The sequence below is a fragment of the Panthera leo genome, chromosome A2 (assembly GCF_018350215.1).
Source record: "Panthera leo isolate Ple1 chromosome A2, P.leo_Ple1_pat1.1, whole genome shotgun sequence".
Classification (NCBI taxonomy): domain Eukaryota; kingdom Metazoa; phylum Chordata; class Mammalia; order Carnivora; family Felidae; genus Panthera; species Panthera leo.
This window is the reverse complement of record NC_056680.1, coordinates 112,596,157-112,718,052: the sequence shown is the minus strand read 5'-3', so window position 1 is coordinate 112,718,052 and position 121,896 is coordinate 112,596,157. Positions and strand designations below refer to the sequence as shown.

Genomic DNA, 121,896 nt, shown 5'->3' with positions numbered 1-121,896 from the left:
CCAAGCAATGGAGTAATATGCAGCTACAAAAAGGAATGAGGATACCTCTATATGCGTTAGTGGAATGATTCCCAAAATACATTTTCAAGTGCAAAATGAAAGGGAGAGAAAAATCTATATATTTTGCTGCCATTCATCTGTAAAAACAGAGATACCCTTGCATCTGTACCCTTGCACCACCCCCCTCCACACACACAGTATTTGTTTATTTTTTGAGAGAGACAGAGAGCATGAGCAGGGGAGGAGCAGAGAGAGAGGGAGACAGAGCATCCAAAGCAGGCTTTATGCTGAGAACAGAAAGCCCCAATGCAGGACTCAAACTCACGAACCGTGAGATCATGACCTGAGCTGAAGTCGGACACTTAACCGACTGAGCCACCCAGGCACCCCATATTTATGGGAAAATATAATTACCATAATGGAAGAATAAGCCAAAAATGTTTAAAATTATTTACACATGAGAAAGGGTAGAGAAAACAGGGACAGAAGCTAGACTTCTGAAAATATACATCATTTTCCATAGTTGATAGGAATCGTGTAAATATTTTACATAATTAAAAAATGAGTTTAAACTTAAAAAACCTCTAAAAATAAAAAACAAAATGAACCAAATGAATTTATCTGTATATTGAGTTAATTGGCATAGCCATAGAGAGAGGAACTATTTTAAGTGATTTTAAAACAGTAATTAGATGGTGTATCCCTAAAAAGATAAAACCTAAGAACAAAAAGAAACACACAAAATAAAATAAAAATGATGTAAAAAAAATAATTTTAAATTGTTTTCAGTAAGTATGTTTCCAGTAATTGCGTGGGTAATATTATTATAAAAATGACTATGCATTATGAGAATAAAGCTATCATGGATTAGATTCTTAGATAAATAGACTCTAAGGCTCTTTGGGGGATTTGCATGCAGATCATTTATTATGGAGTGTGCTTTAAATAACAAAAAAAAAAAATACTTGTAAGGGAATAGAAGAGCCAGACTGGGCAGAAGAAGAAGTTGAATCGTCAGGAAGTTGCAAGAGATTTGGTTGATCCCATGAGGAGCTCTTAAACCGTGATAGCCCTTTACGGATGTCCCAAATTGAGGCAAGAGAACCACAACTTTGTAGCCCCATATTTCACCAGGAGAAGTGGTATAACCTTCCCCAATTTCTGGGGAAAGACTTAGCATGAGGCTTCAACAGGCAATATTTCCAGCAGATGAATGAATGAGTTCCTTGTTCCTGAGGGGAAAGATCTGGGCAGCACCCACTACAAAAGCAAATGAATGATTATGCTGGTGTCCTTGGAAACCAGGAATTTGGGCAGAGTGAGAAAGAATAATTGACAGAAGACAGATGAGGTTAAGTAAAAACCCTTTAGACTTGATTTTAAAATTAAAGTTTTAACATATAGTCATGATCTCCTGTTTTTTATAAACTATCCGTCACCTAGTTTTGCTCACTGAAGAGTCTGAAACAAGAAGTAACCCTTTGCCATGAGCATCCCTGATGCTTAGACGTTGGTCTCTAAATACCATTTTCTACTCATAGAAACAAGGAAACTTTGAGAAACGGCTGTTTCTAGCTGCGGGACAGAAAAAGCACAAGTTGGTTTTGGAACATGCTGTAACAGCAGAAAGCAAGGAAGCTATCAAATACTTATGAAAGCGTGACAGAATTTTTCAGAAGCCAACTTGAAGAGGCTTCCACTACCTTAAATTTGAGCTCCGGTGAAAATAAAAACTACAACAGCTTGAAATGTTTCAAGTATGTGGCAGTCCACGAATATGTGATGGAATATGCTTCCGGCTTCTGCTTATGATATAGAAATTTAAGAAGAACTTCCCTCCCACCCTTATGACAACAGTGACAAAATATGTAGAGAAATCTGCAAAAATCACAACGTTGCTTGAACTCATCAGAGACCTAAGATTGCAGGGCGATGAACTACACTGAAGAGATGGGGCATGAGTACTTGATTACCTAGAGGTGATACCTCTAGAGTACAGAGACTGTTGGGGCCACAGATGTGAGGAGGATCTGTAGCCACTCACAGGCTTCTTTCCATGGACACGGCAGAATTCTCACTAAAACAGTTTGGTGAGAGCCCTGAGATAACATCCTTGCAGCTCAGGCCTGGGGAAGGGAAGCAAGACCCCATTTCACCCCATCTCTCCTGTCCCTTCTGTGCTAGTTTCCACCAGTATCCCTCATCCTCCAAAGAAAATCATATCATCATATATAAAGGTACCAAATCAACACACTATACATCCAAAACTCACACAACGTCATCTGTCAATTACATTTCCATTTTTATATACAAATAAATACCCTCCCTTGACCCCCACAATTAATTAATTAATTAATTGATTATTCAACACTCCTTCTATCCAAAAGATGTAGCCTAATTCCCCTCTCCTTGAAGCTAAGACTGCATTTAGTGACACTTGCATTGAATAGAGTATGGCAGAAAGATTGAATGGTGAGGCAGACATGGAAAAATACTTTCTGGCAAATCAGCTCCACCCTAAACACAAACTAACATTACAGGAATTTGAAGCTTGGGGTGTCCTAAGCATAATCAGAGCAACATTAAACCTCAAGCCAGGTCAATTACCCACACTGTAACAGAGCTGAAGAATGCTTATGATAAATTCATCAGTAGACTCGACACATCTGAGCAAAGAATCAGTGAACTTGAAGATAGGTCAATAGAAATTACCCAAAATGAAACACAAAGCAAAAAGGGAGTATAAAAAGGATGACAGGACATCCAAATGCTGTGGGACATTATCAAACAGTCTCAAACATGTAGTTGGAATCTCAGAAAGAGAGAGAGAATGAGGCCAAATAAATATTTCTTAAAAAAGTGGCTGAGACTTAATTTTTCAACATTAATGAACAATGCTAAGCATAGTTCTAAAAAACTCAAAGGGCAGCAAGCAAGATACATACCAGACAAAGTAAAACGAAGCAAAATAAACAAAACCCTACATACACATCTAGGCATATCCTACTCAAAATGTTTTAAACAGAAGACAAAGAGAAAAATCTTAGAAGCAACCAGATTGTGGGGGGGGGGGGGGGGGCGCGGTGTGGGGAACCAAGTGGCATAAAGGAAAGAAGTACAACAAATTTACTTTCAAGCCATAAGATAGTGGAGTGACATCTATGGGAGAAAAAAGGGTTAAACCAGAATACTATAGCCAGCAACAATATCTTTCTAATTGAAGAAAAAATTTAAAAAAACGTTCTCAGATCAACAAAAACCGAGAGAATTCATTGTCTGCACACCTGCATTATAGGAAGGTGGCAGAACAAGATAGAGGAAACCTGGTTTTCAGGACAAATTGTTGGAGCAGTGCTGGAGCAGTAGAGCAGTACTGTCCTCAAAGCTTTGAACTTGTACATAAAAAACAGAAATAACTTTTTTTTTTTTTTTACTGTGTTTTGGGCCTCTGTTGAAGCATTTTAGTCTATATTCTAGTGTGTGCAGATGGGAGCCAATAAGGGTTCTTTAAGGAAAAGAGTGACATGGTTTCACTAAGGTTTTAAAAGGATGATTCTCTCTGTTTGCTGTGACTAGGCAATGAAGAATCAAGGATTATAGCAATAACCCGGAAGAGAGATAATGGTGGTGATATTTAGCAGTGGAAGTGGTGAGAAGTTATGAGAAGTGGTTAGATTTTAAAGGTGTTTTTAAATTTTTTTGATGTTTGTTCATTTATTTATTTATTTATTTTGAGAGAGAGATAGAATGCTAATGGGAGAGGTGCAGAGAGAGAGAGGGAGACACAGAATCTGAAGCAGACTCCAGGCTCTGAGCTGTCAGCACAGAGTCTGACTCAGGGCCTGAACCCAGAACAATGAGATGATGACCTGAGCCGAAGTCAGATGCTTAAACAACTGAGCCACACAGGTACCCCTAAATTTTTAATATGTTTTGAAGATGAAGCCAACAGGATTTGTTGAAAGTGTGGATATGGGATATACAAAAAGAAAAAAATTATGGATTAATAGGATTTTTTTTTTCCTGACAAGAGATTTATTCGAGATGTGCTAAGATAAAGGAACCTGGAGGTAAAACACATTTGAGGAAGGAAACCAGGACGCTGGGTTTGGACATGTGAAATGTCAGGTGTCTAGTAAATGTCCAGCTGGAGGTATTGAAATGTCCGTTGGATATATAGTCTAGGTTAAGGGGACAGGTGAAGCTAGAGAAATAAACTTGAGAGTCTTCGGCATAGGGACAATGTTTAAAGTTACGAGACTAGAAGAGATCACCTGGGGTTATCTGAGGACCAAACGCTGGGACTAAGGAGGAACCAGCAAAGGAGACAGAGAAGGAGAATCTAACGGTGCAGGAGGAAAAACAAGGAGAAAGCAGAGTCCTAGAAGTCAAGACAGGAAAAAGAAAAAAAAAAAGTTTCCAGAAAAAGGGAGTAGCCAACTATACCAAATGCTTCCGACAGGCCAAGTGAGGTGAAGACTGAGAATCAGTTGTTGGACTTACACAAAGTGGTCATTAATGACCTTGAAAAGGGGTTTGTCAAAGGAGCGATGAAGTCAAAAAACTTGGTTGGAATGAGTTTAAAAGAGGATGGAATAAGAAAATTTGGAGACAGTGAGTACAGGAAACTCTGTTTAGGAGGAGCAGAGAAATGGAGTAGGAAGTTGGTGTGGGAAGAATTTTCTTTTTCTAGATGTTTTCTTGTTTTCTAAATATATCATTGCCCCTTTTTTTTTATGAGAATGGTTTACTAGAGAGGGAAACGTTGCTGATGATGGAGAAAAAGGGAAGGGATTGCTGTCTTTGAGCAGGAAAGAAGAGGATGGAATCTAGTGTTACATAGGGATTCGCCTTAAATAGGAATGCAGAGATTTCATCCACAAAAGCAGAAGAAAAGGCAGAGTAAGATATGGGTAGCTTGATACATGGAGGGATGGGAACGTATGGAGGCTCTCTTCTGACTGCCTATTTTCTGATGAAGTAGCAGCAAAGTCATCAAATGAGAATGCCAAGGAGGGAGGAGATGTTCAAGGTTTAAGATCAGTGAAGGTGTGCAAGAGTGGTTGGGGAGACAGAAAAAGTGAATCGAATATGGAAGTACAGTAGGTTTGCAGAGCAACACCAAGGGCCCACTTGAGTTTAATTGATATGATTTTCAGTATTTCTTTTCAGCCATATTCAACTGCATGGTTTTTGAAGCTAACTTGGTTGGATTTTACCATGATTGGTTGGTTTTTGCCAGGATAGTTTGATGAAGGGAGATGGGGGCAGGAGAGTTGAGGGTGTATGGAAATTAGTCATTAATATTTTACTACAAATGCAATATCACCTTACACCTGTTAGAAAGTCTATTTTTAAAAAAAATAACAAGTATTGGAGAGAATGTGGAAGAAAGAGAATTCTTGTGCACTGTTGGTGGGAATGTAAATTGGTGCAGCCACTACGGAAAACAGAAGTTCCTCAGAAAATTGAAAACAGAACTACTTGGGACGCCTGAGTGGCTCAGGTGGTTGAGGGTCTGACTTCGGCTTAAGTCATGATCTCACTGGACATGGGTTCCAGCCCCGTGTCAGGCTCTGTGCTGAAGGCTCAGAGCCTGGAGACTGCTTCGGATTCTGTGCCTCCCTCTCTGCCCCTCCCCCACTCTCTCTCTCTCTCTCTCTCTCTCTCTCTCTCTCTCTCAAAAATAAATTAAATAAATAAAAACGGAACTACCATATGATCCTGAAATCCAACTTCTGGGTATATATCTGAAGGAAATGAAATCACTGTCTCACTATCTGGAAGAGATACCTGCACTCCCATGTACATTGCAGTATTATTCACAGTAGCCAAGACATGGGAACAACCTAAATGTCCATCTATGGATGAATGGATAAAAACAGTTGATACACACACACACACACACACACACACACAGACATACACATAAGCACAACACACATATATAAAGAAGGAAATCCTATCTTTCAAGACAACATGAATGGACCTCGAGGATATTACGTTAAGAGAAAAAAGTCAGATAGAGAAAGATAAATATTGTATAGTATCACTTATATGTGGAATCTAAAAAAACTGAACCTATAGAAATAGAGAGTAGAATAGTGGTTACCAGGGCTGGGGGTTGGGGAAAATAAGCAGATGTGGTCAAAGGGTACAAATTCCCATGCATAAGATGAATAAATTCTGAGGATCTAACGCACAGCATGGTGACCATGGTTGACAATACTGTCCTGAACACCTGCCAAGAGAGTAGATCTTGAATGTTCTCACCACACCTAAAACAACAACGAAAAAGGTAATTATGTGAGACGATGGAGGTGTTAACTAACTTCATTACGGTAATCATTCCATACCTATATAGGTATATCAAATCATGACACTGTACATCTTAAAGTTACACAATGTTACCTGTCAATAAGGCTGGAAGAAATATTTTATTAGGGTACCTAAGCTAAGTAAGGAGAGAAATGAGGGGCAGTAAAAAGGTAATAGAATTAATGGATTCTGACATGGAGAAAAGTGAAAAGTTTGCCTAGAATATGTACATATTCAATTTCTCCTCTGGGAAAGTAGGGTTTCTGCTAAACACCTCCAAGGATGAATTCAGACTTAGCATTCAGGACCAGCCTCAAGTAAGAGTATGTGACTGTTTTCAATCTCCTAAAAAGGTTTCCTCTACCGTTTGCCAATGCCTAAAGTCCCCTCATTTGCTCCAATCACACAATTATTCCGTGCGGATAAGTAACACATTTTCACAACTTTTTTTCAAGTAAATAGAGTACTTAAAAGAGTAGGAGGATACCCAACAAATGAAGGAGAAAAGAGCGCCCTGAGGAGAACAGTAGAGGGAAACAGTGAAAATGGAAGATAATTTATCGATCCCCTGATCCCACCAAAAGGGATATGTCAGGAATGCTTCAGTTCGCAATTGCAGTTAACCAAAACCCAACTGACAGTGGCATACGATAAGGACGTTTATAACCTCACATAGGTGAAAATGTCCAGAGGTAAGAAAAGGAAACATCTGCATTTTTGAGTGGAGAAAACTTTCCAAAGCCTTCCACAAGACTTCCCCTTACATCTAATCAGCTAGAATTATATCTCAGGCCCACATCTAATCCTTGCACTTCTCCAGGACAATGAGAACTTCTTGGTTAGTTAAGCTAATCAAGGTCCAACTCCAGCCTCCTCTTAAGGATATGGCCACTAGGAGGAGCCTGAACAAAATCTGGGTTCTGTTAGTGAGGAAAAAGGGAAAAGTGTCCATTTGGTAGTTAACCAATAGGGATATTAACCGTGGTTTTTTTCTCAGATGCCACTAATAACATAAGACATTATGGGAAATACCACCTTACACTAACGCAATTTCCCATGAATTACAAAGACTTCAGCACTTTTTTTTTTTTAATTGTGGCTGAACATTAAAAGAAATTTACCTTGGAGAAGCCCTTGACTGAGGCCATCTTAAGATTTTGGAAGGAGAAAAAGAAAAACAGGACAACACTGAAAAACTATGCAATTTGAGGGATTTTATTACCTGGATATTCAGAGATATCGAGACATTGAAACCAGTTGGTGAAGGACAAATAGAACAGGAAACTGCTAAGCCCTAAGATACGAAACAGGGGAGTAGAGAAGGGTGATACACCAATGAAGAGACAAATGCAAATCACAGACAGGAATATCAACTCATAAGGTCAAGATTATTCAAAGCAGATATAAAACAATAGTTTAGTTATATTTTTCTTAAGACTGTTGGTTTTGATTTTAAAAAAAAACCAACTTGGGGCGCCTGGGCGGCTCAGTTGGTTAAGCGTCTCACTTTGGTTCAAGTCATGATCTCGCGGTTTGTGACTCGGAGCCCCACATCAGGCTCTGTGCTGACAGCTCAGAGCCTGGAACCTGCTTTGGATCCTATGTCTCCCCCTCTCTCTGCTCCTCCCTTGCTCATGCTCTGTCTCTTTGTCTCTCTCTCTCTCTCTCTCTCTCAAGAATAAACAAACATTAAAACAATTTTTTTTAATTAAAAAAAAACAACTTAAAATCTTAGCGGAAAGAAATCTTAGCAGCATTACAATGGGTACATCAGCGATGTAAATATAAAACGCAAAAGGAGATTTTTCTGACCTAAATCTATGCATGAACTTTCTAGAATATATGCATGAATTTCAGAGTCAAAGGGGGGAAATATAGTAGAAAGTCAAAGGATTTGCAGAAAGAATCATCCCATAGTATTTAGGCAGAAAATACCAAGCTGTACTGGAAATGACTGACAAAAACAAGCAAGCAAGCAAACAACAACCACAAGGCTCTCAGGAAATCCTCACCCAGTACTTGGTGTAATCTCTTCCTGTACCAGTACAAGGCACTCTACTTAACATCATAGTTACTTGTGCAGCTTTCTTCTCGTTTTCTCATTAGCAACTAAGCCAGTTGAGGGCAGGAACTGTCAGGGACTGTGGCATTTATTTATTTATTTTATCTCCTACAGCATCCAGCATTGACTCTCTAGAAACACTTTTGTTCAAATACTTGTTGAATTGGAGCAAGCCCTTCAAAACAAGGCCAGCAAAAGGAAGGACTTCTGTTCTCGAAGAGATTTTAGTCAGGGCAAACGTGAGGGTCTCTGAAGGAAGACGAAAAAAATAAATCTGTGGAAGGAGATTAATTAAATTACAGGTGATCCGAACAAGAAAGCAGCTTTATTCTAGGTGCACTCGTTCCAGAGAAGGAAGATTTAGAGATTAAATAAATTCATCGCAAGAATATGAAAAGGAGTGAAGCTGTGGGGGGTATAAACACAATTATTTCTGAATATCTTCTAAATCGTATTAAACATTATTATTTCTATTCCTGTCTATCAAGCCTTGCCTTGAAATGAGAGATGAGGAGGAAGCCCAGAGAAGGTGCTGGGCCTCGGGCACAGGTGGGAATTCAGTGAGGATTAGTGACCTCTCCCAGCGTGGAGGCAGCAGACATGTATAATTAAGCCTCGAGTTTATTTAGCGCATAACAGTTTACAAAGCCCTTTCCTAGGAGCTATCCATCTTTCTTAGTGGAGAAAGTGGAGAAAGATGGAGCCTCGCGTTTGTTTAGCGCATAACAGTTTACAAAGCCCTTTCCTAGGAGCTATCCATCTTTCTTAGTGGAGAAAGTGGACAAAGATGTAAGGAGGAGAGCCGTGTGCTTTAGGTCAGAAAAATCTCCTTTTGCCTTTTATATTTACATTGCTGATGTACCCATTTGTAATGCTGCTAAGATTTCTTTCTGGACCAGTAAGCATTGCTTGCTTTTCTCCCTAAGTACACACATTCCTAATATGTTGGTAGTGAATTGTTACAGGATATAGAATTCCACATCAAACTAGAACATTCCCAAATTCCGAAGGACCAGCGTGTCCTCTTTAATGCCCAAATTCTGTCGGCACCAAAAAGCTGCCACCACTTTCCCTGCAATTCCAGTCCCTTACAAAGAGGGCATCGTCTTTGTGACTCTCTGGAGGGCTGCTAGGGCTGGGACAGGTTAGAGATAATAAAGCATTCTTTCAGTTCACACCAGGGGCCCCTTTCTCAGCCACCCAAGCCCTGCACCTCCCCATGCCAACGAGGATGCAAATACAGTAATCCTCCATGAACCTCAGTACCTTTGTCCTAAAATGGTCAGTAAAACTGCCATTGACAAAATCAAGATCTTTAAGAAGACAGTGTATTTTTGGGGTGGGGGGGGGGGGTTGGGGAAGGCAGAAGGGAAGTCACAAAAATAGCTTAAAGTGTAATTCTTTGTCAATTCTGTGGTATGCGTTTTGCTCACATCTCTAAAATTGGGGCATGTCTTACATTTGTGGTCTGCGCAGAGTCCTGTCGTTGTTACTCATGCCCCACCATACATCTGCAGCAAAGCTTGCAGAGAAATTCCTGGAGTTCTTTTATGAAATGCTGCATCATTAGTGCCGTTAATGTCACAGAAGATGATACTGGTTGAAAACTGATGACTCCTGGTATGTTAGTTAGCTATTGAGGTGAAACCTGTCCCCAAATGTCGCAGCCCGAAACAACAAACACGTGTCACTTAGCTCACAGGGTCCCTGTTGGTCAAGAATCTGAAGGAGTGTAGCTGGGTGCTGTGGCTCAGAGCCTGTGAGGAGGTTGTAGTCAAGATGGGGTCTGGGGCGGTAGTCATCTGAATGCTTGACTGGGCTGGAAGATGCACGTCAAGCTCACTTATTTGACGGTTGTCCAGAGGTCTCAGTTCCTTACCACGTGGGCCTCTCTTGACGACTGCTTCATACCACGGCAGCTGGTTTCCTCCAAAGTGGAGAATCCAGGAGGAGAAGAATTAGAAGGAAGCCACAGTGACTTTCTATGTCCCAGTCTTGGAAGTCCCACCTGGTCACATTCCACTTTATTCTGTTCATTAGAAGCAGTCATGAAGTCCAGCCCACACTCAAGGGGATGGAATTAGGCTCCACTTATTGAAGGAAGGAATATCAAAGAATTTATGAACATAGTTTTAAAATTACCACTCTTGGGCACAAACATGATTGAAAAGTTAGTCACTGAATATGAAGAAGCTATTTCATTTAGATTTTCTTGAAGATTTTATTTTTTTAAGTAATTTCTACACCTAATGTGGGGCTCGATCTCACAACCCTGAGGTCAAAGGTCGCATGTTCCACTTATTGGGCCAACCAGCCCTCCCTCATTTAGATTCTTCATGTAGGTACAGGAGTGATGCATGGGAAAATACCTGTCTAAATAAGTCTAATAGAGCTCTCAAGTATAAAAGAAAAATTTTAAGAATAATAAATCATTGTATTGTAGTGTTATTGGCAGGGGTATTTTAGTGATATACAAATTAATATATATAAATAACTGATCATGTCTCAGATTCAATAAATATTATTAACAGGCTTTTAAAGACCAGTGAAAATAAAGTGTAGGAAGCAATCACATTTGTTGATGTAACAGACCCTTTCTCTTTTAAAATTCCTTTTAAAATTATTTAAGGGGCCCCTGGATGGCTCAGTGGTTTAAGCATCCAACTCTTGATCTTAGCTCAGATCTTGGTCTTACGGTCATGCCCTGAGTTGGAACCCAATGCAGGGCATGAAGCCTACTTAAAAAAAAATTACTTAAGGGGCGCCTGGCTGGCAGGCTCAGTCAGTTGAGCGTCCAACTTGGGATCAGGGCATAATCTCCCGGTTCGTGAGTTTGAGCCGCATCGGGCTTTGTGTGGACAGCTCAGAGCTTGGAGCCTGCTTTGGATTCTGTGTCTCCCTCTGTCTCTGCTCCTCCCCCACTTGTGCTCTGTCTCTCTCAAAAATAAACAAATATTAAAAAATTAAAAAAAAATTACTTAAGTCATCATAATCCACAGAAACTGTATCTTACGCAAATATTACAAGAAGTTTTAAAATCAGTCCTATCTTTAAGTGAAATAACTTTTCCACTTATATTTGTCTTTGATTTTGTGTGTCTAAGTACAATGCTTATGTAACTGCTTGAGTTTTTCATAAATTCAGCAATTAAAACGATGTTTTGGGGACTGGGTTTTTCTATCCCTATATCGAAAGTGTGAAGAACCCACTGTGCAGGGTTCACATTCAGCTGTATAGCCACAATGGTTATTAAGATATTAAAATAATTCCATGCCAAGAAATAAATAGGCACTGTGGTTCCTGATCTCTCTACTTCTATCCCATGACTTCCCCAGGATCCAGCAACTGAAACAGTAAAGGCCAGCACTGAGGGGTTGGGTAGGAGTGTGTGGGGATGAAGGGTCAGGGGGGACTCGGGGGCCTTCCTCCATCACTACGTCTAGCATCCTTTCTGACCTGATACATGCTGTGCTGTAACTGTTATAAATACTGTGACTATCAAACATGTATCTATGCTAATGAAAACCAATAATTACTTTTATATTTTTGTTTAAGGGGAATGAACTGAACTTGGGAATAGGGTAACTCTTAGTTTGATATCTAAATATGTCTGAATTTTGATTGAGGTGTTGATTCTGGAAAACAAAGCCGTGTCCCCTGGATTCATAAGCTGGATGTATTTTAAGCCAGGTTATATTTCAGCTACAAAAAATTAAAGCAGGAGGGTTACTTGATCTTTTTACAGCTCATAATTATTTTTGGAGTATTCTGAACAATGCTAGAATTTAAAAACATCTTATATATTTCTAAGTAAGAGATGTAAGTACTCAAATCATAAATCTGACCAGTATTGCTATTACAATGAAATGTATAACGTAAAGATGAATATTTTATTTGAATATATTCTTTAGTGATTATCAGTTCTTTTCTCATACCATTAATTCTTCATAGAATTTTTCAAGATCATGGATTCAAATAAAGATAATATTTAAAAGAAAACTAATATTTTAAAAGCATTTGACAAACAAGGTAACACTTCTCCTGAAAATACAGAACAATTATTTTATATCTGCAAAACAATCAATTTAATATAATTCTTCAGGTAGGTTTGCCCTTTTATCCTTTTTTTTTTTTTTTTTTAAGATTTTATCCTTAAGTAATCTCTATACCCAATGTGGGGCTTGAACCCACAACCTCGAGGTCAAGAGTTGCACACTCCACAGCAAAGGACACAATCAACAAAACTAAAAGGCAACCAAAGGAATAGAAGATCTTTGCAAATGACATATCACATAAACTCAACACACAAAAAACAAATAATCCACTGAAGAAATGGGCAGAAGACATGAATAGACACTTTTCTAAAGATGTCCAGATGGCTAAAAGATGAAAAGATGTTCAACATCGCTCGTCAGGGAAATACAAACCAAAACCACAATGAGATACCACCTCACACCTGTCAAAATGGCTAAAATTAACAAGTCAGGAAACAACAAATGTTGGCAAGGATGCAGAGAAAGGGGAACCCTCTTGCACTGCTGGTGGGAATGCAAACTAGTGTAGGTACTCTGGAAACTAGCATGGAGGTTCCTCAAAAAATTAAAAATAGAACTACCCTATGACCCAGAAATTTCACTACTAGGAACTTGTCCAAAGGATACAAAAATGCTGATTCAAAGGGGCACATACACCCCAGTGTTGATAGCAGCACTATCAACAATAGCCAAAGTATGGAAAGAACCAAAATGTCCATCAACTGCTGAATGGATTAAGAAGATGTGGTATATGGATATATAATGGAATACTACCTGGTGATTAAAAAGAATGAAATCTTGCCATTTGCAACAATGTGGATGGAACTGGAGGGTATTATGCTAAGTGAAATAAGTCAGTCAGAGAAAGATATATGATTTCACTCATATGTGGGATTTGAGAAACTCACAAGATGAACATAGGGGAAGGGAAGGAAAAAGAAGATAAAAACAGCAAGGGAAGCAAACTACAAGAGACTCTTAAATACAGAGAACAAACTGAGGGTTGCTGGAGTGGAGATGGGTGGGGGGGGGTGGATTAAGTGGGCGACGGGCATTAAGGAGGGCACTTGTTGGGATGAGCACTGGGTGTCATATGTGACAGATGAAACACTGGGTTCTACTCCTGAAGCCAAGACTACACAGTATGTTAACTAACTTGAAAATAAATTAAAAAAAAAAAAAAAAAGAGTTGCATACTCTACCCACTGAGCCAGCCAGGCATTAACCTATTTTTTTTTTTTATGTCAAAGTGTACATTTGTAATTAGATACAAGAATAAAAGCAGAATAAAAGGAATTGGTGGACATACTTATATAGATTTTTAATACAAATTGGCATCCCCGTGTTTTGAAAATCATAACAAATAGAAAAACATATAAAGACCTGAGACTCTTTCCATAGGTCTCTAAACCCTGTTCTACTCATGATTTATTCTATAAAAATGGGAAGTAAAATAAGGTTATATATTGTCATCAGCATAGGGCTTACTTTTCTAACAGTCTTTTTGTTCACATAATTAAAGAAGTGAACTATAATACAAAACCACGGTAACTTATAAATTTACTTATGACTTATGAACTGTAGTTAGAAATAGACATGATGCTTCGCCAAACACGCAGGTGCACGCGCGCGCGCACACACACATTTCACGTATGCATATACAAATTTGACAAAGAATAAGCCGACATAAAGAAAGCTTCAAAGACGTAAAACAGTTAAGTTAAAGTTGTAACCACTTGCAATATTCCTGAACTGAGTTGGAATCTTTTTTCAGTAAGCTTCCTGTTTGCCTTTAAATTATTTTCCTCAACAGTGTAGTTCAAACTTGTTTCAAACTCAGATTCTCAGAAGCCATGATGCCCTTTACATAACACCATGAATTACTGATGTATTTAATTCTAGCATAAAATTATACAAGCTAGGAACGATTTTACCAGCAGAAAATATAACCTTTATTATGGCTCCCACATCTCAAAGATAATACTACTATCAATAAAATATTTATTAAACCACATTTCATAGCAAGGTAATAAATAACACAATTTAGGCCAAGCCAACCATCTAGAAAGGCATGATTCAAAGATGGATGGGTGATTGAGACAACTTACATTTAATTTCCTCCTCTTCCCTGTATTTGCTTTTGTCTGATCTTTGCTCCCAGGGTCTGACTTCCTGGCTCTCTGACTCTGACTTGAGATGAACCTGTTCATCTTAACTTGGCCCAACATGATCTGAGCCTTGGCTCCTCCCCATGGATTCAGGCTTAATACACTCCCATATCTGCAAGCTCTGGCCAACTGGTCCCTAGGATTGTGGCAAGAGGATCTTGAGGTGCTCTAGAAATCTAGCTGAGGTAGAGATCCAGGGAAACAGGGTTAGTTCGGAAAAGAGGAACAGCATCCCTTGTGCCTGAATCTGGCATGCAATAGGTGCTCAGTAAAGTACCACCTGATTGGAAAAAGCATCCCCAAAAGTCAGGTTGGGAATGAAAAGACAAGTCAGAGTTAAGAACAGGATCTGGAAGCCAAGGTAAGACACTAAAGAGGACAAGATGGCCGGAAGTGGAGAGCAGGAAGTAGCCAGAGGTGCCCCTGAGGATGGCAGGACACTAAGCCAGTTTGGACAATGCATTTATTTATATCCTAATTCCACAAAGAAATCAGAACAGCTATGTGAAAGTAGCTTGGAGCTCATAAATTCTTTTTCTGAGAGACTGAAAGGTAGCTTGTTGAGAGTAAGAAAACCTTTGGAAATCAAATTGCACATTTTCTTTTTTGTGGCTATAAGTTGATAGGAAGCTGGAAAACACAGGAGTGCTTTTGCCCTGAGGGCTCAGATTCATTTTGTCTATTTAATAAATATAGGAAATGATTTTAAATATAGAAAACTTTCCATTCATGTCTACAAAAAAGTTGTTGAACACATGAGCAGCTGTTTTTGTTTTTCACCAATTGGTTTGCTTCTCGTTCACTTGTTTGGTTATCAGCTATCACTTCGAGGTAGGCAAATTGTAGTTGGAACGAACATTTTAAAATTAGGATATAACTGATTTGAAACTTTCATTTTGTTGAATAGCATTGGGAAAAGATGACTATCCTCTAATTTTGAGATAGAGCACCCCAAACTGGCTCATAAGCAGATAGTTTGAGGAAAACATGCAATTGAATCAAGAAATTCCTACTGAATTTCTCCCTTTTTCCTCTTTGGGATGTTGAGAATTAACTTTTCAATGCATTGTCCACTTCCAAAGCTTTTCAGCTTTTCAGCATTGGTCCGACTAGGAAATATTCCATGCTCTTCCCCCCCACCTTTTGGATTAACTTATAATTAACAATAACTTCTACTGAAAACTGTATCAGAAGCTTGGGAGATTTATCTTTTTTTTTTTTTTTTTTTTAAGTTTGTTTATTCTGAGAGCACAAGCTGGAAAGGGGCAGAGTGGGGCAGAGGGAAGGCAGAGGGAAAGGAAGAGAGAGAATCCCAAGCAGGCTCTGTGCTGTCTGATGAAGCTGGACGCTTTAACCGACGGAGCCGCCCAGGTGCCCCTTGGTAGAGATACCTTATTTGGTCCTCTTAACAGACCTGTGAGGCATTATCCTCACTGTGCCAAAGAGGAAAAGAGGATGCAGGACAGTTAATTTGCCCAAGGTTGTGCAGTTAATTAAGCGGCCAAACCAGGAATGAAGCCCACAGTCCTCTGCCTCCTAGTTGGTGATCTCTGCATCACAGGGCTTTGCTGTTGCCAGGGAGATCAACCCACCCCACTGTCACCATCACCGGGCTTTTCCACTCCAGTGGTGAAGATTACAGGGTCTACAGGATGTTGCTGTTCTGCCACCTTACCTCTCTCCTGCTGCCTTTTTGGCTTCTCTAGACTGTCGTGCTTTAGCTACAATCCAACCTTCAGGCTCATCCCTCTTGTTGGATTCCTCTTCCTCCAACCTTTCCTCAGATACTGATTGGCAAGGCTCGTTTCCTCATTTCAAGTTTTGCTCAGGTATCACTTGGGAAGGCTCTCCGGACAATCGCAGCCTTAGCACTCATCACCTTTTTTGTGCTTGTCCTCCCCACTCTGTAATACGTGTGACCTCTATAAGGGCAGGGATAGGGCTTTCTGTTGTTCTCGATCGATCTCTGATACCCAGATTTGTGCCTGCACCAAGTAAACAGTATTTGTTCAATGAGTGGAGAATCAAAATTTAACCTCTTACCCTTTGCCACTGTTAAGTTTTATAGCAAACTCAGGTCCAGAAATGGGGGGGTGGGGAGGAGGATAGGTAAAAATGCAATTTCATGGAAACTGCTGGTACAAATCTTCAGAGCATTTATTTTAGGCCAAGTGTGTACATTTAGGCCTATCTGTAATTTCTTACGGATTCTTTTTCTTTAAACAGCTTTAGAAACAAAAGTTTTATTCTGAAGTTTGAACTTCTTAACCCACCCCAAATGTTATGCTGATATATACCTACAATGCTACACATAGCATATATCTTTAAAAATGTTAATTTCATTAAGATCTAGGAAAAAAACCTCTATGGATTGTGTTTACATTGAGCAAAAATTTTAAATAGTGCCAGTTATGCAAGGGGAGTATTGGTAATTGGGGGAAACACATCTATTGTTTCCTTGAATTAAATTTTTTATTATGGTGTTTTTGTTTTTATGAAATATTTCAAAACAAGCTTATGTGAAAATTTTGCTTGACTTTCACCCAATTTTCCTGGTCGACTTCTCTAGGAAATGCACAATGTACTTAAGGCTTCAGTATCTGCACTTAATTGTAGGCCGGATAGTGATACATGATTTAGCATAAAAATGCCTTTTCTGTTTAAAGAGAACAGGTTTTATGTCACTATGGTCTAATAAATGTACTAATTCAAATCCTTACTATAAACAGTTGCACTCTATGTACATGCAAACATAAATTGCTTTTCTGGGCCAAAGTATTATAAGCAGCATTGTGTTTTTTGTGTTTAAATACATGAAAACTTGGGAGTATAATTAAAATTCTAAAATCTAGTAATAACCCTATTAATTGGAACATTTTTTTTCTTCCAGGAGAAATTATCCCAGCATTATCCAAACTATTAGCTCAGACAAAAATAAAGGTTTTCAAGATCTGTCTTCCTTCCTCTCTTCTCCCCTCCTTCTTTCTTACTATTTGTACTTGAGATTACTCTCAGGTATCCACAAATAAATTATTTGATTGCCACCTGCTGCTAGGAGGAACACAGCTGGAGGCCTATGCTAATTAGCTACTCTGCAAAGAACCAAAATACGTACCTTAAAAATCCTGCGACACAATTACAAGTTGGTTGTGTGCACAGTAAAGTTATTATTGCTTGGGCAATAAATACAGTTAACACATGATTCAGATATACTGAATAAAGTATTTTGCGCTTCTTGCACATACCTTAAGTTCTTGGATCCCTTAAGCATCTGAATTTTTAAATAAAAATACTCAACACGCGATCCTTTCTTCTGGACTTGAAATCATCCTCACCAACAGCACTGTGAACCACACTATATTACAGTCTTGCTCCCAGCACCGCTTCACCTTTCCCTGCTCATTACCCCAAATGTTTTACATCAATAATCTATGATAAAGTAAAAAACATTACTTTCAATTTTCTTCCATTCAGTCTTGTTCATAGTTATGTGGTTGAAGTCCCAAGAAGTCCCAAGAATCAAACTGGTATTATCATACTAAAAATTAAAAAAAAAAAAAAAAAAAAATTTAATGTTCCAATTTCACAATCATTTCTTTTATGCAGTATCATCCTGAAACTTCCAAATGTGACTTTTTCTGGTAATTTTATCTTTAATTTGACACAAATTTCTTGAACAATTTACTCTGTAACTGGTCTTGTTTGGCATAATAGCACAAATTTAACCGTTTCTCGATTCAGTTATTGTTATGAACACACAGATACTACACTACACTGAGTTGTAACATAAACATACCTTTACCTTTGGGCTCTCCTGTACAAGGCAACCTATAGAGCTAGCTCTGGATTACTAGATGTAAAAAGACTCTTTCTGGAGTCTTCTGCCAGTGAGCCAGGGGACTTCCCTTGCTGCCGTTATAACCCCCCCGCCCCCACCAGCCCACGCCCCTCATTTGGCCGTATCATCTAATCTGGCCTGAGCTTGGAAATCTGATAAGTGAAGTTGTTACAATAATGTATTCATCATGTTAGTAAGGTTCTTTATGAGATCTGTAGGGCTCTCCCCGGAGGAAAAGACAACAGCTTTTGCTTACAGATTTTGTGGCATTTATGTGGCATACTCTGCTTCTTCTTAGTATTTCTGTGAGCTTAAATAGTATTTTAATTATGTGTTCGTTTTTAGCTCTTCCTACAATTTCCTAACATTTACTGCTTTAAAAACATTTAAGTAAAAAATGTCCTAAATCAAATTTTAATTTCCATAAATGTCTAGGGCAATGGCTACAAATTAACATGAAATCTGCATCGGTGTTCTCTGGCAGTATGTTCAGAGAAATGGTGACCAGATCTTATACCAGGAATTATGAAGAGTTGCCAATACGTTTTCTAGTGAGAAGCATTTACTTCCCAGTGTTCACCGTGATAAGAAGGTTGATACTTCAAATAATTTATTGCTGCTTTATAGTATACATAATTAAATGAAGAAACATGTTAAACTCAAGGGAATTTTTAATAGGTTACTTGCAATTGTTATTGCAGGCAACAACTTGTACATGATTTTATTTCCAAATCCACAAAAAACAAATTTTATACAAATCAGCACTGTAAAAATGTCAATTACAGCCCCAGAGGCTTTGCTGGCAGAATAATTGTCTAAATTCTAGGATATGGGAAACAGGTTTTTTTCTTGATTCATCTTTTTTTTTCATTTTCTTTTTTTTTTTTTTTTACAAAAAAAATTTACAAGTGAAATGTTACTACAAAACTTTTTATAAGGAATTTTTGCAAAACATTTACATTTTACCATCAACTATTTCTGTTTTAAAATCATTATGTAGATTTAATACCCTATGCTGCACATCAATTTATGTGGGATGACAACTTAGTGACATGCATAAAAAAACACCACAAGGCATTAAAATGAAGACTTAAATACAAATATTGTTGCAATAAAACAGTTATAAAATTGAAAAATAGGACCTAAACATCATGCTTATCTAAGTTTGACAAATTAACTTTTTCTCCTAGATTACACACTTTTATTACTGCTCTCATGAGAGTGTGATAAATAATGACTTAACATCAAGTTCTAATGTAATCAGCAACACATACACAAACCTAACCAAAGAAAGTATACTGTAAGAAAAAACTATTCTAACACTGGAGTTCTACCATGATAAATACATAGCTTTGCACTGATAATTACAATAAAGAAAAGTTTTATAACGGTGGCAAAGGGAATGAACAGTGAAATGCCATTAAATATGACTCTACTGCACATCTGTGCCCTATTACTTATAACAGCTATATCCCACTGAGTCAAATAAAGGACATTGAAATTTACGATTCTTATAAGACAGAAAAGTGGATTCAGAATGGTATGCAGAACAGACTGTCAAAATAGTTCTCATTTCAGTGGTGAAATGTGCACCTGCTAACACAAATTAATGTATTTTATATGCTATAAAGCTATCCAGATTCAGTTTGTTAAATTTATAATAGGCCTCATTGTTGATTAAAAAATAACTTCCATTTCTGATGAGCATACACAGGTATGCATTAAAACCGGTTCATGGAATAACGGTGCAGAGAGCTCATACTTGGTATTAACAACAACGAAAAGTGTCACTTTGAGGAAACATGATTCGAACATTAGGAAAGTTTCTTTGCATAAAAAAATTTATAGCACTGATTGTGTAGCATAATGATAGATAAAATATATATTTGATGTTTCAGCTCCTATATAATAAAATTAAAATTCACACGACCAAATGCTCCTCTGTACCAAACAAAACAACAAACTGATTCTGATGTTTTAAAGCCAGATACATCAGTTGTTAAGAGTACATTAAATAAAATATACAAAACAATTTACAAAATCCAACTAAAATTTAAAGACTTTGTTACAAGTCTACAAAAGCTTTAAGAAACTTGAAATTTATAACCACAGTGTAAAAATTTTTTTTTCCTTTAATCTCAAAGCTTTTTTATACAAACTGAAAGCACAAAAGGCCTCCAGCTTTACAGAGCGCTACAAAGGGCTGGCCCGAAGTGTGCACAGTGTAAACAGTGATCGCTACAGTATTTCTCCTTCATCGAAAAGACAAGAAACACCACGATTCTGGAAGAGAATTCGCAGGAGTAGTACTTTTCCTGAAATAATAGAGAAATGCACAAGAAAACACGTACCTTTATTCAAACGGTCCCCAAACTAATAATGTTAATAAACCAGGCAGTTAAAAGTTTTAGTTTTCAAATGGTCAATTCCAATTCCATTATGTTTCCAGGTAAATACATTTTTAAAGTGAGAAATATCTTACTAATACTTAAACTGTTGGTATAATCCAAATTTGTTTCATAGGAGACTTTTGGCCACCTTTCCTAGAAGATCCTTGCATAAACAATAAAATATAATTTTTTTCCTTAGTCATTTATTTGAAAGTTATTCTGATTTTTAAAAAATAACGTGCTTCATAGTATCACATCATTATATATCTGTTAGGCTGTCTCTTTAGGGAAAATTCAGTTATTGGCATAACATAAAGATATTTCTATGTTATAAATTCGTAACCAGCCTTCTAACACAGTACTAGAAATAAAATGGGGTTGGCGAAATTTTAGTAGAGAGGAAAACGGAAATTGTAACATAGTTAAAAGATAATTTTCTGCTGGCCTTACAAAAAAAAGTGTGATAATTCTTTCTTTGGCTACCAAGTCAAAGCATAAAGAATTCTGCACATTGTCAACATAACTCATATTTACAGAATATGAAACTACAGAATGATTTATACTCTAGGCAAATATTTCCAATATAAACATTTAAAATGAATTTTGTGGTTCAACCTAGGGTTAGGAATATCATCAATCCTAACTTCAAAACTTACATATGTTAGGTTGCCTCATTTTATTTTCCCGAAGCTATTATGAGTTTGTTTCAACCACCCTCCCCACCCCAGTATTTTCCTAAGGTTTCAATCTAAAATTTAACCTAAAGTTTAGCTCTAAGTTCCTCTTGTGTCTCCAAATGGAGAAAGTAATTGGACTTCACTGATTGTCTGCATACACACTACTATAATGTAGTGGTAATAAAGATCTGAGATGCATCTCAGATTACTTTTGTGGAACTTACCTAATTCAACTGTTGAAGAATTTCTAACATTTAGAAAAGACGGCCAAAACTATTTTCGGTTGATTTTCCAAAAAACAAGCTAAGGAAATAAAATATTATCCCTATCATCAGTTAACTGTTTTCTGTGCTATAGAAAAAAAATCTACATAAAATTATTACTGACTGAATTTATAACAAAGTACTTCCAAAGAAAACAAGTCCACTTAAGGTCCAGCCTGCAAACTACTGAGGTCTGTCTTTTTAAACATGTTAACACATGATGTTAAGAGAGGGGAAAATTCAGTTTAAAGATTATGTGATATATTTCCAAATGGCTACAACTTATAGTATGGAGGAAATACTTTTCTGTTACCAGTACATCAGTATGCTTTTTGTATTTCTAAAAATTCAACACTTCACATGTTGACCCCAAATCTTGGAATATATAAAGAAGCCAAGAATGAAAACATGATTGATTTCCTACTCTGTAATCCACTTGACCAGCCCATTTCCAGATTTTCAAAGGTGTGTAAACTTAAGTGCAGCACTAGAGGTCTCTGTTATAAATAACTTTTCAGAATTCTTCCATGTTGGTTGAAACATTGGGAGTTGCTGGGTTTGAATCTTGAGAAATGGCTGCAACTGTGACAATTCTTGGGGAGCCAAGCACCTCTGTAACAGATGAGTCCAGTTCTCCCGAGGTAACAATGGCAAGAGCTGTCCCACCACCTTTCTTATTCTGGTGCGTTTTGACATGTTTGGAGAGATGATCACTCCGCATAAACCTTTTAGAACATTCCGGGCATTCAAACCTCTTTTCACCTAAACAAAAAAACAGTGAATGAAGTCACACATACTTTATTTAAATGAAATAATAATGTTAAATAATTTCTCTTCTGGTCATACTATACTTTTGTTTAACTTTTGACCAGATGCAAAATACTTTCATTCTGTTTTATTTTAAAATGCTATCAAACAAGCAACGCAGAACAGGAAAAAGAGCATGTGACTAGGAATCAATGAGTTGAGTTAAAGTCTTGGTTCTGCTAAGAACTGGAAGTAAAAGCTGAAGCCAGTTAAAGAGCCACTCTGTGCCTCAGTTTCCCCATTTACGAAATGAGGATTTCTTTCTTTTTTTTTTTTTTTGAATGTTTATTTATTTTGGGGAGCAGAGAGAGAGGACAGAGGATCCAAAGCAGGATCCGGACAGACAGTGAATCTGATGCAGGGCTCAAAATCCAGAACCGTGAGATCATGACCTGAGCTGAAGTTGGGTGCTCAACTGACTGAGCCACCCAGACCAGTTGAAAGTAAGAGGATTTCTAACAGAATCTCAAAAATCTCTTCCAGGTGTAACAATATATAGTTCAAGGCTCATGTCTACTCTTTACTACCTACTGCCTCTGTTTTAATTATAATGCCTAGAGGCAGGGGCACCTGGATGGCTCAGCCGGTTGAGTGTCTGACTTTGGCTCAGGTCATGATCTCGCGGTTCCTGAGTTCAAGCCCCGCGTCGGGCTCTGTGCTGACAGCTCGGAGCCTGGAGCCTGCTTCGGATTCTGTGTCTCCCTCTCTCTGTCCCTCCCCCACTCATGATCTGTCCCTCTCTCTCAAAGATGAATAAACGTTAAAAAAAAAAAAATTAATAATGCCTGGAGGCAAAAAACTATCTTAGAACTACCTCAAATAAAATCAGTTAATAATTTAATAGTGCACTGAGTTTCTTCACAAGGCAAAAATGAGAGTAAGGTGAATACTGCGTTTCAAATTTAATAATTTGTACGTCTCACAGAATAAGGCTGTCAGGTTCTCGTATACAAAGTGACCCTGAAATATGCTCTCCTTAAGATGTAAGATAGCTCCACAGGAACTAACTACTTCTCTGTTTTTGAATAAAAACAAATTAAACGTTACCTTAAAAGAAAAAAGACATTTCACTTCTGTGCATAATGGATGGGGCACAAAAAAATGTGGTTAAGTGGTGTGTCGTCGTGTTCACAACAGATCAACTATTAGCTTCAGTCCTTTCCTCTAAGTTTGTTACTTAAGGGAAAGAAGTGTTTTCCAAGTCTGACACTAGGACTTGAATAATAAGGAAATTCAGTTTCGCTGACTTCTTTACTTGGCCTTGCTTTTGACTTACCAATAGAAAATCTATAGGTTCAAGTCCATCCATATCAGCTAATTCCCCCACATCTTTGTGTTTGCTTCTATTTTCTAAAAAAATTACATTAGCAATATCTCATTTAAACTTTCTCTTTCAGTCTTGAAAAATTAAATGAAAGGATAAGTACATGGTTTAGACAAAATTCTCAAAAACATTTATTTTTCCTGAATGCTGATACATAGAAAAGGCCAAAAAATGATTAAATGAGGGTGTTCGGTCGGTTAAGATCAATCTTGAACTCCTCTATTTCAAGTCTCCCATTTACTTCAAAAGAAAAATTCATAATTTACAAATTTTAAAGCTTCAAGATCTTATTTCACATTTTCATTTTATAAATCTGTGAGCTGAGGCTCAGAAATTAATTAATCTTCTTGGGAAATCAAAGAACCTATTAGTATCACAGCAGGATTCAAGGCACTGTATTTCTAGTTTGGGTTTTTAATGCTACACCATCAAAGTGCAATTACAGTCCTCCGTTCTTTTATAACAACAATGGCCAGGAATAATCACAAGAAATCAGGTGGTGATGGCTTGAAGACACAAGATCATTTAGTAAGCCCTGAATCAAATGGGTGATCAACCTGTACACAGTCTTTGTTAGCTGTGGTGATGTTTGTGAACTCATTTTTCAACAAATATTTGTTCAGTATCCACAATGTGCCAAGCAACAGTGATACAAAAATGAACAAGTGAGAGTCTCTGACATTTTAAGATCCCATTATCTTAAGATAGTCATTTGCAACCACATGGAGCTATCAGTAACAATTAAGAAATACAAGTCCTAGATACTCTAGTGGCAAACTGTAAGATACGTGAGATATCATGGTGACAGCATTTGTATGAGGACCTTTTTAGTCTGTCTACTTCTAACTGGTGTGGGTGTCAATTAATTTTAAGCAATGAAAGTTGGCTAGAATCTCAAAGTAAGTTACGCTACGCAATTAAACTAACGTTAGGGAAATGACATTTTATTGTGCTATCCTTTTCCACAAAGAAGTGTTTTCTGTGGTGTCAATTTCTAAATTTCTTATTGTTGGCCAAAATTATCATTCCTCTTTATTGCAAGGAAGTCAGAGTTCCTGTACTAATGTAATACAGTATCTTCCTTATATTTATAATTATGTTATTTTATAATTATTCTTAGGAGATTAATACTTTTATAGTTAGTACAAATAAAAACTGAAACTTGATACTAGATTACTTAGGACGGGCAGGAATGGCTCCCAAAGGTGTCCATGCCCTAATCCCTTGGAACTTGTGAATATGTTTTATTACACGGCAAGGGATGTAACGAAGATAACAGAGGTTAATACGGGAAGATTATTCTGATTTAACTGAGCGGGCCCAATCTAATCACATGAGCTGTTAAAAGCTAAGTTTTCTTCAGGTGGAGTCAGAGTTGCAGAAGGAAAAATCAGAGAGATTAGAAATGAAAGGGATTTGACCTGCTATTGGTGAAGGGTGCCACATGGAAAGTATGAGAAAGAATGTGGACAGCCTCCAGGAGCAAACAAGAGCCCACAGCTGAAAGCCAGCAAGGAAACAAGGACCTGTGTCCTTCAAGAGCAAAAACAATTTGGTTGACAGTGTCAGTGAGTTTGGAAGCAGATTTTCTCCTACAGCTGTCAGTAAGGAATAGCCCAGCTGACACCCGAGTTTGACTTTGTGAGGCACTAAGTGGAGGACCCAGACCAAGCCTACTCAGACTTCTGACTTAAAGAAATTGTGATACAATAAATGTGTGTTCTTTTGAGCTGTTAAATTTGAGACAGTTTGTTATGGCAGCAATAGAAAACTAAGAGTTACTTAAGTCAGAACCTCGAAAAAAATTAAAGCATAATAAGGAAATAAATGATGGCTGATCTATATGGTTCAAAATCTGTAAAGTATCTTCATTACAGGTACCCAAAGCATGTTAAGGACAAATTCCAAATTTCATTTCTTTTTTATTAAACTTTATTTATTTTGAGGGAAGGAGAGAGAGAGAACGAGTGGGGCAGAGGGAGAGGGAGACAGAGAATCCCAAGTAGGCTTCGCACCTTGTCAGTGTGAAGTCAGTGCAGAACTTTAACTCACGAACTGTGAGATCATGATCTGAACCAAAAATCAAGGGTCAGATGCTAAACCAACTAAGCCACCCAGGTGTCCCCCAAATTTTATTTCTACCACAAAATATCAAGAACATAACTCAAACAATTTTGGTTTAACTGAGTATAGATAAAAGAATTGCTTCTTTTACCTAGGTTATTAAGAGAAGGCCATGTTGTATTACATGATTGTTAAAATACGGTAGTCTTTTAAAAGGATTTAAGTAGAAGATTCATATTTAGAAACTACATTAGATTACTTCTTAGCATAATATTCTCAACAGTAATCTCTCTCAGAAAAAAACCTGATTGTCAAATGGAATCACAGATGTGAATGAATGCAATAAATCAGCTCTTTTAAGCTTTATTTATTTGAAGTACCATCAAGAGCCAATTATCTTGCTATCATAGTTCTGCCTTTCATCTGTTTTCAACATGTTACCCTCAAATCTAAGCTAATATAATGCATAAAACATACTTTGTGAATTAATGTTATTTCTAAATTTGTCATTTGATAATATATTTAGAAATTAAAATTAGTTTTTTAGGGGCGTCTGGGTGGCTCAGTCAGCTAAGCAACCAACTCCTGATTTTGGCTCAGGTTATAACCTCACAGTTCATGGGTTTGAGCCCTGTATTGGGCTCCACACTGACAATGTGGAGCCTGCTTGGGATTCTTTCTTTCCCTCTCTCTCTCTCACTCTCTCTGTCTGTCCCTCTGGAGCATGCTCACTCACTCTCTCTCAGACTAAACTTGAAAAAAAATAAATTAATTTTTTATATTTAGATTAAAATTAATTTCAGGAACCAAGTGACTGTATTAGTTTCCCTGGGCTTTTGTAAGAAAGCCCATACAAACTGGGTAGCTCCAAATGACAGGTATCTATTCTCTCAAGTTCTGGATGCCAGAAGTCGAAAATGAAGGTGTCAGTAGGGCAATGCTCCCACCAAAGGCTCTAGAGAAGAATTTTTTCTTGCCTTATCCCAGCTTTGGTGACTTCTGGGAATCCTTGGAATTCACTGGCTTGTAGCTGCATCTCTCTAATCTCTCCCTCTGTCTTCACGTGGGAAGTGTCTCTGTGTCGTCTTCCCTTCTTACAAAGACATTACTCAGTAATTGGATTTAGGGTCCACTAGGTCCTAAATCTTAGTCACTGTGTGTAGTATGACCTCATCTTTATTTAATCTGCAAAAAAACCTATTTCCAAATAAGGTCACATTCACCAGAGATTAGGACTTGAACATATCCCTCTGAGACACACAATTTAACACACGACAGGGACATTTTTAAACGTCTGGCATTTGTTATAACTAAGTAAAAAACATACCCCTTTGCTCATGAATAACTTTTATCAAATATCCATGTGTAGCATATACAGTTTGACCCTTGAAAAACAGAGGGGTTAGGAGCACCGACCCCCATACCGGCACAAGTGAAAATTTGTGTGTAACTTTTCACTGCCCCAAATTTAACTACTAATAGCCTATTGTTGATCAGATGCCTTACCAATAGCATAAATAATCAATTAACACATATTTTGTGTTAAAAATATTATATACCGTATTCTAACAATAAAGTAAACTAGAGGGACGCCTGGGTGGCTCAGTCAGTTAAGCATCTGATTTCAGCTCAGGTCATGATCTCACGGTTCATGAGTTCAAGCCCAGCATTGGGTTCTGTGCTGACAGCTCAGACCCTGGTGCCTGCTTCAGATTCTGTGTTTCCCTCTCTTTCTGCCTCTCCCCCACTCATGTTGTCTCTCTCTCTCTTAAAAATAAATAAACATTAAAAAATTTAAAAAGTAAACTAGAAGAAAGAAAACATTATGAAGAATATCATAAGGAAGAGAAAAAGATATTTATAGTACTTTACAGTATTTATATATATAAAAAAAAAATCCACATATAAGTGGACCTGAGCAGGTCAAAACTGTGCTGTTCAAGGGTCAACCATACACAATTTCTTAGTAACAATAACACCATTTATTTACAACCCACATTAAATAAACAATTTTTCAATTTTTTTCTAAGAAGCCTAGTTATTTAAACTGGGAGGCCTGTTGGCCCCTGTAACCCTCACCTCCAACACCTTTATAACCTATTGGTCCCTCCGGATACTCTTTTTTACCTACCCAGCCTAGAATATCTAAATGAATCTTTCATGAGTACCTTCATTTCTCCTCTGTCATTACCTGTAGATAAAAGTAAATTAAAAGGGGAAGGAAAAATAATTTCAGGTAAGTCATGTGGCTTACATCTTCCCAAATTAGAGAAACTAGGAGTAAAGGGAGGTTGAGTATGAAGGACAATGGAAATAAGACTCAAAAAGACTGAGATGATGATTACTATTATTAACATTTTATTGTTAAGTAATCTCTACACTCAACACAAGGCTTAAACTCACAACCTGAGACCAAGTCACACGCTTCACCGGTCGAGACAGCCAGGCGCTCCAAGTAGATTTAGATAATTATTAAAATAATGTGGAAGCTGGGGCATCTGGGTGCCTTAAGTCGGTTAAGCATCTGACTTCTACTCAGGTCACGATCTCACGGTTTGGTTTCTGAGTTTAAGACCTGCATCGGACTCTGATGTCAGCACAGAGCCTTCTTTGGATCCTCTGTCTCCCTCTCTGCTCCTCCCCTGCTCGCACGTGCTCACTCTCTCAAAAATAAGTAAACATTAAAAAAAAAAAAAAAAAGTGGAATCTGACCCCCCAAAATAGGCTTGCAAGGCTGTTCTGAGTGATGGGCTGAGACTTGAGACTTATAAGGACATCAATTTGCATTATGAGTAAGTTTTCATTTCTTCACTCAGCAATTATCTATTTGAATATAGGAATCATATGGTCAGTTTTATCACAAATGCTTTTTTAAAGCAATCTTATCTACTCTAATAGTTTTAACTGTGATCTATAAATGAACAATGACCTCAAGATCCAGATTTCTAAACCCAACTGGGAATTCAACATCTCTGAGATATGCCATTTACATCATTTAAAATATCACAAAATTCATCATTGTTTATTAAAGAAAAATGGCTGAATCTTGATAAGAATAGCAAATTTTATGGTATTTTAACTTCCCTAATTCCATCTTAAACTCCCCAGAAGGCCCACTAGCTACCAGAGGGAGAAGAGAGCTGGAACTCTTTCAAAACCTCATTTCCAAGGAATTGCCTTATGTGACCTGTCTAATCTGTCTAGTGGTTCTTTGGAGGGCTTCACTTGAAAACTATTGTACTGAACCTGACCTGGAGGCAGTCCAATGTGAAAAGTCTTTTCAGGGCCAGAAAGGAACAGGTGTTTGTCTAAACAATTGCAGGTTAAGAGTTTTAACTTCATGGATGCCCCAGGCAATGGATTAACACTTGGGACAAACAGAAAGACTGAACAAAAAGCTTAAAAGGAGGAGCTGGGAGATAAAATACCCATAGTGGCTTTGAAAAAAACCTCTGTCATTTCCTTGGAATCTAGATGGCCACATATATACTTTAAAGCGTGAGCCTGGGGGCACCTGGGTGGCTTAGGTTGAGGGTCTGACTCTTGATTTCGGCTCAAGTCATGGTCCTCAGGTTGTGGGATCGAGCCCTGTGGTGTCCTCTATATGGAGTGTGAAGCCTGCTTGAGATTCTCTCTTCTTCTGCCGCCCTCCCCAGCTTACACACTCTCTCTCTCTAAAATAAAAAATGAAATGAAATGAAAATGGAAATGAAAGCTGTGAGCCTGCTCAGGAAAAGCCTGAGAAGGCCCAAACTCTCATGTGTGCTTAACTTTTGAGGCTCTGCATAAGCAGAAAGGGAAGGCTAAAACAGAGTCGTCAACTGTCTGGGTGAGTATTGAAGGGCACTCCAACATACACACAAAGAGTGAGAGATTTATTGTTCCAAGATATATAAAGAGAGAATATATGCAGAAAGGATAACTGAAAACTTCCCACATCTAATGAAAAACATTAATGTACACATGTAAGAAACTCAAAAAGCTCCAAATAGGTTAAATGGAAAGAGATTACCAGTTAGACATATCACAAACTGCTTAAAGTCAAAAACAAAGAGAATCTACAAAGTAGCAAGAGAAGTGATGCATTACCTACAAAGGATTGTCAAATAATAGCAGCTGATTTTTTTTTTTTTATCAGAGCTCATAGAGGCCAGAAAGCACTGAGATGATACAAGGAAAGTCCTGTCAACCAAGAATTCTATATACAGCAAAACTATTTTTCAAAAATGAGAAATTCAGATATTCCCAGATTAATAAAAACTTGAAGAATTTATTGCTAGTAGATTGGTACACCTAGATTATTGTAATATGTGAACTGTAATCCCCAAAGCAGGCAATCACTAAGAAAATAATATATTAACATTATTATAAAGAAATGACATTAAAATAATACACAAGGTCTATTTAACACCAAATGCCAATAACAGAGGAATACAGGAACAAAAAAGAACCATACAGAAAACAAATACCAAAATGGTGGAAGCCCTCATCAGTAATTCCATCAAATGAATGTATTAATGCTCCAATTAAAAGGCAGAGGTTGCCAGAATAAATTAAAGAAAAACATGATCCAACTATTATGCTGTCTAAAAGAGGCTCACTTTAAACTCAAGCATGAATGGGCTAAAAGTAAAAGGATGGAAAAAAGATATAACATGCAAACGAGAGCTGAAATAGTTGTTTTAACAGACCAATATGATAAAAATAGTAACTACAAACAAGGACACTTTATGATAAAAGACTCATTCCCATCAAGAAGATATAGCAATCATACATATACATGCACATAACAATAGAGCCCTGAAGCATAAGAAACAAAACTGAGAGAAGTGAAGGGAGGTAGAAAATTCTACAATATACTTATTCTTCTCCTGTATTCTCCATTTCATTTGGTAGCAGTTATCACTGGTACCAATTATCTCTTTTCTCACATTTAATAATCACCATGTCCTGTCAATTTTACTACACAAACATTTCCTGGAATGGGTCCCTATATATTGTTACAACTTCTGTTTTACTTAGGATCTTAACAATTGTCTTTGATAATTGGTCTCAATATTACTCCCTGTGAATTTATTCTCCATACAAATACCAAATGGTCTAAAATAAAAAGATGACTACCTGATTAACTGCTGGAAACTTTCAGTGGTTTCCTATTTCCTATGGCTGTGGAAAAAAAAATTAAATAGTATATAACATCCTACAGTAACTGGACTCTGCCAACCTTTTTTGTTTAATCTATTGTCACAAATATTATGGTTCCCAAACACTGAACTGTTTATAGGTCTTGACATATGCTACTTTCTTTTTTTGTATGAATTGGATCCTAGATCAGGATAAAAATTTTTTAATTTTGCTTCACCTACTAGCCATGAACTTTGGGCAACTTCTCTATCCAATTCTTAGTTTCTTCATTTAAAACTAGGAATAACAGAGATACCTATTTTATGTTATTGCTCAAAGGATTAAATTAGAAAATGAATGCAAAAAAGCATTTAGAAAAATCCCTGCACACTGAAAGGACCCAGAAATTTTAGTCTCAATTTGTTTACTACTCCCATGGCTTATTCTTATTAATCGTGAATCTCTCAACTTGGCTCAAGGAACTAAGTTTGGGCCTTAGTAAAGAAATCAATCAACCTCCTAAGACTTCAGGTTAGTCCTTATTTATAAAATGACAGGGTTGCACATAATCATTTTTAGAAGTTCCTCTGGCTCAAATATTATCCTTGGAAGAGTTAAGAGAAGTGTATGATATTGAAGCATATGTATGAAGCATATGAAAATGGCTTTGGATTCTTAAAAAAAAAAAAATCTCCCTTTTTACAATTTAATTTCTCAAAGATAAGACTTTGTCTCACACTTTAAAAACTTTGTTTTAATTTATATACAGTAAAATTATTCTTGGTACATAGCTCTGTGAATTTTGACAAATGTATTAAATCATTTAGTCATCAACAAAGTAAACATATGGAAGAGTTGCTATCACTTTCAAAAATTCCTTCACAAAGCCTTTCTATAGTTAAATTCTCTTTTTCACCCTTACACCCTAGAAAACAATAATCTGTTCTCTGTCTCTATAGTTTTTACTTTTCCATAATGTCATATAAATGAAGTCATATAATAGGTAGGCTTTTGATGCTAGGATCATTCACTTAACATAATGCATCTGAATTTTACCCCTGTGGTTGTGTATATTAATAATGCATTCCTCTGTGTTGAAGAGTGGTACTCTCTTGTATAGATATGTGTTGGTTCACAAATTGGCCCTTTACACAAAGGGCAAGAAGAAACCAAAAGAGGCAGACCATTCCACATTGGTAGGTGCAAGTTTTAACTTACAAGAAAGGGAACTTACTTATGAGGCTTGTTTTGGATAGCCTTCAGATGAATAGATCTCTGTACCCACTTGCCAAATCTTAAAAGTTTACACAGAAGTCTTAACTGGGTTCAGTGACATACACTGTCCAGATGGTTTCAATACCGCTCTCTCTCAAGGCTACATCCTTAGAATAGCTCCCAATGTGGGAAGAGTGGGCACAATGTATATTACAAGGACACGGGAGGGAGGTGAGAAGCCTCTGATTACACAGGTTCAGCTTGCAGGTCAACCAGCAGTCAAGTCCTCTCAATTGCCTCTTCCAACAATATAACACAGTTTTTTATCCATTTACCAGTTGAATATTTGGATTATTTCCAATTTAAGGTGATTATAAATAAAATCTGCTACACATATATACATAGCTTTTTGTGTGAACATAGTTTTTATTTCTTTGGGGTGAATACTCAAGAGTAGATTGCTAGGTCATATTTGCTAAATATATGTTTAACTTTATAGGAAAATTCCAAAATGTTTCCAAAGATGCTGTACCATTTTGCATTTCCAATGGCTTGGCATTCTTGCCAATGGTTCTAATTGTCAGGATTTTGGTGTCCCTGTCTTTAATTTTAGCCATGTTAACAGAAGTGTGCTGGTATTTTGTTGCAATTTTAATTTGCATTCCTCAAATAACAGGTGATGTGGAATATTTTCATGTGCTTTTCACATGTATATCTTCTTTGGTGAAATGTCCAAATCCTTTGCCCATTTTTAAAAACTGGGTTTTTTGTTTACAAATTGTTGAGGTGTGAGAATTCCTTATATATTCTAGATGAAAGTACATGTCAGATATGGTTTTTTTTTTCCAAATATTTTCTCAGTGTGTGTCTCGTGTTTTCATTTTCTTAACAAAATGTTTAACAGAGCAAAAGTTTTTGTCTTTATCAAGTCCAATTTATCAGTTCTTTTATGGATTGTACTTTTGGTGTTGTATTAAAAACACATTTATTTGTATGAACAGACTTTTTTATAGATACCAGGGTTTTTCTAAATAGACAACCAGGGTGTCTGCAAATAAAGACACTTAATTCTTTCATTACAATCTATATGTCTTTTCCTGCTTTAGTGTACTGGGTAGGACTTCCAGTACAATGGTGAAGAAGATTGATTAAAAAAAAAAAAAAAAAAGAAAAAGAAAAAGCAGACATCTCTGCCTTGTTCCTTATCCTATGGGTATTAGGTCCTCCATCATTAAGTAAAAACTTAACTATAAGTTTTTAACAAATACCCCTTACCTGGTTAAGGATATAACCTTTAATTCTTAAGTTTGCTGAGAGTTCTTATCAAACCAAATGCAGATTTTCCCAAATGCTTTTGGTGTATGTATTTAAGTAATCATATGATTTTTTTTCTTTCTCTTGTTAATATGGTAAATTACATTGACTGATTTTGGAATGTTCAATCAGCTTTCATTCTTGGAATAAACACAACTGACTCATGATATATTAGTCTTTTTAATATATTACTAGATGTGGTTTAATATTTTGTTGAGGATTTTGACATTTGTATTTATGAGGATACTGGTCTGTTAAGTTTTTTTCTTCTTCACTAGTAATGTCTTTCTCTGGTTTTAGTATCAAGTTAATGAAGGCCTCATAAAATACTTAAGTGTTCCCTCATTTATTTTCTAAAAATGACTGCAGAATTGGTATCATTAATTGCTTAATATAGTAGAATTTGCCAATAAGGTTTTCTTTCTGAGCCTACAGTTTTGTCAAAAGTTTTAGTTAAAATTCAATTTCTTTAATACATATGGTGCTATTCATATTATTTATTTCTTCTTGAGCAAGTATTGATCACTTGTGTGTCTTTTAAGGAGTTGATCCATTTCATCTTAGTCATCTAATTCAGAGTGTAGAATTATTCATAGCATTCCTTTACTTTTATATTGTCTGTAGGAGCTCTAATAATATCTCCCTTTTCCATTCCTGGCATTGATAAATTTTCTTGGCCAATCTGGCTAGACTTCTCAATTCTACCTTTTCAAAGAAAACTTAGCTTTGGTTTGAATGATCTTTATTAATTTTTCTATTTTCAATTTTATTTGTCCTCTTTATTGCTTCGTAACTTCCTGTTTTGGGTTTGATTCATTTGTTTTCTAGTTCTTTAAGGTACAAGCTCATTCTATTTAAGAATTATTGACTTAAAACCTTTCTTTGTTACTAATAAAAACATCCAATGCCATAAATTCCTTCCAAGTACTATTTTACCTACATCCCACAAATTTTGATATGTATTTTCATTCAACTGAAAATATTTTGTAGTATCCCTTGAGATATCCTCTTGACGCACAGGGTTAGTCAGAAACGTCTTGGTTAGTTTCCAAAATTTGAAGGTTTCCCAGGTATTTTTGTTACTGACTTACAGTTTAATTCTATTATGATCTGAGAACATACTTTGTGTGATTTCTATTCTTTTAATTTGTTAAGGTGTATATCATGGCAAAGAACATAATTTATCTTCAAGAATGCTCCATGTACTCATATATAAAATATTCTGTTGCAATTGGCTAAAGTGTTCTATGAATGTCAGTTAGTGCAATTTGACTGATAATGTTCTATATCCTTTCTACTTTTCTGTCTACTTGTAACAATTACTAAGAAAAGAGTGTCAACTCTACAAGACTAATTGTGGATTGGTCTATTTTTCCTTTTAGTTCCATCAGTTCTTGCTTCATACATTTTAGAGCTCTGTTGTTAAGTGCCTATTGTATTTAGAATTGTTATGCCTATGTGGAAAGTGAGCCATTCCATCATTAAGAAATGTCTTGTCATATCCAGTAATTTTCATTGTTCTATGAAGTCTATTTTGTCTGTATTATACATAATTATTGATTATATTTAAGTCTATCATTTTGGTATCTGTTTTCCATTTTTGTCCTGTTTTTCACTTTTGTTTTTCCCTTCTCTCCTTTCTTTTGGGTTGAGTATTATTTAGCATTCTATTTTAATTTATTCTCCTTACCCCCCACCCCCAAATCTCTGTATTTTTAGCAGCTGATAAAAGGGATTACAATATGCATATCTAACTTTTCATAACACATATACCAACTTCTAGATTTTCACAGTAAAACAAAGAAGTTTCAACCATATAGACTCTTTACCCTCTCCACTTTACACTGTATTTACCACATATATTACATTCACATACAATGAAATATACCTGTATTAAGATTTTTATTTTAAACAAACATTTTTTAAAAATTTAAGCAGAGGAATAACAGTCTGCTATATTTACCCAAGTATTTACCATTTATTTTGCTTTTTTTTTTTTTTAAATTAAATTTCTCTGGTATGATTTCCTTTCAGCCTAAAGAACTTTTAGCATTTTTTTTGAGTAGATAAATATCATAAATATTTAGCAGATAAAGATCATAAAATGTCATAAAACATGACAACAAATTCGTAGATTTTCTTCATCTGAAAATCCCTTTGTTTTGCCTTTCTTATTGAGGATACTTTCACTGGATATAAAATGCTGAGTTGGCAATTCTTTTCTTTTTCTGGCCTCCATATTCTCTGAAGAGAAATTATTCATCGTTCAAATTTCTGTTCTTCTATACACAATGTGTCATTTTTTCAGACTCCTTTCCAGATTTTTTCTTTACCTTTGATTTTTAGCAAATTGATTATCATGTATCTGGGCATGATTTCTTGTCAATTCCTGTTTGGAATTCAAGAAGCATCTTAAATCTATAATTTACACCTAATAATGGCTGAAGTCCCAGTTCGTTATTTTGTCAAAGATTTTTCTACATCACACTTTTCCTCCTCTCCTTCTGGAACTCCAATGACAACCAACTTTGTAAGTTCCACAAGTCCCTGAGACCTAGTTCATGTTTTTCCCCTGATCTTTTTTCTTTTCTGTTCTTTACACTGTATAATTTCTAGTGAACTATCTTCAACTTCAGTGACTCTTCTCTGTTATCTCTATTTGCTGTTGAGCACATATAATGAATTTTTAACTTTGCATAATGCATTTTTTTTTCAGTTCCAAAATTACCATTTAGTTCTTTTTTAGAGTTTCAATTTTGCTTCTGAAAACTTCTGCCTTTCTTTTTATTTCAAACATGTCTACCTTTAGTCCACGAATGATGGTTATAATAGCTGCTTTAAAGTCACTGATAATTCCAACACGTGGATCATCTTGACACAGTCACAAAGTCACAAAGTCAACTTTACTTGAGTCACAGTATGTTGAATAATTTTCGGTTGTATCCCAGACATTTTGGGTATTATGTTGTGGTGACTTTGCATCCTGTTAAAGAATCCTCTGGGGAATGTTAAGTTTTTGTTTTTGTTTTAGTAGGCAACTGACCTATCTGGTTTCAGACTAGTTCTATCTTGCCCTCTTTACGGGTTCCCATATTAAATCATTTTCAAAGACTTTGTTATGTTTAGGTCTGCTCAGCACATTCTGGCAATCAGGTAGTGGTTTATAAGACAGTTCACTTCTTGAAGCATTTGTTATGGTTCTTTGGGTCTATTCTGTGCATGTGCAGCTCACGGGTGAGCCCAGAATTTATTCTGTTCCATACATGAAATTAGGGAATCACCTTTCACAGATCTCTCCAAAATTTCCCTCATACTTTCCAACTGATATCCCTTCTTCTTGGTTCCTCCTGCCAGAAAGCCAGAATTCTTGAGGCATCCTACACTATTCTGTACATACACAATAGTGTCAGGGCCTTCAGATTAAAACAGCAATGGAGTAAAATAATAGTGACCCTCCTCATATTCAATAGAAACCAAGGGCCCCATTTCTGGGTTTCTTTGGACAGAGATGGCAGGTATTTTCTCAGGTTTTCAGGTCTCTGCTGCCACTACTGCAGCACAACCTACAAACACAGTTGGCCTCAGGGTAGAGAGGCCTCTCTTCTCAGTTCTCAGGCTGGATGTATATGGTGTTTGCTATGTATTACAGCTATTCAGTGCCCACAGGGTCATTGCTAGGAGACAAAGGAGGAAAAATTCCTGTGAAACTCACTTGTGTTATGCAATGCTATATAAGTTTTGATTTTATCAAATTTCTACAGACTAGAATACAGACTATTAAGGAAGAAGATATATCTAGAAGAGAGCCCATCTGTCTTCTATAGAATTGTGTAGAAATATTGGACTCAAAACAGTGAGAGGGAAACATGGAACATAAAAGAGTAAATTAAAGTCTGTACATGGATCATTAATCCTACTATCAAAAAATTGGGTCAAAACATTTGATGATTTTTATCTACAGAAATGTGCCCCCATAAATGACTCTTAAATATAGAGAACAAACAGAGGGTTGCTGGAGGGGTTGTAGGAGGAGGCAAATGGTCTAAATGGGTAAAAAGGGCATCCTAAATTCATTGTTGCACCATATGCTAACTAACTTGGATGTAAATTAAACAATAAATTAAAAAAAAAAAAAAAAAAAAAGAAATGTTGCCCCACAGTACATTACAGTATTTTGGTAATTAGGTATCTTGCATTATAACACAGTATCCCTGCCCAGTTGCCTAAAATGAAAGCCACCAGTTCATAAAACTTCCTTAATCCTTCATTCCAACATAGTTACCAATCACCATCATCAACTTGAATAAAGGCCAAGGACCACTGGACAATTCAGGAAAGCCTATAACATGGGAAAAAGCAAGGTACAGACCAAAAAAAAAAAAAAAAAAAAAAATTACCTTGGAGGAAACATAAATATTAAAAAAAATACTTAGCTGGAAAACTCAGATTTTCAGCAAACTCCTGCATCCATACAATGAGAAGAGTATGCTACAAAAAAGAAACAGTAGAAAAGCACTCTTGGAAGAAAAAAAATCAGAAGACATATCTGAGTATAAACTTAAGAAATCACACAGGAAATTAAAAGGTAAAAAAAAAAGCTGTAAGATGTTAAAAAAAAAATCAATGTAGAGGCATCCCACTTAGACAAAGTAAGACTGCAAAAAGAATAGAGAATAAAAAAGGGAAAATGAGAGAAAAGGTAGAAAGGGGATGAAGGTGAACCCTGAGTGGAAAAGTCCAACAGGTTTGCACAATAAATGAAAAACTATGCAAACATACATAATTATGCAATTAAAAAAACAAAGATTAAAAGAGGCCCTTGCAGTTAAAAAAACAAGACAAAACAAAAGAATGGGGGCATGTCAAAAAGGATAGAGGCAGCAATCTAAAACAACTTCCAACTGGCCAAAGATGGAACAATGTGAGCCAGAAAATAATGACAATATTGTATTATAACCCACAAAATAAAATAAATACTCATGAGTCCATGCTGGATTACAAATAAACAAATAATTGGGGAAGAAGGTATAAATCTTCCTTGTATAAGAATCAAAACTAAAAACTGGAGAAGCAAAAAAGGGAAATAAAAAATGACCTTTAACACAATAAAGTAATTGCTGCAGGCAAGAAACAATGAGGAATACTAAAAGGGAAACAGGATTTTCTTTACAGAGAAACAGGATAATTGCATAGACTTGAAGAATACGACCTTCCCCCTGCCCTACCCCCTCTCGAGAAATATTTACTAATTACAGTGGTTGTTTTACAGTACATCCAAAAATTCTTTGTCACTCGTCCCTCCAAGAGGTAGAGTTTACTTCACCGCCCCTTTAGTGTAGACCAGACTTAGTAACTTGCTTCCAATAAACAGTGTATGGAAAGAAGAAACAACTTCACAGTGGAGCTACCTGGCATACAAGATCTTAACCAATTCACCAACAATAAGATACACGGACATCGTGTACTTCCTGATGCAATGCGATGAAGAAGGGCAACGATACCTGTGATATTCTTCCCAACAACAATTCGTAACCTCACTCTAATCATGAGAAAATACCAGACAAACACAAATTGAGGGATATTCTACAAAATACCTAACTTTCAAAAGTGTCAAGGTGAGCCAAAAAAAAAAAAAAAAGTACATCAATAAAAAAAAGAGTAAGGAAATTTCAGATTACAGGAGACTAAAGAGCCACGACAAATAAATAGAATGTGGTGTTATGGATTGAATCCAGGAACAGAAAAGGTATCAGTTGTGGAAAAGTCTGTAATTTAATTACTAGTATTATACCAATATCAACTTCTTAGTCTTCATAAATTACAGGAATATGGAAGAGGTTAGCATTAGAGGAAGCTGGGTGAAAGGGATGTAAGAACTCTCTATGCTATCTTCACAACTTCTTCTGTAAAACTATTTCAGGGTAAAAATTATAAGTAAATAAGAAAACAAGCTTTTAAAAGCTGACAGGGGAAATTAGGTCACCTACAAAAAAGGAAGAGAAGAATAACAATGGACTTCATATTAATAAAACAAATGCAAGAAAATGATAGAGCAGTGCCACTAATGTTTTAAGTATCATTTTCAACCTACAATTCTGTTATATTAGCCAAGCCATCTATTAACTGGGAAAGCAATATAAAGACATTTTCAGACAGGGGTCCAGGATGGCTCAGTCGGCTGAGGATCTGACTTGATTTTGGCTCAGATCACGATCTCATGGTTGTGGGATCATGGCCCCACATTAGGCTCTGAGCTGAGCGTGCAACCTATTTGAAATTCTCTTCCTCCCTATCCCTCCTCTGCTTGTGCGCACATGCGAGGTCTCTCTCAAAAACTTTTTTTTTTTTTTAATGAAGAAAGACATTTTCAGACAAATTTACTTCCTAGAGCTTTACTGTAGGAAGCATTTCAGAATGTTTTCTGGCAATCAAGTAAACTAAGAAAAATGAAGAGAGGAGATCTTGAGAACACTGGATCAAAACCAGTATAGCAGGGAAGAAAAGTCTCAAAATTATCGCGTGCAGCAACCTTACAGAAGAATCCGACTGATTAGAAAGCTGGAACCTCCAAGTGAAAGGATAAATTGGATGGAATTAATACTATTTTTGAAAAGGCTAAATAACAAAAGGAGGTGATAAAGTTAGCCAATGCAAGGGTAAAAAAAGGAATTTAGACACTTGAAGAAAAAAACAGGAAAAGATATATAATCAGACTCATCACATCACAGTCATAACATTATTATTTATTGGTTTTCTACTTTAAGAACTAAGCTACAAAAAAACGGCAACAGTGCTTATTTAAGAGAAAGTAAACATTTTAACATGAAGAAAAAGAGAAGAGAAATAGGTAAGAGAAGTTAAGAGGTAAATGCTAGTATCTCTAACACAGGGTGGTTAAGTCAAGAGACAGTGTCAGGCCGGCACTCAGTTAAAAAAAACCTGAATGTCAAAAGATGATGTAAAGTGAGGTAATTTCTTAACTCTTAATGTAAGAAGTCAAGAGATAGTGCCTAATATTGACAGATCAATAACAACATAAGCATATTATTTAGATATACAACAACCATCAGAAGAAGAATAAAAATGTAAGAAGAGTTAACAAGACTAAATACAGTCCTTTCGGGGTCAGAACAGGGGATGTGGCAAAGATTCCCCTTAAATGTTTGTAAATGATATATCTGATAAGGGGGTTAACATCCAAAATATATAAGGAACTCCTACAACTCAACACCAAAAAAAAAAACAAAAAAAAAACCTGATTAATAAATGGGCAGAGAACCAGAAAAGACATTTTTCCAAAGAAGACATAGAGATGGACAACAGATAACATGAAAAGATGCTCAACATCACTAATTGTCAAGGAAATACAAATCAAAACTCCAATGAGCTATCACCTCACAACTGTCAGAATGACTAATATCAAAAAGACAAAAAAATAATTGTTATGAGGATGGAGGAAAAAGGGAACTGTTGCTGGGAATATAAATTGGTGTTAAGCACTGTAAAAAATAATATGAAGGTTCCTTAACAAATTAAAATAGAAATACCATACAATCCAGTAATTGCACTTCTGGGAAGAAAAAGAACACTAATTTGAAAAGACATACACACTCCTATGCCAAGATCTGAAAGCAACTCAAGTGACCACTGATAAACAAAGAGGATATGGTATATACTGACAATAGAATATTACTCAGCCATAAAATAAGAAAGAAATTCTGCCATTTATAAAAGATGGATGAAACTAGACGGTATTATGCTAAGTGAAGTAAGTCTGATCAAAGACAAAATACCATATGATTTCACTTATGTGTGGAATCCAAAAAACGAAACAAATGAACAAGCAAAACAAAACAGAAACAGACTCATAAATCCAGACAGCAAACTGGCAGTTGCCCGAAGGGAATGAGATAGAGAGATGGGCTTAAATGAAGGGGATTAAAAGGTACAAACTTACAATTATAAAATAAAAAGTCATAGGGATGTAAAGTAAAGCACAGAGAATATAGTCATAATCTTATACAGTGACAGATGGTAACCACTTACTATGGTAAGCATTTCATAATGTATACAAGTGTCAAATCACTATGTTGTACACCTGAAACTAATGTGTCAACTATCCTTCAAGTAAAGATAATTTTAAAAAAATCCCCTTAACATTGTAACCTCTTTTACAATTTAACTTTTTTTTTAATATTTTTTGAAGTAAGCTCTATGCCAGGCATGGGGCTTGAACTCATGACCCTGAGATCAAGAGTCAAGTGCTCTACCAACTGAGCCACCATGGTAACCCTATGACTTGATTTTTAAATACCATATACATGTGACATTTGGAAATTAAAAAGGGGTGCCTGGGTGGCTCACCCAGGTTAAGCATCTGACTTCACCTCAGGTAATGATCTCACGGTTTGTGAGTTCAAGCCCTGCATCATGCTCTGTGCTGACAGCTCAGAGCCCGGAGCTTGCTTTGGATTCTGGGTCTCCCTCTCTCTCTGCCCCTCTCCCACTCATAAATAATAATAAATGAGCAAGCTTTAAAAAAAAAAAAAATTCCCAAAAAAGCAAAAATAATTGGCACTATTTTCAGCAGTAAATAAAAATAACTCATATATTCATTTATAGTAAGGTACTGAATTTCTACTTAGTGTAGTGGTTGCCCCTTAAGAAAAAAATAGTTCAACAATTTTGTGCATGATGTATTGAAGATGTTCGAAACACTGAAAGTAAGCTTAAAATACATTCAATTCTGATTATTCAGGCTAGTAGGTTACAATGGTACTAATAGTTAAAAAAAAAAAGAAAATATGCCTCCAAATCATTAGTAATTTGGTTTTGAAGTATATGTGTATTTAAGTCCTTGAATAAATTTGTTTTGTATATCTGTATGAATGTGGATATGTGAGACAAGACTTTAGACTTGACAAGACTTTCTCAAATAAAATGATGAAATCACAATGTGCAGTTCCAAATTCAAAGAAAGCGGCAATTTTTCTTGGCTTCTCTAACTTGTCCCACTGCTAATCCACAGCGGAAACATTGCATCCTGTCATACTGACATAAATGGCAGAGCACTTTTTTAAAAAAGACATCAACACTATTATGGGATTAATCACACCATATTTGCCAATATCAATGGTGAGGTGGCACTATTAAAAGTCCTAATGCAGGAGCGCATGGGTGGCTCAGCCGGTTAAGTGTGTGACTTTGGCTCAGGTCATGACCTCACTGTTTGTGGGTTTGAGCCCTACACTGGGCTCAGATTGTGTCTCCCCCTCTCTCTTGCCCCTCCCCTGCTCACATTCTGTCTGTCTGTCTCTTTCTCTCTCTCACAGAAATAAACATTAAAAATTTTTTAAAAAATTAAAAAAAAAATCCTAATGCAATACCATATGGAAACCTTTAAAAACTTTTTTCAAACTATGCTAACTCAGGGACTCAGCCAGTATTACTAAGACTCTGCCTACTAATTTATGTACATATCAAACTAAGTAACTTTATCACTTTTAAATTTAACTATTTTTTCTTCTCTGACACTATTTTCTAATCCATAAAATGGAGCTAATTTCTATCTCAGTGTTACTGTTAGAATCAAATGAGATAATTTATTTCAAACATGTGATGTATGGTAGCTGATCAATACATCCCAATTCTATTTCCTCTTTTGTCCCACATGTACCTTGGTACAAGTTAAAGGTTAGTCTAATTTGAAAATTTATCCAAATTACTAATTTATTCAACAATTAAATACTGAAACCCAGATGTATACAGGCATTCTAAGTAGAGAGGGTGGTTGTTCTATGCAAAACTTAGAAAAAGAAGATGAAACTTACACGAAAACTTTAAAACCATTAGAAGAAAATATTTTTAAAAACTTTATGATCTTGGGATAGGAGAGGATTTCATTCAAAATAAAAAAAGGAGGGGTGCCTGGGTGGCTCAGTTGGTTAAGTGTCTGACTCTTGATTTCAGCTCAGGTCATGATCTATCTCCCAGTTCATGAGATTGAACCCCATGTCTACCTCTGCGCTGGCAGCATGGAGCCTGCTTGGGATTTGCTCTTTCTACCTCTCTTCCGCTTATGCGCGTGCTCTTTCTTGCTCCCTCTCTCTCAAAATAAATAAACGTTTAAAAAAAATAAGAAAAGCAAAGGACAAAAGAAAAAACATATTTGACTAAAAAATGTAAAACTTCCATGTGACAAAAAATAGCAAGAAGTTCAAATACTAGCAATATAGGGGGAAATTACAACACATAAATCAGTAAGAAAAAGAAAAACAACCCAAAAGAAAAGTGAGCAAGGAAATAAATAATCAACAGAAAATGAAATATAAATGATCAATCAACAAGAAAAGATGCTCAATCTCATGGATAACCGGGAAAACTGCTACTTAAAAAAATAAGGAAACCAGGGACACTTGGGTGCTTGGTTGGTTAAGCGTACGACATCGGCTCAGGTCATGATCTCACGGTTCGTGGGTTCAAGCCCCGCGTCAGGCTCTGTGCTGACAGCTCAGAGCCTGGAGCCTGCTTTGGATTCTGTGTCTCCCTCTCTCTCTACCTCTCCCCTGCTCGTGCTCTGTCTCTCTCTCTCTCTGTCTCACTCAAAATTAAAAAAATAAATAAATAAAATAAGGAAACCATTTTAGATATACAAAAATTTTCTTTTTTTTAAAGCAATAAGCATGTTTTTATTTATTTATTTTTTAAAGTACGCTTCACAGCCAACATGGGGCTTGAACTCACAATCCTGAGATAAAGAGTCACATGCTCTACCAAGTAAGCCAGCCAGATGCCACAAACTGACAAAAATTTTCAAAAGTCAACACCAGTCAGTACTGGTGAACACACAGCAAGCGGAAACTCTCAGTCACTGCTAGTGAAATAGAAATGGTTACCAGCCACTTGAGAGATTCTTTGGCACTTATTTAGCAAAACACATTAAATTCTCTGTGATCCAAAAATTCTATTTGGCACACATGTTCACTGTATGTTCACAGTAGCAAAGTTCATGATAGTAAAAAAAAACTAATGATAATTTAAGCAGCACAAGGAATGGATAAACAGTATGGCAGTCATATAACAAAATACTACATAGCAAACATGTATACATACATTTGTATGTACACATATGAACTTGGATAGACCTCAAGACATAATGATAAATGAAATTATGATACTGTATCATTTATGTGAAATTTCACAACACACAAAACAGTATTTTACATACACATGCATGAATAATATATGCAAGAGTATTAAAACTGTACTAAAAACCTACATTTTAAATGCATGGGGGCTGTTGTCTTTGAGAGGACAAAGACGATGTCAACTTTGTAGGATTTGTTTTATTAAAAAATAACAAATATAACATCAACAGCTGTCAATTCTGAGAGGCGTATATTTGTTATATTATTCTTGATACTTTAGTCAATTTTCTAAATTGTAAAAAAACCAAAAACTAATAAAGGTCACCAATAAGATCAGAATTCAACTCTCTTCACCTATGTAAATACTGACGAAAAATAATGTATGTGAATTCAACATGCTAAGAATACAACAGGTTAAGTAAACGGAATATATTCCTTGTTATGTAATTACTCTAGTAAACCTCACAAAAAGTGGAATAAAACGTATCCTGGAAATGAGGTAACGATTTTGATCTTTTTTTTTTTTTTTAACATTTATTTTTGAGACAGAGAGAGACAGAGCATGTACGGGAGAGGGTCAGAGAGAGAGGGAGACACAGAATCCGAAGCAGGCTCCAGGCTCTGAGCTGTCAGCACAGAGCCCGACGTGGGGCTCAAACTCACAGACTGTGAGATCATGACCCGAGCTGAAGTCGGACGCTTAACCGACTGAGCCACTCAAGTGACCCACGAATTTTGATCTTAAACAACTTTCATAAAATCAGTAAAGTGAATTGTCTTTAATTTGCATATTTCCAATTTTCATCTAAGCATTAAAAACGTACAAACCCTGCAATAAACCAACTAACCTGTATGGGTTCTTCTATGTCTCTGGAGTTCATCACTCCTTGTGAATCTTTTGCCACAAAACATCCAGTTGCATACAAAAGGTCTTTCTCCAGTATGCCAGCGAAGATGTGCTCGTAGGTGAGATGTTTTGCCATAAACTTTTCCACATCCTTCAATATGACAAATATGCTGTTTCTTTTTTCCTGGTTCATTACTGCCTCTAACAAAAACAAAAACCAAACATTAATTATACTCTTAGACACCAAGCTTATAATTACAGAAAAACAAAAGGGAATTAAAGTTCTTAAATGATACACTTCTGAATGGGTTTTTAAAATCATGCCACAATTGTAGTTAAAATCAGAAAAATTCTAATCAAAAAAGGGTTATGTATGAAACTCAAAACTGTTATGAAAACATGTTAACCTCAGAGAGTTCGTGTTCTACCACGGACTTCATGTTCCTTCCCTAACAGCCTCTTCCCTTTGGAAAAAATCTCTAAGCTTTTCAAGACACTTGAAAATTCTTCTCAAATACCAAAAAAATGGTAATCTCCATTTAAAAGTGTACGGTTCAGAGTTTAACTCCCAGTAGGAAAGAAAGCATGAAGAGCTCCATTGGCCTAGTCCCTAGTGAAACCAGTGAAAAGTATGAAAACAAAACAAATATGTACAGTTCCTGGAAATGGCTCTATGAACATATAGCAGATAAATAAATACTCAAGAAAATTAAGAGTTGGTAAGAAGAGTGAGAGCCTATGGTATTTGAACCAAGACCCAGCCCTCTCTCCCAATTTCCTATCACTTCCCTTGACACATAAACACTGCAGATGGGCGCAGCCAAGAACAGGGTTCCCTTTTCACATCTCCTAGTTTGAGCTTATCTCCCTAGGAAGGGGCAAGAGGTCAGCATTTCTTATTCCACCCCCAATTACCTGCTGCTGAGGCTAAGTTTCAGGCAAGTGTGACTGACAGGTAGGGAACTCTCTTCTACCCAAACCCAACTCCTGAGACCTTGGCTCTACCTTGGATAGGGCACAGTGAAAATACTGCAGTCCAGTCACCTTTGACTCAGCTCCTTTGTAGTGCATACATCAGAACTTCCAAGCCAGCAGAGGCAAGTCAAGAAAGCCTGAGGCCATTGCTGCTGCCCTGCCACCAAGCATTTAGCTCTCAGATCAGGGATGCCACTCAGAAAGAAATGTGCCACTATCCCAACCCTATGTTCAGGAGCCATGACAAAGAGATGTTGGCCAGAGAGAGCACAGCATGTAACAGAATTCCAAATCTCTTCCCAAGGAACTGAATTCATTTGCAAACAAAGTGTGGAAAAACTTCAGCGTATGGGTGCTCTTAAAATCAGTGGAGGCGGTTGCAAAATGAAGTTGGGAGGGGACTAATAGATACAATGGAGAAATAGGCAAAACTATGCTCACTAGGCTGACTGAAAGAAGGGAGGGAAGAGGCAGCTGGGAGTAGCCCTACAGAGTCATAAATCTCAAAGCGCAGGCCTGTTGATCTAGTCCTTTAAAAAAAAAATCTGATTGGATCACTTTGTAGAGCAATATACATTTCAGGGCTTTGAAAACAATAGAGCAATCAGTGGACAATTAGTGGAGTTTAACAACTGGGTGTGGTTAGGGACAGGACACTAAAGATCTCTGCCCAAACCACTGTCCTCCAGGGTCACTGTAAGCATACCGAATTTTGCATCCACTGAGGAGCAACATACTTCATGGCGACAGTGAGCAACATGCTTCATGGCGAGTTAAGGGAAGTTCACCAAAATAATCCAGCCAGTCACTAAATAAGCAAGCAAACAACAATAAACCAGGGGTGGGGGGGGGGGGGGGTGGGGGGGCAGTACTAAGAGTTGCTACAATGTATTATCTAAACCATCCAGTTTCCAACAAAAAATCTAAGACATGCCAAAAATAAAACAGAGGAATATGACCCTTCACTAAAAAAAAAAAAAAAAAAAAAAAACAGGCAAGTGAAACTGGGAGAGCAGATTTAACAAGACTTCAAAGTAGCCATTTATAAATATGTTTAAAGAACTAAAGGACACCATGATTAAAGAAGCAAAGCAAGATATAATGACAATGTCACATCAAATAAAGAATATCAATGAAGAGTTACAAATGGTTAAAAAAACTACCAAGAGGAAATTGTGGAAATGAGAAGTACAACTGAAATGAAAAATTCACTAGAGGGACTCAAAAAAGGGAAGGAAGAGTAAAATTGAAGGTAGATCAATAGAGACGATGTAACTTAAAAAGAGACAAGAAAAGAAAGGAAAATGAACAGAGTGTCTGAGAAATGTGGGACATCCAAGTATCGGTGAGGGAAGGAACGGGGAGGACAGGGGAGGGGAAAGGAGGAGGAGGAGGGAGAGAAGGAGAGAGAGAAAAAGTGCCACAGAAAAAATATTCAAAGAAATAATGACTGCAAACTTAATTAATTACTCAAAAACATGAATCTACACATGCAATAAGCTCAACAAACTCCAAGCAGGCTAACTGCACAGATCCACAAATAGACACCTTATGTACTAAAAAATCCTGAAATCCAAAGACAGGACAAAATCCCGAAAGCGGCAAGGGAAAAATAACTCCTCACTTACAAGGGAACTGCAGTAAGAATAAGAACTTGCTTCTCAGCAGAACAATGGAGCTTAGAAGGCAGGGTGAAAACATATTCAAAGTACTCAAAGGAAACAACTCAAACAAGACTCTATCTAGCAAAACTACCTTTCAGAAATGAAACAAAGATATTCCTGGATACACAAACACAGAGAATTTGTTTTGAGCAGACCTCCTTTGCAAGAAATAGTAAAGGAAGATCTTCAGGTTGAATCAACTGGATGCAGAAAGTAATTACACAATTAAGATGCACACAAACAAGCAAGAGATCACCAGCAAAGGTAATTATGTAATTACAAAGGACAGTGTAAGTGCGTATTTCTTGTCTTACCTGATTTGAAAAGTAATTTTAAAAACACTACGTGTAAAATGTATTGTTAAAGGCCACAACATTACAGAAATGTAATATATTTAATATATTTGCCATTAACAGCACAAAGCAGGGAGGTAGGAGCAAAGCTCGACTGGGCTAAGAAAATGATGCCAGAAAGGAACTCAAACATCCAGAACAGAGAACTACTGATAAAGTTAACATAGCAAAAGTTAGATATGCTTGCTCATCTTCTCTCAATTTCTTTACAAGACATTATATAAAGTAATAATAATGTATATTGGGTTTGTAACACAGATGGATAATATATATAATAACATCACAAAAAGAAGTAAGCTATAAAGAGAGAACATTTCTGTAATTCACTGGGATTAAGTTACTATAAATCTTAAACTGATAATGATCAATATGTATATGATAAGGCCCAGAGCAAGTACTATGGAAATAACTCAAAATAATATAAGTGAAAAAATTATTAACAAAATTAAAGTGCTATAGGGATGGCTGTGTGGCTAAGTTGGTTAGGCATCTGACTTCGGCTCAGGTCATGATCTCCCAATTTGGGAGTCTGAACAGCTTAGAGCCTGAAGCCTGCTTTGGATTCTGTGTCTCCCTCTCTCTCTGCCCCTTCCCCACACATGCTCTGTCTCTCTGTCAAAAATAATTAAACAATAAAAAATTTTTTTAATAAGTAAAAAAATAAAGTGCTATATTATATTCACTTAATGAAAAAGAGAGTAACAAAGGAGGAAAAAAGACATGACACACACAAAAACAAGCAAACTGAAAGACAAATTCAACCATATTAATAACATCAAATGCAAATGGATTACACACTCCACTCAAAAGACAGATTTTGTCACAGTGAATTAAAGAAAAAACAAAAAAAACACTAAGATCCAAACTACATGCTGTCTACAGTGACATAGGTCACATTCAAAGACTGAAAGATACAGGGAGATTAAAGTAAAAAAGATGGAAAAAGGTATGCAAACAACCACCACAAGAAAGCTGGAGTGGCTGTACTAATAATACAAGACAAAATAAACTTTAAAAACAAATGTTATTGAAGACAAAGGGGGAAATTTTATAGGGCTAAATGGGTCAATCCATCAGGAACATATAACAATTATAAACATACGTGTACTTAGAGTAACAAGAGAACACCTAAACAGATGAAGTAAACTGACAGAAATGAAGGGAGAAAGAGACAATTCAACAGTAACAGTTGGAGATGTCAATACTCTATTTGCAATGATAACTTCATAAAACAATTAAGCAGAAGAGCAACAAGGAAAGAGAACACTTGATAAACTTGACCTAACAAATATCCATAAAACACTCCACTAAACAGCAGCAAAATATACATTCTTCTCAAGTGAACATGTAATGTTCTCCAAGATAAATCATATGGCTAGGCCATGAAACAAACCTCAACAGAAGACAGAAGTAATGCAAAGTATGTTTTCTGACCACAATGACATAAAACTAGAAATTATAGCAGGAAATTGGAAAATTCACAAATACCTAGAAATTAAATAATACACTTCTAAATAACCAGTGGGTCAAAGAAGAAATCGAAAGGGAAAGCAGGAAAAAGCCCGAGATGAATGAAGATACAACATAACCAAATTTAAGGGATACATGTAAAGCAATGCTTAAGAGAGAATTTTTTAATTTTAGAATTTATTTATTGGACAGAAAGAGAGTACACACATGTGCACAAGCTCACGTGAGCAGGGGAGGGGTGGAGAAAGAGGGAGAGAGAGAATCCCAAGCAGGCTCCACCCTTTGAGTGCAGAGCCCAACTCTGGGCTTGATCTCCTTAACTCCAAGATCTTGACCTGAACCAAAATCCAGAGTCAGACACTTAACTGACCTGAGCCACATAGGCACCCCAGAGAGAAATTTTTAGCTGTAAATGCCGACATCAAAAAATATCTTAAATCAATAACCTAACCTTCCATCTTAAGACAACGGAAAAAGCAAATTAAATCTAAAATAAAGCAAACAAAAGGAAGGAAATAATAAAAAATAGAGCAGGAACTAATGAAATAAAGAATACGAAAACAACAGGGAAAAAAAAAATCAATAAAACCAAAAGCTGATGTGACTTGACTTTTGAAAAGGTCAACAAAATTGAACAAGCCTTAAGGTAGACTGACCAAGAAAAAAAGAAAAGACTCAAATTACTAGAATCTGAAATGAAAGAGGACATCATTACCAACCTTACAGAAATAAAAAGGATTATACAAGAATACCAAGAATAACTGTATGCCAATTACTTAAATAACTTAGATGAGATGGACAAATTCCCAAAAAGACATTAAGTACCAAAAAGTGATTCAAGAACAATCAATCAGAAAAACCCTTAAAAGCAAACAGATAAATTAGATGAATTAGTAGTCAAAAAATACCCATAAGAAAAATACCCACAAGCCTAGGACTTAGTTTCACTGATAAATTCTACAAAACAGCTAAAGAATTATTCTTCACAAACAGTTCTTCACAAACTTTTTCAAAAATAAACTGGAGGAAACACTTCCCGAATCATTCTATGAGCCCAATATTATCCTTTCCAAAAGCAAAGACATTAAAAAAAACTACAGACCAATATCTCTCACGAACACAGATGCAGAACTTAACAAAATACTAGTAAACTAAATATAACTGTGCATGTGTGTGTGTGTGTGTGTGTGTGTGTATAAAATTACATACCATGACTAAGTTTGGTTTATTCCACAAATGCAAAAGTACTTTAACATCTGACAATCAATTAATACCAATAGAAAAAAGATAGAAACTACATGATCATCTCAACAGATACACAGAAGCATCTGAAAAATCCAACGTCCTTTCATGACAAAAACAAAATGAAGTAGGGATAGAAGGGAGCTTGCTTAATTAAAGGCATATATGAGAAAGCTCAGAGCTAGCAACATACTTAATGGTGAAACACTTAAGATCAGGAACAAAACAAAGATGTCCACTTTTGCTACTTATATTCAACATTATACTGTAGATTCTGGATGGAACAATTAGGTTAGAAAAAGAAATAAAAGTCATCAAGACTGGAAAGAATGAAGGAAAACTATATCTTTTTGCAGATTACATGATCTTACATATAGAAAAACCCTAATGAATCCACTAAAAAAAAAAAAAAAAACTATTAGAACTAATAAAAAGAGTTCAGTAAGGTTACAGATACAAGATTAATACACAAAAATTAATTGTGTTTGTATACACTTGCAATGAAAAATAAAGAAAAAGATCCATTTATAATAGCATCAAAAAGAATAAAATACTTAGGAATAAATTTAACAAAGAAGTACAAAACTTATACTCTGAAAACTACAAAATAGTGTCAAAAGAAATCAGAGAAGATCTCAAACAAACTGACAAGCTGACTGATTCTAAAATTCACATGGAATTGCAAGTGTCTCTGTACAATCAAAACAATACTGATAAAGAATAACAAAGAGAACACATAGTGCCCGATTTCAAAAGTTCAGAGGACAAAGTAATCAAGACTGTGTGGTAGAGGCATAAAGACAGACATACAGCTCATTGGAATAAAACCAACAGTCTAGAAATAAACCTATTTGGCTTATATGGCCAACTGATTTTTGACAAGGGTGACAAGACCATTCAATGAATGGGGAGGGGAGAGTCTTCAACAAATGGTGTTGAATGGATCCTTACCTCACACCATACACAAAAACTAACCCCAAAACCGATCAAAGACCTAAATGTAAGAGCAAAAACTATAAAACCCTCACAAGAAAATGAGGAATCTCTGTGACCTCAGATGTGGCAATGGATTCTTAGACAGGACACCAAAAGCAGAAGCAACCAAACACAAGGCTGAATTTCATCAAAATTAAAAACTTAGGTGTTTCAAAGGACACTATCAAGAAAGTGAAAAGACAACTCTCAGATTGGGAAAAAAATATTTGCAAATCATGTTTCTGATAAGGGACTTGTATCTAGAATACATAAAGCTATTACAATTTAACTTAAAAAATCTAATTTAAAATAGGCAAAAGATCTTAATAGACATTTCTCCAAATAAGACACACAAATGGCCAATGAACACATGAAAACACACCTGACTAATGAAGTCATCAGAAAAATGCAAATTAAAACCATACTGAAATACCATTTCACGCACACAAGGAAATCTATAATCAAAAAGCCAAATTATAACAAGTGTTGGCAACGAACTGGAACCCTCATACACTGCTGGTGGGAACGTAAAATGGTACAGTTACTTTGGAAAACAGTCTGGCAGTTCCTCAAGTGGCTAGACTTAGAGTTACTACATGGAGCATTAATTCCACTCCTTGTCCACTCCTTGTCCATTTCAAGAGAACTAAAAACCTATGCCACACAAAAATTTGTATAAAAGTGTTTATAGCAGCATAGGAGCCAACTGGTGGAAAAATTCCAAGTGTCCACCAAAAGATAAATGGGTAAGTAAAATACTGTGTATCCATACAATGAAACGTTCATTTGTTCATTAAAAAGAATGAGGTACTAATATGTGCTAGAATATAGATAAACCTTGAAAACATTATGCTACGTAAATGAAACCAATCAAAAGATCACATATTGTATGATTCCATTTATATGCACGTCCAGAATTGCATAAAGACAGAAATCTGTTCAATGGCTGCCTTGAGTTGGGAAGAAAGGGGGCCAAGGGGGTTGAGGGCTAAAGAAGTCAGGGTTTCTTTTGCAGGGTATCAAAATGTCCTAAAATTGTGATGATGGATGCACAACTTTGTGAATATACTAAAAACCAATGAAATGTACACTTTGAGTGAAACTGTACAGTATATGAATTTTATATCCATAAAATTAAAATTTTTGCATAACAAATGAAACAAGAAAGCCACTAGAAGTAGAAGGCAGAAGGTGGAGGACCACTAAAACTCCATTTCTAAACTAGCTCAATTTAATCCCTGTAATAACAATATTGTATCTCAACTTCTGGGCTACAGAGCCAGTGACATTCTAGTGATCCAAGGACCCGGCCAACGGCTTGGTTTACCTACTATTTTATGCCTTCCAGAGAGATAAAGTTGGTAACAGAGCATTTACCTTCCTTCTCCTTCCCTACAATTAGGACAGGAACAGGCAACTCTTCGAAGCCTCTTGCCAGGCTGCACCTCTTGATCAGAAGCTTGCTGGCCTTGCTGCAAATGCACTTGTGTGAGTTGGTCAGGACTAACAGCACCTATCGTTGCGTTAGCAATTCCTCCAACTGCTACAGTTACAGGAGCTATCGTGGCTTGTTGGACCTTTACTCCATCTTGTCCTTGCTGCTGACCTAAAAATTGGGGGTGAGGGGGAAAGAGTATTATAATGTTTTCTATTTCTAAAGAAAGGATTAAAAAAAAATTCCATGTGGACATTTAAAAACTACCATATTTGTTTTAATAGTTAATCTGTGTAAAATACAACAGCAAAGGGGTTAATGATTTGTATTATGCAAACCCTCCTAAAATACAATATTCTTATTAAGTAGTTCAGGCTGCCTCTCTGTCTGGTTGGTGGGACTACACATAAATCATTTAACCCTCTCCTGGCTTTAATTTCCTCATCTGTAAAAATGAAGACAACAATACTTGCCACCTACCTACCTCATCAAAGTGCTGTGAGGATTCATGAGACATTATTTGAAAAGCACTCTGAGATCCTCAGATGAAGGATGCTGTATCCATTTCCACAGTAAACAACGTATCTCATTCACTCCAAGAAAATACAGGAGTAAAAAGTAACTAAACGAATGATTAAGTTTTATAGATATTTCTCATTCCTAGATACTTTAGGTTAAGCAAACATTTCTTTATTAAGGAAATCTTTTTTTTATTATACACACTGAGTTACGTAGTTTTTTAAAGTGTAAAACCACCCATGATTATTACATACTATCACTATAATCATAAAATAGACATTTAGGACATTACTACTTTATTCACTCATGTAGCTCAGACTTCACCTCTCAGGTTAGTACATATACCAACTTGACTTCTTCACTTAGGGAAAACTATGATAAATAATACATAATATGACAAAAAAATATCTCCTGTGAAGTGCACAGGAGTATGCCTTATAATCATCCTTTCTCTCAACACAGTTCTTTCTCCACATCAGTTTTGGAAGGGCAGCTAAGAAACACCTATTTATAAAGGAATGTTCCCACCTGTGAGAGTTGATGTAAGAATTAAATAAGTTAATTTTTAAAAACTCCTTACCACAGGGCCTGCCACAGAGTTCATTATTGGTTATTTGTTATTATTTGTTAGCTATTATTACTGCTACGAGTGTCCATTGAGTTGGGTGGCAACACCAGAATAAAATATGGTAGCAGAAATAAACACAAGAGAATTGGGTATAAAATAAAGGGTTTATTTCAAAGCTGCATATGTAGTACTTTAAACATTCAGAGCTATCAAGAAAAGATAATAAAAATCAGCAAGTGAAAACTAAACCTCTAATTCTCCTAGCCAAAGTCAATCTCATTCTCCTCTGTGTATTCAAAGCACTCTGAAACCTTTGGTACAGCATCAATATTTGTAATACAAATAAAAAAATACGTATTTTGTCATTGTTTTAGTAAGGATACATATTTTAGTTTTCCTCCTAACATTTAAATTTTTGATCATCTTTGAATTAACATGGTGTGATAGGTAAAACAGTGCAAGTAAAATCCAAAGTTCTGAATTCATGTCCGATTTGGTGACTGTGCACTTGGATACCCTCAAGTTATCTCACCTCTAATAATGCTGACCTCCCTTAAATTCCTGTCCCTTATCTACTTCAGAGAGTTCTTTCTGACGATCCTAAAGGGTAAAGACTGTAAACAATAAAACAATACGTACATGTAAAGTATAACTATTATGTCTCTATGTGTCTTTTGAGTACTTAAAAGTTGTACATATTCAGTAAAACCAGATTCCTTACGGATGCCCAAGGCGAAGTAAACTTTTCAAACTACTTGTGTATCTAGAGTCACAGTGATACACATACTCCCTGTTTACTGCAAAATAAATGCACTTATAGAAACAGGAATTCTATCTGAACCAGCACTATACAAAATCTTTAAAGCTTGGTCCCTATGGAGTGTGGGTATTTTAATGTGGTAAGTATTCTTTACATTCCTTAAGTCATGAGATATTTCTGGCCATAATTTTTGCAGCTATTGCTCATACAACACTTGGTCATGCCTTTCAAGTTGCAAGGGTATTAGATGCAATGGTAATGCATGTCCTTCATTATGTCAAAGAAGCGCTAGGAATCCCCTGATCACTGGCTGCTCATTTTCCTCAGTTCCTTTGATCATTTCCTCGATAGACTCCTCAAGTCTCCACATTATGGGCATTTATCTGTTCAATGCCTACACAACTTGGCAAGTTAGTCCAATGAATAATACCAAATACTTGAATTTATAGATTTAAGTCTGACCAACTCTCTTGACTTCTTCATCTAGATGTCCTAGATCATTCAAGTTCAACATAGTTCAGTATTACTTTTCTTTCATTTCCACTGCTGCCAGTCAAGTATAAGCCACTGAACTCCTTACCAAGGCTTCCAAGGCCCTGCTCAAGTTTAAACCCACCCTGTCAGACCTCACCAATTATTATTAGTCTCTCCCCTCTCACTCTGCTTCTGACACAGTGACCTTTCTTTCTAGCCCTCAAACAAATCAAGCTCATTCCCTTCTTATGGCCACTGCATATACTCTCTCGTCTGAATGGAAATGCCGTGCCACCTAAATCTTTGCACAGCTGACTCCTTAGTAATATTCTAAGTTCAAAACTCTCCTCTTTAGAAATACCATTCCTGACCACATCATCTAAAACGGTACCTTTTAGTCCATTTCTCTATCATCACCAAGTTTTGTCTTACCTGGTTTAAATTATCTTATCCTTTTTAACTTTTTTCTATCTTTGCCTCCTCATTTCTGAATGTTAAGTGCTATGAGAAAAAGGATCTTGCCTGTCAAGTTCACTGCTGTTTCCAGCCCATGGAACACCACCCAACACATAGTAGCCACTCAGGAACAAAAGCTTAATAAAGGAATTTTTAAAAATTAATTCATCTTCAAAACTGCTACTACTACTGTTTCTGTTTTGATAAGTGCTAATTACTACCCTCCTTATTACTACACTCAAAACAGTAAAACGTCAACTTTTAGGCTACTTCTCCTTTACCCATTAATTACATCCATGTGATAGCTAAGTTAAAGAGCGCATAAAAGGGTAACAGCTCTTGGATTCATCTTATCTTTCTATTGCCAGAACCATAATCTCGGTCCAGATCCTTGTTACTTTGTGCCTCTACCAGCCTAAATGGGACCCACATCTCCTACCTCATCCTTCAAACTGCTTCCAGAAATTTAAAAATGCTAACTTTCAGTCATTCACCATCGGCCAAAGTCTGCATTCAAAGGACTCCACCACAAAGACTTAACTCCTGGCTCACAGACTTCCTCTTCGTAGCCAAATCCAATGTGAATTTTCCCACTGAGCAATACATGATTACCCTGCCTCATGTGACACAATCAACCATTCTTTCCTTCTTAAAACTTGACTGAAGAAGCTACCTAATTTCCTACATTCTGAGAAACCCCCTCTTCTTTGTTAGCTATTACCAGCATTTAAATCTAAGCTTCTGTCACATTTTTATTTTTAAAAGATTTTATTTTCGGGCGCCTGGGTGGTTCAATCGGTTAAGCTTCCAAATCCAGCTCAGGTCATGGTCTCGTGGTTCATGGGTTCAAGGCCCCTGTCGGGCTCTCTGCTGTCAGCACATAGCCCACTTTGGATATTCTGTCCCTCTCTCTCTCTGCCCCTTCCTCCTTCCCCCTTTCTCTCAAAAATAAATAAGGATATTTAAAATTTTTGAAAAAGAAAAAGAAGAAAGAAAATAAAAGATTTTATTTTTAAGTAATCTCTGCACCCAATGTGGGACTCAAACTCACAACCTCAAGATCAAGAGTGACATGCTCCACCGATTGAGCAAGCCAGGTGCCCCTGTGTCACATTTTTAAAAGATTTATCCACATTGGTTACCTTTACTCCTTTCCCATTCTCTCCTCAAACTACTAAAATTCCATGTTGAACCCACCACTCTACTAAAATCATGACAGAACTAACAACTTCTTCATTCATAAACCCAAAGATACTCTTCTTTTTGATCCTGTTTCATGTCTCTGGAGCACCTGAAGCTGCTAATCCTACACGCTCCTCGAAATCCTACATGCCTGTGCTTCATTGATAGTACTCCCACTGGTGTTCCTCCTACTTCTCTCACCATCTCCACGCTGATGTCTTTCTTAGGCCACTTTCCGGTTTTCCGTCATTTCTTCTAACTCCCTCCTTGGGTTATCTCATCCGCTTTCATAAATTTTACTTCTATTTTAAGCTGAGGTCTCTCAAATCTGTATCTTTGGCTTAAATATCTCTCAAGTGTCAGACTCTTATTGTCATCTGCCAGGGAACATGGCCAACAGCTGTCTTGCAGGCGATGTGTCCAAGAATCATACAGGTTATCCTCTTCTCCTAAACTAGCTCCTTCTCGTTGCCCAAACTGAAAACTTGGAAGTCGTTCTTAACTCTCCTCCATCTCCTCCATCCCCACAACAGTAGCTATCATTTTATGCTTATTTACTGGACATCTTACAACTATTACTTCACATACTCCTCACATCCCAATGGACTGAATACTACTGTCCCAATTTTAAGCTAAGAAGACTGAAGTTCTGAGAGGTACATAAAACACCCAAGGTCACAAAACAGCTAAGTGACAAGAGCTGGGATTTGAATCCAAGTCTAGCTAACTCTAAAAGCTATTCTCCTTCCACTGTATTACTTACATTGACCAGTAGTCTTGTTGAGTATACCTTTTCAAATATCTCAGATTTGTCCATTTTCTCCATCCCTATTACCTATGCAATAGCACAGGTCCTTATCACCATTATGCCAGTTTTGCCCTTTCCAATCCCATACCGCATATACAAATCGGGTTCCCGAAAAGTCTATGAGTCTTCAATGAATTCACAATACAGTCAACATTTCTTGGCACAATACATAATCTAGTTTTCGCTTACTTTTATAGCTTCATCTCAGTACTCTTCCTCCATTCCCATTCTCAACACCAGCTACATTGAACTCCTACTTCTTCAAATGTTCCATTCTTGATTATCTCTGGGAGTTTTGACTAACCCCCATCCCAAATCTCCATCTTTGTTGATCTTGGAAAAGCTGATTCATCTTACAGAACTCAATTCATGTGTCATTACCTTTGGGAAGTCTTCCTGCTAAGTGTCTTTCTGAATCTAGGTCAGATACCTCTTCCTTCTTTTCACATAATATCCTGTGCATAATAATCTTGTTATATCAGCAAACAAATTGTATGGTGAATGCAGATACTATAAATGCTTATTTGTTTTGTCTTTCTAAAGGATCATATTTTATGGTCTCTGAGGAGCTAAATACACCTCTCTTTATTTTCCATTCTTAAAAACGTATTGCCAGGGTGTGTCAGACTTAAGAACAAAGGACTGGCCCATGTGCTAGTGGCTGCTGTCACTGTGTTGAGCTGAAATTTCTCAACTGTCACTTTTTTTAATAGGGTAAGTTGGGTACAGCATGATTTAGACACTAGACAATGAAATCTGCATTAATGAGACCACTACTGCTTATAATTCAATCAGGATAATAAAAAAAAAAAAGCACAGGAAGAAGCTGTTACATAGGGAAAACGGTTGGTTTGTTGCAATGACTTTCTGTTCAATTTGTCAAGGAAAAATAACAAAGATGTTTAAAAAAAGATGTTAAAAAATATAAGAAGCTGTGCCAATGACAGTGCTGGTGAAAATGGGAAAAACAAGTAATTATAGAAACTATACATTTATGGCTACAAAACACCTTCACTATTAAAATGTCTGAAGGAAAAAGCTATTAACGCTCTTTTAAAACTCTTGTCTCTAACCTCTCTGTCATCACTTAAACTGTTTTATGACATGATCTTACAAATAACTCAGAATTTCTTGGAAATACAACTATGCATCATGATGGTACAGTGGGTGACCCTTTCTTTTCCTTCCATGCTACCATAGGTAAAAAACATTCCAAGGCTGCTTGGAACAACCAAGCTATCTTTCCTATTCCTTTCCTTTTTTGTTCTGCTCCCTTTTTCAAACGTAGGAACTGGGACAAGGGTAACAGGGACCAGTTGGTTGGCAGGTGGCATGGTATTAGAATGCTAGATATTCAAGAACATCTAGAATGGGTATTTGGGAGAAACTTTGTTTCTTGCACATTTTCCTTTAGCACCAGCTGGAATGGTCCTTTGCCTCAATACAGTACTAAGAGACTTGAATTTAAGCTTCAGAAAGGAAAGCAGATTTAACTAGTAAAGAAAGACAGCATCTTCCATACAGACTAACCTAGCTCTCTGAATTTTGAGATGGAGGGGCCTACACCTAAGCCAATAAAGTGTTACTCTGACTTGAATTTCAGTATACCTAGCTCCCTAAGAGACCTTAGGGAGGGAATCAGAATCTGAGTATTCCTGCTGCCTCTTATCAGATAACCCTCTCATTCCATCACAATATTAATCACAAATTATTTCTAACAAAAGCTGCTCAGAACAGAGGGCCTCTGTGTGGTTTTACGTCCTTTGCCCAGCAAAGTTCCTGGCACACTGGAAGTACTCAATGAATGTTTCTTAAATAAAGTGAATGGCAATCTAAAATCCATACAAACACAGCAAGCGTTCTTATGAAAGTAGGCCAGCAGGAGATCACAAGGCCACTACTAGATGACACCTACCTTTCAAAAGACATGGACAACGGGTGGTAAGACAGTAAGAAACAGGATAAGGTGGACATTCACCACAATTCTCTCCTGCTTCATTGATCTGGAATTCAGATTATTTAGGAGTACATCCCGAAGTATAAATCACAACCTGCCACTGAAACTACTGTTTCTTTTCTCTCAGTTATCAGCTGTAGCCCAGAATCTGTGTTAACCACATTCAACAAGATCTTTCTTGAGGAGTTATACTCTTCAAAAAAGTCTACTTTAAAAAATAATTATAACCAAATGACATTTAATAAAATAGGCGAAGATTTCTCCCCTTCCACATATTTTGAAGAAGGTAAACATAGCTTCGTATTACAGATACATACACTTTAAGTTTTTTCTTCTGATTTTAACAACACATGCTCACCACAGAAAAGAATTAAGGAGGAAACAAAATCATCCATATAGTCATTACCCACAGATTATCAATATTATCATTATGGTGTCTGTGCTTCTACTCTGTTCTGGCATTTTGATAATGATGCAACTCTACTAATAAACAATTCTGTTGCATTCTGTTCTTTTTTACTTAAGAATATAAGTGCTTCCAAGTTATTGCAAATTCTTTTAAAATAGTGTAATGATTGTATAATATTCCATCACATACATATACCACAATTTACAAAACCATTACCCTAGTATTAGACATTAACGTTATTTTGACACACTCCAAGTAATGCAAAAGCAACATAAATAATGAGCAACGTGAACAAAAATATTTGTTCTTATTACTTCTAAGACATGGAGTCCTAGAAGTGAGATTATTAGGTCAAAGGACATGAAACACTCTTAAGACTTTATATACACATTAAAAAATTATAGAGGCATATATAAAGAGTTACATTCATTTATATTTCCACTGAAAGTATATAAGAGTACTTTTGCATACCATGCACAAGAGAGATTCAGTAAGATTAAGAAAAAAATTTAATAGACAAAAAATTGGTATCTCACTGTGGTTTTTAACAAGTGATTCCTACTCTCACCTATAATATTCTATATATTGTGAAGGTATAAGTCAATGCAGTAGGGTAAATAACAAATCTGTATGAGAAAAGAAAAAGAAACTCTACAAAATCAACAAACTATTAGAACAAATAAGACATTTCAGCAAGATGGCCAAATACAAGATCAACATTAAAAACCAACAGGGAAGGGAGGGAATCAGAATATGCTTTCCTCCATAACAGCAACAGTCAACTGAAAAAAATAAAAGAAAATGGGACGCATGGGTGGCTGAGTCAGCTATGCATCTGACTCTTGGTTTCCGCTCAGGTCCTGATCTCATGGTTTTGTGAGTTCAAGCCCCACATTGGGCTCTGGGCTGGCAGTGCAGAGCCTGCTTGGGATTCTCTTTCTCCCTCTCTCTCTGCCCCTCCCCCACTCGCGCTGTCTCTGTCTCTCTCAAAATAAATAAATAAACAAAAATAAATAAATAAAAGGAAAAAATATTCCATTTACAACAGCAATAATAACCATCAATACCTAAGAATCAATCTAATTAGAAACATGCAAGGTCTTAAGGAAGAAGACATAAAGGACATAAATTAAGACCTGAATAGAAGGAAATATATGTTTTTTTAATGTTTATTTATTAATTTTGAGAGAGAGAGAGACTCTGAAGTGCATGAGTGTATGCCTTCTAATGATCCTTTCTTTCAACATAGTTCTTTCTCCATATCAGGTCTGGAATAGCAGGGGGGAAAAAAAAACCCAATTTATAAAGGAATGCTCCCAACTCCAAGAGCTAATGTAAGAATTAAACGAGTTAATTTTTACAAACCCCTTACCACAGCGCCTGGCACAGAACTGTTCATTATTTGTTAGCTATTATTATTGCTGTGAGTCTCCATTGAGTGGGGTGGCAACACAAGAATAAAATGTTACTCTTCCGAATAATACTAAAATGAGTCTTAACTCAGACTATTGGGATTTATTTCCTCTACAGATGAAACTTGGGAGTCTGCCTAAACAAATGTCTAAGGGCCTCTAAATGTATACATAGGAAAGAATGTAAGTCTTGTATTTCAAATAGTTTTCAATAAATAATTATACTCTGAAATAGAAACTGGTTTGCTTTATAATGATTTAAAACAGACAAGCAGAGTGTATATTCCTAAAAATAAAAAGATAACCAGGTATGTCTAGGGCTCAGGGACGGGGAGGAGAAATGGGAAGTGACTGGTAATATGCCTGGGGTTTCTTTATGAGGTTATGAAAATGTCCTAAAATTAGATTGTGGTAATGGTTGCACAACTGTGAATATACTAAAAGCCACTGAATATAAACTTTAACTGGTTGTAGAGTATATGACTTATACCTCAATAAAACTGTTCAAAGTTGGGGGAGGGTAACTAGAAAAAAAAAATCTACTTTTCGTGGTTCTAAATCTCTTTAAACTAGTGGTTCTCAACTGGAAGTAATTTTGTCTTCCAGGGGATATTTGACAACGTCTGGAGACATTTTTGGTTGCCACAACTCGGGGGATCATTACTGGTATTTAGTGAGTTGAGGCCAGGGATACTTCTGAACATCTTCCAATGCACAGAACAAATTCCCAAATCAAAAAATATCTGGCCTAAAATGTCAATAGTGCTGAGGTTAAGAAACACTGATTAAAATGAGCTCCCAAAAAACTCAACTAACCTTCATGACTCTCATATACTCATAACATAACTATAACCAAACCAGAAATTATGAAAATATGGTACATTTGTAGGATACCCATAAAAACTACAAAAGACTACATGAGTCTCCATAAAAAAAAAAACAAAAAAACCAAAAAAAAAACCCCTACATGACTGAATTAAAGTCTTTACAAAGAGAGTAAAGTAAAAAAAAAATTTTATAATGTCCATAAATTTAGGAATGGGGAGCGCCCACATGGCTCAGTCAGTTAAGCATCCAACTCTTAATTTCGGCTCAGGTCATGATCTCATGGCTCTTAAGTTCCAGTCCCATACTGGGCTCTGCACTGACAGAGCCCCTCTCTGCCTCTCTCAAAAATAAATAAACATTAAAAAAAATTGGGGAATGGGCTTTAACACATTTGGCAGATAATGGACTTGGACAGATCCCTATAGCATAGTGGCAACACAAAGAATAACATACTGAGTTTGGGAATTATGCTCATTACCTACAAAATACGTTTACTTTATTCAAGAACTGTAACAAAGTCTTGTCTATAGACGAACTATAACTTGAGAATATTAAGAAATTATTCAGTGTTCTCTATATTTTTATATAACTTTTTAAACTTTATTGCATTCAGTATAAGCTACCATGAAGGCAGAACTTGCTTTTAAAAATTTTTTATTTATTTTAGAGAGACAGAGCATGTGTGGGGGAGGAGGCAGAGAGAGAGAGGGAGGGAGGGAGAGGGAGGGAGAGAGAGGGAGAGGGAGGGAGAGAGAGGGAGAGGGAGGGAGAGGGAAGGAGAGGGAGGGAGAGGGAAGGAGAGGGAGGGAGAGGGAAGGAGAGGGAGGGAGAGGGAAGGAGAGGGAGGGAGAGAGAGAATCTTAAGCAAGCTCCATGCTCAACACAGAGCCCGAAACAGGGCTTGGTCCCACAACACTGGGATCATGACCCAAGCTAACATCTAGAGTCGAATGCTCAACTGACTAAGCCCCTCAAGAACCCCTCTCTGCACTTTTTAAATGAAGATGAGCTATATTAGCCACTGACTTCCAAGATTATTTACACAGCATGGGACACACACAATTTTTAAACCAATATTGAGGTTCTGAGTAGGCACAACAGATAGTTTAGCAGATTTAGTTAAATTATAGATTTAACAAAGCTCTGGACTCAGATTTATCTCTGAATTCTAATCCTCTCTAGTTTCTTTCTTTGAGGACCTGGGAGTGGTGGGAATTAACTGAGATAATGTAGTGTTGTCTACAGATGAACTATAACTTGAGAATACTAAGAAATAACACTTAGTATGACACACTAAGTACAATGTCTGCAATATAATAAACACTCAACAGAAATGTTAACTTCACTACATCTAAAATTGCACAATTTTATTAAGTACAAATACCTAATAACAGTCAGTCAGATTTTTATAAATCTTAGATCTCTGAATGAGAACCTAGGGTACAAGTGAGATTTATTAATTCAATAAACATTTCCTGAGTACCTGCTATGTGCTTAACACTGCTGGGTAAATAAAGATGACTACAATCTGGCCTGAAACTCACCTGTAGGGATGACGAGCAAATAAGTATAAATATACATAACATTAAAAAAATGAGTAAGATGCGTAAGTAGTACAGAGGAAAGCGATATAATGTCAAGAAGAAACAATGAAGGCTTCATGGAGAAGAAACCACTTACTGGTAGAAAGAGTAAAGGCAAACAGGAGAGCCACAGGAAGAGTATATTTAAAGGCGTAACTCTGAGACAGCATATTGCTAGAGATTAAAGTTCAAGGAAGTGAGGCACTAAAGAAAGAGTTGGAACAGATCAGGAAGGGCCTTATTCAATTTCTTACAACAGTGACTTTTGGCGGTGGGCGAGGAGTGGGTCCTTGTTAAGGTATCACGCCCATCCCTACCATCCCCAATTCCGACAACAGCTGACATATAATAATTATTTATGTTTACTAAATGGCCAGAACTATTCTCAACTAGTTTACACTCACACTCTTGTCATCTAATGCTCTCTCCGAAGGCTCTGAAAGATTATATAAACTTCCCATTACATAGCAAAGCCAAGGTGTTAACCTAAATCCAGAGCCCTCTAGTCCTCTATAGGCTACACCATCCTCCCTAGAAACCAGAAATCTTATTTGGGCTTTGGAGGCAATAGAAAGTTATAAATGGTTTTAAGTAAGAAACTAATTGGTTCAAGACCACATTAAGACACAACACTGCCAATTACTCTGAATGGAACTGAGAATGGAAGTTCTATTCATCATTTTTAAGTAAGACCTATAGAAGATCTATCATATCTTCTATATTACATTACAGACATGATTAAATCAGTATGCTGATATGACCTTTGATCAAATTAGATAAAAAAGGTGCTTTAACCTGGGCATGCAAGCTGGTGCAGCCACTCTGGAAAACAGTATGGAGGTTCCTCAAAAAACTAAAAATACAACTACCCTACAACCCAGCAACTGCACTACTAGGCATTTATCCAAGGGATACAGGTGTGCTGTTTCAAAGAGACACATGCACCTCCATGTTTATAGCAACACTATCAACAATAGCCAAAGTATGGAAAGAGCCCAAATGTCCATCGAGGGATGAATGGATAAAGATGTGGTATATACATACAATGGAGTATTACTCGGCAATCAAAAAGAATGAAGTCTTGCCATTTGCAACTACGTGGATGGAAATGGAGGGTATTCTGCTAAGTGAAATGAGTCGTCCAAGAAAGACAAAAATCATATGACTTCACTCATATGAGGACTTTAAGAGACAGATGAACATAAAGGAAGGGAAACAAAAATAATATAAAAACAGGGAGGGGGACAAAACAGAAGAGACTCATAAATATGGAGAACAAACTGAGGGTTACAGGAGGGTTATGGGAAGGTTACGGGAAGGTTATGGGAGGGGGGATGGGCTAAATAAGGGGCAGTAAGGAATCTATTCCTGAAATCATTGCACTATATGCTAACTAATTTGGATGTAAATTAAAAAAAAATAAAAAATAAAACAAGTTAAAATAAAAAAAAAAAACAAAAGACACTTCAAAAAAAAATGGTGCTTTAACCAAAAATAGGTATAAACGTAACATGCGGGGTTTTCATTAACTTTTATTTAAAAAAACCCAACTAGGTCAAGCTTCATTTACATGCCAAACATCTCTTAAAATTAAGGATCAGAAATTCAACAATGTCTAAAACATAGTAGGCTGCAGTTCTAGAGTAAATACCCCAATGGTATATATATGTAAAATCTGCCTATCAATTTTGATGCTTGAAGGTGCTCCTCTTTTGAACCTGGAACTAGGAAGGAAAGGCAACACCAGACACTTAGAATCTGCTACTGGTGAGGAGTGGTAGGTGTTACTTAAGCTTTTTTCTTCCCATTGAAAGCCCCAAACAAGTTGCCATTATTCATGAAGAACAAATGTGGACCATGAAGAACAAATGTGGACCATGAAGAACAGATGTGGATGACATTTTTAAAATGTAGGGGCGCCTGGGTGGCTCAGTCGGTTTAAGTGGCCAACTTCAGCTCAGGTCATGATCTCACAGTCTGTTGAGTTTGAGCCCCGCATCAGGCTCTGTGCTGGCAGCTCAGAGCCTGGAGCCTGCTTCTGATTCTGTTTCTCCCTCTCTCTCTGCCCCTCCCCTGCTTGCTCTCTGTCTCTGTCTGTCTGTCTGTCTCTCTCTCTCTCTCTCAAAAATAATAAACATTAAAAAAATTTTTTTTTTAAATGTAGCCTAAACATCATGATCTGATACCTATCAAATTCAAGAAAGTGTAAGGAAGAAAGAACATATTCCTAACAGAAGGAATCACTTAGAAGGGACATTTAAAAAGAATTAAGAAGCAAGCACAAAGAATGCTGATTTTAAGAAAATAAACAATAGTGGACTCCAAACTTTACTACATAATGCCACCAGGAAAAATACCTTAACTTCACAACCTAATACATTTATTTATAACTAACATGCATATAATAAATGTGTATCAATGAATACATTATAAAATAAACATAAGAAGTAGACACTTGCAGTTATTTGATCAGAAAAATAAACTCAATATTTTCTTCCTACTTTCTGTTTCAGAGATGTCTTTCAATACAATATGAGTAGGGCATAAACAGAAAAGTATTAAAAAAAACAAACAAAACCCACTTAGACACACACACTGGCAGAAGTTTACCCATGGAAACTGCAAAAAGCTCACAGCTAAGTTTGCTCAAACCCATTGTATTCATATAGTTTGAGATGTTTATGACTGATTTGGAGATCTATCTAAAAATGCTTAAGGAAAAAAAAAAAAGCACTGTACCCAAGAATATGGAGAACTGGTCGCTGCCAGAAGGGAGGGGGTGGAGAATTGGCAAATGGGTGAAGGAGAGTGGAAGGTACAGGCTTCTAGTTATAGAATGAATAAGGCATGGGGATGAAAGGTATAGCATGAGGGATGCAGTCAATGGCATTGCAGTAGTGTCGTGTGGTGACAGATGGTAGCTACACTTGTGATGAGCACAGCATAATGTAGAGGGTTACCTACAGAGTTGTAAGAATTACCATGTTGTACACCTGAAACTAATGTAACATTGTGTGTCAACTATACTTCAAAAAATACCTAAATAGTAAAAGCAGCACAGTCATCATGGGAGATTGTACATTTCCCAGAAATGTCACACCAAGATTTGACGACACTGCTAAAGTACATCAGCATATAAAACTGCTTTGGACAAGAAGGAACATTAGATTGAAACAGTCACTGTGAAAATAATTTTCCTTACAGAATTCCACCTGCACCATTATAACTAAAATTTAATTAATTTCAAGATGTTCTTCTTGAGGAAATCTGTCATTTTTTTTTAAGTTTATTTATTTATTTTGGGGGTGGGAGGGGCAGAGAGAGGAGAAGAGAATCTCAAACAGGCTCTGTGCTGTCGTGTTGTCAGTGCAGAGCACAAAGCAGGCAGGGATCGAATCCATGAACTGTGAAATCATGACCTGAACTGAAAGCAAGATTGGACACTTAACTGAGTCACCCAGGTGCCCCTGATAACATTTTTTCTGTTTGGTATAGCATATGGGAAAAAGTAAACAGTAAGAATTTATCACTATTTAATCTAGTACTATTATATTAAAAAAACACTAATTGGAAGGCAAAAATATTCTAGTTACTAGATATAGAAAGATGAACTCTATATTAACAGATATAGTTTCAATCCTGAGGAAAATCGTTAACAACCACATCAGGTACCATGTTAAGCACTTTCACATATCTCACACATAACCTGCTGAGACAGGTTATTACTCCAAAAGACTATCTACCTCCTAATGCTCTGACTTTATGCTTACCAATTAATTCTGATTATTACTTGGTTTCTCAGGTCCCTTGACACCAGGAATAGAAGATTAACAGCCTTCCAGTAATAGGAAAGATTTATCTCTTAGCTTATATTAAAAAGAAAAAACAGGGGCACCTGGGTGGCTCAGTCTTGGTTAAGCATCCAACTCTCGATTTTGGCACAGGTCATGATCTCACAGTTCATGAGATCAAGCCCCATGTCAGGCTCTGTGCTGACAGCATGGAGCCTGCTTGGGATTCTCTCTCTCCCTCTCTCTCCTCATGATGTCTCCCTCTCTCTCTCTCTCTCAAAATAAACAAACTTAAAAAAAAAAAAAAAGAAAAACCAGTATTCTAGTTCATAAATCAGCCTTTTGTCAATCCTGATTTCATAAATCAATTTCTCTAGGATCTGAACCTGAAAAAGTTCTTGAAATTTCAAAGACACAAACTAAATCACAGACTATTTTGACTCTATCAGAGAATACTTTAGGAAGCCATACTCTCAAACAGGTAAACTACCTAATCATCTTAACTACAAATAATTACACACACACACTTCAATAATGCAATACATAATTTAACTTAAAAGGCTGACAACTTTTTAAGTTTTTATAAACAAGTATAGTTCGCAAATTATACAAAAACACAAAACACATATTAAGTCAAAAGGATTTAATGTGCCTGTATAACTCTGGGAAAACAATGTTACAGACCATCAAATTAATACCCCAGGAACTGGCAATACCCTAGTCTCATGAGAAAGGTAACAGTCTTATGAGAAAAGTCCCTAAATGGCTAACAAAAAATATGACCGTGGCTCTTAAATCAGTTTCAGAGTATCCACTCATTTTCTAAAGCCCATGTTCCACAGAACACCATATATATATATATAATTTAACTTGGAACAGTACTGTTCCTACAATCTATCACTGGAATAATGATTTTTTTAATGATTAAAACCTGACTCTAGTTTGTAATAAAAATTAACATTTTCAAAAAAAATTACATTTTCCTCTAAAATTACTTAATTACAGAATATTATTAGGCAGTTCTCGGGGTTACAAATTAATAACTGGCACACAAATAAAAGGTCTCAATTTTTATTCTTCCACATCATAATTTAGAAGGTCAATACACAAATAATCCAATGGATGAAGCAGCTCCACTCCATGTATTCAATACAATTTACTATAATAAGCAATTACTGAGTGCCTCCCATAGGTTAGGAATACACAGATGAACAGGGCAGGAGCTGAGAAAAGCTTAGTCAAAACAAAGACATACATTTATCTTTGACTCCTAGTTATTTCGATTTATTCTGGCCTTAATCCAGATTAAGGATCAACTCTTCTCAACTCTTTGTCTACATAGGGAAAAGTTTACATTACAGAATCCCTTCCCACAGGGCAAACAACTGACCCCAAAGGATGTGACTATTTCCTTTAAAATTTCAATATTAAAAAAACCCAAAAAACAAAAAACAATTTCCCTACATCCCATTCATTCTTTATTGAACCACACTAATTTAAGAAGGTGGTAGAAAAACAAAACAAACAAACAAAAAAAAAAACAAAGGAAAATCTGACTACTTCTACATGGAATTCTAATAGTTTTTAAAAATCTGAAGTTTGTTTCAGTTCTTCAGAGGTAGACAGAGTTACCATAGATTGTCCTGAACTGAATTATAGCCATTATCACAAACTTTATTCCACATTAGGCTCTCTTACTTCTTGAAAATGAAATGCATAAAAGTTTAATAACTTGAAAAGTTTGCAATTGGAAACCTATGAAGGTTCTGAGGAAGGGAATAGGAGTACATAATCAAGTCTGGGTTTTAGGAAAACTCCAGAATGTCAAGCATGTGACAGAAAAGCTAGAGGCAATGAAGCTATTCTACTTTCTAAATGACAAGGCCCTGGAAAAGAACACTGACAAGAGAGAGAACGAACTAGATATAATAATAATAATAATAATAATAATAATAATAATAGCTACTAAAAAAAACTTCTCTATGTTCTAAGCACTGTGCAAAGCACTTTACACCTATCATCTCACTAAAGTAACATGATCATTGACATTTTATAGATAACACTCATCTAGAAAAACACTTGATTAAAGTGCACCGGGGTAACTCAGTCGGCTAAGCGTCCGACTTCAGCTCAGGTCACGATCATGAGTTCGAGCCCCACATCAGGCTCTGTGCTGACAGCTCAGAGCCTGGAGCCAGCTTTGGATTCTGTGTCTCCCTCTCTCTCTGCCCCTCCCCTGATCATACTGTCTCTCTCTCAAAATAAGTAAACATTGAAAAAAAAATTAACAAAAAAAAATACACTTGATCAAGATTTAAGTGGCAAAACCAAAACGTGAATCAAGGTTTAATTGCAAGAGTCAGGCCTAAAACTAAAAATCAATGTTACGAAAATCAAATCCGTCTATAAGAATTCTAGTCTGGGACAAGGAAAAGATGATTAGCTGAGACAAAGGAACTCAGCAAGAGAAACAGGTTTGAAAAGGAAAATCGGTTCTAGGCTCAAGTTGTCTCCCGGCTCAGGGGAGCCTGGGTGGCTCTGTCGGTTGGGTGTCTGGCTTCGGCTCCGGTCATGATCTCACAGTTTGTGGGTTCGAGCCCCGCATCGGGCTCTATGCTGACAGCTCGGAGACTGGGGCCTGCTGCTGATTCTGTGTCTCCCTCCCACCCTCCCTCCCTCTCTCTCTCTCTGCCCTTCCCCTGTTCCTGCTCTGTCTCTCTCAAGAAAATACACATCAAAAAAATTAAAAAAAAAAAAAATGTCTCCCAGTTCAAACTCTGTCACCCATTAGAACTGCTCCACTTCCAAGAAGTCACGCTCAGCGCTGTTTCGTCTTTGACTGCTATCGTTTAACCTTCTACCATCCTCACTACCAACACTTTGGAACTTCATCTCCATTCTCATCTTGTTCTCTCATCATGTGCCTGGACACACACTCTCCATCCAGCAACCTTCCTGACTTCACTTGGCATCCTTAGCTAATCCGTTGCCTCTTTGAACCTCTATCCCATACAGTGCCAATTCTCCTCAGAAATCCCTCAGAAAACAACAGGCTTTCATCTCTTACTACTGCCTCAGAAAACATACTCAGTTTTCCCCTTAGCCTCCTCTCTCTCTGGTTCTTCCCTTTCCTTTGACTCTATGTTCCTACTCAACCAACCTGCTTAAAACTAGATTAGCCTCCTCTCATCCATATCCAAACTGTGCAATCCAAAATGTAGACGTGACCATGATACTCCACCTCTTCAGGCCCTTTGAAGGCTCCCCATTGCTTTCAGGATACCATTTAAATTCCATGACAAGGGGGGGCGCCTGGGTGGCTCAGTCGGTTGGGCGGCCGACTTCGGCTCAGGTCATGATCTCGCGGTCCGTGAGTTCGAGCCCCTCGTCGGGCTCTGTGCTGACAGCTCGGAGCCTGGAGCCTGTTTCCGATTCTGTGTCTCCCTCTCTCTGACCCTTCCCTCCCCCGTTCATGCTCTGTCTCTCTCTGTCTCAAAAATAAATAAACATTAAAAAATTTTTTTTAAATTTTAAAAAATAATAAATAAATAAATTCCATGACAAGGAAAGAATCTCTGTAACGTGTGCTTGCCACCATGACTACAGCACATGAACTCTTGGTGTGAACACACAAAACTATCTGTGTTCCCTTCCCTGATCAAATCTGCTATTTTGTGACTCTGCCTTTTGCCTGGAATCCTTTCTCTGCCAACCTGGCTAATTTCTAGTCATTCTACCTGAGCCATCCTGTATCAATCATCTCCTCGAGGAAACATTCCTCACAAATTTCCTCATTTGATTATACAGTAGACTTTATGTATCCACAGAAGATGAGTCCTGCTGTTTAAAGCATTATCACAGTATATCCATAACTCACTGGATTTCTAACCCCCAACATTCCTGCTCCAATTATATACCTACACACGTTTTAATAACTTAAGCATCGTGGTGTCTATACCTAGGCACAGTACTTCATAAATAATATGGTCTCAATAAATATTTACTGAATGAATAAATCATAATCATAGTCTTAAAAAGCTGTTATCCCGGCACCTGGGTGGCTCAGTTGGTTGAGTGTTGGACTCTTGATTTCAACTCAGGTCACGATCTCACAGTTCACGGGATAGAGACCCAGAGCTATTAGTGCACAGCCTGCTTGGGACTGTCTCTGCCTCTCTTTCTGCCCTACTCCCTCTTGTTCTCTCTCAAAGTAAATAAATATTAAAAAAAAAAAAAAAAGACTTTAAAAAGCCTTTCTCAGACCCCAAGATACTATCCTCTTCCTGTTTTCATCAAATTTTTCCAAATGTACCCTATACTTGCTAGGTCAGTATTTTTACCACTCATTTACTTAAATGCTTTCAATTTTGCTGTAGCATCTCCTAAGTTTTGTAAAGTAGTTCTAGCCTATGGATCTTTCTGCAAGAATGAAAATGTTCTGTATCAGGGCTGTCCAATATGGCAGGCTCTAGCCTGATTAGAGAGGTCCAGTTTGTATTGGCTATTAGCTACTGAAATGTGGTCAGTGTAACTGAGAAAATGAATTTAAAAAAAAAAAAATTTTAATGTTTATTTATTTTTGAGAGAGAGAGAGCAAGCAAGCAGGGGAGGGGCAGAAAGAGAAGGAGACACAGAAGGCATAGTAGGCTCCAGGCTCTGAGCTATCAGAACAGAGAGTGATGCGGGGCTCAAACTTGTGAACCGCGAGATCATGACCTGAGCTGAAATCGGCCACTTGACTGAATAAGCCACCCAGGCGTCCCAGTGAATTTTTAATTATAATTAATTTTACCTTAAATAGTCAAATGTGGCTGGGGCTTTCGTAATGAACAGCGCAGATCTCGGGCCTTACCAAATAATCCAAACACTATTCATGAACTCTTCCCAACGCTTACTCTCCAAGTCATCCTTTGAACATTCAACACTCTCTGAGATTCCTCTTAGCTGTTGACATACCACCTGTTCTCTTCCAATCTCTCTGTTTTCACTTTTCTAGTTTTTTTAATGTTGATTTATTTTTTTCAGAGACAGACAAAGCATGAGTGGGGGAGGGGCAGAGAGAGAAGGAGACACAGAAACTGAAGCAGGCTCCAGCTCTGATCTGTCAGCACAGAGCCCAACGTGGGGCTCGAACTCATGGACAGTGAGATCATGACCTGAGCCAAAGTCAGACACCTAACCGACTGAGCCACCCAGGTGCCCCATCTGTTTGAATGGACAATCTCTTTTGTCCCCAAAAGACTGAGTGTAAAGCCTAAGGCTAGTTCTCATCCTTCTGCACTTCAAACTCGAAACTGCTCCCTCATCAATTTCACACACCGCCATAATTTCAATAACCATCTGTATCTACAAGACTTGCAAAACCAGATGCCAACTCTAATCCCTCTTCTCAGATTCACATTCCAAATACAAACTGGACATTTCTAATGGATGTCAAAGTTAACAAATATAAAAATTCAGGCTCATCACCTTCTTTTTATGATGAAATCACTCTCACCTAAGCTCAAACTCTTAAGAATTACCTTAAGTTGGGGTGCCTGGGTGGCTCAGTGAGGTAAGCTTCCAACTTTGGCTCGAGTCATGATCTCGCAGTCTGTGAGTTCAAGCCCCACCCCACATCGGGCTCTGGGCTGACAGCTCAGAGCCTGAAGCCTGCTTTGGATTCTGCGTCTCCCTCTCTCTCTGCCTCTCTCCTGCTGGCCCTCTGTCTCTCTCTCAAAAATAAATATAAACAAAAAAAAGAATTACCTTTATTTTTCCTCTCCATATTCATGAATCATATCCTGTCAATTGTTTTCTTGAATTCTCTTGAATTGCACACTTTACACCCAAGTTCAGATTTCCCATTACTGATATCTGAACTAACACTATGGTCCCAACACTGGCTTTCCTGTACCTCCTAGGTCTACTAGAAAATAAAACTAAAACACCATTTTATAAATGAAACTTCCTTTCCCCTAATCCTTCAAAAATATACACATTCACACCCTCCTTCAATGATTTGTCACCTGTCCTTAATCTGACATTGCCATTCTAAAATCAGACTTGTACCAACCTTGCCAACCTCATCTTCTACCATTTCTCTCAAAGTCTCCGCTAACTTAAATGGCCTACCAATTTTTTTCTTTAATATGTAAAGCATATTCCAGCTTCCTCTTTTGCACCTCTTGTTTCTTCAGCTTATAATGTCTTCCCTCTTTATTTGTGTTTTTGGGGTGGTGAGGGGAGGCTTTCCTTTCCCTTAAGAATCGGTTCATGCCTCCAAGGCTTCATGAAGCCTTTCATTTCTGCCCTATCTCTCAGTGGCTTCTTCCTGCTCTTAATTTCAGTATTACTGCCTTTTACCATTCAGTCTACTTTTAGCACATAACACTGCGTATTATTTCTACATACGATCTTTAATTTTAATGAACATTCTGTCTCCTCGACTAGAACAGAAGCTTTTAGAAAGCAAAGACTGTGTCTTATACCACCCTTTTATGTTCTATGAACTTAGCCCTGTGCCTGTACTTAGTAAGAACAAAGGAATAATCACAAAAAAATAGGTATGTTGAGAGGTTGTAAGTAACAAGAAAAAGTAAATCAGCAACCAAGAACACTACTAAATGTATAAAACAGGAAATAAGAGGGGAAATAAGCAGTCTAACATGAGAGCCAAGAATATGGGAAAAGGCAATCACAGAACCAGGCATTAGTGTAATAACCACCTAAAAACAGCAAAATCTTGTAACAATCATCATCAAATGCCTCTAGGTTTTCCTGTTTTACAGGCAGTTCATTCAAACAAGCAATGCTCAAAATAAATAGGTAAAACACAGTATTTGTGTTTTAAGTAATTTTTTTTCCTATAATGCTATTTATTTTAACGAAATCCTATATATTAAGGCGAGCTAGTAGTTTGTGCAGGTGGGTACAAGGATTTCCCAAACATCAGAATGATAGCCTTAATTGCATAGAAATTTATAGCTGATCCGTCCAGCCCTGGAAATACAGAACTGGCACCCAGTGCTATGAGGGTACAGTATGCCCTGTCAGTTCTTAAGGTCACAGCTTAAAATAGTTACACAGTTCAGGGCCAAAAGAGGCTGGGCCAACACTCTTAGGCTGTCATGGATCAGTCTAACCCCACAGATGTCTATTTTAAGCTACATCTCTAAACAGCAAATTGAGCAACCAGGAAATACTAGCTTTCTACTTTCAACTGCAGATGAACAAGCCATAGATTTTCTTGAAAAATGTGGACAGGATCATTCCAACCATGTGAGACCCAACTTAGATTGTCTACCGTGCAATCCAGATGCATCTTCAGTTGTGGGGAATTTAGTTCTAGTCATCTGTTTTCACTTCCAGTACAGATGAGAAAACTATCAGCACATCTTTGTGGGGAAAAGAGGATTTTTAAAAATTACATTGACTTTCTTGGTACACAAATAACTTTTAGCATGTTTGGTGGGGGGGGGGGGGGTTGGTTAGAACACAGGTAAAAAAAAGGTTTTATTCACTTACATGAATTCACAATGATTCTTTAAAAAAATTCATTTATATAAATAAACTTTAAGAAACAGATCAGAGAATTATGTGCATTTGATAGAAGAGACTAATTTAAATAAAGATATGTGAAGACAAGGAAAAAAATAAACTTTACTGTAAAATTACAGTCAAAGCCTAATACTTTTAACAGAGCTCTACATTGCCTCTTCAAAAGTTATTAAGAACCTTTAAGTGTAACTATTTTGTCCTTTTAATTTCTTCATCACAATAAAGCTCCAAAAGACCATGAATTTACAATACCTATATTACTGTTTTAAATTAGTGGTTTACTTCATTCATTGCTCACGGCTAAGATCTCAAGATTATTTCCACATATATGCACTTGATTATGATATATGGCAATAGACACAAAATAAATTACCATAAAAGAATTACTGAAAATAAAAAATAGTGGATCACATTTATATCCCTTTCCTTTGACCATATTAGGGAGTTTATTATTTTATATTTCTATTGTGCTGTCCCTTGTAAGAACTCAATGTGCTTTATCAGCTTGGGCAGACAATAATCTATTCATTATCAAAGAATACTCTTTGCCACTATCAAAGAATACCCTTGATGATTCTGAAAGGAAAGGAACTTGCACATTTCTAGACTGAGTAAAGACTATATAAACTTAAGAGAATAGCTTGAAAAGAACAAAATTACCTTTAATTATTTTTTAGGAAGCCTAAAAAGTTTCTGGCTTAGGTTGTTCTAAAAGGCTACCAGGAGATGTATATCACATTAAAATTTTATTTTCAACTAATAAAAATTTTGAATGATTTTAAAATCCTAAACAAAAAAGTGCCAAATTTGGCCAGATTTACAATATCTGGAGTATAGCTCTCTGGCTGAGTATCTAACATTTCAGTACAAAAAGGAACTATAGTGCTAAAACGCAAGAAAAAATTTAATGGTTTAACGTTAACTTTTATTAGCAGTTACAAAACACAAAGTCAATTTAGAAGTGAACATATCAGGGGAGCCCAGGTGCCTCAGTCAGTTAAGAGTCCAACTTTGCCTCAGGTCATGACCTCGTAGTCCATGGGTTCGTGTCCTGCATCAGGCTCTGTGCTGACAGCTGAAAGCCTAGAGCCTGCTTCAGATTCTGCGTCTCCCTCTTTCTTTGCCCCTCCCCGTTCATTCTTTCTCTCTCTCAAGAATATACATTAAAAAAATTAATAAATAAATGTGATACAGATCATTACATAAGATCAGAAGATTTTATATTAGCAGAATATGGAGATTTTCATGCTACCAGAGGATTAATAAAATGATTATCTTTTATTCCAATTAACGAAAAAGGCAAAGCATTTCCAAAAGGTAAAATGCAAAGTTTACAATAAATATCAGTCCTTCAAGTAATTGACAAGTTTTGAAAAATGCCCACACACTTATGGAAAATGAAATCGAATCATTAAATATAAAACAATTTTTTCAACAGACCTACAAATCTTTAACTAAGCAGTGACTATATGCAAGGCATTGCCTATAGATACTGGAAGAAGCCAAGATGATCACAGTACTAGCAGAGGTAATACAGTGGACCATTACTTAGCTCCACTCATAGCTGTTTGTTTTCCACTACAAAAACTGAAAGCTATGGCAATAAGCACATCTTAGAGCCTCTAGGAGATCGGGTATAACAGCTGGCAAAAAAAAAAAAAAAAAAAAAAAAGGTAGATAGGAAATCTGTCAGGGAATGGAAAACTTTTTTGAAAATCCAAATGAACTCGATTATTCTGTATCACTCTTACATGACTTAAGGTTATACTATAATGAAGTTGCTAAGTGCTTTATTCTATGATCAAAAAATAAAATTTCTCTTATTCAGAAAATTAGAGGATCCCTGGGGAGCAGCTGACATGCAATTCTAAAATAAGCTAGAATGACAGATTTTCATGGGCAGAGGTTCAACAATCTTCTTCAGTAAGTCATACCTTGTTCAACTACTTAATGTATTTAATTTAACCTAAATTTCACCTTCCAACATAATTACATTTTGTTCAGTTTCCTCAAGAAATGGACAGCAATCACTAGTGTCTGTATGGAGAACCAGTTTAAAGCCACCTTTCAGGCTTTCCTTTCTTTGTTTCTTTGAAAGTGGAAAACCAAAATTGATCCAATATTTACATAAAGATCCAGCAAAACAGAACACAGCAGAAAACAATTTCACCACAAATCTTGTATATTTACTTCCTAATATTATGTCTACTGAAAAATAAGAAACCAAAAAACCCACTAAGCAAAACTCACTATAATTCACTGTTCTCTCCATTTCTCCTCATATTATCTCATTCACAATATAATTACGTGACCCAGTCAAATTTATCATTAAAAGTACAAATACTAGAAAAATGTGTACAAGAAAATATCTAGTTTAAAAGCCATCACAAGTTTCTAAGCTTGTGATTCTAACAACAAAAACAAAATTAAAAAAAAAAAAAGAGCTGAGATACAACATGGGTGAATTTTGAACATAAAACATCCAGATTTGGATGTAAAATATCTGAATATCTGTGCATAAAATATCTATTAAAATAGTTTACGAAATAAATAAAATTTAAGTAAATACATTAGATGCTAGATGAAAAAAATTATATAAATAGGAACAATTACTAAGCAACCAAACCACTGCCACTTGGGACAGGAGAAAACAAAATTAAGATCTTATTCCCTTGAGAAAAGGAAGAAAAAGTTGCCTATAATTTTCTTCCTAATAAAAAAACTTGTAACACTCACACACCTATTTAAGCCTGAAAGAGTCAGACCTAGGTTACCCTGGGTTTGCCAACAACTATAGGTATGATTTGGGTAAACTATATATCCACTTTGGGCCTTAATCTTCTCACTTACAAACAAAAAGAGCTGAACCAAAGACGGTGTGTAAAGGTAGCTTGGAAATCAGAATTTGTCATCTTTCCATGAAGTTTTAAAAAGGTGTATATACATACATACATATTTGTGTACACATATACATACATATGCATGCACACATTTAACTACCTACACACATACATATCTCAGTATCATTCTGAATATTCATATTACTTCTTAAGAAAACTTCAAATTTAACAATATTTAATACTATTTCTTAGTAAGATTCTTTGCCATAAGCATTATAAAATAAATCAGCAGCTCACTGTTTTAAATATAATGTATCAATAGAAAATGTGAGTATAATAAGGCTAACAGATGAGAAGACCGGCTTGGAAAGACAGTTTATTATTCACAGTTCCCAAGAGGAAGGGGCAAGCCATGCCACAGGGGGCTACATAGGAAAGTACCAGGGTTAGTCAGAAGGCAGAGGGAGGGATTAGAATGAAAGACAAGAGCCACAGTAAACTATGGTTTCCACAGGAAGGAAAAGGCAAGACAAGGGAAAGAGGCTTAGAATTGGCTAGCTTGAATAATTTCAGAGGGCTCAGGAGGTACAGAGGCTGTCCCTAGTTGTCTGGTACCTGGCCCTGGGGTGGGTAGGACAGGCAGATGGTGGCCTGAAGTGTGAGGGCCTATCAAGGATAGACTGGGGAGTGGGGTCCAGATTGGTTGGTTTGTATTTGAAAAGCATACACAAGGGGGCAGTTGTTTACTATCTCTAGGAAATGATTAATCCTGGAAGGGGCAGTGCCCTCCAGGGGCAGCAAGACCCTAGATGTCAAAGCATCAGAATACAGAAAATAAAACCACAATTAACACATGCAATTAAGCTAAGTAATAGAGAAGTCTCATTTCTGCTGGGTATTTATTGAACACTCAGTATATATCAGCATTGCACTATACACTTCAGATACAAAAATGACCATGTAGTAGAAAATGAGACTGCAAAATGCTAAATACACACACCTGTTAATTTAGAAGAGAAAGGATAAATTTATGATTAATAATAGTTTACATCTATTTAATACTTTGGTATTTATAAAACATTTTCACACATCACTCCTCACACATTAATCCTCAGAAAAACTGTGCAGTAGGCAGTTTAATATTCATTTTACAGGTGTTTACTAATCGCTCAAGAAAGCTGAAAGGCATCACTGTATCACAGACAGTAAATGGCAGACCATGGGACTGAAGCCAGGTCTTGATTCTTGTCCACCACTATTTTCACCCACACCACAACGTCTCCTTCATTTTAAGTTAAAGATATAGTATTATTGTGTAGAAAAAAATAGTTACGTATTCCTAACCACTGAGGATTAACTGCTCACTGGCCTTTACTGTAACAACTGGGCTAGCATACTGAAAAGCATGCAGGATTCTTAACAACTAATGAAACATAAATTCCTTACTGGGGTACTTGTAACAGTATTTGAGGGCACAATTCTGTGTTTTTCTTTTGAACTTTTGTATAAGAGTAGAGTGCTAGACCTCACATAACCTAAGACATCATTTCCAAAATAGCTTTTATTTCTCAGCAATCAGGGGTAACTAAATATATACTTTTAAAAGTGCTTCCATAAATTTAAATTTATTTACCAAGTAGAATCCAAGAAAATATTATACTTAAAATTGTTTTTGAGGGGCACCTGGGTGGCTCAGTCAGTTAAGCATCTGAATTCAGCTCAGGTCATGATCTCATGGTTCGTGAGTTCAAGCCCCAGGCCAGGCTCTGTGCTGACAACTCAGAGCCTGAAGCCTGCTTTGGATTCTTGTCTCCCTCTCTGTCTGCCCCTCCCCCACTCAAGCTCTATCTCTCTCACAGATACATAAACATTTTTTAAAAATTGCTTTTGAAACTTCTGTTTAAGAAAAATCCATTTTATCATTACTTAATTTAAAAAAAAATCATCACAGATGACATTCTACAAAAGCATCTTGACATTAGTACAATCCAGCATTTCAAGTAGTACTTTCTTCCCAAGGTAACAACTGGAACCTCTTATTAAACTCCATGCGCCGGTAGTTGTGATGCTGAAAATGGCGTTCTCCCTGCTATAATACTTTCAAGCTTAAAATTCTAAAGTTCCAGCAGATGAAGATCCTACTGCTCTCATGAGACATCTTTGGTCTACAAATCAGCTGTCATATGCTTCATCTTCTAGAATAAGCAGTAACAAGTTTTCTCCTTTGAAGCCAAGATATTCAAAGATCCACCTAACTCTTCTACTTCTATATTTCTAGATTTTACTTTATTGTCCCTGGTGCAGGCATCTAAGTCATGAGGTAGTAAGGTAATAAAATAGGTAGGTTGGGATGATTACTGTTAAGTTGGAGAGCAAGAAGGCAACAAGGACTGTGGTGAAATTGTTGGTCTGAAGATCAGAACCTAGCTTTTGGAAGGTTAGGAGCTAATGGATTAAAGAGCTCTCTGTGAAGTCACTGTAGCTGCAACATGAATTCTCACAGGGCTAATCTCTGCTGCTTGTTAGCTAGAGAGGCTCAGCAAGCATACTCCCTGGCTTAAAGGGCAGCTGGTCTTTGACCAGGCATCTTCCATATCTATACCCACTGGCAAGGGCATTTTGAGTAGTCAAATGAGCTCCCAGATGGCAATCTGAATGCTCAAGGGTTTAGGGGCCTGGCCCTCATTTTTGCTGTTGCTAAAGGCTAGGCATGTGCTTAGTTTAAAAGGATGGTGGTGAATCATTTTCTAAAAATTCTGTAAATCCTTACTAATAACTCAAACTTAGATAGATGACTGACCTTCAAAGGACAAGAGCGTTAGACTCAGTATTAGATGTGGCCTCGAAAATTTGCCAAAACAAAAACAAAGTTCCAGCAGATGAAGATGGAGATACTGACATATCTCATTCAGTTTTACTCCCCAAAGTAATCAACTTGACTTAAAAACTAGAAACACTGGTAAATGGTATTTTCCCTGAGTTTTCCTCTTGGCTCACTGAAATAAAATTTAAGTTCAATTTGGTTTCCACAAACTTGTGCTTAAAATTATGCAATTTTAAACACTAAAAAATATCTCAAATATTTCACTTTACAAAATACATTCACAAACATTTTATTGTAACAAAAGGAAAATACAAGACCTCCAATCCCAAAGGTGACACAACTATTTAGTGGCAGAGTTAACCTGCTCCCCAGCAACAGAGCTCTTTTGCTAAATATATCATGGTTACCTCTGCTCATCAAACTGCTTATGGAATAAAACATGTTTGCCTTCCAGTTTGAAAATTATACATAGTTATCACTACCTGTTCAGATAGCCACCAAAGAATCTTTTCAAAAGCACAATGAAAGCTGTGAACACTATGATTTCAACAATCAAGTTTTCTTTTTTTTTTTTTTTTTTAATTTTTTTTTTTTAACGTTTATTTATTTTTGTGACAGAGAGAGACAGAGCATGAACAGGGGAGGGGCAGAGAGAGAGGGAGACACAGAATCTGAAACAGGCTCCGGGCTCTGAGCGGTCAGCACAGAGCCCGACGCGGGGCTTGAACTCATGGGCCGCGAGATCATGACCTGAGCCGAAGTCGGACGCTCAACCGACCAAGCCACCCAGGCGCCCCAACAATCAAGTTTTCTTTGTGACTTGGGATAAGGGTGGGAGAGTGGGAGGAAGTATGTTATTTTTTTCTGAATTACCCCAAAATGAGTTGGTAGACTTGAAGGATAATGATGAAAGAACAAGGAAGGTGACGAACAGGTCCACAAACGGAGAATATAATCTCAAGTTTTTTCTCGATGTTTATAATGATTAAATATATATATGTAAATGCATACACACACAAACTTATAGACAAAATGAACTCAATCACATCCTTTCAAAATATAGAGACTATAAACTTACCCCATTCTCGTATACTATAAATTTACTCTGGTCTATCAATCTCTTGTAAAATGTAAATTGATCTTTAATTTTCTTTGATAATTGGTTACTTTAAAAATGGGGGAAAAAAAAAAAAACCTTTTAAAAACTTTTCATAGAAAGTAATTTACCCAGGGTGCCTGGGTGGCTCAGTCAGTTAAGTGTCTTGACTTCTTGAATTCAGCTCAGATTATGTTCCCAGGGTCATGGAATCAAGCCCCATGTCAGGCTTTATGCTGAGCATGGAGCAGACTTGAAAATTCTCTCTCTCTCTCTCTCTGCCCCTGCTCATGCTCTCTCGCTCTGTAAAATGAGTGACTGAATGAATGAATCCCAGTGCCAAGGAGTAAGAATTTTGAAGCCAGATGGAATCTGAGTTCTTTCCCCAACATACCCATATATTAATTCTGTAACACTGGGCAAATTACTTAACCTTTCCTTTCCTCATCTATTAAAAATAGCAATAATCTGGGGCACCTGGGTGGCTCAGTCAATTAAGCATCCAACTCTTGATTTGAGAACGAGCCCCTTGTCAGGCTATGCCCTTGGGATTCTCTCTCTCCCTCTCTGCCCTTCATGTGCAAGGGCATGCATGCACTCTCTCTCAAAAGAAATAAATAAACTTAAAAAAAAATAGGAATAATCTAAGACTGAGATAAAAAAAGAACTCACCTATAATAAAGTATAGGACCCATGATTACAGAACGTGTCTACTTTGGTTCCCCACTATCTAGAACAATGTCTGGTATACAATGGCAGATATTTGAATATTTCTTAGTATTTATCCACTAGACAACAATAATAAAGTTAAAGCACCATCCCTGTCAAATGAACTAATACATGAAAATAACAAGAGAATTATCTAATTAACATAAATTCTATACATATAATTCTTACTGTTTTGGGGTTTTCTTAAAGTCATTTCTTAGTATTTCCTGCAGGAAGTAAATTCCTGTCTATTGACATGTCACATGCTGATCAAGAAGCAACTCATGAGGGGCACCTGGGTGGCTCAGTTGGTTAAGCATCTGACTTCAGCTCAGGTCATGATCTCATGGTCTGTGAGTTCGAGCCCCACGTCAGGCTCTGTGCTGACAGCTCAGAGCCTGGAGCCTGTTTCAGATTCTGTGTCTCCCTCTCTCTCTGACCCTCCCCCGTTCAGCTCTGTCTCTCTCTGTCTCAAAAATAAACATTAAAAAAAAATTAGAAAAAAAAAGCAACTCATGAAATATAGACTTCATAAAGCATACACTTTTTTACATACCTGATATTTTTATTAGTTTTTGTATCAGCATAATATAAATAACATTAAATTACTATAAATATTAATTACCATATACTGATTATATTTAATAATGCATGATATATTTATATTGTTACATATTAATATTACCAATATATTAAATATTAATATTACTGTATTATAAATATTAATGAAAATGAAATATAAGACTCCTCTATGGCTTATATTCTTAGACTCTGTCTTTAAAAATTCACTCAAAATTGATTTATGGTACACATATATTTAATGAAGGAAATGTCTTTGCTGGCCTCAAATTCCCAATCAACATAGGATACACAAAGTAATACAATCTTTTTTTATTCTAATCCTCTTTATGGCATTTATGCCCTGTGTCTCGAAAGGAAGAAGAAGAGTAGACTGCTCAGCTATACAGACATCAATGCCTTACTGAATACACTACAATAATTACAACAAATTACTTACAATACTATTACTTAGCTGTAAAGGTAGGTGATAGTCCTGTTCACCCAGAGCAGCCTTATAAAAAGTACTTTCACTTACTAGCTGTCTAACATATTGGCTGTATGACCTCGGCCAAGATATTAACTTCTGATGGCCTTGGTTTCCCATTTTATCAACCGAGGTCACCATCATTACCTTCTTCAAAGAATTGCAAAAATTAAAAGGGTTAATATATATATAATATTTAAGCAGTGTCTGATACACAAAAAACAATGAACGAATTCCACAAATGATCACAGGAAACACACACTGTAGCACATAGAGCATATACAGTGAGAGACAATTTAAGTGGTAATGGACAAAGTGCAAGGTCCTAGAGACAAACTGTGTCTGGATTTTGTGACCTTGGGCAAGTTTGTACCATTCTAGGCGTTAGGTTTTGCACCTGACCAGAATGCTTAACTTTATAGGGTGTTCTGAAGAGTAAATGAGTCAATATTATCAAGTGTAGGATACAGTATCTGGCACACTATAAATATGCAGTAAATGTGACCCGAAATATAAAACAAGCATAGGAGTTAAGAACCCTTTTACTTAATTCATTCATAAAAGAACACTAAATTAATTTCGTTCCCCATTAGAACACTACGGAAGAGGGAGTTCAGTCCCATGTTATTTTATAAGGAACACATCAAGCCTCACAATAAAGATGCTGAGTACCTGATTGCTGAATTTAGGAATATAGGCTCCCAGCAGAGAAGCCATGAAATGGATGAAAGCCTATCAAGAGGTTACCAGAACCATTTACCTGCCCTACCATTAAAATCAATATAGGTACTGACATCCTGCCAATGAGAACAAAAGATGACAGAAATTCTAGAAATAAAAATTCAATGAGATTTAACTTTATAAAACTTCATTAATTAAATCACAACTATGATAAAATCATATTACTGCTTCAACAAGCACATTATCATAATTTGTAGTATTTATGACAAATAATCTGTCGAATGTTAACGTCTCCAATTGGTTCATATGTAGATTTAAATATAAGGGAAAATGCAGAAGATTTAAAAACCACTTTAAGTAGAAGCATTTCTCCTATATAAATTCAATTAGTATTTGTCATCATCTGCATCTACCCTTTTCTTCTTCCCTCTTCCTCCTGAACTCGTTGGCCTAGACATCCTCAACTACAACGAAACAAGGATTTTCCGCCCCCTCTCCCACTCCCACGCCAGGCATAGGTACCCACTTACCACAGCACAGATCACTATCTGGTTCCTATACTCCTGTGCAAAAGCAGCTCCGCTTCTGTGAACAAAAAGCTATGGTGACTTGACTCATTATTTACAGAACTGTACTAAACTCTCTCTGGCCGTATTATTAATTCAGAGGAACATAATAAATTCAGGGGGACAGAAACAACCCGTAAACTGTAAGCACTTTTGGATTCTCCTCAAAACTGCCCTCATTGCTAAGATTCTCACCTGCAATTGTCTACCAAAACACAGGAAACAATCAGATGTGAGTTCCTTTTGTTTCATTTTACTAACCACTTTTCCTTTTATGATCGTAACTCTCTTGTTCCTTTTTTAAGTATGCATCTTGAATCTATTCCAAGGACCTATCGATCCCATTCTCCTATGAAATCAAAGTTCTCCTTCCCCCTAGTTTAGTATCAGGATTTTAATGTACCAAACGATATCCATCAATACGTAAGCAGAAAAATACCATATAAGACACAGCTTCTGCCCACAGGAAGTTTACAATTCAACTTTACGTATGTTAACATTTCTTGATCCCAGTCTGAAGTTTGCAACATTTGTAGAAAACTCCTTAAATCAATTTCCAAACTGCATGTAAAATCCAACATAACCTACAATGGCCCTCCTCAACCTAACCTGGCAAAATTTTAGTAATCCATTAGGGCCCAGCTCAGTTATAACCCTCTCCATAAAAACATTTCCAGAACCCTAGAAGAAAGCAGAACTAGTGTTTCTTTCCTGTGGGCTTCTACAACCTCACTCATAGCCTTTATTAGCCAAATGTCATGTTGTAATTAAATTAACTATATATTCATCACATTCTATTGTCTCTAAGACGCAGGGATTGTAAGGAAAAAAAGATTCCACTAATTATAACATGCCTTTGACTGTAAGGTACATTTCAATTTTGAAGACGTTGAAATGTTAAAAAAAAAAAAAAAAAAAAGTATGTTTTGGCAGCAAAGAAATAAAATACAGTATGTCCCTGCAAGAGATCATATATTCTGTGAGAGCATCAAACATGTCTCACTTCATCTTCAGCTTCTCAATGCCTATTACGATACTTGATACAGAACAGAGAAAAAGAACCAGCAAATCTGATGTTTTTACCTAACCTGTTACCACTTCTTTCAGGTCAACATTCTCTGTACTAAAGGGAAGTTTGACAACCTGTGGTTTGTATTAAGCAACTTCACTGCCACAGTCCTTCTAAAGGCCACTGTGAATTCATGACTAAATTACCCCAACGACGTACTTTCTCCTGGGCTCCTAACTTTTCCACACTTTCACCTAGAGAGAAACACTTTAATAGTATCATTTGCTTCCTAAATCTTTCCATTCAATCGCTTTCACCTAGAAGATTCACGTTTTTGAAACTAACTTTTAGTATTATTTTGGCAGAGTCCCTTCTTCAACTAAATGTTAGGAAACAGTCCAACAAACACACAACTTCTCTGAAGCAGAGGTGGCAGGCCGCTCACGTGGCATACCTTGAGCCTCTCTGTGAGACGGCTGGCTGCGATGGAGCACAGACGGATGGAGCACAGATGAGGGAATGCCACTCGCTGTGTTAGCCACACGCCTCCATGTGAGCGCTTTATGCTTTTCAAGTTCAGCCGCTTGGCTCAAGACACCTCTGTCTTCACTTCTCTATCGTCAGTCTCAAACGTCCACTTTCCAAACCAATCTTCGAGGCCTGGTTCAAGACCTATCTTCAACACCAAAAGCCTTCCTCGTTTACTCCAATCCACTGATTTCACTTGTCTCTGAGCTCTCAAAACTTGTTTTCCAGATCTCAAAACCTAGTATTGAAGGATAAACTCTCATATGCAACTGTAAATTGCCCTGTAATTGTTTCATGAATGTAAGCCTCACCTCCCCAACATGAGCATCCTTTTAAGACAGGTGAATACTTTCGGAGTCTAACACAGACTGAGCATGCAGCACTTAGATCTCATACAATTAACATACTGCTTTTTTTTCCACCTATAGATACACCTCTCTCCATCCTTAGTTGCACTGCAAAGGTTTCTGATATTCCTTTTATACAACTTTCTTATCTGCATCTGATATTTAACTCCAGCTAATATCCGTATCAAAAACTACTCATTCTCCCACTTTACTACTTCACATTCAAGTGGATGAGAATAGAGACTTTAGCAACTTCCAACTTTCATATATAGTTGACCCTTGAACGACATGGATTTAAACTGCACGAGTCCACTTACACGCAGATGTTTTCAATAAATTCAGCACTATAAATGTATTTTCTCTTCCTTATGATTTTCTTAATAACATTTTCTCTGGCTTAAGAATACAGTATATCATACATACAACATAAAAAATATGTGTTAAGTGACTCTGTTGATGTTGTAACTAAGTCTTCCACTCAACAGTAGGTTATCAGTAGTTAAGTTGTGGGGGAGTCAAAAGTTATATGCAAATTTTCGACTGTGTGGGGTCAGCACTTCTAAGCCGGATGCTGTTTAAGGGTCAACGGTATAGTTTTCTTCATAATAGTTAAGCTTTTTTGTACCTATTATGTCATCTTATCTTTGCAACTCTACCAGGTAAAAAGCGAAGGAATTAATACGACCGTTTTACAAATGAGAAAAGGAACAAAACTCCAATTATAACATGTTTGTCCAGGATGGAAAAGCTAATGGGGAGCAGCACCCAAGCAAAAATGTGAGAGTTCTAATTCTTGGTCCTGTTGTATTATAAATTTTAAAATGTTTTCCTGCTGCCTGCACATCTCCTCAAGCAGGCTGTGAGCACCCTGCCCAGGCAGGGTGATAAGGGGGTGGCCCCTGCCTTGAGTTTCCCTTCCTACCTTCCCCTGACTGGGACCTAGTAACATTTAGATGAAATGCCCTCATGCCTTTTCTTATGTACTCCATCCTGACCACCCAAGAAAAGCATCTGCCCATGGGTCCTCGCTCTCTCTGCTCCCCACCTGCTTGGCTGAGCCAGCTCCCTTGGTCTCCCCTCCCGTGTGATCCCCTCTCAGTGTACAGTGACAGTCTCTCTAGGACATGTGAGCATAATAAACTTTTTTTCCTGTGCCTCTCCTGTGTCTCCTCTTTGGGCCACACCTGAATAGCACCTGGAACACAAAATACCTGTGCTCTAGGAAGCCTCTCAGTACTGATGTCTGCAGCAATAAAACTACTACTTACACCACACCACTCATGAAACAGATAATCGCTACTCCTAACTTTATTATTGTACCTAAGGAAAAGAGAACCTTCATATATCTCAAGTAACACTTTCTCTATTTAAAAGAGTCTCAAGTCTCAAATAATTTTTTTGAAGTCTTTTTCCTCTTTATTTTAGCAATGGGTTGTGGAAAACTGTGATTTTATCTTGACGTGAAAATATTTCAACGCACAGTGATCTTGCCTGATGGATTTAGTATTTTCTGCATAATTTTTAAAAATTTTTTCTTATGTTTATTTTTGAGAGCGAGAGAGACAGAGCATGAGCGGGGTGAGGGGCAGAGAGAGAGGGAGACGCAGAATCCAAAGCAGGCTCCAGGCTCCGAGCTGTCAGCACAGAGCCCCACAACGGGCTCAAACTCACAGACCACGAGATCATGACCTGAACCGAAGTCGGATGTTTTAATCGACTGAGCCACCCAAGTACCCCTGAATCTTTTTTTTTTTTTTTTTAAACACCTATGTGCTAGATATTCTGAGCCAAAAAGAAAGACCTACTGGATCTGTTCACTCCATTGGGTAAATTAATAAATTCGAAGTTGTAAGTGCATCCAGAGTTTGAACTTTATTAGGATCCTAATTTTCCAAATGCTCTCCAATTCCACTAAAGTAATCACATTGTTGGTACTAAAGTGACAGTATCAGAAACATGACTAAACATGGCTAAAGAGCTACTGAGATGAAATATACTAACTACAAATTCAATGTTGGACGACAAAGTACATGTTTAAAATACTAATGCTTTGCGGTCACCAAATAAAAGTGCAAATAACAGAAAAACATCTTAGAGTGCAGTAAGTCTAACAATGAAGAACAGAAATCTATTTATGAAGTAAAATATTATATTTATTGCTTAAGAGAATTCACCTTAATTATACTCCCTCTGTAATAAGAAAAATGATAAATGTGACCCTCAACCCCCACCCTCTAAAATCCTTAAATACTTGGTCAGTCATGTAAGTTTAACTAAGACTTCCAGAGAATTCTCACCATATGCTGGATGGAAGTACCCAGAATAGGACCACATAATCAAATATTCATAGAATCTTCAATTTTAGAAGACTTGCAGTTTACCTAATCAAACTTCCCATGCAAGAAATTCTTCTACATTCTGCACTATCTCTGACATGGACATCCAGCCTTTAATACAGGAAGGTCACTACTTCATGAAACAAACCATTCCATTACTTTACAGCACTAGTCCATTTGTGTATATAGACATATTCTTCTATTGATTTCCAAGGGTCAAACAAAACAGATTAAAAAACAACAACAAAAAAAACTTTTCCTATATCGAAAGACAGCAGTCACAGTTCCTCTTGTTTTAACAATAAAACCCCCCACTCTTCAATGATTGCTAGTGTGAAATGTTTTCCGCACTCTGCATTCCAGGAATCCCTTCTGATACGCTTGCCAGTTTGTCAGTGTCCATTTAAAATGTGCCACAACTAGCAAAGCACACAATATTGCAGAAATGGTCTGACAAACACCAAGTAAAGGAGGAGCTTTACTCTACTCTTGATTCATATCAAGCCAATAAATCCCAAATCACCTTCACATGTCCTGCAGTCAACCTAGGTTTTTCATCTTGTAGGTACACAATTTCCCCTACCCTTTTAAACAGAGGATCTGTTGTATTTATCTTGCTAATTCTGACCCAGCATTCCAGACTATTAAGATCAGTTCGAATCTCAAGTCTATCCCCATCGTAATTATTAGCAAAGTCTCCCAGCTTTGCCTCATCTTTAATTAAATAGGCCATCCTTCAGTACAGTATTTGAAAAAAATACTTAACAGGATTGTATCAAGGATAGAAACCTATGCCATAATACCAAGGACGTCTACTGAAATAGACAATCATTTCTCATACAATTGAGAAACCAGGTATGAATGAGCCTTTAAAGACATCATGACTATCAATGCTGAAATCAAAATATATTGTGGCAGCATTATTTCTTTTCTATACTCATCTGAAAACCTTAGCAAAAGAATACATAAACCTAGTTTCTTAGTGAAGCCATATGGGTTCCCCATGATCCCTGAATTCTTTTTTAAATGCTCAGAAGCCAACTACTGGATAATTCACTCAGGGCCTTTGTTAAAGATGTTATCAAACTCATCTGTTTGCACTATAGAATGTTTTCAAACAGTGAGGTGCTTATTCATGCTCAATTTTTCCATGTGCATAATTTTTAAGTTACTGATACTGGCCTGAAACTGAATTTGAAAGTTCCTTCTGATCCTAGGATGGCATTTATCTGGATCATTCTAACTTCCAAAAAGCAAACAAATGTCCCTTATCTACTCACTAACTTTGCACAAATAATCTCAGTGAATACAGGTCCAGTTATTTTAGCTGGAACTGAATTTTTCTTGCTGGTTGACAGAAGCACAGCCCAACAGCTGTCTTTTCTCCATATTACATCATTTTGCTCAGGCAATACGCGTCTTTTGCTGTGATCTGAAGCCTTACAAGTTGTTTAAAATTATTTTAAAAGCCTACTTTATTATGAGTTTCTGCTTTCCCGACATTATTCTTAAAATGTCAAGCTGCTCTTTGTTTTCATTCTTTTCTTTTAATGTTTATTTACATAATTTTGAAAGAGAAAGAGAAAGAGAGAGAGAGAGAGAGAGAGGCAGAGTGTAAGCGAGGGAGACACAGAATCCAAAACAGGCTCCAGGTTCTGAGCTGTCAGCACAGAGCCCGACGCAGGGCTTGAACCCACGAACCACAAGATCATGACCTGAGCTGAAGCTGGACACTTAACCAACTGAGCCACCCAGGTGCCCCTCTTTGTTTTCATTCTGAATCCTTTGTCCTTCCTTCTACCTTCCACGTATACTATTTTAAAATCGGAGTTTAACAACAAGGTCTCCATACAGCCACACTAGTTTCTATTCACCATTTCTTTTACTACTTTTAGTCATAATTATCTGTCCGTGCTACAGAATGTTAGAGCTAGAAGAAACTTTAACTGCAGAGTCAGCATTTCAATTTTCAAAACCACTTACCCTTTACAGGTCTTAAGTTTACCTACAGACACAAAAGGATAAAAAAATAGCCTTCACCTCTGAACATATCCTTTTATCTTATGTCTCCTAAACAAAAGACTCGGAACCAATAGATGATTTTAAATCATGGCTCTACCACTAGGGCAAATTTTTTCTTTTTGGTTTTTTTTTTTTTTTTTTTTTTAATGTTTATTTATTTGTGGGAAACAGAGTGAGTGAGAGAGAGAGAGAGAGAGAGAGAGAGAAAGTGCCAGTGTGGGAGGGGCAGAGAGAGAGACAGAATCTGAAGCAGGCTCCAGGCTCTGAACTGTCAGCACAGAGCCTGACACGGGCCGGAACCCAGGAAAAGAAGATCATGACCTAAAGCAAAGTTGGACACTTAACCTACTGAGCCACCCAGGCACCCTGGATGGCAAATTTTCTTAAAGAAATTAAAACTCATGAGGCTATCTGTAAAATGGGCACAATCAGACCAGCTTACAAAGATATTGAGGATTTTAATGAAATAATATAAAATACCTAACCTAGCACCTAACAAGCTCTAAGATAAACAATAAATGTTTGTTTTATTCCTCCACAAGTCTCATTTAAAAAAAAAACAAAAAACAAAAACAGAGGCACCTGGGTGGCTCAGTCGGTTAAGCATCCGACTCTAAGCTCAGCTCAGGTCATGATCTTGGGTTCATGAGTTTGAGCCCCCAGCATTGGGCTCTGTGCTGATGGTGTGGAGTCTGCTTGGGATTCTGTCTCTCCTTCTCTCTGCCCCTCCCCTGCTTGTGCTCTCTCTCTCTCTCTCTCTCTCTCTCTCTCTCAAAATAAATATACTAAAAAAAAAATTTGTTTTTAAATCGATACGGTAGCTTGACAGCCTGAGGATTTGCTTAACCTACATATACAGTTTACCAATCTCTTTAGTTCTGAATTTGCTCTTTCAAGAAAGTACAAAACAATGCGACTAAAATTCCAACATTAAGCTCATTAACAAGGCAACCTACAGAATTGTGCTTTTTACCAACACTCTATTCAGTATACTAAAGCTGAATATCCAGTGACAACAGACAAAACCTATCTGGGAGAACACAAAGTCAAGCTAGATACTCTCCATCTCTGGTCCCTAAACTTCAACTATATTTACTCACTAGCAAAAGATTTGAATAACAAAGCCAGCAATAGAGCAGAAAGACAACTAGAGCAGCAGTCAAGATTCTAGTGCTCACTTTGCCCAAAAGTACAAGAAAGTCATTCAACTTTTCTGGGCTTCAGTTTCCTCATTTCTAAAATACCACTAAGGAGTGAGGGTAGGGGAGAGATGCTCAATTATCTTTAAGTTACCTTAATTATGGTTTCATTAAGCCTTTATCTCACCACACACATACATAAGCAATTTGTGGTTCAACAGGTTTCCCTTTGCCACAATCTGCTCATTTATTAGGTAGCAAACTGACAGGCATTATGAACATCCAATTGTAACTAAATCAAGAGAGTACAGAAAAGCCCACATAAAAGTATGGTTTGGTATCAGGCCAGGTTCCCCCTTTCACTGTCAATTCTTACTATGTCATCCCCAAATACTTAATGTAGGACTGTGAAACTTCTGAAAGCCTATTTCTGCTTTCACTTGTAACAGAAAAATACAAAATCCCTTTATAAATAGACTTTAGCAGTGATATCCAATGGCTACAACTGGTAAGCAATAACATCAAAGATCCTTTCAAACTAAAATTCTACCATCTTGTAAATCTATGTTATTTCTATGAGATCTATGTATAGCACTTTCCCCCTATCTTCTTTCTTAATCAAGCCTCCTTTTCCTTCTCTTCAACTTGCTTTTATGCCTACTCCAATATTCCTTAAGTATGACTTATTATAGGTTTCCTGATTCAGATTCAAAAAGGAGATAATTGGGGTGCCTGGGTGGCTCAGTCAGTTGGGCATCTGACTTTGGCTCAGGTCATGATCTCATAGTCTGTGAGTTGGAGCCCCGCATCAGGCTCTGTGCTGACAGCTCAGAGCCTGCAGTCTGCTTCGGATTCTGTGTCTCCTTCTCTTTCTGCCCCTCCTCCATCATGCTCTGTCTCTCTGTCTCTCTCTCTCTCAAAAATAAATAAACGTTACAAAAATTAAAAAAAAAAAAGATAATTAAAACTCTATCTTCCCTTGCACCCCCCTCTATTCTGAAATATCCTAAAAGATGCCCTTTTAAAAATTAATGCGGCTCTACACTGGATACCTTTTCATCTTCCATGAAGAACTTAAAAATTGGCAATGATGTTGTTATGTCATCATCAACAAATCTTAAAGGTCATGCTATATGTTATCTAATGGGTAAAATCAACTTGGTAATTCAGAACCGAAATCACTTGTACAGGGTACAAGATGTAAGTTCTTCATAATGAATTCTACATGTAACAAACAGTACTAGAAGATTTTAGAGAAATAAAATTAGAAAAGCAAACCTGACTTTCTAAAAACAAAACAAAACAAAAAAACCCCCCAAAAATTAACAACCAAACACAGCAGGCATACGTATAGCTCTACACACAAATATGTATATATGTTTATAAATCCATATACAAGTATAACACATGTATAGATTAAGATGCCTACTAAGAAAATCCAAATTAATAGAATAGCAAAAGAAATATTAGGATTAAACTTCAAGTCAATTTCTACTTTTAGTACCTCTATAAAAAAGTATGGTGTGGGTACCTGAATGACTCAGTGGCTTAAACAACTGACTCTTAAGTTTGGCTCAGGTCACGATCTCAGGGTTGTGGGATGGAGCCCCACTTTGGGCTCTGCCCTGACAAGTGTTGAGCCTGCTTAGGATTCTCTCTCTTCTTCTCTCGTCTTCTCTTCTCTTCTCTTTCTCTCTCTCTCTCTCTGCCAACTCCCCCTGTCCCTACATTCTCTCTCTCTCAAAATAAATAAACATTAAAAAAAAAGTTGATTGTACTAGATTAAGTTTCCAAATTAAATATATATAAATCAATTCTTTTCTTTGGCCCCCATTTTCCCTAATTATGAAGAACTGGCCTTCCCATTGATGATCCCCAGGTTTCATACGTTAAATCCAAAAAGGTAAAGGAAGGTTGGAGAGTCAAGTTCTTAAAGGGCCAGCAACATCTTATCTTCAAGTTTGAACTTCCTTTGTGTATTAGCCTTAAAATGTTAATTACCACTAACATTGCCAAGAAATATCCATCCATCAAGCAAACACAGGTTCTTTGGCCAATTAAGGCCAAAACCAAAGAAAGTCACTAGCCAATGCAAGTTAATTACAGATTTAGGTATCAATGGTCCCTACATGTTCTAAATTGTTTAAGAAGGTGTAACTCCTAATGTTCATTTTACCTAGGGCTCTTTGGCTACCTGAGCACACTGTGCAAACTGGTAGTCCTTTTAGAACAAAAATCTTACTTTCCTCACTTAGTTAAAGGACGTTCTTAAACCAGAAAAATGATTCGTTACCTGTGCTCTTTAAAAGGGATTTCTGCTTTTCCTTCAGTCAAAGTCAAACTCATAATCCAACAAGGAAACAAAGTATATAAGTATGTAAGGGCAACATGTACTTAGTTCCTACTATAATTCCAACTAATTAAATGCTAGATACTCAGCCTGGAAAGTCAAGATTCTGAGAGGAGAGACCAAACCACAGAAACACATTATGTCGAATTCAATACCATGGCAAGAGATTCCCCCTAAGTTGTCACTAACATTCTCTTTTCATAAAATCAAGTATGAAGCTCCCTAGCCTCAAGAACTAGTTTCATTTTATCTACCTTATCCAATTTTTTTCCTATCCGTATCATCTAGAACCTTCCCGTATCTCCAAGAGTGACATGAAGATGGATGGCAGATAACTTTTAGCCCCTGGGTATTGACTGAGTCATTGCATTTTGTCAAAGCCAACTATTAAGAATTTTTTCAAGGGACACCTGTGTAGCTCAGTCAGTCAAGCATCCAGCTTCAGCTCAGGTCATTATCTTGCAGTTTATGAGTTCAAGCCCTGCGACGGGCTCTGTGTCTCCATCTCTCTCTGCCCCTCCCCTGCTCTCTGTCTCTCAAAAATAAATAAAACATTAAAAAAAAATTTTTTTAAGAAATTTTTTCAAGCCTCGTAAAAACTGTCATGAATATTTAGAGCAAAAATTTTCCCCACAAATTAAACAAAATCAATACTATTTGGGGGAAGGAAATAGATATATGAAACAGTCAAAAAGTAACAAAAAGTAAATGGGGACACAAAGTAAAAGATCAGAACTTACAGGACTCATTTATAAAAGGGATATGTGGGTACTTTTTGCTCATTCTCCCTCTTGTAGAGAGAGTAAAGCACCTGGTGTCTACTGTTGATGTCTTAAAAACTCAAAGCCAAAAGACATTAATGAAAATAAAGCCATTTCACCAGCTTCATTAAAACCACTCCAGGCCTTGCTCCCAATTCCAAACTGCTGTCTTTTCCATCAGCTTCTATGCCTTAATTCAGCAAACATTTGGCAAGCACCTACTATAGTAAAAAAATAAAGTAAAAATCTATGAACTAGTCTCAGATGAACTGCATTGACTTGCAAAAATTGGTACATTTCTGATCTTTGTAACATGGTTATCTTCTTAAAATGATTGAGCATATCTATTTGAACATAAACTCTTCAACATCAACAAAATTTAAAATCTTTGGTTTCAAGAGAAAAAAATCCAACTACATAAAGTTTAAATTTCCTTATACACTTAAGCGACATTCAAATCATGTAAACTCTTAAAAAAAAAAAACACCAAAAAACCCAGAAAATGGAAGACTAAACATACCTATTGGGAGTACTCAGCATGTGGCTAGTCAATACATGCTTGTGAAATAAAAACTGTAAATTCTTTTTGTCATTAAAATCCATTCTTTGAGGCATACATGAACTAGGTCCAACACCCATCTGCTTCCATATTTTGCTTTATGGCTCACTAGTAATGATTAGATCCTTGGTTCTCAAATTTCAACGAGAATTTAGAATGACCTGGAAAGTTTATCTGATAGGCAAATTCCATGACCACACCCCCAAAAGTTATAGTTCCAGAAAGTGGATGCTGCATTCATAATAATACAACATGCAAATAAATCTGAGTTAGGTGGTCAGAAGATCATACTCTTAGTATCAATGACTCACCCTCATAATAGACAAGGGGCTGTAACTGATACCAATGAGAGTACAGAAGAATTGACTATTCCTGACCTAACTTATAAATTACTCAATTCTCTTAAGCATAATTCACAACTAATCCTTAATAGGCAAATCAAAATTTAAGTGAACTAACTTTTGCTTTGATAATGCAAACTGTCAAACAATCCACCAAAAACAGATATTTTTCTGAAATACTTAAGATACTGTCAACGTTTAGGAAAAGAACAGGAAGAAAACAATCTATAGACTGTAATACAGAGAAACATTTATATAATTGTCCTGCAATAATTTTAGGGGGAAAACTACCACACTCAAAATACTCTTTGATTAGGTTACTGTCCTGTCAATACAAAAGCCACTAGTCACGTGTCTATTTAAATTAAAATTAAATGAATTAAAAATTCAGTTCTTCAGTTGCACTAGCCACATTTTAAATGCTCAACAGCTGCATATGGCTAGTGGCTAACACACTGGATAGGATGTACAACACTTCTTCATCACAGAAAATTCTACTGGAAAGATCTGGTTTAGAGGTTATGGGCATCTAAATATAACATGTAATCTCTATTCTTCCTGACCAGAGAGCTCAATTTGGCAATTTCCAATCATAAATACATACAACTACTTTAGGTATTAACTGTAAAACAAGCAGTTTAGCATAATTTTTCTGAAACTTATTTCTAGAAAGGTCATTAAAAAGTGATGTGCTCATTCATATTATCAACATAAAAATATTTAACTAGAGACCTGACACTATCAAAGGCATGAAAACCACAAGTAGGTTTGCACCTAATCAGAATCAGTAAAAAGTGTTTAATTACTAGAAAACAAAAAGTATTAGGTAAAATAAGACAAGTCAAGAAAATTTAAAATACTTAGTAAGTCTAGTTTCGCAAATACTTCAGAAATCTCTTTACATACATGACAAACAATTGCTTTATAATTGGTTTTTAAAATGACCTTACTACAATTAATTCAAGTTAGTGACATTTTACTATTTTCATTCTTAATTGCTTTTCAACAACTTCACACTAAAAAATGCCTAAAAATAACAGAACCATAAGATTTATATACAATTTTATATGCGAATAACTACTAATACAAAATCCTGAGAAAATGCTGGTTTTAACAGAAAAGTAGACATAAAAAATTAATCAATTTGCAACTTAAAACTGTATCTCTAAACTGCATCAAAACCTAGTTTAAAACAAAACTGTGTAAAAAAAACGCAAAAGCATGAGCAACAAGATGCTGAATGAGAAATAACTTGCAATTGAAGAAAAAGTTAGACTTATTACAAAGCAGAATTAAAACTTCAACAGATTCACAACCACGTATTAATTCAACTTTCAACCTACTTTCTTTTAAAGATACAAACATCTTTAACATCTTTTTTATTAGTTCTTTCTGAAGAGTTCAAGTGTATTCAAATATCTCTAAATTACAGAAGACAATTTTGATTCTAATCAGGAAGTTTTGCTCCATGGAAAAATAAGTTTATAAAACTGTCTAACAAATATAACTTCTACAACCTAACATTAAAACGTACAGACGCGAATGGGTCACACGATGACTAGTTACGGAAGTTAACATTCCTGTCATTTTAGATTCCCTGTGATTATGTTCATTTCAGAGATCTTCAAATCTAAGTTAGCAAAGAAAAGCAGTAACTTATTAAAAACTGTATGAAGGGATCTTACAGAGAAAAGACTGTAGTAACTTACCTGCAACACTAGTGATTGTAACTGGAACTCCTTGAACTTGAACACCTGCAGCACCCAGGTTGGCAACACTCACTGTCTGAAGGTTAGGCACTGATGCAAGCTGGGCAGTATTCAAAGTTATTGGGGCACCAGCAACAGCCACAGGAGCAATTTGAGCAAGGGTTGTGCCACCACTTGAAGACACTGGGGTGATGGTTAATTGTTGGGATAACCCAGCATTCTGAACTTGCAAATTTGAAAGACTCTGAATATTCTGAACCTGTACAGTTTGCCAACTGATTTGCCCTGAAGGTGTTAAAGTTGGAGCCCTGATAAGCACCTGAGTCGGATTTACTGCTTGAAGTTGAACATTCTGCAAAGGCTGCTGCTGGATGGTCTGAATTGTCTGCCCTGACTGAAGTTGAAATGACTGTGGCGGAATAGCCTGAATAATCTGTTGCTGAGGCTGTTGGATCTGGATCTGCTGTAAGATAGGCTGGCCTACAATCTGCACCTGCTGAAGAGAATTTGATTGATCCTGTGTGTTCTGTATTCCATTAGACTGAAGCTGACTGGAGCTCTGCGCTTCAGACTCAGTAGCAGCAGGTGTTTGAGATTCTTCAATAGTGCGTTCAGAACTACTGGCTGATGTGCTTGCATACTGGCCCGTGTCTGCTGAGCTCACTAACGTGTCACTGCTTGTCAGAGACGTCGAAGCAGTGGTTGTGCAGGTAGTGGAGGAGGAGGGAGATTCCGGCATAGTACTGGCAGAAGCGGTGGTAGTGGTGGGTGTGGAAACTAACTGACTCCCGTTGGAAGTCCCACTATCAGTAGTAGTAGCAGGCTGGCCAACCTGTCCAGTCCCTCCTCCAGCAGTCACGTTGTTTATCACTGGCAAAGCTAAAGTCACTCCTCCAATGTTAATTGGTAGGGTTGTTACAACTTGAGCCTGAGTACCAGGAAGGGTCTGTAATTGCAGTGGTATTGAAACACCAGGTCTAATTTGGACTGGAACGGTCTGATTTGCCAGGTTTTGAGCAAGAATATTCCCAGAAGCTGTCCTGTTAGCAGCTGTGAGTATAGCTTGATTATTACCTGCAGAAATGAGCTGGATTTGACCCTGCAAATCCTGTAGAGATGAACTACTAGCTGGATTGATTTGAATCTGCTGGCCTTCCACTGTCTGAAGTTGTGGAATCACTTGGTACTGGACACTACCACTCGGATTTTGTACTTGTATGACTTGAAATTGACCAGGGGCGGAAGAATTACCTGATTTCGTTTTTGTAGGAGATGCACTCCCGTTATTACTGCTGGAAGAACTAGATGAACTAGAAGCTGGTTGAGAAACGTTATTTTCTTTTGAAGCAGGAGGAGTGGAGGCAACAAGTTGCCAAGTGTTTCCAGCAAGTTGTGTTGTTACCAGTTCTAGCTGTTGTGGTTGATTTTGAAGTTGCACCAATCCTTGGCTTGGATCTATAATAATTTGTTGTTGTCCAGTTGCTTGATTTTCACCAGGAGTCCCTATTTTGCTGCAAGTAGCTGCCAGTAAAGCCAGAGGAGAGGGCTGAGAGTCCTACCCAAAAATGAGATGATAAAGGAGAGGGGGAAAAAAAAGTGGGCGGATTTAGTGGAGGCCAGTAGATGGAAGGGGTTTGTTTGTTTGTTTATTTATTTATTTATTTATTTTGACAGCTCTACATTTCAGAACTTACTTAGGCAATGACAGAAATCAAAAAGAAATAGTAACAAGAGCAAGAAGATAGAGGAAAAAAGGAAACAGATATTGTAATATAAAGTTCAAATAAAAGGAAATTTCTAAGAAACTTTTGTAAAGTATATTCTCATAAACTCAAAATGCCCTTGGGAAAATACACACCGTTTTCTACTGGTCTGAGTTCCTGATGTAATTTTAAACAACGTTATCCCTTAAACATGTGAAATCTTTATGAATTTACAATTTAACTTCCTCACTCTCAGAAAGATGCTTTGAGTGGATGAACATTTGTATTCTGTTCTTCAGTTCTGGGCAATTAAAGGACATAACTCCCTCTCTCCCCTTACGTTTCGTGATGAATTTTTTTATATGTTTGCTTTTACCTGGGAGCCTGAGGTTTTGGGTTTTTTATTGTTATTCTCTGGCTCAGAGGTTTTCCCTCCTTCTGTAGCCATCGCCGCTGCTGCTGCTGCCGCCGCCGCCTCCTCCTCCTCCTCCTTCTTCTGATCTGCAACAAACCCCCCCCCCCACGACAACAGGTTATTAGGATTATTATTATTCGTCTTCCCCCTCTCCTCCTCTTCCCCTCCCCCCGAACATTAATCTCCATAAACCCGCGATCCACGCACACCGGCAGGGGGTGGGGGAGAAGGAGGGAAGGGAGGAGGGGGATATCACAAAACGTGGTTTGAAACCCGACCCATCCGCTCCAGAGCAACACCCAGAAGGTTGTTCTCTCTCAGACATTAAGACAAAACACAACCCTCCTTCCCTCCCCCTGATACCCTCCCTTCCTCTCCTCCTCCCCTTAAAGCATCTCAGCGGCCCCGGGGAGGGGGGAGAACCGAGCAGGGTCTGGGGAGGGAGGGAGGGAGGGAGGCGGTGAAGGAGACCGAGGGGGGTGGAGAATACGTACCGCTCATCCCGCATTAACAGGACAAACCCTCAGACGGAGACACAGGGATAGAGGTGGGTGGGGGTGGGGGCGAGGCGGGAGGAGAGGCCGGTCCCGCCCGCCCGCGGTGGCTCGGAGGAGGCTGTAGCTGGCACAGGCTCTGCCTCTTTTTCCGCGAATGGCCGCCGCTGGGCTGTGGCGTAGCAGCTCCTCTCTCCGCCCGAGCCCGGCTGACTCGCCCTTGATTGACAGCGGCGGCGCGCGGCGCGGGCGGCGGCGAGGGCTGGGGGCGGGGCCAGGGCGGTGCGAGCCCGGCCGACTCCCCACCCCCCTCGGCCTCTCTCCGCCGGAGCCGCCGACTCTCCACCCCTTCCCCCAGCGGATTGGCCGCCGACCTGCCGGGGGCCGGGGCGCTGGGGCCGCCTCCTCTCCACCCCCTTTCTCGGGGTTATCCTTTCAGCCGCTCTTCTTTTCCTCCTTTGGCTTCTCCGGTACTCCTTCTCTCGGCGTTCTAGCTCAGGCTCGCTGCCGGTAGGCCCTCCATACAGCCAAACTTGTTGTCTCAGGATATCCCGCCCCCTACTCATTTCCCAGCGCCCTCCCCTCAAAAACCTGCTCCAGCATCCCTCGGAATTGCCACTAAAGGAAAAAGTAGGGCTGTCGCTCAAGGGAAGCGAATGGGTCGGATGAGGGGACGTGCGGACCACCGACGGCTTGGCGCGCCGGGTGAACTGCCCGCTGCCCCTGCGCAGGGAGCATGGCTTTCCTGAGGCGCATCCGGACCCGGGCGCCCTTTTTCCCTGGCTCGGTCCCCATTGGCTGAGGCCCTAGTGACGCGCGCTGAGTGGTGGGAGAAAGGGGGCGGTTCGCTGCCGCAAAGCCTATCGGCCCTTGTAGTTTCCGGCGGCCGCGGCGGCCCCTCCGAGGCACCGCCTACCCTCCCGCCCCCGACCGAGGCCTGGCTGCGGAGCGGAAAGCTGCCCGAGGGGGCGGTGGCGGCAGGGCGTGGCCGGGGCCGAGTGGGAGTTGAACTAAGCGAGGGGGAGGGGGAATGGGTGTTGTTTGCCTGGGCCTATCCGCCGCGCGGGGCTGCCCAAACCACCTCTGCCACCGCCTCCTCGGCTCCAAGCCGCTCCCCGCAGGGAGAGCTCACACCCGGAGCGCTTGGCGATTGAGCAGGCGGCGGCGTGGGGAGGCGGGGTTTGCTGTCCTCCGGGTTTGAATGAACCCGGTTTCTAGGAGCCGTGCCTTCGCCTTTCCTTTCTTTGCTTACCTCCCTCTTTCAGGCCTTCCGCTTCAAATACGAGGCCTGCTTTACCACAGAGAAGCATCTTCCATTTTATTTGTTGTCTCTAACTGGCTTCTGGAACAGAGCAATGACCCGCCTTCTAAGGTTGCATCGTGTTTTGCCAAGTAGCCCTTGTGGTTGGCGGACTTCTCACTCTTACTGGTCTCACAAGATTCTGGAGGCGAAGAAAAACCCAGCTCCGTTTGGGTCAGCCCTAGTCACAGTTCAGCATAAGCTTCTGGGCAGGTGGAATTTACATCTGGCTGCACAAATCATTTTAATGTCAAATGTACTTGAGCAGTCTTCAAAGCTGTCCTTCAAAGTCCTGAAGTCAGGATGGTGCCGTGGAATATAATAGGCGGCTGATTAAGTGTACCAAAAGTGGAAGTGAATCGCTAATGTAAACATTGGCCCTGGGGACAAGGTGCTCTTACACACCCAAGCTCACAGTCACCCATTCCCATTTAACCTGGGCTCACACAGCTTTGAGCGTTGTTGTCTCCTTGAAGCCTAGTATGTTGCAAGGGTGAGGAGGTCCCAGGTGCTACACTTGACTGGCATTTCCTTTGCTTGTTAAAATAATTGCAACATTGGCTGATGACAAAGCCAGCAGTGCAGAAAGACAAAGCACTTCAAATAAAGAATTACATAGTATTGTCTACCCCTTCTTAAAAAAATGAGACTAAGATCCTTAAATAACCTGCTTTCGACCCCACCATGTACAATACAGAAACTCAAAAGTGCTTCTTGCATTTACAGATAAACTCTATCCTCGAGTCATTTTTTTTTTCTCCAATTCATTATGATAAATGAAGGAAGACATTTTGCAGTCTTATGAATTGGGACATTCCTTGGCAGTTTTCTTACAAAACCTGCTTCAGAGGGACAATGTCACTGACTCTGAACCACAGATTTTAAAAAGAATGCTTAGGGGCACCTGGGTGGCTCAGTAAGTGTCCATACTTGGCTCAGGTCATGATCTCAGGGTTGGGGTTCCGGTCCTGCTTCAGGCTCCCCCATGACTGAGTGTAGCCTGCTTGGGATTCTCTTTCTCAGTCTTGCTCTCTGCCCCTCCCCCACTCGTGCTTTTTTTTCTCTCTCAAAATAAATTTTAAAAAATTAGCTGAAAGAATATAATTTAAAAATAAATAAACAAGGGTGCCTGGGTGGCTCAGTTGGTTAAGTGTCTGACTCTTGATTTCAGCTCAGGTCATGACCTCAACAGTTCCTGAGATCGAACCCCGCATTGGGCTCTGTGCCGACAGGGCACACAACCTGCTTGGCATTCCCTCTCTCCCTCTCTCTTGCCCCTCTCCTGTGCATTCTCTCAAAATAAATAAATAAATACTTAAAAAATAAATAAATAAGAATGCTTATCCTTTCAGTATGGATCTACAAAGTATTGTAAATATTCTGTACCCTATAGATAGTGGTAATCCTGGTATTCATGAAACATACTGTAGAGGAGGAAAGATAATTTTTCCTCTACCCTCTGATTTCTTAGAAGAGACTTCTGTAATAATTGACAACAGCAAGGAATTCCAGAATTTTATTAACATGTATACCTCATGTATGCATGGGAGATACCCAAGAAAAAATGAACAACTCCCCAAAATAGCTTAAAATTCAGAGTTAAATATCGTAATAGGGAAAGGGGAAGGGGGATGTAGGCCTCTTAGGGGGAGGGTAAATAATTTTTAGGAAACACAGATTGGCCTGTAGCCAAATAGATGGAAGGTATGATAGTTTGTGAAAGTTTTCTGGGTATGGTATAGACTTGTAGTCTCCTCTCCTGTGAGTCAGTCTTCCCTGGTTGATGAAACTCCCTGGCGGGGGAGGGGGGGGCAGAGGGAGGTTATGAAAATTGAGTTCCTTTTAGGGGCTATGTCTTTAGGCAGATAAGGGGATTGGAGGGAGCATCTCTCTGTATTTGCTGTTTTTCAACTGCATACAGCTCAAAATAATATGCCAAAGTAGCAGTATTTTGGAATGGCACATTCTGCTACCCTTCAATAGTTATCAAGGCCTGCTTTCTATCATGGACCAAAAGCTTCTCATCCATGGCTGAGCCATAAGACCTGGGGCAGGTGATCTAAATTAATCTGTTCTCAGGCACCAGCATTTTGTCTAATAGAAGGTTTAGCTAGATGAGACAGTTCCAAAATTATAGTCATTCTTATACCACCTTCCTAACTTAAGCTGTGAATCATCTATACTATGATATACTTAATATTTTTCTTTAAATCACTTTAATTTTAGTCTTAATATAATTAGTTTTAGAAGTTGATATCATCATGGTAGGTGGAAAGCCAGGATCATTCTCTGTGTAGGTAAGTGTAAATAGAAATTCAATAAAATTCTCAGCCTTAGGCCTATGAGGCTGGTCTCTTGGAGGAAGTAGTTGGTTTAAAATAGTTCCTTCCTGGGGCGCCTGGGTGGCTCAGTCAGTTGGGCGACTGACTTCGGCTCAGGTCATGATCTCACAGTCCGTGAGTTCGAGCCCCGCATCGGGCTCTGTGCTGACAGCTTGGAGCCTGTTTCAGATTCTGTGTCTACCTCTCTCTCCGACCCTCCCCCGTTCATGCTCTGTCTCTCTATGTCTCAAAAATAAATAAATGTCAAATAAAAAAAAAATTTAAAAAAATAAAATAAAATGGTTCCTTCCTGGGGTGCCTGGGTGGTTCAGTCAGTTTAAGCATCTGACTCTTGATTTTGGCTCAGGTCATGATATCACAGTTTGTGGGTTCCAACCGTGTGTTGGGCTCTGCACTGTCTATGTGGAGCCTGCTTGGAATTCTCTCTCTCTCTCTCTGAATTAAAAAAAAAAAAAAAAAGTTTCCTTCCTACGCTCATATTGCCCATAGAATAGTGGTTCTAACACTATTTTATACTGACCTAAGGTGTATACACACACACATACATACAAAGAGGAAACTGAGCATTTTTATTCAAAATATTTAACAACACTGAGCACTGACTACTCAGATAAAACACTGCCTCCAAGATCTACCCGTGTCCTAGAGGACCGCTGCCACGCATCACCCGTGTAGTTTCTGAGTGGAGAGCTCCAAAGAGTGGAGAAACAATGTTGGGCATGGGGAGGGGACTTAGACACTCTATTTGTCCAGGGGAAACAGTTTTTAGAGCCATATTAATATATATTAGTTGAATGTCAATCAATCATATTAACTGAAGCAAAGCTTCAGGAAAAAAAAATAGTTAGGTCTTCTTACTCTCCCTACTTAAAAAAAAAAAAAAAAAAAAATCTAGTAGTATCCCAGAATTTGAAAAAATAGTGTCCTATGGACTTTTTTTTTTCTCCCTACCACCTTTGTGGAGCAGAAAGTTCATATTTCGGGTTACACTGCAGAACAAGCCTAGAATCTAGGTAGATTTCCTGTGCATTTAGAATTGCAATTCTGAATCAATCTACATTTGGAACAATGTTGCTGGAATTTTTTGTTTGTTTTTGTTTCTGGAATTTCTAACAGGTCTCTTTCAGATATAAAATATTTTCTGGTCCCCACTTTCTAGGACCTGGTATTTCTCAACTGACCGTTCAGTCAATAACTCTTGAATGCTCAAAAGATCGCAATGAAACCACCAGTCTCCTTTTCCCCCTCCCTGCCAAGAATAGCCCTTAGCTCTCTGAGGGCAAAGGCCAGGGCTTTAATCCCCTGTAATGCTGAGGATACATTGAGTAAGACTTTAATAAATATGCTTATAGATGAATGATACAAGCAGCTCCAGAGGATACTTGAATATTATAGGAAAAGAAACTGAGGTGACTTGAATGAAAGGGACCAATTCTGAGCATTTCCACCAGGAAGCTACTTGCTGAAACAATTAAACTCTTTGATTTTGTCTTTGAGAAGCAGAAAGCAAAAGTTTGGAGAGGCCACAAACCGCAGAAAGATCAAAATTTAACATTCACCTCTGCTTCAAAGTGTGTTAACTGAGAATGTAGCCAATTAGGAAATGGATATAGATTCAATGAGCATTATGTTTAGAACAAGTAGCTTCATTAGTACATCTAGGAGACCATGCATAGTTGCTATCATAATAAAACCCTGGTAAGGTACAAAACCACCTTAGTTTTGTATTTAAATTTAAAATAAAATTTAAATAAATTTAAAATAATTTAAAAATAAATTTCTTAAATCCAGTAATAATTGTTTTCAGGAAGCAGAGAAAGTTTTAGAAATGTAATTGTAATGTAATTAGGGCCTGGATATAGAACATTTATGGGGAAATAGGTACAAGAGGTGATATACATATACAAGCCTTTTAAAGTAATAAATTACATTTGTAACCAACATTGTCAAATAGTGGATAAAGATAGACCTTCAGACTGTGTTTTCTCTAGCAAGAGTTGATGGCACTGTTGTTCCTCATATGCACTTACAGCTGTTTCATGGTTTGTTCATGTAAAACTTACTAAGATTTAACTTACAGTTTTTAAATGTGTAATGTTTATGATTTTAACCCAGTTATATTTATTGTTAATTTATATAAGAACATAATTAATAGCTATTGGCAGTTAATGCATATAGTATAAACATGTGTTCAATTTTTTATATCAATTTATCTGTGTAAAGGAGTATGAGGCTCACTGTTGCCACAAAATGGAAGATATTTGGTTAAGTGTGGAAGTTAAGACATAGATAAATTAATTTTCTTAAGACTGCATATAAAATTAGTGATTAAACATCATGGAAATATGCAGCACAGATGCCCAGTGTGTTTGCGATTGTAACTTTCCAAAGCATGCCAATTCCATATGCTCAATATATATTTTTTATTAATAAAAAAATCTTTCATTGGATTTTTGTTTAAAGAATATAAGCATTACAATAAAACTACTTGGATTTAAATTCTGGTCTGCCTTTACTAAAAGTGCAGCCTTAGACAAGTGACCACCTCCTCTGAGCCTCATTCCTTTGTCTATAAAATGGTGAAGATGATAATATTACCATCTCATAGGATTGTGCCAAGAACCAAATGAGATTAAAAGCTCTAGGACAGGGGTGCCTGGCTGGCTCAGTGGGTAGAGCCTGCAACTCTTGATCTCGAGACCGTTAAGTCTGAGCTTCATATAGCAGGTAGAGATTACTTAAAAACAAACCTTAAAAAAAAAAAAAGCTCTTAGGACAGTCTCTGCTACATGGTAAACTCTCATTAAATGTTACCTACCATTATTAACATTAATAATGATAATTACTTTCATTATCATTATTAATATTATTGCTAAGATATATTAGTTGCAACAAGCCAAACACAGAGTAAAAACCTCTTTCCATCTGCCTCCATTCCAAACACTAAATTAAGCAATAACTAATTGGCAAGTGCTTTCTCACTTTTATCTGGCTTACATGTGTGCATTAAAAAAAAATTTTTTTTAATGTTTATTTATTTCTGAAAGACTGAGACAGAGCACGAATGGGGGAGGGGCAGAGAAAGAGGGAGATAACAGAATCTGAAGCAGGCTCCAGCCTCCTAGCTGTCAGCACAGAGCCCGATGTGGGGCTCCAACTCACGAGCAGTGAGATCATGACCTGAGCCGAAGTCAGACACTCAAACGACTGAGCCACCCAGCAGCCCCTCATGTGTGCATTTTTAATGTAAAATTTCATGCATGCACTCAACCTACAGAAGTATATATGCAAACTCGCTTTTTTTTTACTTTAATATATAATGGTCGTTCTCTCCAGTTCAAAATGTAGAAATCAAAATCACTGTTTTCATAGAATTTACTGTTCTGCAGCATGAATATATTTTATTCAATAAAAATATCCCTACTGATAGCTTTAAGTTGTCTACTATTTTCCCCCCAACATAAATAACTTGCAATAAACTTACTTATATTAGTACTTGCTAAGATATTCTTTTATGTTAGTATTTTGTTTTAGCAGAAAGATTTCCAACAGTGGGAATGCTGTCCCTAGGTGATGCATATTTAAAATTTTTATACATACAGTAAGATCATTGTACAAAAAGTTATTTCATTTCACAATTCACCTGGTAAGTGTGAGTACTCACTTCCCTATAATTTCTCTAGCACGGATTATTCTGGCCTTGTAAATTACTACAGCTCTAATGGGTGAAGAGTGTATTTACCTGGCTATAGAGTGGTTGGGCCTCTTTACATTTGCTTAGTGGCCAAGTTGCCCATTGCCTTTTTAATTTCCTATGGTATTGTTTTTATGTTTTTGTTATCAATTTCTAGGAACTGACTATATATGGTAATATTAAGCATTTGCTTATCATTTATATTCCAGTATATGTCTGTGGTTTTTGCCATATATTCTGTATAATAATATATTTTGTACCCTATTTCAGAAAGGATAATACCAACCTAAATGAACGCTTTGCCTAGCTCATTAAAATATTCTTTGCACATGGATACCTTTTGTACTATTTAGGTAGAATGGTTTGCTCCACTAGAGTAGGAGTGGATTATTATCCCACCCATACCCTCTATCCCTCCACAACCTACCCTTCCCCGATTAGGTGCACACATGATCCTAAATGCACAGGAAAATGCCCAGACTATCATAAGCATTCAATATATATTTAGTTAGTTAGTGAATTTTAAAGTTTCAGTACCTGATCTGTAAAAATAAAATAAAGTGACCCTGTCACAGCAAATTGGCTGGAATTATTTCATATCAAATTTGGAAGATATTTGGAATGGTTTATATTAAAACTGACTATGAAATTCATCAAGAGTGGGTTAGAGATATGTATACCTACAGGAGCACCCTAAATATTATAAGTAGTTATTCTCCCTAGTAGCTGCAAGCGTTAATTTTTAATGATGATTATGGATTCTCTCAACTATCCCAAGGACAGCTAGTAATAATAATATTCAGCTCAATTTTCTTATTTATTTTCATTGATAACATTTTTCTTTGCACAAGGATCTAAGTCATATGTAATAAAATAGTGAAATGTAAGTTGATATAAAAACCAGGCCTGGGGTGCCTGGGTGGCTTAGTCGGTTAAGCAGCCAACTTCCACTCAGGTTATGATCTCACGGTTCATGAGTTCAAGCCCTGCGTCGGGCTCTGTGCTGACAGCTCAGATTCTGGAGCTAGCTTCAGCTTCTGTGTCTCCCTCTTTCTTTGCCCCTCCGCCACTCATTCACACACCACTCGTTTGCGCACTCCTCTCTCTCTCTCTCTCTCTCTCTCAAAAATAAACGTTAAAAAAAAACAAAATGAAAAAGAGAACACAAATATGATCACCAATAGTGTCAACAGATAGGTTTTATCTGAGCTTTAATTTTGACGTTGAGCTTCTTAGCAGCCAGAGCATGTAAGGAAACACAATTAGTTGTACAATTCTCATTATTAGAAAACAGGAAAAAGGAAAAAAAAAAAAAGAAAAGAAAAGAGCAAAATGCCGGTTTCTCAGAGAAAGTAGAACTCTTCCTGGCTCCAAAGACTGGTAACTGTTTTGAAAAGGCCACTTCAAAGTTAGGGTTGTGAATTTGCCATTTTAAGTATTTACAATGCTTGGAAGAATTAATTATATTAAATTTCAGAATGTGGTTTGAAATATTTAATGAATTTAATTTCCTATGTGAGATTATTTAGACAAATTTTATGTGCTTGAAATTAATAGAGCATGAATCAGAGATCAGGTAAAAATAATCTTATTTTATTCAAATACTTTTAGATTTTGAAACTGACCAAAAATAAATAAATAAATAAATAAACAAACAAATAAATAATAAAAATTGACCAAGAAGATTGAAAGCCTGAGAAAAAGAATTATGACTTTAATAAATTGAATGTTAATTTAAAACCCAAGAATCTATAAATTTATTGTTCCAAACTGTCCAAAAGGCTCCCTCAGAGATTTAAAGAACTCACACTAATACCCCTAAAATCACTAAATGAGTCAACTCAAAACCAGATATCTGAGAATTTATGTCAGTGCCAAAGATTTTAATGTTTACATTTTCATTTTAGTCTTTCTTTCTAGAATATCAGGAGCAGTTATTTACCGAGGCTACTCTGTTTTGTGATAACACCAAATCCTTTCTCTAAGTATATTAGCCAAATAGGGCTCAGGGGAACAAATAGCCAGGTAGTCTAAAAATGAATTCAGAGTTTAAAGGTCTGGTATAAAGAAGAGGTAAGGAATATGAAACTTAGTATTCATTTTAAATTGCTCAGGATTGTTTTCCAGGCTGTCAAGCTGCTACTCTTCCTGACTCCCCAGATTCTTGTGGTGTTATGAAAATGCAGGTTTTTTAAGGACATTAATAATGGAGTTCATGCAGTTTGGCTAATAACCATTCTAGAATTAAGGGAGGTCAGGCAGGATGCACACTGGCTACTTTAGAACTTGGCAGGAAGTGCTGCCATCTTGGCTCCCAGGCCAGTTGCTTAACTGCCTTGAGTTTCCTCATCTATATGTAAAATCTTCATAATTATTCCTTCTATGCAGGTTATTAGGAAAATTACATGAGGTAATCTCCATGGCAGGCACTTAATAATTTGAATTTCTTTCCTTTCTAGTTTACAGTTTTTTTAATTATCCTTCACAAAAATTAAGTCTTCATTTTGCTATTCTTCTTGTTCTAAAATATAGTGAGCAATCTAAGTGAATGAAAAGTGTTTTCCATGAGCAAATAGCCCTCGGGGTCATCAGTGGCCTTTTTGGGTCTCAGCATCTATATGTATTTATTTTTTTAAAGCAATCTGCTATAAAGCTTTCAGAGAAGAATTTAATTAAAATGTAATTGGGGAAAAAAAGGTCTCCATTTATGTCCAAAAGACTCTGACCTCTGAAGTTTACTAACTTCCCTACTTAAAAGACTGAGTGAGGAGTCTTTTCCAACAAAAGTAAAAGGCATGAGGTAGATAGGAGGGAATCTGGTAGATATAAAACAGTGAGGAAGAAAAGTGGGGAAAAGGGCAACCAGAGAATGAAAGCTGAAACCTTCAGGGAATACATTGGCTTCCTTCCAAGAGTACATATCACCTGAGTGTGATGTGTTCACTTGGTGTGTAAGATACATGGGCTTAGGGCACTTCTCTGCTGCTACATCACCAGGAAAGGAAAGAAGGAATCCTAAAAATAAGTAAGTAAGTAAGTAAATAAATAAATAAGTGAAAAGGTAAAAAGATTGACAGAAATTCATGTAGAAAAGAATATAAATGGCAAATGTGACAAAAAAGGGAAAACAAATCATAATTATCTTGCTCACTGAGCTTTCCTATGAAGATTTTTTCCAAATCTTGAGAAAACCTAGATTAAGAGTATGAACTTGGAGGGGGGAATGCCCACCAAGGGGTACAGACATGATCATATTATGTACAGGGACAGTAGGTGTGCTATCTTCCCATAACATGTGTCTGGAATGTTCCAGGAAGCCTTCTTGCTAAGTCCTCCTAAATCCAACTCCCAACAGATCATGTGATGTGAATAACATCACCGTGACAAGAAAAGCAGGAAGCATCTCTTAAGAAGATGAAGGCTGGGGAAAGAAAATAAGGGTACAACGTGATTGGGGAAGTTACAACAAAGAGTCAAATATAACAGGGATGATAAATTTCCACCGTGGAAAACGCAAAGTCCTCAACAAATAAGTATAACAAGGAGGTTGCTTTATTCTGTCAATCAAGACACACCTAGAATGCTCTTTAAGATCAGAGGCGCCTGGGTGGCTCAGTCGGTTGGGTGGCCGACTTCGGCTCAGGTCATGATCTTGAGGTCCATGAGTTCGAGCCCTGCGTCGGGCTCTGTGCTGACAGCTCAGAGCCTGGAGCCTGTTTCAGATTCTGTGTCTCCCTCTCTTTGACCCTCCCCCGTTCATGCTCTGTCTCTCTCTGTCTCAAAAATAAAGAAACATTAAAAAAATTTTTTTTAAAAAAAGAAGGAGATCAACAACTAGAAAAGAAGGTGGTGGGCCAGGATGGCAAGAGATGAGAAACAATTTTAAGCATTGAGGATGACTTGGGAGAAGATACTATAATAGCCTTTAGATACTATCAGATCTGTCAGATGGGGAGGAATTAGGTTTACTTTATGTAGGTTCAGAAGGCTGAACTAAGATCGATAAGTGGATGTTGTTACTGTCCAGAGGTAGATTTTGGCATGATATAAAAAGAACTTCCAAAGAATTAGAACTATCTGAAATGAAACAAACTCCCTGTGGGGCGGTGAGCTGCTCTTAATTGGAGAAATTCAAGTACAGGCTGAGCTACTACTTACTAGGAATATTGTAGGAGATTTCTATATGCGATGGCAACAGAAGCAGATTAAGACTTTATGGAATCCCAATTTTTTAAAGTTTAGGGAACCCTTTTAAGAACAAAGAATAGGACACCTGGCTGGTTCAGTTGGTAGAGTGTGTGACTCTTGATTTCAGGGTGGTGAGCTCAAGACCCTTGTTGGGCATGGAACCTACTTTAGAAAAAAAAAAAAAAAAGATTACAAAACTGTGAATAAAAATTAGAGAGCCATGGAAGGTACTTTTACAAGTCAGGAATCTTTGAAACTTAAGCATCAATAGCTTTGTCAAAACTTCACATCAGTGGAGTCAATTGATAACAAACAAATGTGCAATTTAAATTTGTTTTTATTTTCATTTAAAAAATTTTTTTTGAGAGAGAGGGGGCTGGGGGAGAGAGAGAGGGCATCTTAGGCAGTCTCCACGTCCAGTGCAGAGCCTGATGTGGGGTTCAATCCCACAAACCATGAGAGCATGACCTGAGCCAAAATCAAGAGTCAGGCTCTTCTATCAACAATAGCCAAATTATAGAAAGAGCCCAAATGTCCATCAACTGGTGAATAGATTAAGAAGATATGGTATATATATGCAATGGAATACTATTCAGAGATGAAAAAGAATGAAACCTTGCCATTTGCAACAACGTGGATGGAACTGGAGGGTATTATGCTAAGCAAAATAAATCAGTCAGAGAAAAACAGATATCGTATGATTTCACTCATATGTGGAATTTGAGAAACTTAACAGATGAACATAGGGGAAGGGAAGGAAAAAGAAGATAAAAATAGAGAGGGAGGCACACCATAAGAGACTCCTAAAAACAGAGAACAAATTGAGGGCTGGTGGGGGATGGTTAAATGGGTGATGGGCATTAAGGAGGGCACTCTTTTTGATGAACACTGGTTGTCATATGTAACAGATGAATCATTGGGTTCTACTCCTGAAGCCAAGACTACACTGTATGTTAAAAAAAAAAAAAAAAAAAAAAAAAAAAAAGACTACACTTTATGTTAACTAACTTGAGAATAAAAAACAAGAATAAAAAGAGTCAGGTGCTTAACTGAATGAGCCACCCAGGTGCCCCTAAATTTGTTGTTTTTTTTTTTTTTTAAGCTATTTAATTTTTTTTAATGTTTATTTATTTTTTAGAGAGAAAGACAGAGGAGGGACAGAGAGAGAAAGAGAGGGGGAGACACAGTGTTTGAAATAGGCTCCAGGTTCCGAGCTGCCAGCACAAAGTCCCACACGGGGCTGAAACTCAGGAACAGCGAGATCATGACCTGAGCTGAAGTCGAACACTTAACCGACTGAGCCACCCAGGTGCCCCCCTAAATTTGCTTTTAAAGAACAAGTCTTCTCAATTTTGAAATAATTATTTTGCTATCTTTGGGACAACATGGAGGTAGTAGAAGGAGAAGTGAAATTAGACTTACCTAACCTAACGCTTGTGTTTTCATAACTGGATAACCTTGGGCAAATTACTTAACCTCTCTGAGTCTCAATTCTTTCATCTGTCCAATGGAGGTGATCTCTATTTTGAAATACTGTTTGGAGGGTGCCTGAGTTGGCCCAGTCAGTTAAGCATGGGTTTGAGCCCCATATTAGGCTCTGTGCTGACAACTCAGAGCCTGGAGCCTACTTTGGATTCTGTGTCTCTCTTTCTCCCCTCCCCTGCTTGCACTCTGTCTCTCTCTCAAAAATAAATAAACATTAAATATATATATATACATATATATACATGTATATATACATATATATATACACATATATGTCACATATACACGTATATATACATGTATATGTATATATACGTGTATATGTGACATATATGTGTATATATATATTATTTTGGAAAAATTAAATAAAGTTCTGTATGTAAAGCACTGGTATATAGAAATTGTGTAGTTGCTGACAGCTAAATTGAAGGACTAATAAGATTTGGGTGATCATAAGGAAAAGACTTTACTTTTTTTTTTTTTTTTAAGTTTTTATTTATCTATTTTGAGAGAGTGAGAGAGAGCATGCCTGTGTGGGGAGCATGAGCAGGAGAGGCACAGAGAGAGAGAGAGAGAATGGGAGAGAGCAAGAGAATTCCAAGCAGGCTCCAAGCTGTCTGTGCAGAGCCCTAGGCAGGGCTTGACACAGGGGGAGGGGAGGAAGGGTGGGGACTCGAGGCGAGGCTTGAAGTCACAGTGAGATCATGACCTGAGCCAGAATCAGGAGTCAGACACTTACTTAACTGACTGAGCCTCCCAGATGCCCCAGGAAAAGGCTTTAAAAAATGACATTTAGGGTTGTCATCTGCCATCCTGAAGATAATGAATGACATTGTTCCACAGCTCCTCCTTTAAGACTTGAACTGTCACCAATGTACAACGTTCACATTAGGCTTATTTGAGACAACTTTAGCTTATGGGTAGACTAGAAAATCACTCACAGGACTGATTGACTACTCTAAACATCTTTGTCCTCCTCTACACTCTTTCTTTTTTTTTTTTTAATTTTTTTTTTTAACGTTTATTTATTTTTGAGACAGAGAAAGACAGAGCATGAACAGGGGAGGGTCAGAGAGAGAGAGGGAGACACAGAATCCGAAACAGGCTCCAGGCTCCGAGCTGTCAACACAGAGCCCGGTGCGGGGCTCGAACTCACAGACTGTGAGATCATGACCTGAGCCGAAGTTGGATGCTTAACCGACCGAGCCACCCAGGCGCCCCTCTACACTCTTTCAAAATCTGGAGTCAGAATGAAGGACTGGGACATTTCTTGTTACTCCATTTCCAAGAAGCAGGTTGGCCAAGGTCAAGTGTACTCAGATGGGTCACACTATCTAGAGGGTAGTAACTTAGCAGGAGTCCTTGTGCATCACTCAACTCTAGGTCACCATTTATCTGGAAGACTCTTGCTACTCTAAGAAAGGACCTTGGCCAGCAGGAATAACATCACCTGGGGCTTGTTAGAAATGCAGAATCTCAAGCCTACCCTTGTATTGTAACAAGATCACCAGGTCATTTGATGCACAGCAACGTTTTATAAGTGCTAATCTAGACTCGAAGGCAACTGGTGCTGTGTGGTTGAAGTCCTCTCCTTTGGGCTCCTGAATGCATTTTGTTTTATAAGGTTAGAGAAGGTGAGAAGAAGCAAGGGGGTTGCTTGCCTCAATTCCCAGGGAGGAGGCCCAGTCCACCTGATTCTCGTTGACCTTTTACACCTTGGGGTGTCTTCCTTTCCTATAACTCATGAGATTGTAATAGTTCAAACTTGAAATGGCAAATTATACGTGAGAGAAAATCCAGCCATTTCTCTCTAAGAGACATATTTTTCTAAGAGCAGAACAGAAAAGATGGGACCAGGGTATAGATCCGATGTCAAAACCACTTTTCCTCTTCTCCTTTCTCCTCTATCCCTTCCACTGCCACGCCACACCTTTCTTCTACTAGCTAGGCGAAATAAACCAGGGAATAAATTATTTGGGAATGGCTCCACCAGCCCTGGGAAGATCCAAGTGGCAGACCCAAGCAGCGCTGGGACTCACTGTCTACATCTTTATCTAATTGGTGTATTCTGAGTCTACCTTTCTTAGCCTTGGCTGTGGCCTTAGAGAAAAGGAGAAAGAGGAAGAGTAAACCTGCAGCCTAGACAAAGTGAGTCCCCCATCTGTCCCAGATCCTCCATGTGTCCCAGGGTGCACTGGTATTTGGGAAGGCGTATCTAATACCAAAGGACATGCCTTTGCTAGCATTGACTCTGTGCATGTATTAATAGTAAATGCCCAGTTAGCACACACTCATATATAAGCACTTCACATACACTTACTCATTTACTCCCAGAGTAACCCTACAAGGTAGGTACTATAGTTGTTCCCATTTTACAGATGTGTAATCAGAGGCACTCAGAGGTTACATAATTTGCAATGTCATCCAGAAAATAAGTAGTAGAACTGGGGGGATTCGAACCCAGGCAACTCAAGCCAGAGACCTTGCTCCTAACCTGCCTCTCTGTCAGGAATCCTGTAGGGATGGTTGCCCGGTGTGGCTGTTCTCACTCCCCCAGCCAGTTACTGTCCTAATCGCATTACCATTCCCTACAGAGCTCCATTGTCAGAGCACAGGAACAGGTTTTAAACCACAAAGATGTGTATGACTGTACTTGTTTGTTTAGTACACCAACCAGATTTGCAAACGAGGAAAGGAAGTATAAAGGAAGTGTATCAAGGGCTCAGAACAACTTCCCACAGCACTAGTAGTTACAAAAAAAAAAAAAAAAAAAAAAAGCCCTTGTAAAATAATCAGGATAATCCAATCAACGTGAGACAAAGAGTTACTCTTACCCTGAAGCAAACTTTCTAAGGGTAAGATTTTCAAAACGGAACCAATTAAATTTGTTTCCTGCCCTGAACCACAGTTCCTTCTTTGGGTAAAACAAGCTTGCTGTTTAAAAAGTACTTTCACAGATGTTTACTCCTTGATCTTTATGGCACCCCAAGAGGTTAAGTGTCTTGCTTAAAATAACATACAAACCATGTGGCAGAGTTTAGACCATAACCAGGTCTCCTGAGGTAGACACCAGAGCCTTCTAGCTTCATCCCACCCTCCTTCCTTAGTGGTGAAAGTAGGGTGGAAAGAGGTATGAGAACCTCATATTTTAAATATGCAAATTTCAAGTCACCCACACAAAAAAATACTAGTAAGTATTGAGGGCTTTATTATGTACCAATATCAACCTAAGAATGTCACATGGCATAATTCACTTAGTCATAATTAAATCACAATAAGTCAATGAGAAGCATATTATTATAATCCCCACTTTGCTCATAAAGAAACTGAGGTGTGGAAAAGTTAAATAACTTGCTTAGGCTCACCTTCCCAGCAAGTGGCAGAGCTCATATTCAAACCAGGACTTCTGATTATGGAAAGTCTTATCCACCAAGCTCTCTGCGGCTGGAAAATTAAGATTGAATTGTTCAACAGAGATCCCAACAGCATCAGTCCACAGAATCATCTGTGAATGGAACAGGAGAGTACGGGGCACCTGGGTGGCTCAGTCCGCTAAGCGCCTGACTCTTTATTAAGGCTCAGGCCGTGATCTCATGGTTGTAAGTTTGAGCCCCACCTCAGGCTCTGTGCTGGCAGTGCTGAGTCTGCTTGGAATTCTCTCTCCCTTTCTCTCAGCCCCTCCCCTGCTCGTGCTGTCTCTCTCTCTCTCTCTCTCTCTCTGAAAATAGATAAATTTATCTAAAAATTTTTAAAAATGGGAGAATGCATAACATGTTTATGGTAAGAATACATAATATTACAGTGTCATTATGTTAAACCATTTGAAGGAAAATAGAACTATCATTTGGGTATCAGCATGGAGTATTAATGATTAATAAATTAAAGTGGAGCAATTTGTATGGTCTAAATACCTTCTTTTATGTTTATTTTGTTTATTTATTTATTTTGAGAGAGAGAGAGCACAAGCAGGGGAGGGGCAGAAAGAGGTGGAGAGAGAAAGGATCAGAAGCAGGCTCTGCACTATCATCCCATAGCCTGACAAGGAGCTTGATCCCATGAACCCCAAGATAGTGACCTGAGCCAAAATCAAGAGTTGGACGCTCAACCAACTGAGCCACCCAGGTGCCCCTGATCTGTGTACCTTGTATGTGTCAGGGTTTCTGTCAGATAATATGGGGTCTGCAAAAACAACAAAACTTGCCCTCCCTTCAAGAAGCCTGCAAGGAAGCTAGAGAGACAGCACGGCACCATCTCACACACACACACACACACACACACACACACACACACACACTTTTTTAAAAATTATGCAACCCAGGGGGCGCCTGGGTGGCTCAGTCGGTTAAGCATCCGACTTCAGCTCAGGTCACGATCTCGCGGTCCGTGAGTTCGAGCCCCGCATCGGGCTCTGGGCTGATGGCTCAGAGCCTGGAGCCTGCTTCCGATTCTGTGTCTCCCTCTCTCTCTGCCCCTGCCCCGTTCATGCTCTGTCTCTCTCTGTCTCAAAAATAAATAAAACGTTAAAAAAAATTAAAAAAAAATTATGCAACCCAGAAGGTATAAATAAGAGTTCGATGCAACCACTGAAGAGATGTCACAGAGCAGTAGGTGATTAAATAAGTGAATTCTACAGTCAATAAGCATGAAGGGAGCATAAGGCAAGGAACAAATCTCTAGCCTGGGGGTGTAAAGGAACACTCTGTCCTGGAGATAAGGCTTGAGTTGGGTCTTAAAGGATGCCAAAAATATGAGTAGTTCTAGGGGAAGGGAAAGACATTCCGGACAGATAGCAGTGTGAGCCTAGGTGTGGAGGCAAGAAAATGCTGGAAGCTCACATTTGAAGTGGGGACAGTAAAAATTAAGCCTGACAGCACCTGACATGATTTTATTGCCAACCCCTCACCCCTCAGAGCTGCTGCTGTGGAGATCTCTTGGTAAAGTGCCCTGGTACTAGCCAGTGTCTAACTACTCACCTGAGCCCTGTGAGCACAGGGCTGCCAGGGAGCCCTTGGTAACACATCCATCCACAGGATGGGCAAGAAATCTTCCTCCCACACCCCATTGGCTGCTATTGTCTCTCATGAAAATTTCTTCAGAAGTACAAATCAATCCAGATGTACAATCCAAGGGCTGTTGGTTCTAAGCCTTTTGGGAACTCTAAAGCCAACAAATGTCACCACACCTCTAATCCCTGTCCTTGTCTTGGGAAACTTCCCAAAAGGCAAATTCCTCCAATCACCCATTCTTGCTGTGAGGGGTTGGCAATAAAATCATGTCAGGTGCTGTCAGGCTTAGTGTCCCCATACTGGTCCAGGCTTCCTCTCACTGATCCATTGCCCCACCAACACTTCGCAGAGCTCCCACTGGACATCCATTGCATGGCAACGACCCCCTCGACATGCTCCCATGCCTCCCTCTGCACCTTCCCCTGCAACTCTCTCACCTACTGCCTTCTCACAGCCCACTGCCACTGCCTTCATTCAAAAAGATATTTATGTATATCTCCTGTGGCATATAGCAGTGAACAGAATGACACCAAATCCTGCCTTCAAGTAGCTTCCATTCTTGGGAGAGTGTTGCTAGGGGGAACAAAAAGTAAATGTGTGTCAAGTCAGATGATGATGAGTGCTCTGGAGGAAAATGAAGAAGAGGTATAGAATATGGACTTCCTATAGGAATAGGCACAGGAGGAGAGCAGGAAGGTCTTGCTGAGCAAGTGAGAAATAAGCAGTAAGCAGAGAGGGGATGAGCATAGCCTTGGGGAAGAGCTGTCCAGGCATAGCCAAGAGCAAGTGAAAAGGGTCTGAGGCAGGGACAAGTTTTGCATGTTTGGAGACAGCAAGAAGCTGGTGTGGCTGGAGCGGGATGGACAAGAAGAAAAGTAGTATGAGATGAAGTCAGAGAGGAAAGATAGGCAGGACAGCTAGTGAGGGCCAAGGTGGGCATACTGGAGTTACTCAAAGGGAGGTGAGAAGCCATGAATAGACAATTAACATGATCGGAAGTGCATTAAAAACAGCAAAAAAAAAAAATCAACCTGGGGTGCCTGGGTGCCTCAGTGGGTTGAGTGTCCGACTCTTGATTTCAGCTCAGGTCATGATCCCAAGGTTGTGGGGTCAAGCCCTACACTGGGCTCCGTGCTAAGCATGGAGCCTACTTAAGATACTCTCTCTCTCTCTCTCTCTCTCTCTCTCTCTGTGTGTCTCTCTCTGCCCCTCTCCCACTCACACGTGCTCTCTCTCTCTAAAAAAAAAAAAAAAAAATCAACTCAACTGCTGTATGAAGAATAGATGGTAGAAGCAGGGAGATGGTTTCTGAATCATTCTTCCAGTTTTTTGTAGACATTTTGCATCTTTTTAAAAAAAATTTTTTTTTTTTTAACATTTATTCATTTTTGAAAGGCAGAGAGAGACAGAACGCGAACGGGGGAGGGGCAGAGAGAGAGGGAGACATAGAAACAGAAGCAGGCTCCAGGCTCGGAGCTGTCAGCACAGAGCCCCACGCGGGGCTCGAACTCACTGACCGCGAGATCACGATCTGAGCCAAAGTCGGCCGCTTAACCGACTGAGCCACCCAGGCACCCCGACATTTTGCATCTTTACGGGTCATGTCATCCAGTTGTAGAATCTTCTTCACCTGACCATTACCTTCCTAACTCTCCTTCCTCTCCATCATTCCTGAGGACTCTAAGCCCTTCTTTCACAGTTTTCTTCTTCTCCCTAAGACTTGCCACCACCTAGGGGAATTCGCCTTACACCTTGATGCTCCCTTCAATTCACTGGCCTCTCAGTTCATTGACTTCGTTATCGCAAATACCTTCACATCGTTTCCCCAATTAGCAGCTAAGTCTCACTGCCAGGTCAAGATCTTATCGTCATCTGGGTTTGATCTGCTTCTGAAGTCATAAAACAGCACATTCCTTTCTCAAAGGCCAATCTCTTTATCTTTGCGCAGTTTCTTACTTACTCCTAAGTTAGCTGGTTACCAACTTCATGGAAAACACCAGTTCATTTGCCATTCCCTCTATCATTCCTACTCAGTCTTTCTACAATCATCATGGATGGCTGTTTCATACATTCCCTACACTCTGCAAACCATCTACCTGATTTGCCCCCTCATTTCCCTGGGCAAATGAAATCCATCAAATCCCTGCCATCCTATTTGCCACATCCATCTTCTCTCTTCCTTCTAATCCCCCAGAATGAGGCTAAAGGCTTCAGTTTCTCAGCCTCTTTCACATTAGGCCCATTGCCCCACAGCCCCTCCCTCCACCCTCTCCTGACTCTGCCTTCTTCCCTTTAGCATTTAAACTTGTTCACACCTCTCTTATCTGAGAAACGCACACACATAAAGACTCCAAGCACTACCCCCAGCACACACCCTCCTTTGCCTCTTGCCTTATCTTTCTCTCCTCTTCACAGC

The 121,896-nt window shown here is 37.7% G+C and overlaps 1 protein-coding gene across 2 annotated transcripts; it reads right to left on the bottom strand.

Moving 5' to 3' along the window:
* Positions 1-19,355: 19,355 nt before the first annotated feature.
* On the bottom strand, positions 19,356-101,709 carry SP4 (Sp4 transcription factor). Of its 2 annotated transcripts, none has more exons than XM_042919827.1 (6): positions 101,466-101,709; positions 100,933-101,057; positions 98,854-100,408; positions 53,649-53,877; positions 45,594-45,793; positions 19,356-22,512 (listed from the first exon to the last, which is right to left on the bottom strand). In XM_042919827.1, exons 1-6 carry the CDS (start codon positions 101,470-101,472, stop codon positions 22,265-22,267), a joined length of 2,364 nt encoding a protein of 787 aa, XP_042775761.1. In that variant the 5' UTR covers positions 101,473-101,709; the 3' UTR covers positions 19,356-22,264. The 2 variants fall into 2 exon arrangements, with proteins under 2 accessions (XP_042775761.1, XP_042775770.1); XM_042919836.1 differs by lacking the exon at positions 19,356-22,512 and adding an exon at positions 37,728-37,937.
* Positions 101,710-121,896: the final 20,187 nt, after the last annotated feature.

Coding starts and splice junctions, on each gene's coding strand:
- SP4 (XM_042919827.1), bottom strand. Junction 45,794..53,648: donor TGTAGGGAAGGAGAAGGAAG/GTAAATGCTCTG, acceptor TGTTTTTGTTAG/AGGCAGTAATGAACCAGGAA. Junction 22,513..45,593: donor ACATAGAAGAACCCATACAG/GTTAGTTGGTTT, acceptor TTTTTTGTTTAG/GTGAAAAGAGGTTTGAATGC.